The sequence below is a fragment of the Schistocerca gregaria genome, chromosome 2 (genome assembly GCF_023897955.1).
Source record: "Schistocerca gregaria isolate iqSchGreg1 chromosome 2, iqSchGreg1.2, whole genome shotgun sequence".
NCBI classification, from domain to species: domain Eukaryota; kingdom Metazoa; phylum Arthropoda; class Insecta; order Orthoptera; family Acrididae; genus Schistocerca; species Schistocerca gregaria.
In genome coordinates this window covers 980,246,481-980,390,659 of record NC_064921.1, presented here as the reverse complement: position 1 = coordinate 980,390,659, position 144,179 = coordinate 980,246,481, and positions in this window count along the sequence as shown.

Here is a 144,179-nt window from a genome sequence, read left to right as displayed (position 1 = left end):
CTAGGGCCGGCCAAAGTGGCTGAGCGGTTCTAGGCGTTTAAGTCTGGAACCGCGCGACCGCTACGGTCGCAGGTTCGAATCCTGCCTTGGGCATGGAAGTGCGTGTGTCCTTAGGTTAGTTAGGTTTAAGTGGTTCTAGGGGACTGATGACTTCAGATGTTAAGTCCCATAGCGCTCAGAGACTTTTGGACCATTTCAAACCTACATTGAAAATTGCACACACGTCATAGACACATCATTATAATGGATGGATGCACGTCAGAAATAACGTCATCATGACGTGTTAGTCAGGATATACTTGAGTTAAAAATGCAGCGAGAGACTGAAGAGCAGTCCACTCACAGTGTGACATGAGCGGACGGTGAGGCGTTATGACTAAAGGTTTGCTGTAGAAGGTATGACAGGATGTGGTGCAATGTACGTTACGTACGAAGTTGAAAATCAACTTTATACCGTAAATAGATATGATATGACGCAAGTGAACGCATTGTTGACTATTTGGGTTTCTCACAGAAGAACGGAACTAAAGAGTAAGAGCAATTTTTTTAAGAATTGTATCTCTGAAAAGTCAGAATCATTGTTATCCTGTGCGTTTTTACTTTTAAAGTATCATTACGAGTGTGACATCGTCTAAAATTTTCAGTGAAAATTAAATCAAAATTTCTTTTCGATATTGATAGGGGGTGATATATAAACTAGCTATATATCACCCTCAGGGAAATATTTTAACATCCAGATTTCGGATATCCACAATAAATGTACTTAACAGAAGTGTGAAACCCCCTAGTGAAGCTAATAAACGTACTGATAATAACCCCCTACATGTAACAGAGATCTAGTGACACTTCTATAACGTTACAAAAAAAAAGCGATAAAATGTAAGTCAACGAATTATATCAGGAGTAGAAGTTTGAAACCGAAATTTGCTTGTAATAATTTCACGTGTGTTGTTTGAAACTGATAAAAAATATTTTATTCAAAATAATCTCCGTTGCTATTTATACATTTCTCCCACCTCTCCGGCAGGCAATTAATACCACGCAAAAAAAAGGATTCTTCTTTTGCAGCGAACCAGTCAGCGATTCATTTTCATATATTTTCACACGAACTGAAGCCTTGTTCAGCGAGAGCGTGTCCCAGTGATGCAAATAAATAATAATCGGACTGGGCCAAGTCTGGAGAATACGCCACATGCCCTAGTATTTCCCACCTGAACGCCGTGATCGCTTCCCTGACCCGTTTTGCTTTGTATGACGGGGCGTCATCATGGAACAATATGACTTCGTGTTGCCTTTTTCCATATTCCGGCCGTGTTTCGCGTAATGCTCAATTTAAATCGATGTTATGCTGTTGGTGGCGATCAAAGTCAACGGTTTCATCATGTTTTAGCAGCTCCTAATAGATGACACCCTTCCCACCAAACACATACCATTGTCTTCTTTTCTTGAGCGATTTGGTCTTGCAGTGGATGTCGATGGTCTGCCTGGATTCACCCATGATTTACGACGCTTAGATTCTCAAAATATATCCATTTTTCATCACCTGTGCCTATTCGATGGAGAAACAACTTTCTTTTGTATTTGGAGAGCAGCATTTCACAAGTGGGCTTTCAGTTTTCTTGTTATCTTTCATTCAGTTCATGCGGAACCCATTTTCCCATTTTCTGAACCTTTCCCATAGCGTTCAACCGAAGATGGTTCAAATGGCTCTGAGCGCTATGGGACTTGACAGCTGAGGTCATCAGCCCCCTAGAACTTAGAACTACTTAAATCTAACTAACCTAAGGACATCACACACATTCATGTCCGAGGCAGGATTTGAACCTGCGACCGTGGCGGTCGCGCGGTACCAGACTGAAGCGCCTAGAACCGCTCGGCCACCATGGCCTTAACAGAAGAGTCTGAATATCATCTTCAGCCAATAAGGCCTACAATTCGTTGCCTTCGAACTTTTTCGGTGGTTTCCCGCGCTAGTCGTTCCTCACGTCAAAATCATCACTTTTGAATTATTGAACCACTGGAACCACTGTGTTTTCCCAAGAGCATGTTCGCCGAAAGCTTCGACAAGCATTCGATGCGATCCTGCAGCAGTTTTCTTCAAATGATAATAGAAAACTAATGCTGTACGGAAATCGTAGTTCACAGGCACGAAACTTGCCATGTTTACGGGTTTGAAACGGTTACCAATGTATGTAACTTGGGTTACTGTGTGTTGACATTCGTCGTCAGCCGTTACAGAGAGCAGGTAGCGCTGCAGACGTGGTCCCACGCGACCTACACTGACGGCTAGCACCACCTATAGGGAAATTCTACACCTGTTACGGTCGAAGATGAGTGAAATAAGAGATCTATTTCGGAGGAAAAATTGACATGGACTTTGAACAAGCTTCACTTGCTACAAAGCATTTCCTACTCGAAGCTCGAAACTCTCCATTTCTGTCTACTTCTCTGATAGAAATTCATCATTATTCCGCATTGTATATTCCTGTCATATCAAATTATTAGAGTGCAGTGTCCACCTGCTTAGCTGGATGGTAATGTGCTTGCCTCCCATGCAGCGGGCACGGGTTCGATTCCCAGCTATGTTGGAGAATTTCCCCGCTCGAGGATTGGGCGTTGTGTTGTCCTCATCGTCATGTCACCCTCATCACCGGCCCAGTGAGGCGTCGACTGCAATAAGACTCGCACTAGAAGGCCGAACATCCCCGATGGGAATACCAAGACAAATTTGTTAATTCATATAATCACCCAACAGTTAATGAGCAAGAGCACAGGTATAGGTCTCGCACGTTGCTATCCGTAAATTACCAAGTGGTCTTCCTCTCATGAGGCTGGGAGCAACTACATTACAAGAGCAATATTTACTTGTCTGTCCTTCACACATCGACACTGCTGCCTTGCCACACGCCTATTGTTATGCGCCACGTAAACATTGCATATGGATGAAATGCTCATTCGAGTGATGCAGTATGCTAATCTGAACACAATGTCTTTGATTATTTACTGAATGCCTCCCACTGGCAAGTGCTTGATCTAGCATGCTCTATTGTGGGCTTCACAATGCGACCTAGCTTCTTCACAAAGCGGTACACGGAGATGAAGGACGCGGCGCACGAGTCTAGCATCTTGTCTAGGACTAGGCTAGAACAGGTTCAGCCGAGGTCGGTTCACTCGTAACCTGCTTTTGCCTTCAACAGAAAAATACCGAACTGCCCTAAGCGAGATCCGTGACTGGTGAGCTAAGCAAGGTCGCTGGAGGCCAGATGCCCTGAAGATAGCGAACAATGCCAACATTATCCAGAACTATGGAACGTTCTGTGCAACTTAAGTTGGCTCTTCTGTAATTCCCAATTGAAAATTCTAAGTATGTCTGTAACAGGCAACGGATTTATTACGTTACCTTCAATTTAGACTTTTAATAAATGGGAAATAACTATTTCTCGCGAAGCGATCGGATGTCTCCAAATTACAGTTCTTATTTACAATGTTCATAAATCCAAAACAATTTGTCGATGATAAAGTAATAGACGGAAAGTCATCGAGTAAAATAGAAGTAATATCCGGCGTTCCTCAAGGAAGTGTTAAAGGCCCTCTATTGTTCCTGATCTATAGTAACGACATAGGAGACAATCTCAGTTGCCGTCTTAGATTGTTTGCAGATCATGATGTCCTTTACCGTCTTGTAAAGTCACCAGATGATCAAAACGACTTGCAAAATGATTTGGATAAGATATCTGTACGGCGTGAAAAGTGCCAATTGACTCGGAATAAAGAAAAGTGTGAAGCTATTCACATGAGTACTAAAAGAAATCAGCTAAATTTCAATTACGTGATAAGTCACACAAATCTGAAGGCTGTAAATTCAAATAAATACTTAGGGATTACAATTACAAATAGCCTAAACTGGAACGATCACGTAGATAATATTGTGGGTAGAGCAAACCAAAGACTGCGATTCATTGGCAGAACATCTAGAAGGTGCAACAGGTCTACTAAAGAGACTGCTTACACTACGCTTGTCCGCCCTATTCCGGAGTATTGTTGTGGGGTGTGGGATCCGCATCAGGTGGGACCGACGGATGACATCGAAAAAGTACAAAGAAGGGCAGCTCGTGTTATCGCGAACTAGGGGAGATAGTGTCGCAGACATGATACGTGAATTGGAGTGGCAATCTTTAAAACAAAGGCGTTTTTCTTTGCGACGGGATCTTCTCATGAAATTTCAATCACCAGTTTTCTCCTCTAATTGCGAAAACATTCTGTTGCCACCCACCTACACAGGGAGAAATGATCATCACGATAAAATAAGAGAAATCAGGGCTCGCACAGAAAAATTTAAGTGCTCGTTTTTCCCGCGTGCCGTCCGAGACTGGAACGATAGAGAGACAGCTTGAAGGTGGTTCATTGAACGCTTTGCCAGGCACTTAATTGTGAATACCAGAGTAATCACGTAAATGTAGATGTAGAAAACAGTGTATGTGTGTGTGTGTGTGTGTGGAGGGGGGTGGGGGGGGGGGGGAAGTGGAGTGTGTGGAAATCTTCTATACTTGTCCGTTTGCCCTGTATGCAAATGACAGTCGAGTTACGTGAGGGGTATGATGTGAGTTTTCTCTTGGAGGATCTTTGGAGAAGATATATAAACAGACTTAGGATACCTGATGAGGTGATATTTTCATATAAGATCGCTATTTTTAAGGATTGTCATTTCGTAATTTATTTTATGAGACACTTTGGATAGCTTTAAGCTTTTAAAGCCCAAACCTGGAGGCGACATACTGTATTTCGTTGTTCCGTAGATTGCATTAAAAAAAATTTATGTCTCAAAGATTTGCAAACATTTATAAACAACTACTTTATATTGCAGTTTTTGTGAAGAGCTTTGTGGGCAACACGGTCAATTTTCAAAATGCAAGTCTTTCGAGATTTTCGTAAATAGCAACATGAGATTCTTAGCGTTCCATATTAGTCGCTGAGAGACTGGCAGACCTCTAAAGGATTTGTGACAGAATTATCCACCAGATTTGTCGGAACCAGATAATTAATAACCCAGTCACAGCTCTCTAGCAGGTATAACAAGGAATCCATGGATGACCCATTAAATGCTCCATCTTACGGATAGAAGAAGAATGAGGCAGGAATATAGCTGTATAGTTCGCTTTGCAATGAAATAAGCTGGAAGTCCAAACCAGCTAAATCAGAATAAACGGGAGAAACATGCGAAGATATTGAAAAATTCATGACTATAGAGAAAAGTGAGACAGTGGTACAGGAAGATTAAAAATAACACCGGAGAAGTGAACTTTATTAAGGCTTTAAATTACGATGTACGCATGGAAAACATGTACTAGAGGCAAAGTAAATGGCAGACAAATGGCCAGGATAAATCAAAGAAGGCCAATACGACAGAGAGAAATTACACAAATTGTAATAAAGGAGGAGGAGGAGGAGAAGAATGTTGATGTGGAAGAAATATGTGAGCCATTAACGCAATCAGAGTTTGTCAGAGATCTGAAAACTCTGAACTTAAAGAAGTTAGCAGGAGCCGATGAGATGCCTTCGATCTTACTAAGATCTGTGGGAAGTGTAGGAACGAGGTTATTTGCATCAGTATGATTTTGCATCAAATATGCATAAAAGCACTATGATAAGATTGCTACAGACGGTATTTGTGGATAAGTATGAAAACTGTTGGAAAATTTGTCTAGTAAGTCACGCTTGTAGATTTCTAACAGAATAATACGCATAAGAAAAGGAAAGATATTTGAACGAGCAACAGGACGAAAATATCTTCGGTTTCTGGAAAGGAAGACGTACCGAAGGATCAGTGGCTTACAGCGCACTTCGTTAGTGATGGAAGCCGACTCGACTTTCCTTCCCCATCCTTCCCTAATCCGTCTCTAATCACCTAGTTGTCGACGAGACGTTAAACTCTAATCTTCCTCGAAGTGTTCGTATAGAACACTGCATTGTGTGGAAACGTTGAGTCGGAAATCTGGATGAGAATAAACTGAGAACATTTGAAATGAGGTGCAACCAAAGTTGTTCAGTAAGGATAGAAGGTGGAGTAATGAATTAAAATTTGTGTCAAGACCGAGACTTGAACCCTGGTCTCCTACTTTCTAATAAGCAGTAATTCATTAGTTCATCCTTTATCCTTATCGAAGATAAGGTTGACACTCAGAATATTTCCAGGAAAATGTAATTACATCAGTTCCACAGTAGTTCAAAATACTAAATGAAGTTCTAAAAGGAGTAGATTAGGCAAGAAAGTTCCCGTAGTTTCTTATTAGAGGAAGGGACGTCTCCTACAGCCACTGTATCCAGAGGTAGCTCTGAAAAATGGAGATGTGGAGAAAAATAGTAGCGACAGAAAAGATGGTAATATGCAAAATTGTAAGTTTGATGATGTTGTGTATAGGAGCTACATAGAGATGAATAGAACAGCACAAGATACGTGGGAAAGAGCGACAGACCAAACCACTCTAGGAACACGTCGACAGACCAACACTCGAAAATTTGACTTAAAAGTGTTACATACTAGCTAAAGAAATAGATCAGTCACGTACCGTATTCTTCCAGAATCTAAATATCATTCAACTATCAATTGCATAAGAAAATGAAAGTATGTAAGGGAATGTGTTTAAAAATAGTGTTTCGCTACAACAGCCACTTGATAGACATTGCTCCCACAACTAAAGAACCTTACACCAGAGAAGAAAAAAATTTCTTTATGACGCAAAGTAGTTAATAGAAAGAGGAACATAGTCAAAATGGTTCAAATGGCTCTGAGCACCATGGGACTTAACATCTATGGTCATCAGTCGCCTAGAACTTAGAACTACTTAAACCTAACTAACCTAAGGACATTACACAACACCCAGTCATCACGAGGCAGAGAAAATTCCTGAACCCGCCGGGAATCGAACCAGGGCGCGGGAAGCGAGAACGAGCATAGTCAAAGGTGAGTGCCCAAAAACCAGTGTTAGCTTCGTCGACTGACTTTCTCCTATCCGGGCTGATTTTTAAGTGAAAAACACAGAAAGATATCTCTCTCAAACAATGAATAGTACCTGAAGAAATGAAAGTTACCTAACTACTAGAAATGAATAAAGGATTTAGCTATTTCTTAATTCCGTTGTGGTGTTAAAACGTGTCATCCCGTACTTCCTTTGACACTTTCCTAGTGTCCTTTTCCTTTAATTAAAATTTAAGAAACCTTTGATGATAATATCGTCAGAAATTTCGACAGCGGATAGCAAATGCTCTGCGATGAAACCCATCAAAAATTACTGCATCACAAAAGTGAAAAGTTGCGTCGGGCCTTTCTTAACACTATCTTCTCTTCTTAATAGAATTTTGGTTCATGACATCAGTTCATTCCTCTTTAGTAACTCTATGTATTCCGAGCAATAACTGCTCACACATGAGGATTCGAAAGAATAACCAGTGGCGCAGTATTTCTTATTTCCATTGCGGTGTTGTGCTAGCATATTGCAGTTCGTTGGCACTACCGTCCGAGTGGAGCCACCCGGCCGCATCTCTCCCGTGGCGGAGCCGACGCACGCGGAAAATGAAAAAGATTACGGGCAGACTGCTACACGCTCACCGGCCACCGATAAAACGCCTAACGAACGACGCAGCAGTCCACGGTGTGGAGGATTCGGCAAGTCCCCGTTCTAAGACGTGCCTCGACCGCCTCCGAGTAGCCGCAGAACTAATCCGGTTTAATTTTTGCCGGCAGCGGCGGCGTCGGCGCAGGTGTTGGTTGCCCCAGACCTGCCCTGCTCTCCCGGCTATTACTTCGGACCTGGCGGCCGCCTTCCCATTATTAATTCGTCCATCGATAAGCGGCCGAGCGCTCTGAATAACTGCGTGCCGTCGCGACTAACAGACGGATAATAAACGTTAGGCACGATGAGGACTTGGGGGTGAGGTAATTATATGTGCGAGATAATCAATTACTAATTTCATCGTCATCACCTCGTGCGTGACCAAACTGCCCTTTAGGTTTACAGTTAATTCCGAAACATATCCAACACGAAAAGTGTCACAGTTTTTCCTGCAGTGGAGAGCAGGAGAAATGGTCTGCTTGTCCTACCCTTCCAAGTTAATTAAGTTGTATCAAATTTGCCTTGTACGTTTGTTAATGTGTTCTACCCGTCTTTTAGTCGCGAGATGACACATAGTCAAATGCCAAGAACCACGATTTATGTTTCCACTGTTTGCGAATCATTTTAGGCAAAAGCCCACGCAGTTCCTTCAAAAGTGATGCGACCTGTTTTCCTTACTACTGGTGTCCAATGACATCAATGGAGACTTCGAGTTCATATTTCATTTTCCTTGCTTCCTTCCCTTACTGGATATTTGCTTGTCACCAAGAATCAGAAAATAGCTTCTTTATCCCTCATTCCGTAATTCATCTGTGTGTGCCGCAACGCCACACTTTTCTCTTCCCGCCGGCCGTTGTGGCCGTGCGGTTCTAGGCGCTTTAGTTTGGAACCGCGTGACTTCTACGGTCGCAGGTTCGAATCGTGCCTCGGGCATGGATGAGTGTGATGTCCTTAGGTTAGTTAGGTTTAAGTAGTTCTAAGTTATAGGAGACTGATGACCTCAGAAGTTAAGTCCCATAGTGCTCAGAGCCATTTGAACCATTTTTTTTCTCTTCCATTTATTTGTCTTCCAGTAACGTGTCTTTACTTTCAGCAAGATTCTTTTCACTCCTCGGTGTATGACTCTCAAATGACGGAATTCATCCCAGTGTGTGCTTAGCACGCAAATGTCCATAACCTTTTACGATATGGTGTAATGTTTCGGGAAATGCAAGTACTGCAAAACAATAAATTAAAACTCAAGAATTAGCATTATGCAAAATGAAAGGAGCTTTATGGAAGAATATCATATAATTTGTGAGGTGATTCTCCATGTGAAAATAATCAGAAAAAGTCCTATGAATGCGTATCCGATTTACGATCATTAAGGATCTGGAGGGCATTGAAGATCACACAAATCCATGAATAGAGATGAAGACAAGTGTGAATTTTACTTACCGAAATATTGTGTAGGCGCTGTGGTGGATATTACGATGGTGGGACAGATGACTGATCCACCCTTCTAGAGGTGTTCTAAAAGTCTTCCGCCCATCTCATTGGACTTGTTAAAGCGTTGGAGAGTGTGTTGTGTTGCACATCGAACATCATCCCAGAGGGCTTTAATGCGGGCAACAGCGTCGGTGATACGAGCGACAAGTTCCTTACGTGTATCCACCTTCATAGAAAACACATTCCCCTTTAACATGTACCATACACGGAAGTTCTAATGGGGTTTGATAGGGAGATCTACAACACCAATTACTGGATCCGCCACGGCCAATCCACCGTTGACGAAAGGTTTTATTCAGATACTGGGATACTTGTCTGCTACAGTGAATCGATGATCCGTCATGTTGCGGCTACATTTGCCGTCGTTACTCTAATGTCACGTCTTCCAAAAGTACAGATGGGTCTTCTATCAGGAAATTTGTGTGTGCTGCGGCTGTCGTGCGATTTGGCAGGAACATAGGCCCCCTCACCAGGTCATCAATCATACTACACCAGACGTTCACAGTGACCCTTTCGTAAACCGTCGTCTGGAAAGGCCTCGTCGCTTCTGTTGTGGAGGCCGAGTTGCCACTGTTGTTACGGTAGGCCGAGTTTGTGAGCTTCTGGTGCAGTAGACTGCTAAGACAATTTCTCCTTGCCAGTATTACACAGCTATGCCCCAGGGTAAGGCAACAGGATAGGTGAATGAATGTTTTACAACACTGCAACAGATTAGTAACAAAGTCACCCAAAAAAGGTTTACTTATGAAACTTCCTGGCAGATTAAAACTGTGTGCCGGACCGAGACACAATTTCAATCGGACAGGAAGTTTCGATTCAGCGCACACTCCGCTGCAGAGTGAAAACTTCATTTAGGTTTACTTATCTTCGTGACTTGTTGAATAATGAAGTCTGCAACACAGCATGTGATATAACACAAAAAAGGCTCTCAGTGGCTAAGTGCAAAAAATCGTAGGTAAACTTCACAGTACATAGCACATGCAGCTTACAACTGTCTGTTCACTTTTAAGAGTTCACTAAACGGCGTTACCTGTCTAAGTCAGCCCTGGACGATGTTCTATGACCAAGTGGGAGAGAGCTGCTCTTCTATCTTCCGAGTAGCTTTCTGTCCGTTGTCGTCCGGTCATTGACGGATTGTACTCGGCCGGGAACTGGCCGAGGCTAATTCGGTATCTTCATCCTCAAGGCTCCCCGTGGCGCTGGTGGAAGTCGCGCAAGTGTCGAGTCTCTATGGCACTGACACCAGCTCGCATCTGTGGTGCTTTTGCCCTGCCTGTGTCTTGTTCGGACGACACAGCAGAACCTAGCTTCGAATCTTGTTTCCCTAGTGCTACTTGGATTCTCCATCGCCCATGTATGAGAACTGCGGTGTTCGTGATACAACTGAGTGTAAATATAACCTCATCTCTAAATAAAGTGTACTGCACGACGTCTCTGTGTACATCCAGCCATTCCCAAAATTATACGGCATTTGTTATTTATTTATCGTATGGCAATACAGACACATAAGAAAGAAACAGACAAATCACTAATATAACAAACGTTAATAATTGCAAACAAACATCACTAATATAAGAAAGTTTAAGGATTACAAACAAACGTCAAGTCTATTAATATAATCTATCGACTCTGGAGTTGCGAGCAGTCATCGGGGTTCCCATTGTAGGCTCTTCTGGAACACTCTTCAACAATGTGGCTGATGGTCTACCTTTCTCCGCAGTCACACAGGGGATGGTATTTTACCCCATTTATACAGGAAGTAAGCACATCTGCCATGACGACTTCTAATCCTATTTAGAGTGGACCACGTTTTGCGTGGTAGGTCCAAACCAGGTGGTTTTTGTGTGACGCAAGGCATGTTATGATTTGCCATGCGTTCCATTTTTCAGACCATGCGTTTGTGATACTGAAACCTTCTTGTACACAGTTCCTTGCTGTTCTTGTTGGCGGGTTTCTAGATCGGAGCCTATTAGTGTTTGCAGCCTCAATGTCTTGGTGGATTGGAAGGCTTCGATTTCCCGTGATGTTTTTGTATTCACGTACAAGGGCGTCAGTACGTCGCAGGTGTGGCGGCGAGATGTGGCTTAATATTGGGAGCCATTGCGTTGGAGTCGGTTTAATTACTCCAGAAATCATCCTGAGAGTGTTATGCGACTGGACATCCACATTTTCTACATGTGGGCTGTTTAGCCAAATCGGAGCACAGTATTCGGCAGCCGAGAATACAATTGCTAAAGCAGAGATACGGAGAGTGGAGGCCGTTGCTCCCCAGGTAATACCACAGAGCCTTTCAATAATATTGTTTCTTGTCTTTAATTTTTCGGCAGTCTTTGTTAGGTGCTCTTTAAAAGATAGTGTTCTGTCCAGCGTCATGCCCAAGTACTTCGGAGTTTTATTATGCCTGATAACGGTGTTTTCAAATTGAATGTTGAGTTCCTTTCCAGCGAGTTTGTTGTTGAGATGGAACCAACTAACCTCTGTTTTGGAAGCATTTGGTTGAAGTCTCCACTTACGGAAATATTCACCCATTATCTTCAGGTCTTTCGTTAGGATATCCTCAGATGCTTCAATTGTGCTACATCTTGTAGCGAGGACCCAATCGTCAGCATACCCGAACTTTCTTGATTGTGTTTCCGGCAGGTCTGCAATATAGAGGCTAAACAGCAGTGGTGCAAGCACTGATCCTTGTGGTAAGCCATTCTTTATTTTTTTGATGGAGCTGTAGTCACTGTCCATACTGATTTGGAACGCCCTATCATTGAGCATGCTGTCTATTAAGCGTGCTATAGATTTGTGAGGAATTATTCGAAGAATTTTGAACATGATGCCTTCTCTCTACACAGTGTCGTAAGCTGCTGAGAGGTCAATAAAGGCGACTGATGTTTTCAATTTTCTCTGGAATCCCGCCTCAATGTAAGTAGTGAGTGACAACACCTGGTCAGCACAACTTCTTCCTGGCCGAAAGCCTGCCTGTGAACTGGGATCGCCCTGAATAATTGTGGGTTAATTCTGTTACATATAAGCCTCTCTAGTAATTTCTAAATTACAGACAGCAGGGCAATTGGTCTGTAGCTTTTTGGGTTACTGTATTTATTGAATCACCTGGACGCAGATGTCGCACGAGCTGCACGTGGACTGGGTACAAGCCCGCAGATTGTAACATGCCCCACACTCTCGTTTGTGGAATATCGAGCTGACGGCTAATGTGCCGTGCGCTGGTGGTGGGATTCAGTTGTACCGTTGCAGTAATGTCTTCCCTTCCCTCAACTGACTGGACAGTCTCAAGTTCTGATGTTACACGAACACTGGATATTGTTCCAGAATTACGTAATGTTTGAAAAACTCTGGGAAATACCCTGGCACAGAGGGTTCGTCGGTCAGGCAACGTCTTTGGTATTCTGTCACAGCTGCACAGGCAATGCCATTACAGTACACACACACACACACACACACACACACACACACACACACACATGTCTACGTATGGTGCATGAGTGAACGTATGTGGCATGTTGGTATTCATGGACACAATGAACTTGCTCAATTAAACAAGACTCAAGCACGGCATGCTCACAGCCTCACGACTGCTCACTGCTCCAACCCACGGTTGCACACTAGTTACGTTTTGAGCTGTTGCCTTGGAGCGACGCCACAGTGTTGCCATCTGTTGGAGAACCCCCACATCTCTTGTAGGGTAGACCAGCAAACTGCCCCACCATAATTCTGACCACCGCAGCGCCTACACAGAATTTCAGTTAATAATATCCACACTTATCTTCATACTCATTCATGGATATGTATAGTCTTCAACCGGCTTGAAAATCGAACACATATTCGTAGAATTTCTTCGGTTTGTATTCACATGTAGAATTGCCTTGCAATTATGTGACATTCCTCCTGAATTGCCCTGTATATTAAGCAGGGCTTTTTCAACATTTTCAGCTAAGTTTACGATCATGAACCTAGAAGTGGAAATAACTTTGATAGAGAAGCACATAGCAAGCAACAGAAAAATAATCTTCGCTACATTGCCTTTAAACATGAAGAATACAAAAACATTAGGTAATTTAAGGAACAGTTGCAAAACAGGTTTATAGCGAATCGTTTGTATAGTTTTTAGAAAAATTATTCAAAGTGACACAGATCTGACACTTTGTTCAAGAATAATGCAATGTGTTTTAGTACGTCTTTTACGTTAAGAAGGTTTATGCTACTGCTGTTTTGATCGTTCCAGGCAGTCGAGCACAGAGAAAGGTGTTGAACTAAGCTTGGCTAAGAGCAGTAATAATTGCTTGTAATGAATTTAAGTATGTGAGGTGGTGTGGGTGGAGTTTTTGGAGTTACATCAGTGTTTTGTGTATGTATGGTGGAGTGGGGGGATGACATCTGAATTAAAATATAAGATTTTCGTTGTACTTCCACATAATTACAAGTAAGATATAAATTTGTTTCCATGATATTTTTACAACTTTCTGTATACGTATTTCTAAGTGATCTGCGCAAATCACTGTATAAAAAGGTTAAAGGATCAATAAATAACATTACCATCTTAGAAATGAAGTAAAGTAGTCATTAACACACTGAATTCTTATGTAAGAAGAGCGGGATTCAAGTCTTAGTCCAAGCATCTTAATCTATGATTTCTCGTTTCCTTTGTAACTTACGGTGAATACCGGTAGTAGAGTTATTCTCTAAGCTAACGCTCCAGCCTTGAAGACATCGATGTCGACGAGACGTAAAATCCTTGCTTCATTTCATGAAATTATACTGTCAGTTAGCATGTAGCTACACAGGAAAAATTATACTGTCAGTTAGCATGTAGCTACACAGGAAAAATTAGGTAACACTCAACAGACTCTAATCGAGATGCATGTCCTCATGCGTTAGTAGCAGGAGGTTTGCTGTTGCGTTTATTTAATGCTTTGAGTATAACATGAATGGGATTAACTTGTGCACGTCTCAGTTGAGTCAAATATTACTGTGGAGATATGCAGATATTGCATTAAGGGGGAATGTTAGCCACAGGGAGTAAAAAATTCGATTTTAGAAAGATATATGTTGGGAATTGATGTAATCCAGACTCTTGTGCCTGGTAATGCTAATTCCTAAGATTGACTTGTAAGATCTTTTGTTATAAAATTTATGCTCTGTGACTTGTAAGTAAAGTGTTGACTTAAACTGAAAATCTCTACCAGTTAGTCATTCACGGCATTAAAATTTGGTGCCGAAACCAGGGAAGATTTCTACAACTGCTGTTGTGACACCACGATTTTTGAAAGCAATTCACTCGGCCGTACCACGGTGGGTTCACTGTATTTATTTCGCACGCTAGCCAGCAAACTCTTCCAACGACGACAGCCTACACACAGAGCTAAGCGTAAGTTTAGCTGAGTTATCAAGCCACAAATTTTGTAGTGCAATTTATAAATGCAGTTGACTCCATTATTATTGCTGTATACTGTAATTATAGCTGCTCGGTTGGCTCTGTAAGGTACTGTCAGATCTAACACTACGCCTATAAATTGTTTATGAGCGGTGCTGCCATCTGTTAGTTATTCGTGAAATTATGTACTACCATGGCCCGCTCAGACAATTGCAATCACCTTACGATGTGACGCAGATACAGTTCGTAGGCTGGTGTGGTGCGGTCGAAAAAGCGTAGGTCACAAATGTATCGATACAAGCTTTCATCGCCACTCCCAGCCTGCGTGAACTTTTGTGTGTAAGTCTTTGAAGAATAGAGTCACCATAGGCAAGTATGCGGAGTAATAGTGCCGCTATGAGCTCCTTTTTAGGCTCAAAAGTAAATACTAAAATTTCTGTAGCGAGTGACGTGACGCTGACACCTTATATACTGCAGTTATACAGGGTGGTCGAAAATTCCCGGTAAAAACTTCTAGGACATGCAGAGGGTAGTGAGTACAGAACATTTTGAATAGGAACCCATGACCGGAATCGTATCGTTTCCGTTCTACGACAGTTTCAGTTCATATGTGTACCTCGTCAACGTCTGCTTAGGGCAAGAGAAACGTCTCAGAGTTCCCTGTCCTGGTATGCAACAGGGTACACACGATGACGTGTACTACGTCGAACGATCCCCAGATGTCACTTATTGTCCGCTTTGCTGTGGCACCGAGTCAATACCAGTGCATCACCGGTAGAGGAAATATGGTGCAGTACACGTTTGCGGAATACACACACATGTTCCTTGTGTATGGCGAAGCTAGAGGTAACGGAAGAGCTGTTAGTCGGCTGTATCACGAACGTTTTCCACACCGTCACACTCAATGGCACAAACTGTTTGCCACACAACGGCTACGAGAAACAGCTACCTTCACCGTGAGGAGGCAGAACTGTGGTGCTCCACGGCGACGCCACACTCCCGAATTTGAAGAAGGTGTACTGCGTCGCATTGAAGATAGCCCGTCAACGAGTTCGCGAACAATTGCGCGTGCAATGGCTGTTAGTCACTGTACCGTCTTCGACGTCCTTCGTGAACAACAATTACATCCGTACCACTTACAAAGGGTACACGCTATGGCTCCAGCAGACTTTCCACAACGCGTCGCCTTTTGGTCACGGTTCCTGCACCGTTGCATCGACGCGCCCCTGTTTCCACGTCAAGTTCTCTTCACAGATGAATGTAGGTTCACAAGGGATTGTGTTCTTCTTTACAGAAGAAAAAAAAGTTATCAGTGCCATTTATGATTAATGGAGCAACAGATTGTCTAAACTAAAAGTTTATTAGTCTTTTGTGAGCCACGAAGATTGCTTGCGTTTTAGATGGGTTACGTTGCAAATCTATGTTCTGCGTACACTCCGATGGGGTAAGTAAATCGGCATTTACTTGCTGAATGCCTAAGCACAGTTTTGTGGGACTAGCACGTAAATATAACTGGATACTATGCTCCTCCGCTGTGACGTTTTTGTTACAGTCACACGCTATCGGCGATTTGTAAGGTATGAATGGAACCACTGTACTGTAGTCGAAGAAAGATTTTGACTTGTGCGTTTATCAAGTAGAAAGTCGGAGTCGACAGAGTCGAAAACTTTGCTGAAATCCAAAAAGCACGTAACAGTCGCCTGTTGTTTGCCCATGGCTTGTTTCATTTCGTCAGTCATTCTTATAAGACAAGTCGTCGTGCTGCTATTTTGCGGGAAACTAGACGGGTATCCATCTAAAAGGGTATTTGATGTTAAATATTTAGTAAGCTGTTCGTGAGCTATTTATTGTAAAGCCTTGGATAATGCTAGTAGAATGCAAATGGGCCTGTAGTTGAAAAGTTGTTTGGAAGATTCCTTCTTGCGTAATGGTTTCATGAGTCCCTGCTTCCAGGATGGTGAGAAGATGCTCGAGATTAGAGAATGGTTAGAAATGCCCGTTATTTTGGGCAGTAGTGGTTCCACAAAAAAAACTTGACCATTTGCACAGTCACATTATCGTGTCATGCCGCTGCCGGAAGAATTCGCGCAGTTGACTTCCTGACCGTGTTATGACTTAACGGCTGCAAAAAATTTTTTTCGTTTCTACTAGCCACTGATGCTTTAAGGGAGTCGGTAGTTTACACCCTTGTGCGTTGGTTAAGTAAAGACATCGGAGTGTCGAAATAGTAATTTAGATCCTCAATATGCACTAGAGGTTCAGCCGCAGATTTTGCCTATTGGTAGACCTCGTAGATTTTTCCTCAGGGCGTCGGGTCTGTGAAAGTCCACAATCAGTAATTGGGCTTACCTGAGGTTTGCATTACTTACAGGTTGGTTGCGAATACATCGATAAACGTATGCTGCTGTGTGGTGAGTGGGCCCAAGTGGAATCAGTGGAAGGTTTGAGCAGGAAAGTACGTGCATGAATTTTGATACAGAAGAACTGTTGTTCACAAAATTTACGTTGATATCTCCAGATGTGTTAATACAAAGATTCAAGACCTGAAAGTGAAGATTCAAAGCTAGAGCGCTGTCCAAATTTAGATGAACTGTATATTACACACATGAGACACTTTTAATAGAGAATTTTGATCTAAGTGAAAATGCAGTCGTTTTTAGACGGGAGCTCTTCGTCACAGGGTAACCCTGTCGATTTCAAAATTAAAGGAGTGTGGACTAATTCTACGATTTACAAGCGCTTATGAAAGTGACTACTACTTCACACCTCAAACCAGAATTCCACAATATATTAGGAATATGGCACATGTCTGCACATTGCAGTTGGCTGACCCACAGAGAGAGCTTTTAATTGGTAGTGGTCATTGTTGCAAGACTTACGGATAATCTGCCGATCCACATTTCTAAATCTATTGTTCAGTTTCCGAGCAAATTCGGCTGGTTCCTCAGTGGGAGCAGACCTGCCCTCTGTACGAATTTAGCTCTCGTTAACTTTGTACTTAACACTCACAAGCCCACAGATGACCAATTGATACCTTTCTGGGATTCAGATACAGCTGGCATATCTGCGCATTATAACACAGTTGATGTTGTGGTCTTCAGTTCAAAGACTGGTCTGATGCTGCTCTCCATGCTACTCTATCCTGTGTAAGCCCCTTCCTGTCCGAGTAACTACGCCAACGTACATCCTTCTGAATCAGCGTACTGTATTCATCTCTTGGTCGCCTCTAGGATTTTTACTGTAGCTATACTTCACAACCAGCTAGGATCGTTCTCTCCTGTGTTTATCATGCCGAAACTATTCTTCCAAGAAACTTGGTGAAGGTGACTTGACGGAAATGAATTGCTGCCTAATGATCTCACAGCACAATGGAATACTTGGGTGTCCACTTTATCTTCATTGTCTTGAATTCGCATCTCACGATGGGCTACTAAAAGTCAGGATGTTCAGATTCACATGTTTTTTGATGCTTCGGAACGGGCGTAGAGGGCAACTCTCCGCATCCCTACAGTTATACACAGCAACACATCGATGCACTTAACCTGTAGCAAGAACAGGTCTGGACCTGTCTAAAAAACAACACTACCACGTCTCGAGCTTCTAGGTGCACTTGCGTGAGCACCATTACTAAAATATGTCTGCGCAGCTGCCAAGATACTCATGCAGATACCTCGCTACTCACACAGTGTTGTGGACGGACGCTGTAGCGGCCTTAGCCTGGATACGCAGTGATAATGATCGACGGAAGACTTCCACCTGCAACAGAGTGACTGGAGACATTGTTCTGGACATGAAAACCCAGTGGATCATCTAGCACGGTGAGTTATTGGCAGTCAAATCCGATCTGTGCATTTCTGGCGAAAGGACAATCATGGCTTGCGCACCCAGAAAAATGTTGCCCATCTGGTACTCCAAATATGCCTTACAGCCTCCCGAAAGAGCGTGTAGACATTTCCAAATTCAATATCTATTGGAGACTAATTCGTACAATCGACTGGACCCCTCACGTCACACGTTAGATACGTACAAAGATTAATTTGATGGAGAGTTGAAAGCAGTCGACCCCGCAAACGCAAGCAGTTACTGGATTAAAACAGTCTAACGCCAATGTTTCATGTGGAAAATCCGCATATTCCAGAATGGTAAACCAATCTAAAATCGCACGCTTTCTTGCATTCACTGAAGATGGATTCCTTCGTCTGGGAGGTAGATTTCAGTTTGCAGAGCTCACCAGTGAACAACGACATCTAATACTCCTTGATGGGACACATCATTTCACGAGACCCCCCGCTGACCACCTCAGATATCAATCACTTCCTCGCGAAAAACGGAATCACTTGGAAGCTCGCGGCACCACGTGCCTCTTGGTGGGAAGGATAGTGGGTGAAGGAAAGCACACATCATGCCTTGTCATCCCCCCACCCCCACCCTAGGTTGGGGAGGATATTGGGAATTGATGTAGTCAAGACATTTCTATTTGAGACTGGTAATGCTGAATCCTAGGATACATGCTGAATCCTAAAACATATGCTGAATCCTAAGATATGACCTGTTGTAAACACTTCTGTTATACATGTTTTGTAACTGGTAAGTAATGATTTGTGGTAGGCTGCAAATCACTGCCTACTGCTGTGATTCATGACTATACCGATTTAATATCTCTGTATTACGTTTGAAATGTGTGAAAAATTCGTAAAACCGTAAACTTTTATAAATCTTCCTTTTTTCTACGAAGCTGCCCACGCAATACTACCTTTTCTCCTCAGACGCCATGCGAAGGAGTCCTGTGTACGTTGTGTTTGCTGTAAATATATAAGTTCTCTGCTACGTATCATCCCTGGAGGTATTCTTTCTTGCCGAATGTTACTCAAAAGGACCAGTAGAAATCGTGTGTTTTTTTCTACAGTTGAAAGTTTGTCGCGGAAATATTAATCTCCTTGCGCGGTAAAACACAATCTAATAATAAAAACTGCAATAACATAGATTCTTTGTGTATCCAAAACGTAATTTAGTAGCAGTAAACTACTCAGTTCAGATGTACTAGTATTTCATGTCATAGTATAAAGTAACTTCGCATAGCTACACTACGTGATCAAAAGTATCCGGACACCTCCAGAAACATACGTTTTCATTTTAGGTGGATTGTGCTGCCATCTACTGCCAGGTACTCCATATCAGCGACTCAGTAGTCATTAGACATCGTGAGAGAGCAGAATGGGGCGCTCCGCGGAACTCACGGACTTCGAACGTGGTCAGGTGACTGTCACTTGTGTCATACGTCTGTACGCGAGATTTCCACACTTATAAACATTCCTAGGTCCACTGTTTCCGATGCGATAGTGAAGTGGAAACGTGAAGGGACACGTACAGAACAAAAGCATACAGGCCGAGCTCGTCTGTCGACTGACAGAGACGGCCTACAGTTGAGGAACGTCGTAATGTATGGTAGGCAGACATCTATCCAGACCATTACACAGGAATCCCAAACTGCATCAGGATCCACTGCACGTACTATGACAATTAGGCGGGAGGTGAGAATACTTGGATTTCAGGTCTAGCGGCTGCTCATAAGCCACACATCACGCCGGTAAATGCCAAACGACGCCTCGCTTGATGTAAGGAGCGTAAACATTGGACGATTGAACTGTGTAAATACGTTGTGTGGAGTGACGAATAACGGTACACAATGTGGTGATCCGATGGCAGGGTGTGGGTATGGCGAATGCCGGGTGAACGTCATCTGCCAGCGAGTGTAGTGCCAACAGTAAAATTCGGAGGCGATGGTGTTATGGTGTGCTCGTGTTTTTCATGGAAGGGGTTCGCACCCCTTGTTGTTTTGCGTGGCACTATCGTAGCACAGGCCTACATTGATGTTTTAAGCACCTTCTTGCTTCCCACTGTCGAACAGCAATTCGGGGATGGCGGTTGCATCTTTCAACACCATCAAGCACCTGATCATAATGCACTACCTGTGGCGGAGTGGCTACACGACAATAATATCCCTGTAATGGTCTGGCCTGCACAGAGTCCTGACCTGAATCCTATGTAGCATCTTTGGGATGTTTTGGAACGGCGATTTTGTGCCAGGCCTCACCGACCGATATCGATACCTCTCCTCAGTGCAGCACTCCGTGAAGAATGGGCTGCCATTCCCCAAGAAATCTTCGAGCACCTGACTGAACATATGCCTGACAGAGTGGAATCTGTCATCAAGGCTAAGGGTGGGCCAACAGTATATTGAATTGGAGCGTTACGGATGGAAGGCGCCCCGAACTTGCAAGTCATTTTTAGCCAGTTGCCCGACTACTTTTGATCACCTAGTATATGTATCATGCTGATCTGTATTTCAATTAAGGCAACACAGTTAGTTTTTGCTACTCATTCACCTCAGGCCACCGATCGACTAAAGATTCAAAAGGCAGAATTATAACTGCTGAGACGGGGAAAGGAGAGGAGGACCTGACATACGAATCTGGTGGTTATTAGGAGGCAGTCCAGTACAAACGTGAGTAAAGTACAAACAAAACTTTTAAGTCAGGGTTTCTCAGCTCGCAGTTATTCAGCACTTAGCTAGACTGTTCTCAGCAACTGAAAGAAATAAGGAACTCGAGATTTCTGAGGTGATTTATGCAGTTACGGAACCACTTTTATGAATAGTTATGATAGCGATGTATCGTTTGTAGATACAAATTAATGATAAATTTCGGTACATTTCTGTGTTCAGAATTGAAACTTCCACAAAAATATTTTGTCTCATTGTATTTTAGCAGATCCTCGCATCTTTTGAGATTTGTAGACTAAGTTGCAACACTCAAACAAAACAACTTGACCAGTGTCTCCAGCGTTGTACTGTATCAAGGAACTATTTTTTAAAATTGGTGTACTAGCGTCAACTACGAATGTCGCTTCTCTGAATTTTCTCAATAATGTTCTTCGAAAAGAACGTCACTTTCCCTCCAAGGATTCCCATTTGAGTTCCCGAAGCACTCCGTAAAACGTACGTATTGTTCGAACCTACCTGTAACAAATCTAGCAACCCGCCTCTGAATTGTTTCCAGTCTTCCTTTAATCCGACCTGGTAAGTGTCCCAAACGCTCGAGCAGTACTCATCTGTAACGGAAAGGCACATAGGGCGCACCAGCGTCCTATATGCATCTCCTTTACAGATGAACCACACTTCCCTGAAATTCAACCCACAAACCTTACTCGACCATTCGCCTTCCCAACCAAAAGTCTTCACGTGCTCGTTCTATTTCGTATCGCTTTGCAACGTTACGCCCAGATATTTAAACGACTCTTAACAAAACTTAAATCAGTAGTTGCATCGAATGGTTACAGCTAATCGGCGTGGACTGGCGAGTAGAGAGAGAAAAACTGGGTGGACAACTTACCTGCCACACCACCAACAAGCAATTAGACGACTGACGAGTGTAACATTAGGGGTCCCACAGTAACGCACGGACGGTCAATGATTAATAAATGGAAGAAAAAATAGAAAATTTGAAGGATTTGAAGGACACTGACGAGGACAGGGGGAAACATTCTCGGTTTAGCAGCGTGAGTCTGTGTTTTTAGGTCAAAATGCACTCAGTATTCGACGTGGTCTTGTCTTCTTTGATAGATTCCATCCTTGAAATGTGTTTCAGTAAGCTCTCCAAATTGCCGACCAATCATTGTCATAACCTCTTCTTTGTAGTCAAAACATTTCCAGACCACATATTTCCTTATATGTGGTAATATGTAGTTGCCTGGTGATGTAAAATCTAGTGGCATTGACAAAGGTTCGTAGTTTAAAACCATCAGTTTCTCTAAGCCAGAATGTCATTATGTGTAGTCACATGGTTCCTCATGATGAAAGAGAATTTTTTCTTTCACACTCTAGACCGCTTCGCTTACACATTTTCTTCTATTTGCACAAGAAGAACTATGGTGTATTCACCAATCGATAAGAAGAATCCCATTTACAGTGCAGAAAACACTGGTCATAACCTTCCGGTAAATGAAATCAACTTCAGCTTTGTTGTGGTTAATGAAGGGGTTCCAATATCGCTTTGCTATGTAGTTGCTGTCGTCAAACAGTGTAGCAACATCTTAACCAAAATTACAAACTGCCGCTCAAAATAGAATAGATTACTTTTTAAACATTACTGAGAAATTATTTTTCCATTTCTTGTTGGTCATTATTCAGTAACTGCTGCATCAATCTTCCGCAAACCTTTTCTCATTGTCACTCTGCTGATTTTTACATTTGCTATCGACTATTGTTCAATACCACGCCGCGCACTTTCTCGACGTTTTTATCTCTGACTAAAACACGGGAACGTAGCCCATGCGGATAGTCATCAGATAAAGTTCGACCACGTTTGTCTTCAGTGAACCATTTCTTAACTATTAGAATGGTAATAGATATCAAGCAACAATAGACGAATTTTCGTTAGTGATGGAGTATTCAAAACAAAGAATTTCTGATGGTGCTGTACTTCAGCTCATCTATTTGGACGAGGCCAACAAGAAAAGACTATGAAATTTCCTGGCAGATTAAAACTGTGTGCCCGACCGAAACTCGAACTCGGGACCTTTGCCTTTCGCGGGCAAGTGCTCTACCATCTGAGCTCCTGAAGCACGACTCAAGCCCGGTCTTCACAGCTTTACTTCTGCCAGTATCTCGTCTCCTACCTTCCAAACTTTACAGAAGCTCTCCTGCGAGCTACTGGCAGAAGTAAATCTGTGAGGACCGGGCGTGAGTCGTGCTTCGGTAGCTCAGATGGTAGAGCACTTGCCCGAGTTTTAATCTGCCAGGAAATTTCATATCAGCGCAGACTCCGCTGCAGAGTGAAAATCTCATTCTGGAAACATCCCCCAGGCTGTGGCTAAGCCATATCTCCGCAATATCCTTTCTTTCAGGAGGGCTAGTTATGCAAGGTTCGCAGGAGAGCTTCTGTAAAGTTTGGAAGGTAGGAGACGAGATACTGGCAGAAGTAAAGCTGTGAGGACCGGGCTTGAGTCGTGCTTCGGTAGCTCAGATGGAGCCGACACGGTAACTCAGCTTGTTCGGTCAGAGGGTTACCTACCCTCTGTAATAAAAAAAAAAGAGTTAATCGATCACCGACGAACTGAAACGGGTGTCTTGCGACGTCCGCCCCGAGAACATACAACGAACGAAGACGAACAAAAAAAAAAGATGGAAGAGCCCTTGCCCGCGAAAGGCAAAGGTCCCGCGTTCGAGTCTCGGTCGGGCACACAGTTTTAATCTACCAGGAAGTTTCATATCAGCGCACACTCCGCTGCAAAGTAAAAATCTCATTCTGGAAGAAAAGACTACTTTTAAAAGCTCTGCAGAACGAATTACTCTGCTGCAGAAATCGTCTTCACTTACATTAATATTCAACCTTCAACACAAGAAAACTACTCCATTTCTGTGACAGGCTGAGAAATTTTCTCCTTTCCTGCAACGTTGCTAGGAGAAGATGATTCGTAACGAACAACTACGAAGCAATCGTTACGTTATTTGCAGTTTTATATTGATCTTCTATAAAATCAGGGGGAAATTTCGGCGTAAATTATCGCACGTGATGAAAATACTTCTGTGACGAAATGACAACATAAAAATCGCTTTGGGTTGTAACTATAGCACATTTTCGTAAAGCAAATGACGCTAGCCGGGAAGAGAATGCCTGAGAGCGTCTGAGCCATTGACGTTGCAGGATGTGTGCTGACAGCCGGCAGTCGCAAACGATAGCATCTACGTCGTGTCACTCCTCCCACGATACTATGCTGATTCGCAGCTGCGATGCGTGGTGCGTGTCCTGTGGAGGCCGAAAGCACTGAAATGAAACAGTTACGTGCTGTGTCAGCCGAGGCGTGCAGACTTCCAGCAGCCCTTGAGAGACTGTACTGTGCGTAACGAATAAGTAGCTGCGTTGTGCAACCGGTAATTCCAAGCTGCATGCACACGGCGTACTTCGTATGATCATTGACCAAAACGCTGCAGGAGCACGCCATGCATTCTCAAGTGGCTCTAAGCGACCGGCAGACGTGATTAGAATAGCTCTGGACAGGCGCAAGCCGGACGTCTTATGAAAGGCTTGCAGTTCCAGCAGGAGGCGGGCAGTCTGGTCTGAAACCAATACAATCCAAGTTGTCGTCTTAGTCGCACGAAAGCAAGCAAAACAGAGAACGGTGTCGAAAGTCTACGAAAAATGTTAGTGGAATACTGCACGAAAAACAGATGAAAAGAAGAGGAAATTATCATAGACGTGGAGTGAAGGAAAATGGATATGGAGGACATGTGAACAATATACCAAGGGAAAATAAGATAAACAAAGCATTCGAAAAGTGCTGTTGCAGAAGGCTGGTGAAAATTAAGTTGACTGATAGAATGTTTAATTAATTTATTTAAATGATCTGATTAGGGCCATCAGGTTCTCTGCCCGCGGTATTAGCCGAGTGGTCTGGGGCGCTGCAGTCATGGACTACTGTGCGGCTGATCCCGGCGGAGGTTCGAGTCCTCCCTCGGGCATGTGTGTGTGTGTGTGTGTGTGTGTGTGTGTTTGTCCTTAGGATAATTTAGGTTAAGTAGTGTGTAAGCTTAGGGACTGATGACCTTAGCAGTTAAGTCCCATAATATTTCCCACACATTTGAACATCAGGTTCTCTCCAACATGGGACCAGGGTTTCACACATACAGCACCTTTCTCGAATCATAGTTTCCTAAGCAATAAAAGTTTCCATGTGACAAATAGTTTTAAAATTATTTGAATGTCTGAAGCAATGTGAGTAAATAATACTGACTATGAACTAATAAAGTAAATGCTGCAGTAATTGTACGACTGCATCTACTGCCACTAGTAGTGATAATAATAATAGTGATAGTGTCAGACATTTTTAGGTTTATAGGTGCACAAGAAAGATGTTTTCTGATATAGATTTCTGACGAAAGGAAATTTAAGGAGACTGTACCATCTAACAATACTGGGAAAAGAGGAAGTTCTGGTTGGGAAGAAGGATGTACAGGAGTAATGAGTATGTAAAGGGCAATGGTTGTCCTTATTGTTAGTTTAGTAGATATGTCAGTAACTGTCTTCTGACGATGGAGGTGTTATTCAGTTCTCTAATACAAGGCGGGAATTTATTCCAGAGTCGGATTCCTGCTAATGAGGACTTAGAGAAAGTGGCTGAAACACGGAGTGGGACAGAAAGTGTTTGGTTGTGATGGGAACTGGTGTTCCTGCCATGTCGTTCAGATGTGAGCGTTAAGGTCGAGGGACTATATGAGGGACAGTGTTCGTTGATAAGACAGTAGAGAAGATAGAGGGCATGGAAATCTCTACACCTGTCTGCACGCACCTAGGACAGCTGTGTGTAAGATGTTGAAGGATGATCGAAGAGTCGAACTCCACAGATATAACGAACACAGGCATTCATAATAAGCTCCAGGAGCCGTGGTCTTTCCAGAGAAAGGATTTGCAGTATAACATCGCTGTAATCAACAATTGGATGTATAAGTGTTTGTACAAATTTCTTTTTCAGGCCAAGAGGGAAAAGCTTTTTATATTTGTGTAAAGCATGAAGAGATATGGGGCTTTCTTCCACACTGCAGTTGTGTGCTCAGTGAAAATCAGATTTTCATCTGTTATTACTCCCAGATTCCTTGCTGAGAGAGGTAAGTTGCTATTTGCCCCATTTGGGGTTGAAGACAGTAGGGATCCCCAATAATTCGGGTTAATGAGGCTAGAATGACTAACCAGTACTGCTTAGGTTTTGGATGGATTGAGCTTTAATCCTACAACTTGCGCCAATTTTGATTGTGTACACAGGTCGGTATTTAGATTTTCGATAGCTGTCTTCAGGTTGGTTTTGCACTTAGATACAACTGGAAATCATCTTTGTGGTATTTGCAGGAGATCAAAACTCATGACACATTATTTACGTTCAAATAAAGAGTATAGGACCAAGTAACGAACCCTGGGAGACGCCTGATACTACCTGCCTCCATTGTGACTTTGTGGTGCCGGGCATGACGCACTGCTGGCGAGACGTCCGGTGAGAGCGAATCCATTGCCCTGCATTTGGCGAGAAATTTAGACTGCTAAGTTTGGCAAATAAAATATCGAAGTCGACAGTAACTTTTTTGCTCAAGAGCGGATACTGACGTTATGGGTCGACACCTCGCACGGCATGTGAACCGATCTTTTCTTGGTAAACTACATAATTAGTACGTTGCGAACTGCCAATAGACTAGCTATAGTATGGGGGAGAAAGTTCGTCGTCCTACAGCGAATACTGATCGTTAAAAATCGGCATCATTCGGAACACTTCGTGTCGATTGTACTCTGTATCAGACTGCTGCTGCCCTCAGCGAGCCCAAAGTTGTGACACTGTAATTGCCTCACCAAGTGTTGTAATGATGTTTGCGTGAGCGGATGATTTATTGATTAATAACGGTAAGTACAAAATGGCTAAGCAGGGATGGCTACACGACAAATGTAAGATTGTAGAGGCGCATATCACTAAGGGTAAGATAGATACTGCCCACAGGAAAATTAAAGAGACCTTTGGAGAAAACAGAACCACTTGCATGAATATTAAGAGCTCAGATGGAAACTCAGTTGTAAGCAAAGAAGGGAAAGCAAAAAGGTGGAAGGAGTATATAGAGGGTCTGTACAAGGGCGATGTTCTTGAGCACAATATTATAGAAATGGAAGAGACTGTAGATGAAGATGGAATAGGAGATCTGAAACTCTTCAAGTTTGACAGAGCAATGAAAGACCTAAGTCGAAACAAGGCCCTGGGATTACACAACTTTCCAATGGAAGTGCTGACAGCCTTGGGAGAGCCAGGCCTAACGAAACTCTACCATCTAGTGAGCAAGATGTATGAGACAGGCAAAATACCCTCAGACTTCAAGAAGAATATAATAATTCCAATCGCAAAGAAAGCAGGTGCTGACAGATGTGAAATTTACCGAACTATCAGTTTAATAAGCCACGGCTGCAAAATACTAACGCGAATTCTTTGCAGACGAATGGAAAAACTGGTAGAAGCCGACTTCGGTGAAGATCAGTAGAAATGTTGGAACACGTGAGGCAGTACTTACCTACGACTTATCTCAGAAAATAGATTAAGGAAAAGCAAACCTATATTTCTAGCATTTGTAGACTTAGAGAAAGCCTTTGACAATGTTGACTGAAACACTCCCTTTCAATTTCTGAAGGTTGCAGGGGTAAAATAAAGGAAGCGAAAGCCTGTTTGTGCAGAAGCCAGATGGCAGTTATAAGAGTCGAGGGGCATGAAAGGGAAGCAGTGGTTGGGAAGGGAGTGAGACAGGGTTGTAGCCTATCCCCAATGTTATTCAATCTGTATATTGAGCAAGCAATAAAGGAAACAAAAGAAAAATTCGGAGTAGGAATTAAAATCCATGGAGAAGAAATAAAAACTTTGAGGTTCGCCGATGACATTGTAATTTTGTCAGAGACAGCAAAGGACCTGGAAGAGCAGCTGAACGGAATGGACAGTGTCTTGAAAGGAGGATATAAGATGAACATCAACAGAAGCAAAACGAGGATAATGGAATGCAGTCGAATTAAATTGGGTGATGCTGCGGGAATTATATTAGGAAATGAGACGCTTAAAGTAGTAAAGGAGTTCTGCTATTTGGGATATAAAATGTAGACTGGCAATGGCAAGGAAAGCGTCTCTGAAAAAGAGAAATTTGTTAACATCGAGTATAGATTTAAATGTCAGGAAGTCGTTTCTGAAAGTATTTCTATGGAGTGTAGCCATGTATGGATGTGAAACATGAACGATAAACAGTTTGGACAAGAAGAGAATAGAAGCTTTCGAAATGTGGTGCTATAGAAGAATGCTAAAGATGAGGTGGGTAGATCACATAACTAATGAGGAGGTATTGAATAGAATTGGGGAGAAGAGGAGTTTATGGCACAACTTGACAAGAAGAAGGGACCGGTTGGTAGGACATGTTCTGAAGCATCAAGGGATCACAAATTTAACATTGGAGAGCAGCTTGGAGGGTAAAAATCGTAGAGGGAGACCAAGAGATGAATACACTAAGCAGATTCAGAAGGTTGTAGGCTGCAGAAGGTACTGGGAGATGAAGAAGCTTGCACAGGATAGAGTAGGATGGAGAGCTGCATCAAACCAGTGTCAGGACTGAAGACCACAACAACGACAACATATAAAGTTATATTTACAACTTTTTCTTAGTAATAGGTTATATTTCAGTCATTTTTTAGCAATAAATGCACATATTTGTCGTATCTTTTTTGTCGTATCTTTAAGGACACCAGTATAAAAATATGAACGTGTTACCCACATCACAATATTTCAGATGATATTGTCACACATAAACATAAGAATTAACATAAAGACTTACTTAACCGGACTATAGTAGATTAGCAACATAACACATTAATTGGTTCAGTGACATGAGACATTGTTGCTGGGGCTAGGCAAAACTCTAAACCAACACAGGCGAGTTCCTACAAAATAAACATTGCACAACGTGTCATGCAGTTCAGTTTGAATACAAACTCAATCTGGTTCAACATACTGGAAGTGAAGTGCCGCAACAGCATGAAGTATCTAGGTTTTGTTCGTGATTTTTGAGGGAAATTCTTCAGCACTGACGAGGAAATATTACTTTGTAAACAATGTGAAGTAAAAGTTAGTGCAGAAAAATGCTTTAATGTGCGACAACACTGTAATGGAACCAAACAGTATCTGTGCGAAGGGAAGTGCAGAAAATGGCAGTAGACAAACTCCGTTATTTGAGGAGACGGCTCCTTCTTCAACAGTGCAATCATTGGAGGAGCTGAAGAATCTACGCTTCATACAGATATACAAAACATATCCAGTTCCAGATAAATCTACACTGATAAAGAACTACTTATTCGTGTGCTACGAGGAGATGCTCAACGAAATGCGAATTAGAGGTGCTGAACAAAATTTCTGAGCGTCCATCGATGAAACTGCTGATGTGGGTGGGTGTTACTTTTTTGTATGGTGCTCTAAATGTTGAAGGGCCTGGAGAAAAAAAATGGTTCAAATGGCTCTGAGTACTCTGGGACTTAACATCTGTAGTCATCAGTTCCCTAGAACTTAGAACTACTTAAACCTAACTAACCTAAGGGCATCACACACCATCCATGCCCGAGGCAGGATTCGAAACTGCGACCGTAGCGCTCGCGCAGTTCCAGACTGAAGCGCCTAGAACCGCTCGTCCACTCCGGCCGGCGTGCCTGGAGAAATGTTCCTCCTACTGTGTGAAGCTTCCCAGAAAGTACATAAGTGGACAATTGCAATTTTGTTCGACAACTCTATGAAGCTACTGCGGCTGGGTGATGTGAACAGAGACTACATTTTGCTGTTAGTAACAGATGGTGCTTCTTCCATGGCTAAAGGAGCTAAGGGGCTTCAGATTCTTTAAGGCAGTAAGGTGTACTTTCTTGCCTTGCACATTCGTTACACAGAGTTGCAGAAGAGGTGTGAACAAACTACACTGATGTGGGCAAATTAATTTCCTGTGCCAAGAAAATCTACGTGAAAGCTTCGCTGCGGGTGCTGAAATTCAAGGAGCAAACACCTGCACTGGCCTCCCCCACCCCCCCACCCCCAACCTGTTCTTACACGATGTGGTTGTTAGGTTAACGCTGCTGAGTATTACTCCACCAGCTACACGAAAATAAAGACAATCTGTGAAAGAGGTCTTTACAGATATCTTGTCTGGAAACATGGCATACGTTAACGTCAACTTTTTCAGTGGTGTCAAAACCCATAACACGAATGGAAGCTGCTGGTACTCAACTGTGTGACGCCCTGGATATTGTGCTACGTCTTCTAAACAACGCATTCCCATCGTCCAATTAAAAATATTGTTGGTGAACTAACAAAAATAAGATTTACTGACATTTCTGTCTAAGAGAAGCAGATTTACTTCTTGGGCCGTTTGTTGCAGATCTGTTCTGACTACAATTCTCGTTGTGAAAGTCAACAGCAAAAAATTGATACTTATCTTAATTATCTTGCAGTTGTCGTAGTTGTTATTGCTCGTTGTCCTGAAATAAAAGGATGTATGATGTCGGTGCAAGAGGCCAAGTTTTGTCTCGAATAATAACAATATTCAAATTGGTCTTGGCGTTAATGTCCTGGCGTAATCCTTTCATTAAACAATATGGTCAATAATGTTATACTGTTGAGTTCTCAAAATAATGTAAATAGGTATACTTCGAAAATTATGCAATAAAATACTTTTTAAAGCACCATTTTTATATTTTGGACACACCTGAAAGAACACATCTCGACTGGTCATATATTTCATGCATCGATAATACCTTTTACATGTCATATGCATACAAAGGAGACAGTTACAATTTCGTCTCGCCACATCCGTCCAACTCCAACACGCAAAACAGACTTCCTACCAACTGCACTGCCATAATACGACTACTACATTCAAACTTCAGAGACTAACATAACCAAAGATACAAATGTTGTATATCGGTAGTTCACAGATCATAATTTCACTGAAACGATGTTTACGTAGAAGTTATTGTTAAAATCATGAGTACAGTTTTTGTAAAATATAAATTGTTATATAATTACTGAAAATACCTTTTTTTAAAAATGCCCTTAATAATTTGTTTTTGCTGAACTCAAAACACCTCGTACAATATGCAAGACAGTTTGCCTGTGATAATTCAAGATTTCAGATAACTGTTAAGAATAAGTAAATAGAGATTTTCGAATATAAAGACATACTATAAAATAATAATTGAAATATACATTAAAGTTCGCCATGACAAGGAAGTTCTCCATGCAACAGCTAATAAATACCACAAGAAAAAAGGTGTATTGAGTTGTACGTTAGACACAGCTGTGACAGTGTCACTGTCGTACAGGAATTAAACTTGTCTGGGATATTTCAGTGTTCAGAGTGGTTTGAGTGGAGCTTGTAGTCATGTGGCTGACAAAATGAGGGAACAAACAGCAAAGTGCTCAGCGGAATCCAGTCTTTCTGGGAACGCCACGTTTGAAGACAATGAACCAAAGCTGGCCTGACCTTGTCGCCTTCAACAGTGCTCCTGTGATGTGGAGAGAATCTTTTCCAGGTTGTCCTCAGCGACTACCGTAGATGATTGAAAACGAAAAAACCTGAAAATGCACCTTATGATCCAGTGCAGCTCTGCAGAACTGAAGATTGGCAGGATGTATTAATCAGTTTGGAATACTTTAAACAAGTGGACTGGAGTATTGAAAACATGGTTTCATTGTCTGGATAGGTGTTATTGTTTTCATTGTACTTCGAGTTTTTTCTTTCTTTCGGTCACATGCACACATTTCAAAAATGTGGTTTCAAACACAGTACTATACTCAGATTTTTTTCAGAAGTAAATTTTATGTGACATGGTACATAAAAAATTAACAAAAATGTTTTTAAATATACTTATATAAAATCATATTTTTCTTTTTAAGACCATATTTACATACGTTTTAGGCATAGGCTAAATGCTTGGATATTTCGCTGTTTTTTAGGTCATTAAAATCTAGGCCGTAGAGATTACTAAACACCTAATAATTTTAACACGTGGTGGCTGAGAAACTAAACGGTATCTGGATTGCGGTGCTGAAGAAGATGTACAGCACAGTTCCACCAGGGGGAGACAGCAGTAACGGACAGCGGCAACCGACAACGGGCAGCTGCACTCGAGTTTCCAAAAGCATGTGATGTCACGCGACTGCGTGGGAGCATGCGGAAACGGAATTTTACTTCATTACGTAGCGAGCCACGGTCTCTACAAGCCCCCTTGAAGATGTCATCCTACGAAGGGGATGAAATCTTCGGTTTCGACAATAAATTCATCCGACCACGTCAGAACAGCACGAAAGTGACATGTGCAGCTTGTCAGAAGTCGTGTGTATATTGAAATACAAGTTGATACTTGCTACGAACCTCCTTGGCCAGGCACATAAAAGTTGCCAGAACTACAATCGCGAAACAGGGAGGGCACCCATACCCTCATGAATCACTAAATGCCATCTTGTGAATGACTTCCTTCAGGATACTGACATCGCTCGACTAGAGTGGCCAGCATGTTCTCCAGTCATGAACATGCCTGGGATAGATTAGGAAGGGCTATTCATGGATGATGTGACCCACCAACAACTCCGAGGGATCTACGCCGAATCGCTGTCGAGGAGTGAGACAATCTGGACCAACAGTGCCTTTATGAACTTGTGGATGGTATGCCACGACGAATACAGGCATGCGTCAATGCAAGAGGACGTGCTACTGGGTTTAGAGGTACCAGTGTGTACAGAAATCTGTGGAGCATCACGTCAGAAGGTCTTGCTGTAGGGTGATACAGCATGCAATGTGTGGTCTTTATGAGCAATAAAAAGGGCGGAAAAGATGTTTATGTTGACCTCTATTCCAATTTTCTGTACAGGTTCCGGAACTCTTGGAACTGAGATGATGCAAATGTTTTTTTTTTTATGTGTGTGTATTGTGCTATCCACAAAGCTGAGCTTATTCTGTCATTTTACTTTAACTCAAAGTGTTACGTTAACTCTGTACAGTTAAAACAGTCACAGAACAATGTTGCCCAAAGCCAAAATAAATAAAGAAAGAAACTGGCCTATAACACAGTATGGGGAATCTGCGTTGTACATTACATGTAACATTCAATAATATATGTAATTTGTTTCTTATTGAAGTTACGGAAATGAGAGCAACCTCATGAAGTGTTGGATTCAGTTTCATTGCGGTACGATCGTATCTGAGATCTGACATTTCCTATAAATGGTGTGTTCTTGAAAGAATAATTTATCTTCTATTATGTGTACATAGTCCAACGTTTGCACTATTTTCAAGAAAGATCTAAATTGAATTAACCATTAGAAAGTAAGCAGGAACTGATAAAAATCAGTCACACTATAACGAAATAATCTACCTTAGCAGATTGTACATTTACCCCTGACAATGGAATCGTAGAATTAACGACTTCATAATGCATAGAAATAGTTGTGTATATTACTGAGCCGTCAGTTTAATAAGTCTTGGTTGCAGAATATTGAGATGAATTAATCAGAGGAGAATGGATACATTGGTGGAAACCGATCTAAGAGAAGTTCACTTTCGGTTTCGGAGAAATGTAGGAATACATTAACATGTACACCCACAGTCAACAAATGACTGTCACAGTGCATGAGAGAGGGTATTTCTCCTTGTACCATTTATTAGGGCTTATTTGCGTTCTATTAACGTATGGAGGGCGGGAAGAATAATTGTTCAAACGTCTCTGTGCACGCCGTAATTAGACTAATCCTATTGTTGCAACTCCTACTGTAGCGGTACGCAGGGGGGTTGTAGAACATTAGGAGCTTCATCATTTAAGTTGTTTCTTAAAACTTCGTGAGTAAGCTTTCTCGGGAATAATTTGAATCTATCGTCAAGCGCCCGCCAGTTTAGTTTCACAACATTCTCCCACGGGTCAAACAATCCAGTGACATTCGTCCTAAAATTCGTTGTATACGTTCAGGACCTCCTATTCGTCCTATTCGGTACAGGTCCTACACGCTTGAATATTCTAGAATGTGTCACTCGGGTGTTTTGTAAGCAATCCTTTGTAGACTAATTACGTTTCCTTTGTATCCTACGGATGAAGTAAAGGCTACCACGTTCTTTACCTATTATGGAGACCACGTAATCACTGTATTTCATACCCCACAAATTGTTACACCCAACTTTATGTGAGAGTTGATCGATTCCAATTGTCGCTCTCTCATACTGAAGTCGCAGGATGCTTTCATTTTGTGACATGGCCATTTCTAGATTTCTGAACATTGAGAGCAAGCTGCCAGTACTCACGCCACTTTGAAATCTTTTCAAGATCGACTGAATATTTATTTCTCAGCAAAGTCACCTCGGTGACGAACACATTTCTCCCAGTGAGAGACTGTTGATACCGTCGCTGTAGAATGTTTGACTTTGCTGATGGAGCCACAACCTCACCTCCGCTTTACCCACTTCATCGCTATCAAAGTGAAGTCCTCGAAGGAGCTCTTTATGTTTTGGAAACAGATGAAAATCGGATGGGGCAAAGTTGGGCCTGTATGGAGGACAATCTAAGACAGTGAAGCCAAAGCGTCGGAACGCTGCAGATGTCGGAGCGCTCGTGTGTGCTCTGACATCGTCATGCTGAAGAGATTGTGCTCTGCATGTGGACTAACTCATCTACGGTTAGAAATTCGATTACAGTTGCAAATTACGCCAGCGAAGTGGAGTAATGTGCATGACATGTAACAATTCAACCGATATTGAGGACGGATAAAAAATTCGGAGGCATTACTTTTCAGCACGCTCTCGTAATATTGCATGCAAGATCATTAATAAACAGCATGAGCATCAAGGGTCTCGACACACATCTTTGGGGCGCATCCGAAGTTACTTTTACATATGCTGATGACACAGTCTCCTCCTCTCTACCAAAGAAATCTTAAGTTCGTTCCAAATTTCGCTTGTAGTGCATGAAAATACAAGCGCGAATCAAATACAAACCGGAAGTTTTGTTTCACGAATCTTCGCGTAAACGGAGAGGTTCGCGATCCCTGCTCTTCCTTTCTTTCGTTTCCTGTGAGCTCTCTCCACGTCTATAGAGCTGTCGTGCCGTTTCTTAAGTCAGAATCGCAATGTCAGAGCAGTACGTACTGCCATCTGTTAGGCAACGAGTTACGGTCAAGTTTCCCACAACAGTGTACATAAAATCGTCAAGAATTCTGAAAAGGCATGCTCCACAAATCCCTCTCCTGCGCCAAGGTGCCAACCTCTTCATCTCAGTGTAGCACTTGCAACCTACGTCCTCAGTTATTTGTTGGATCTACTCTTATAACTGTCTTCCTCTAAAGTTTTTGCCCTCTACAGCTCCCTCTAGGACCATGGAAATTACTCCCCGATATCTTAACAGATGTCCTAAAATCCTGCCCCTTCTCCTCATCAGTGTTTTCCATATACTCCTTTCATCGCTTTTTCCCGGAGAACCTCCTCATTCCTTACCGTTTTAATCCACTTGGTTTTCAACATTCTTCTGTAGCACTACATCTCAAATGCTACGGTTCTTTCCTTTTCCGGTTTTCCCACAGTCCATGTTTCACTATCATAGAATGCTGTTCTTCGATGGTGCATTCTCAGAAATTTCTTCCTCACATTAAGGCCTATCTTTGATACTAGTAGACTTCTCTTGGTCAGGAATGTCCTTTTTGCCTGTGGTAGTCTGCTTTCTATGTCCTCCTTGCTCCGTCCGTCATGGGTTATTTTGCTGCCTTGGTAGGAGACTTCCTTAACTTCATCTGCTTCGTGATCATCAGTCCTGATGTTTGGTTTCTCGCTGTTCTCATTTCTGATACTTCTCATTACTTTTCGTCTTTCTTCGATTTACTCTCAGTCCCATATTCTACATCCATTACATAGTTAATTCCATTCAACACATCCTGTAAACCTTCTCTACTTTCACTGCTGATAACAATGTCATCTGCGAATCTTGTCATTGATCTCCTTTCACCGGCAACTTTAATTTCATCCTTGAACCTTTCTTTTAGTTCCGTCAACGCTTCTCCGGTGTATAGATTGAACAATAGGGGCGAAAGACTACATCCCTCTCTTACACCTTTTTTAATCCGACAACTCCGTTCTTGGTCTTCCAGTCTTATTACTTCCTCTTTGCTCTTGTGCATGTTGTACATTATCCGTCTCTTCCTATAGCTTACTCCTATATTTCTCAGACTTTCGAACATCTTGCATCATTTCACACAGTCGAACGCTTTTTCCAGGTCGACAAATCCTATGAATGAGTCTTGATCTTTACTTAGTCTTGCTTCCATTATCAACCACTACGTTAGGACTGCCTCTCTGGCGCATTTACCTCTCTACAACTTGGAATTATTGCCCTGTGATTTTCATTTCTTTGGTCCACTGGAGGAAACAGTGCTCTGTCGAAGTGTTCCTGAGTAGCTGGCTGCTGTCACAGTCACATTCATTGTACGAAAACGGGATCGAGGAACTACCTATTCGCTGTGGAAAATGTATTTGCTGTTCTGGAGGCTGTGAAGGAAAATAATTCATATGTAAGAATTTTTCTGAATCTTAAACAAACTTACAAAAAAACGGATCGTATTTGATTCACTAGTGTACACTACTGGCCATTAAAATTGCTACACCACGAAGATGACATGCTACAGACGCGAAATTTAACCGGCAGGAAGAAGATGCTGAGATGCGAAAATGATTAGCTTTTGAGAGCATTCACACAAGGTTAGCGCCGGTAGCGACACCTACAACGTGCTGACATGAGGATTGCGATTTATAGTATCGCGACATTGCTGCTCGTGTTGGTTGAGATCCAATGACTGTTAGCAGAATATGGAATCGGTGGGTTCAGGAGAGTAATACGAAACGCCGTGCTCGATCCGAACGGCATCGTTTCACTAGCAGTCGAGATGACAGGCATCTTATCCGCATGGCTCTAACGGATCGTGCAGGCACGTCTCGATCCCTTAGCCAAGAGATGGGGACATTTCAAGACAACAACCATCTGCACGAACAGTTCGACGACGTTTGCATCAGCATGGACTATCAGCTCAGAGACCATGGCTGCGGTTACCCTTGACGTTGCATCACACACAGGAGCGCCTGCGATGGTGTACTAAGCGACGAACCTGGGTCCACGAATGGCAAAACGTCATTTTTTCGGATCAATCCAGGTTCTGTTTACAGCAACATAATGGTCGCATCCGTGTTTGGCGACATCGCGGTGGACGCGAATTGGAAGCGTGTATTCGTCATCGCCATACTGGCGTATCACCCGGCGTGATGGTATGGGGCGCCATTGGTTACACGTCTCGGTCACGTCTTGTTCGCACTGACGGCACTTTGAACAGTGGACGTTACATTTCAGATGTGTCACGACCCGAGGCTGTAGCCTTCACTCGATCCCAGCGAAACCCTACATTTCAGCAGGATAAAGCATGGCCACATGTTGCAGGTCCTGTACGGGCCTTTCTGGATACAGAAAATGTTCGACTGCTGCCCTGCCAGCACATTCTCCATATCTCTCACCAATTGAAAACGCCTGGTCAGTGGTGGCCGAGCAACTGGCTCGTCACAATACGCCAGTCACTACTCTTGATGAACTGTGGTATCGTGTTGAAGCTGCTTGGGCAGCTGTACCTGTACACGCCATCCAAGTTCTGTTTGACTCAATGCCCAGGAGTATCAAGGCCGTTATTACGGCCAGAGGTGGTTGTTCTGGGTACTGATTTCTCAGGATGTATGCACCCAAATTGCGTGAAAGTGTAATCACATGTCAGTTGTAGTATAATATATTTGTCCAATGAATACCCGTTTATCATGTGCATTTCTCCTTGGTGTAGCAATTTTAATGGCCAGTAGTGTATATTCTCGCGGTGTTATGATTTCGAGTATAGCGGCTGCCCATAACTGACTGAGGGACGCTGATAAATTGGTAGGTAGACAAGGGCAACAGGAGGTGACGCCGTTTCCCCAGAAGCTCTGGCAGCGCAGCACGGCACAGCAGGCCCCCAGGCCGGGCTGAGATTCCAGGCGGCGCGACGCGCGCTCGGAGCCATCCCCTTGAAGAAGAGAATTCTCTCTGCGGGAGGCGGCTGGGGTGAGCCGAGGGCCGAGGGCCGAGGGCCGCCGCGCCGGGTCGCTCCTTGGCTCGCCGCGCCGCCGTCGATAACCTCTGCACAGCCGCCGGAGCTCTCGAGGCTCCCCGACACAGGCCGGGGCCGCCCCATCTGCAAATAACAGCGTGCAACAGCTCTCTGCCCGCCAGTGGTCCCTGGCTCGTCACCCAACATCAGCTGTCATTTCACACTGTTTTACTAACAAGGTAACCTCCCCATCGCACCCCCCTCAGATTTAGTTATAAGTTGGCACAGAGGATAGGCCTTGAAAAACTGAGCACAGATCAGTCGAGAAAACAGGAAGAAGTTGTGTACAACTATGGAAAAAATAAACAAAATATACAAAATGAATAGGATTGGGGAGAAGAGAAGTTTGTGGCACAACTTGACTAGAAGAAGGGATCGGTTGGTAGGACATGTTTTGAGGCATCAAGGGATCACAAATTTAGCATTGGAGGGCAGCGTGGAGGGTAAAAATCATAGAGGGAGACCAAGAGATGAATACACTAAGCAGATTCAGAAGGATGTAGGTTGCAGTAGGTACTGGGAGATGAAGCAGCTTGCACAGGATAGAGTAGCATGGAGAGCTGCATCAAACCAGTCTCAGGACTGAAGACAACAACATACAAAATGAGTAGTCCATGCCCAAGACAGGCAACATCAAGGACAGTCTGAGCTCGGGACCGCCGTGGTCCCGTGGTTAGCGTGAGCAGCTGCGGAATGTGGGGTCCTTGGTTCAAATCTCACCTCAAGTGAAAAGTTTCTTTTTTTATTTTCGCAAAGTTATGATCATTCCGTTCGTTCATTGACGTCTCTGTTCACTGTAACAAGTTTAGTGTATGTGTTTTGCGATCGCACCGCAAAACCGTGCGATTAGTAGACGAAAGGACTTGCCTCTCCAATGGGAACCGAAAACATTTGCTCGCAAGGTCTTAGGTCAACCGATTCCTCCACGTCTGATATATTCTATACGACACTGGTGACGGCATGTGTGTCACATGACAGATATATGTTGTCGACCCACCTAACTTGTAAACTTGGCGAATGGGTAAAAAGATTCTTCTACCTTGCCCGATTTAGGTTTTCTTGTGGATGTGATAATCGCTCCCAAAAAGTGATGACGGACAGGTAATAATTGTCTGAAAATAAAAAATTGAACTTTTCACTCGAGAGTTGACTTGAACTAAGGACCTTTCCTTTCGCACCTGCTCACGCTAACCGCGAGAGCAAGCCACTTCTGAGCTAATAGTATCCTTGATGTTGTCTATCTGGCGTATGGACTACTCAGTTTGTATATTTTGCTTGTTTTTTTCATAGTTCCACACAACTTCTTCCTGTTTTCTCGATTGATCTGTGTTCAGTTTTTCAAGGCCTATCCGCTGTGCCAACTTATAACTAAATCTGAGGGGGGTGCGATGGGGAGGATCTCTTGCAAGGTGCTACGCACTGGTGCGACGCATTAACCCGGCAGTAGTGTTTGGATGCGTGGTACACTCCTTATGACCAATTTCTTTAGGTAACTGCTCCACTATTAATATCAGAATTTAAAATGGTTTGGAAGACTTAAGGCAACGGCCTTGCCGCAGTGGATACACCGGTTCCCGTCAGATCACCCATGTTAAGCGCGTGGCCGGCACTTGGATGGGTGACCATCCAGCCGCCATGTGCTGTTGCCATTTTTCGGCGTGCACTCAGCCTCGTGATGCCAACTGAGGAGCTACTCGACCGAATAGTAGCGCATCCGGTCAAAGAAAACCTTCGTAACGACAGGCAGACCGGTGTGCTGACCACCTGCCCCTCCTACTTGCATCCTCAACTGAGGATGTCACGGCGGTCGGATGGTCCCGATGGGCCACTTGTAGCCTGACGACGGAGTGCTATTGGAAGACTTAAGATCCAATAAGGCAGAATGGATAGATAACATTCCATCAGAATTTCTAAAGTCATTCGGAAAAGTGGCGACAAAACGATTATTCACGTTGATGGATAGAATGTATGAGTCTGGCGATATATCATCTGACTTTGGGAAAACGTTAATCCATACAGTTCCGAAGCTTTGCAAGAGCCGACAAGTGCGAGGCTTATCGCACTGTCAGCTTAACAGCTTATCGATCCAAGATGCTTACAAGAACAGTATATAGAAGAACGGAAAACGAAATTGAGGATGTGTCAGATGACGATCAGTTTGGCTTTAGGACAGGTATAGTCATCAGAGAGGCAATTTGGCGTTGCGATTGATAATAGAGACAAGACTAAAGGGAAAGCGAGACACGTTCATGGCATTTCTCGAACTGGAAAAAGCGTTCGACAATATATCATGGTACAAGATATTCGAAACTCTGAAAAAATAGGCGTGAGCTAAAGAGAAGGACGGGTAGTATACAATACGTAAAAGAGCCAAGAGGGAAAAATAAGAGTGGAAGACCAAAAACGGAGTGCTGGGATTAAAAATGGTGTAAGACAGAGATGTAATCATTTGCCCTACTGTTCAATCTAAAACACGATTAAGCGATCACAGAAATAAAATAGAGTTTCAGGAGCGGAAGTAAAACTCAAGGTGAGAGGATCTCAGTGATAAGATTCGCCGATGACATTGCTATCTTCAGTGAAAGTGAAGAAGAAGTACATGATCTGGTGAATGGAATGAACAGTCTCATGAGCATAGAATATGGATCGAGAATAAATCGAAGGAAGAAGAAAATTAATGAGAAGTATCAAAAATGAGAGCGAGAAACTAAACATCAGAACTGGCAATCATGAAGTAGATGAAGTTAAGGAATTCTGCTGCCTAGGTAGCAAAATAATCCATGACGAATGCAGCAAGGAAGGACGCAAAAAGCAGGCTATCGCTGGGGAAAAAAAAGGGCATCGGTGACCAAAACAAGTGTAATAGTATCAAACGTAGGCCTTAATTTGAGGAACAAATTTCTGAGAATGTACATTTGGAACACAGCATTCTGTAGTAGTGAATCATGCACTCTGGGCAAACCGGAAAAGAAGAGATTCGAAGTATTTGAGATGTGGCTCTTGTGGACATGGAATCGGTAAAAAAAGAAAAAAAATCTGGAGAAAATTTGCATTTATAAGGATATAAAACTTCTCACCAAATACTAAATGATCATTGCAGTTAGGAGCATATGACAGTTCTTAGACAATTGTAGCCACGATCATCAAATATAAATAAAATGAAGTAAAATCTTTTACAGCACTTATTTACAATGACTGTATTTCTACACATACTTTGCACAGAAGTCAGATTGTGTGCAACGTTGAAGAGAAATTAGAGCTTATGACATAATATTAGTGACTAGCATATGACTAATTATTAATAAATAATACTTTGTTTCATTATTGACACCGTAAATTAATAATATACAATAATTTTAACCCATAGTAATAACTTAAAGTTGGTTAAACCACTAATTTCAATATTAAAATATTCAGTATCTGTAAGAAACTACACATCTGTACTACATCTCACACACCATTTGCATTAGAATACAAGGCGACACCACTGTGAGGATAAGGGGGGACATTTATAATAAGTATGCATTAGTTAAAAGATGCACCAAATCCACAATTTTGAAGATACAATAATGAATTTTTGTACCGTGCTTTACATGAATTTAACAGAGTTGGCTGTTAAGTCCCTTGAATCGTATATATTTAATATTTTAATGAATTTAAATAATTTCATGTTCAAAAAATAATATATGTACCTTTTTCCACAACCAAAATTTTCTCTGTTTAAACTCTTTGCGTATAGTAAGCTTCTCTCAAGGGATTTTTAAATATATCGAATAGGAAAATTTAATATTTTTAAATTACATGTCTGTAAGCATAACTTAAAGCTCATGCGATATTCCAGGCACTTTTCCCTATACCTCAGTTTACACTTAGACTTTCTGAATTTACTCTTGAGACAACATTTATTGGGTTTATGGAAATAAGTGTACAAAAATTCTTAATTTTAGCCTTCATAGATTCTGAGAAAAATGTAAATATCCTTTCAGCCTGACGTTTTTTCTTATGTCACCTCTTCAGAAGACCAACAGATTTGTACTCAGGGTCCTCTTTTCTCTCCAGGATTCTCTTATGGTTTCTTGTTTTATGCCTTCTTTTCTTTACCGGGTCTTCAACTGTTTTTCAGCTGCAGAGAAACGCTGTAAATCTAATTTCTCAAGACGTCTTGAGTGAAATTTCCAGCCGAATTCCTCCAATACCTTCATCTCGCCTACGTTTCCATAATTAAATATAAGAATTGCGTCATACGTTGCAGTTCTGTAACTGTACCAGCTGAAAAAGTGGGTTTGGAGCGCCGTTTCCGTATGAATGAACTTAGTGACTCATTTGGATTCTGGATTTTTCCATTAACACACAGTTTTAGAAGTTCAGGATCGGTCAGAAACCTCTCAGTGGGTTTGACAACATCCAGGGTACAATGTGGTAGTCCGTCCTTGTGAATGTAGGGGTTTTCATCCTCCGAGCCTGTAGATATTGAAATGCTGCTTCAAGACATGGACATGACAGGCAGGTCAAGTCACACATTTCATCATTTTTCAGGCACTGAAATTTCGAGAACTTGTTTTCCGTGTGTTCTACTGATAAATAAACAACGAATTGAAAATTAACATTTTCGGTCAATTTTATTAATATCCCCACTTAACAAACTATGATCATCGGTAGCTTTTTTGAGTTCCTTGCACTACATAGCCTTTAACACTATTCCATTTGTTTTGGACTGATATTCAGTATGGTAGTGAAACATGGACTATAGGAGAACAGGAACAGAAGAGAATCGAAGCTTTTGAGAAGTGGCTCTGCAGAAGAACGTTGAAAAATAGGTGGAGTAATAAGGCAACGGGTGAGAACGTTCTCCGCGGAACCGATTGACGAGAAGGGACTGGTTGATAGGATGACTGTTAAGACGTCAGAGAATAACTTTCATGGTACTGAACGGAGATGTGAAGGGCAAAAGTTGTAGAGGAAGACGGAGATTAAAATACTGTATATCCAGCAAAAATAGAAAAAAAGAGATTACCCTCACTTAAAAATGCGTCGATGTGTCGAGCGTGGTACCAACTTTCCAATACCCTCGTCATGGAAGGCAGCCGCTTGCGGTTTCTGCCACTTCACTACTCAGGTCTGCTGCTCGTTGTCCGTGCCAAAATGCTGTCCTCATAGCCCGCGATTCGTGTGATAGAAGAGATGAAAATCAAAGGTACCAAGTCTGAGCTGAAAGCTGCAAGGAGCGTCTTCGTTGCACCTGCGGTATGCGGCCGAGAATTGTCTTGAAGTAAATGCACGACAGTTACATTACGTCGGCTGCAGAAATGCTCCTCAGCAGGTCTTCACGCTTGGCGGGAGACACTATTTTCTAGGCATCTTCAGGTGCTCACGGTGCACTCAGAAATAAAAAGTCTGACATGCGATAGACGGGCATTCTAAGACATTGCACAACACATCTGCACAGCGCTTCACGGGATTTTCATTGTGATTTTAATTTCGTCATCAGCTAGAAGCAGAAAAAGGTAGCCTTATAATATCAAACAAAAAAATCTGTTATCCGCGAGAGCTATACAATTTGTTTTATTGTAATGGCACATTCTGAGCCAATGCATCCTTAAATTCAGGAGTAGCTATGCACATACTCATTGTGCTTAATAGAACATTTGTTGTTGTTGTTGTTGTGGTCTTCAGTCCTGAGACTGGTTTGACGCAGCTCTCCATGCCACTCTATCCTGTGCAAGCATCTTCATCTCCCAGTACCTCCTGCAACCTACATCCTTCTGAATCTGCTTAGTGTATTCATCTCTTGGTCTCCCTCTACGATTTTTACCCTCCACGCTGCCCTCCAGTACTAAATTGGTGATCCTTTGATGCCTCAGAACATGTCCTACCAACCGATCCCTTCTTCTCGTCAAGTTGTGCCACAAACTTCTCTTCTCCGCCAATCCTATTCAATACCTCCTCGTTAGTTATCTGATCTACCCATCTAATCTTCAGCATTCTTCTGTAGCACCACATTTCGAAAGCTTCTATTCTCTTTTTGTCCAAACTATTTATCGTCCATGTTTCACTTCCACACATGGCTACACTCCATACAAATACTTTCAGAAACGCTTTCCTTGCCATTGCCAGTATACATTTTATATCCTCTCCACTTCGACCATCAGCAGTTATTTTGCTACCCAAATAGCAAAACTCCTTTACTACTTTAAGAGTCTCATTTCCTAATCCAATTCCCGAAGCGTCAGCTGATTTAATTCGACTGTATTACAGTATCCTCGTTTTGCTTTTGTTGATGTTCATCTTGTATCCTCCTTTGAAGACACTGTCCATTGCGTTCAGCTATTCTTCCTCGTCCTTTGCTGTCTCTGACAGAATTACAATGTCATCGTTGAACCTCAAAGTTTTTATTTCTTCTCCATGGATTTTAATACCTAGTCCGAATTTTTCTTTTGTTTCCTTTACTGCTTGCTCAATATACAGATTGAATAACATCGGGGATAGACTACAGCCCTGTCTCACTCCTTTCCCAACCACTACTTCCCTTTCATACACCTCTACTCTTATAACTGCCATCTGGTTTCTGTACAAATTGTAAATAGCCTTTCGCTCCCTGTATTTTACCCCTGCCACCTTCAGAATTTGAAAGAGAGTATTCCACTCAACAACGTCAAAAGCTTTCTCTAAGTCTACGAATGCTAGAAACGTAGGTTTGCCATTCCATAATCTTTCTTCTAAGATAAGTCGTAAGGTCAGTATTGCCTCACCTGTTCCAGTATTTCTACGTAATACAAACTGATCTTCCCCGAGGTCGGCTTCCACTAGTTTCTCCATTCATCTGTAAAGAATTTGTGTTAGTATTTTACAGCTGTGGCTTATCAGACTGATTGTTCGGTAATTTTCACATTTGTCAACACCTGCTTTCTTTGGGATTGGAATTATTATATTCTTCTTGAAGTCTGAGGGTATTTCGCCTGTCTCATACAACTTGCTCATCAGATGGTAGAGTTTTGTCAGGACTGGCTCTCCAAACGCTGTCAGTAGTTCTAATGGAATGTTGTCTACTCCGGGGCCTTGTTTCGACTCAGGTCTTTCAGTGCTCTGCCAAACTCTTCACGCAGTATCGTATCTCCCATTTCATCTTCATCCACATACTCTTCCATTCCCATAATATTGTCCTCAAGTACATCGCCCTTGTATAAACCCTCTGTATGCTCCTTTCACCTTTCTGCTTTCCTTTCTTTGCTTAGAACTGGGTTTCCATCTGAGCTCTTGATGTTCATACAAGTGATTCTCTTTCCTCCAAAGGTCTCTTTAATTTTCCTGTAGGCAGTATCTATCTTACCCCTAGTGAGATAAGACTCTACATCCTTACATTTGTCCTCTAGCCATCCCTGCTTAGCCATTTTGCACTTCCTGTCGATCTCATTTTTGAGACGTTTGTATTCCTTTCTGCCGGCTTCATTTACTGCATTTTTATATTTCCTCCTTTCATCAATTAAATTTAATATTTCTTCTGTTACCCAAGGATTTCTACTAGCCCTCGCCTTTTTACCTACTTGATCCTCCGCTGCCTTCACTACGTCATCCCTCCAAGCTACCCATTCTTCTTCTACTGTATTTCTTTCCCCCATTCTTGTCAATTGTTCTCTTATGCTCTCCCTGAAACTCTGTACAACCTCTGATTCTTTCAGTTTATCCAGGTCCCATCTCCTTAATTTCCCACATTTTTGCAGTTTCTTCAGTTTTAATCTACAGGTGATAACCAATAGATTGTGGTCCGAGTCCACATCTGCCCCTGGAAATGTCTTACAACTTAAAACCTGGTTCCTAAATCTCTGTCTTACCATTATATAATCTATCTGATGCCTTTTAGTATCTCCAGGGTTCTTCCATGTATACAACCTTCTTTCATGATTCTTAAACCAAGTGCTAGCTATGATTAAGTTGTGCTCTGTGCAAAATTCTACCAGGCGGCTTCCTCTTTCATTTCTTAGCCCCAATCCATATTCACCTACTATGTTTCCTTCTCTCCCTTTTCCTACTACCGAATTCCAGTCACCCATGACTATTAAATTTTCGTCACCCTTCACTATCTGAATATTTTCTTTTATTTCATCATACATTTCTTCAATTTCTTCGTCATCTACAGAGCTAGTTGGCATATAAACTTGTACTACTGTAGTAGGTGTGGGCTTAGAATCTATCTTGGTCACTATAATACGTTCACTATGCTGTTTATAGTAGGTTACCCGCCTTCCTATTTTCCTATTCATTATTAAACCTACTCCTGCATTACCCCTATTTGATTCTGTGTTTATAACCCTGTAGTCACCTAACCAGAAGTCTTGTTCCTCCTTCCACCGAACTTCACTAATTCCCACTATATCCAGCTTTAACCTATCCATTTCCCTTTTTAAATTTTCTAACCTACCTGCCCGATTGAGTGATCTGACATTCCACGCTCCGATCCGTAGAACGCCAGTTTTCTTTCTCCTGATAACGACATCCTCTTGAGTAGTCCCCGCCCGGAGATCCGAATGGGGGACTATTTTACCTCCGGAATATTTTACCCAAGAGGAGGCCATCATCATTTAATCATACAGTAAATCTGCATGCCCTCGGGAAAATCTACGCCCGTAGTTTCCTTTTGTTTTCAGCCGTTCGCAGTACCAGCACAGCAGGGCCGTTTTGGGTATTGTTACAAGGCCAGGTTAGTCAATCATCCAGACTGTTTTGAGATATTCATACCTCATAAATTGGTAAGAGATGGAACGGATCCCCCGTGGTACACAAAAAAGGTCCGAACGCTGTTGCAGAGGCAACGGAAAAAGCATGCGAAGTTCAGAAGAACGCGAAATCCTGAAGATGGGCTAAAATTTACAGACGCGCGAAATTTGGCACATACTTCGATGCGAGATGCCTTTAATAGGTTCCACAACGAAACATTGTCTCGAAATTTGGTAGAAAATCCGAAGAAATTCTGGTCGTATGTAAAGTACACAAGCGGCAAGACGCAGTCAATACCTTCGCTGCGCAGTGCCGATGGTACTGTTATCGACGACTGTGCCGCTAAAGCGGAGTTATTGAACGCAGTTTTCCGAAATTCCTTCACCAGGGAAGACGAATGGAATATTCCAGAATTTGAAACACGAACATCTGCTAGCATGAGTTTCTTAGAAGTAGATACCTTAGGGGTTGCGAAGCAACTCAAATCGCTTGATACGGGCAAGTCTTCAGGTCCAGATTGTATACCGATTAGGTTCCTTTCAGATTACGCTGATACTATAGCTCCCTACTTAGCACTCATATACAACCGCTCGCTCACCGATAGATCTGTACCTACAGATTGGAAAATTGCGCAGGTCGCACCAGTGTTCAAGAAGGGTAGTAGGAGTAATCCATTTAATTACAGACCTATATCATTGACGTCGGTTTGCAGTAGGGTTTTGGAGCATATACTGTATTCAAACATTATGAATCACCTCGAAGGGAACGATCTATTGACACGTAATCAGCATGGCTTCAGAAAACATCGCTCTTGTGCAACGCAGCTAGCTCTTTATTCGCACGAAGTAATGGCCGCTATCGACAGGGGATCTCAAGTTGATTCCGTATTTCTAGATTTCCGGAAAGCTTTTGACACCGTTCCTCACAAGCGACTTCTAATCAAGCTGCGGAGCTATGGGGTATCGTCTCAGTTGTGCGACTGGATTCGTGATTTCCTGTCAGGAAGGTCGCATTTCGTAGTAATAGACGGCAAATCATCGAGTAAAACTGAAGTGATATCAGGTGTTCCCCAGGGAAGCGTCCTGGGACCTCTACTGTTCCTGATCTATATAAATGACCTGGGTGACAATCTGAGCAGTTCTCTTAGGTTGTTCGCAGATGATGCTGTAATTTACCGTCTAGTAAGGTCATCCGAAGACCAGTATCAGCTGCAAAGCGATTTAGAAAAGATTGCTGTATGGTGTGTCAGGTAGCAGTTGACGCTAAATAACGAAAAGTGTGAGATGATCCACATGACTTCGAAAAGAAATCCGTTGGAATTCGATTACTCGATAAATAGTACAATTCTCAAGGCTGTCAATTCAACTAAGTACCTGGGGGTTAAAATTACGAACAACTTCAGTTGGAAGGACCACATAGATAATATTGTCGGGAAGGCGAGCCAAAGGTTGCGTTTCATTGGCAGGACACTTAGAAGATGCAACAAGTCCACTAAAGAGACAGCTTACACTACACTCGTTCGTCCTCTGTTAGAATATTGCTGCGCGGTGTGGGATCCTTACCAGGTGGGATTGACGGAGGACATCGAGAGGGTGCAAAGAAGGGCAGCTCGTTTTGTATTATCGCGTTATAGGGGAGAGAGTGTGGCAGATATGATACACGAGTTGGGATGGAAGTCATTACAGCATAGACGTTTTTCGTCGCGGCGAGAGCTTTTTACGAAATTTCAGTCACCAACTTTCTCTTCCGAATGCGAAAATATTTTGTTGAGCCCAACCTACATAGGTAGGAATGATCATCAAAATAAAATAAGAGAAATCAGAGCTCGAACAGAAAGGTTTAGGTGTTCGTTTTTCCCGCTCGCTGTTCGGGAGTGGAATAGTAGAGAGATAGTATGATTGTGGTTCGATGAACCCTGTGCCAAGCACTTAAATGTGAATTGCAGAGTAGTCATGTAGATGTAGATGTAGATGTAGATGTAGACTGTTGCCCTTGCAACTACTGAAAAGGCTGCTGCCCCTCTTCAGGAACCACACGTTTGTCTGGCCTCTCAACAGGTACCCCTCCGTTGTGGTTGCACCTACGGTACGGCTATCTGTATCGCTGAGGCACGCAAGAATCCCCACCAACAGCAAGGTCCATGGTTCATGGGGGGAGGAAATAGAACATTATCGAGCATGATCTCAAAACTTGATTCACGGGGTGTTAAAAAATCCATTCAACCGTTTCTAGTACAGTACATCTTCTATATAAATGAAGATAGAAATTTGGAGCGAATTTTAGCATAGGCATACGACTATCTTTTTAATTCTATATAGTACCATACAAATTTACAAGATTGTATTTTTTACATGCGCCACTATCTTGAGGCTCTTTTGACAGTTACGTTTAGGATCAAAGTTTTCATATACTTTTCTGAGATGAAAGTGCCCTCCATCGAAAGCAGGGCGAACATTTAGATAATAGACAAACTCATCCCATATTTTTGCGAGCGTGTCTGAAGTTATTGCAATTAACTGCTGTTTCTACGCAAAGTCGCAGTTTACTCAGAGTCGCTGGATGGGGAGGCACATACATGGAGTCTTCCACAAGCACTACAAAAACGAGTGTCATTCCGTGGTATGAGGCTTCTTTGAAGGCTAGTGGTGCAATGCGAGTTCCTTACGCCCACTACAGCTGAGCCATCGTTGAAACAACTCGTTGTTAAGAAATGCTCTGACATGCAGGCACCATTGCGGTGGTTCTCCGTCCGGTTGAAAATGAAATTTTCAGCGTATTCTCTCAATTGTGGAAAAAATTCAGTTCATCTGCATGTGTAATCTTGCTTATTCCAATATCAGGTGAAAAATGCGAAACATACAACATCTCTACCAATAAGAAGTCACGGAAGTGATGACAGACTGAGATTTAGACGCTCTCAGAGCTTACAATAAAACAGGCCCGACTGCATGTTGCTGCCAGCTGGTCCACGTCAGTGATGCTGCGGCCTGTAAACGCAGCTGCCTTACCTCAGCTGTCAAGTTTTGACATTGCGCACCCACTGCTGATGCATGTCTAGCCTCTGGACGAGATTCTGTGCCTGGAAAGAGGTTGGATGGCCAGCAAATAAGTACCCAACACGGCAGGTAAAATAGACTACGTTACTGAGGACGTGTGTCCTCCAATTAAATTGACGTACGTCAGTAGCAATTTCAAACAAAAAGTAAACATAAATCACACCAGAATTCAAGTAGCCATCAAGGAAGGCACTAATTGAAAATAATCGTCTCCCGAGCGTAACTCTTACGAACTAGGGACCACAGTGGGATATGTTACTATGTCTCAAAAATGAGATCGACATGAATAGCAAAATGGCTCAGTAGGGATGGCTAGAGGACAAATGTAAGGATGTAGAGGCATATCTCAGTAGGGGAAAGATAGATACTGCCTACAGGAGACTTTTGCAGAAAAGAGAACCACTTGTATGAATATCAAGAGCTCAGATGAAAACCCAGTTCTAAGCACAGAAGACAAAGCAAAAAGATGGAAGGAGTTTATGGAGGGTCTGTACAAGGGCGATGTTCTTGAGGACAATATTATGGAAATGGAAGAGGATGTAGATGAATATGAAATGGGAGATATGATACTGCGTGAAGAGTTTGACAGAGCACTGAAAGACCTAAGCCGAAACAAGGCCCAGGGAGTAGACAACATTCTATTAGAACTACTGATAGCCTCGGGAGAGCCAGCCCTCACAAAACTCTACCACCTGGTGAGCAAGATATATGAGACAGGCGAAATACCCTCAGACTTTAAGAACAACATAATAATTCCAGTCCCATAGGAAGCAGGTGTTAACTGATGTGAAAATTACCGAACTCTCAGTTCAATAAGTCGCGGCAGCAAAATACTAACACGAATTCTTTACAGATGAATGGAAAAACTGGTAGAAGCCGACCTCGGGGAAGATCTGTTTGGATTCCGTAGAAATACTGGAACACGTGAGGCAATACTGAACCTACGACTTATCCTAGAAAATAGATTAAGAAAAGGCAAGCCTACATTTCTAGCATTTGTAGACTTAGAGGAAGCTTTTGACAATGTTGAATGGAATACTCTGTTTCAAATTCTGAAAGTGGCAGGGGTAAAGCACAGGGAGCGAAAGGCTATTTACAATTTATACAGAAACCAGATGGCAGTAATAAGAGTCGAGGGACATGAAAGGGAAGCAGTGGTTGGGAAGGGAGTGAGACAGGGTTGTAGCCTCTGCCCGATGTTATTCAATTTGAATATTGAGCAAGCAGTAAAGGAAACAAAAGAAAAATTTGGAATAAGTATTAAAATCCATGGAGAAGAAATAAAAACTTTGAGGTTCGCTGATGACATTGTAATTCTGTCAGAGACAGCAAAGGACTTGGAAGAGCAGTTGAAGGGAATGGACAGTGTCTTGAAAGGAGGACGGGGAAGAATATCAACAAAAGCAAAACAAGGATAAGGGAATGTAGTCGAATTAAGCCGTGTGATGCTGAGGTAATTAGATTAGGAAATGACACGCTTAAAGTAGTAAATAAGTTTTGCTATTTGGGGAGCAAAATAACTGAAGAAGAGAAATTTGTTAACATCGAGTATCGATTTAAGTGCCAGGAAGTCATTTCTGAAAGTATTTGTATGGAGTGTGGCCATGTATGGAAATGAAACGTGGACGATAAATGGTTTGGACAAAAAGAGAATAGAAGCTTTCGAAATGTGGTGTTACAGAAGAATGCTGAAGATTAGGTGGGTAGATCACGTAGCTAACGAGGAGGTACTGAACAGAATTGGCGAGAAGAGGAGTTTGTGGCACAACTTGACTAGAAGAAGGGACCAGTTGGTAGGACATGTTCTGAGGCATCAAGGGATCACCAATTTAGTATTGGAGGGCAGCGTGGAGGATAAAAATCGTAGAGGGAAACCAAGAGATGAATACACTAAGCAGATTCAGAAGGGTGCAGGTTGCAGTAGGTACTGGGAGATGAAGAAGCTTGCACAGGATGGAGTAGCGTGGAGAGCTGCATCAAACCAGTCTCAGGACTGAACACCACAACAACAACAACATGTGGGGCTTTATACATGAAACGCCAAGGATAGTTCCGATTGTGCTTCACACCGTGCCACACAAGATTCTCCACGAGGATTTTGTTTCTACACTCAGTCGCGACAAGAAGGCCATTTACAGTTATCCACCACAACAACAGGCATGCACACAGTAAGGTATCGAGAATACCTCTCCATACCAGTACCAGGCTGGAGTCTGTGAAGTAACATGACACAAATTTTGTTCATTTAATCTAAACACAATTAAACTTGTAGTTAACGTCACAGTTCAGAATATAACCTTTCAGCACAAATGAAATTCACACTCAACGTTAGTTTTCATGGTTATACTTTGCAAACATCAGATGAATTCATGATAAAGCTCATTGTCCGCTGAGGTGGAGCTGCCGACAGCTACATGGTCTGTACTCATCGATCACTCGCCACCATCTGCCAAGAACAAGGGGAAAGCTACACCAGTTCGCTACTTTTGCTCTGCCTGTGAAATCAGATACGTCTCCCACACTAACCTCATAATTAAGTAACTTTAATGAGTCATAGCACTAATCCACATTTACATACACCCAGAGTTCTTTTTGCGATAATTTTATGACCGATCTGTCTTATACAAATGTATTTTTATGGAAGACTCATATCGTCTCCTCCATCTTGTGGGACAGGGACGAGCCCAGCGTGGTGTTGCCAAGGAGTATCTTTATCCTCGAGCTATCTCTTACATTTTTGTTTCTGTAGAAGTTCCCCAACACCAAAGCTCTTTCTTTCGCTCATTTCCAGGACATAGTCTCCGCCCCCACTCCAGTGAAGCCACACCTTGTCGCCTTGTGTGGCATTGGTCAAAAATGGCTCAAATGGCTCTGAGCACTATGGGACTCAACTGCTGTGGTCATCACTCCCCTAGAACTTAGATCTACTTAAACCTAACTAACCTAAGGACATCACACACATCCAAGCCCGAGGCAGGATTCGTAGCAGTCGCACGGTTCTGGACTGCGCGCCTAGAACCGCGAGACCACCGCGGCCGGCTGGCATTGGTCAGACAACGAGGCTGCTGCTCACCTCCACGAATCCTGATGCATCGTTCAATTAAAAATCATGTACCTCTCGAACCAGGTGATGTTTTTACATGCGGTTTGCATCAATAAATTTCGAACTCCAAGCAGCATATTTTACGACCTGTTCTGCAACAAGTTATTTCATTGTATTGGGTTCGGAAATGAGTGGTGACAGGGTAATACTACTCACTGCCAGTCTCACAGTGTATGCAGAACGTAGAAGCCTGTTGTTTACGTATATCAAAAACACAATAATCTCTTATGGCAAGACAGTGATAGGTGTCATGTATAATTTTGGTGTCTGTAGCGATTGTGATCGAGCAGTAATGTTGTAAAGCTGTATCACAGAAGTTAGTTAGTATCTCTGATGTGCGCAAGGGTGCAGTGGAGCAGACTATGTTAAGCTTTAGTAGAGTGAGGAGGCTAACAATGTTAAGCTGTGTTAGAGTGAGGAAGCAATGGCGTTATTATGTTTCAAATTTAATGTTTCAATTTATTCAATCAACACGATTATATCAAGATTGTTACGGAAACTGATATGTGAAGGAGGAACTCTAATGGAACGTCAAAGGTGAATATTATAATGATGTTACTTTTTTTCACTATTACTGCATCATCGGATTGACTTGGTTATTGTACTGACAGATGCTAGATTTGAGAGGTAGGAAAGTTATTTTTTGAATGTTAAGAATTTCATTAAATTTAAAATCTGTCTTGAGCACTTTTTTACATTACACAAAAAACATAGTGTTGTCATTTATGCACATATTTCATTTTTTAACCAACCTTTCCCTTAAAATTTTTAATGGGTCATGGAACCAAGTGTGTTCGTAAAACAAATTTGCAATTAACAGAGAACTCATTGCACCTCTCGAGTGTCTCTGTGCACATACAGTAATTTGCAGAGCAGTAATGCAATGCGTTATCCAGATTTGTGCAAAACAGAGGTAAGGACAAAATATTTTAATTTTTTTAATTAATTCAATCAGGACCAAATTATGTTATTCACCAGTTACTCTAGGTTCCATATCGCAGTTCATCATATAGGCAGATTATACTGTTCACAATTCTTGCAGTCACATTGAGGACTTTTACTTTATGAAACACTTCCCTTTTTATTACGACAATTAATCATTATTACAGTGCAGCTTTGCTTTCATATTACGACAGTACAAGTTTAATTATGACAGTTCATTTATTATTGCAACTCAGAGCTTACAACCAGAAACAGTACTTAAGTCATATTTTTAATTATTTAAAAGAGAAATGTCTCGATACACTATTTTTTATTATTTTAAAGAGAACTTCAACGGTACCAAATACTTCATAGTACACAGTTTTCATATATATTTACTACGTTATTTTATATTAACCGCAAAAAATAATATACCTCACTCTCCCATTTCTTCACTGTTTGTAACTGTATAACAATACTTTTGTAATAATCATCTTCTGTGCAGCAACAACAACGTGCAGTGTTGCTCCATCCCACTGTCATAAACTGTAAATCACCATTCACGATGATTTTATAACAAAATAAATTTATTTGATACAATATTCCTTGTTTTATTATTGCACATGAGAAAGACGTTATAATAATAACCGTAAATCACTTATCCACACATGTTTGTTTTATTGCACTGTTGTTTTCGTTCAAGATAATGGGTTTTAAATTAAGGAGAAATATTTTAAAAACTTACTCATGCTCTTTCAACTTACTCCATAATTTTCTTCCATGTAGTGCCTTACGAAAATTTCGATTTTATAACGCCTATTCATTCTATGGATGGTTTCACTCGGGATATTATCGTTAAGGTGGATGTCTATATTGGTTAATACGTAATGTGTTTCCTTCATACGATGAGCTGTTGCTGATTTAGCGGGATTGGCACCGCAGATTTTGTGGAGTTGGCTGCATGGTAAGCACTGCTAAGTTTAGTTTAAACCTACACCAGGAATTTTGCATTCAACAGGAGAACTTTGTACATCCATGTGTAAATAAAATTTTACTGAAGCAGCATTTGTGTGATATATTTGAAAATTCATAGTACATCACGCATTCAGATATTCATTCGTAGAAGCAACGAAACAAATCAACCTCTACGATAATATGAAGGACTTATTTCAATACTGGTACAAGTCCATTACCTCCACTTTGCTGCCTATAATCCTTTTGAAATTAATGCTCGAAACAAACAGAAAGAAAGGTTCATCTCTAGCAAGAAGAAATATGCTTGAACATTCCTGGTATCTCAACTGCAGATTTTTCAGAGCTCATTTAACTTTAGGATTCTGTATCTCAGAATGGACAAAAATGGACTTGTACCACAATTGAAATAAGCCCTTCATATGTTACTGTGTAACCGTGTAACCTGCGCCAGCGTGCCTACATTCCATTCCATTTTCGAAGGAGGGAATATTAAGAACGTTCCTTTCGCGACAAGGTCATCAGAGATTGAAGACATGGTCTGATTGGATGGGGAAGGAAATCATCCGTGTGCTTTTCACATGAACCATACCAGCACTTGCCTTAATAGAGCAAGGGCAATCCCAAAAGAAAACTAATCTTGATGGCTCGACGCGAATTTGAACCTCGTTCCTTGAGAATACAGCGCCTTAATCAGTGCGTCATCTCTCTCGATTCAAACCGATTGCATCAAAGGTCGGTGTAAATGTACGGACTTTCCTGGCTGAGAAAGTCTAAGGTTATATCTTTATGCTTAGTCTTCGTGAAAATATGTCCTTATGAATTCGTCATATAATGCAACCAATCGTATACGACACTTAATCAAGTGAATGTGCAGCTAACTGGTTATGATGGTGAATCTTTCTCCCACTTTGCGGAAATGATACCATAAATGACTCTTTGAGAATAGGGAGAATTCAGAGACAAGAGCTTCACTTTGTGACAGCTCAAATCCAGAGAGCACATGTAGAGATGACAGTCCTCGGAAACAGTGAACTTTTCCAGTAGTGGGAAGCTTACCCAAAGAATTTCATGAGGCAACATACAAATGTAACACGAAGAGAAACAGATATTTTTACGTAGATGGGACTGAAAAAAGCGAAACTATAGCGTGGATTTGAATGTAACTGTGCATCGTCTCTGAACACAACCATCGCCTGAAACAGAACGTTAAAGTCATTAAGAATTTATGCTCAGTTACACACTCACTACTTGGATTGTCAATTTTATTGCAATGTAAGGTGCCGAATAATGAACTTTTCCACATGAAGTTAAGTTCACTAACATAAGAATGTAATGGAGTTTTCCACCATTGTCATAAGAGCTCCCGAGACTCATGATTGCTACAAGTGAAATACTGCCAGGTTACGAGATTACAGAAATCTGAATTCAATATAATAAATATAGTTTAAGAAAGGAGACAAGTCTAAGAGTCAAGGAAAAAATGTGAGTGTTCACAGATAATAACGCACCTCTGAGTGGAACTAAACATGTATTGTTTGGTAATTCCCTGTCAGACTAAAAGGCCAAATAATAGGAAGCCCTGATTCTCTAACACTGAAGATGTACAAACAGCCGAGGGGAAGGTTCTCAGGACAGAGGAAAACTTCCAGTATCCCCATGCGACAAGAGGAAGCAAGATAGGTTCCAAGTCCATTCGACGAAGAAGTCATCAGAGACGCTCCAGTAGGACAGAATTCGCCAAGATATCCTTCACGGCCATTTCCAACAACTCTGTTAATCGATGCCGTGCTGTATAACTGTTGGCATAAGGGCCAGAGGTGGATGGGCGCGTTATTGAATTGATTAATTTGTGAGGTTCTGTCTCCTGAATAAATCATCCAGATTTCTGAAATTCTAATCATTTGTTTGTCTGTACATGTATATCAGATCAAGCGATTTCTGTCCCATTCGGCTAATTCCTTCGTGGTGCGCCGTTTTTCGATATTTTTTCGCTTAGAGTGTATAAATGAGATAGTCGATAACGTCAGGAGTTCCCCACGAGGTTTCTCGCGGAGTATACAAAGAAGTCGCAAAGGCAGAAAACTGTAACGAAATGCAGAAAGTTCGACGGCTCCGAACAAGATTTTATTCAGTATCTACTGCCTTCTAGCTCTCGTAGTCGAACAGAGCAAGCTGCATTTCACACAGTCGTCGTTTGTGGAATGTATGTTTACTCCTACAGAGCAGATTTTCGGTCTTCAGGAACGTCATGACATGTGGGCTGAAAACATTTTCGTTAACTGTACAACTGATGTCACCGATACAGGTCTATAGCTGTTTGTGCCTGTTTAACGAATCTTTTTGAAAAAAAGAATGTAGTGTCTTTGCCACTGCGCGATCTCTCTCAGTATCGTGCCAAGAAAAACACTGTCGGGTTCACACCAATTTTCTATGTGTACATCAAATGCAAAATATAAAAATCCGCCAAAAAGATAATATTAAATAAACCTGTGTGTGTGTGTGTGTGTGTGTGTGTGTGTGTGTGTGTGTGTGTGTGTGTGACGAGTACTACTTACTTCTGCGCTGCCGACAAAGATGACGTCTTGCTATCGAGTGCCACGGCCATAGTCCTCCCACACAACAGTCGGGACAGCCATGTTTCTGTGCAGGATACTCTCTCCACTATACCACCCAAGGCGCCTCGCTGCCCCACGAAGCTGTTCTCCACCGCTCAGCCAACATGACGTTCCTGTTTCGATTACACAGCACTCTTGATGGTGTGGTTTGCTTCAATCAATAGCGGCGTGGGCACTTAGCAAATCTGAATGCCATCGCGTCTAATTACACGAAGCTGACTGCTTTCTTTGTGTGACGTCCATTCATACTGCAAGCATCTGCGTGATGTGTCCCTCACTGTTGCCAGTTCTCACCTCAGAGATTTCTCAGATGATGCGTTCAGGCAAGGCTGGAATGTACTTAGTGCTCGTAACATTAATTCATCAGACAATGTTCCTTTCTCGAGATGTCAAGAAATTAAAAAGTTCGTTTTAAGTTCGTAAATGATTTCAATCAGAACCTTTGAAATACATTAAAAGAACTACTGGCCATTAAAATTGCTACACCAAGAAGAAACGCAGATGATAAACGGGTATTCATTGCACAAATATATTATACTAGGACTGACATGTGATTACATTTTACCTGGAACAATCACCTCGGGCCGTAATAAAGGCCTTGATACGACTGGGCATTGAATCAAACAGAGCTTGGATGGCGTGTACAGGTACAGCTGCACATGCAGCTTCAACACGATACCACAGTTCATCAAGAGTAGTGACTGGCGTATTGTGAGGAACCAGTTGTTCGGCCACCATTGACCAGACGTTCTCAATTGGTGAGAGATCTGGAGAATGTGCTGGCCAGGGCAGCAGTCGAACATTTTCTGTATCCAGAAAGGCCCGTACAGGACCTGCAACATGCGGTCGTGCACTATCCTGCTGAAATGTAGGGTTTCTCAGGGATAGAATGAAGGTTAGAGCCACGGGTCGGAACACATCTGAAATGTAACGTCCACTGTCCAAAGTGCCGTCAATGATAACAAGAGGTGACCGAGACGCGTAACCAGTGACACCCCATGCCATCACGCCGGGTGATACGCCAGTATGGCGATGACGAATACACGATCCCAATGTGCGTTCACCGCCTTGTTGCCAAACGGATGCGACCATCATGCTGCCGTTAACAGAACCTGGATTCATCCGAAAAAATGACGTTTTGCCATTCGTGCACCCAGGTTCGTCGTTGAGTACACCATCGCAGGCGCTTCTGTCTGCGATGCAGCGTCAACTGTAACGGCAGCCAGGGTCTCCTAGCTAATAGTCCGTGCTGCTGCAAACGTCGTCGAACTGTTCGAGGAGACGGTTGTTGTCTTGCAAACCTCCCCATCTGTTGACTCAGGGATCGAGACGTGGCTGCACGATCCGTTACAGTCATGCGGATAAGATGCCTGTCATCTCGAGTGCTAGTGACACGAGGCTGTTGGGATCCAGCACAGCGTTCCGTATTACCCTCCTGAACCCACCGATTCCATATTCTGGTAAGAGCCATTGCATCTTGACCAACGCGAGCAGCAATATTACGATACGATAAACCGGAATCGCGATAGGCCACAATCCGACCTTTATCAAAGTCGGAAACGTGATGGTACGCATTTCTCGTCCTTACACGAGGCATCAGAACAACATTTCAGAAGGCAACGCCGGCCAACTGCTGTTTGTGTATGAGAAATCTGTTGGAAACTTTCCTCATTTCAGCACGTTGTTGGTGTCGCGATCCGCGCAAACCTTGTGTGAATGCTCTGAAAAGCTAATCATCTGCATATCATAGCATCTTCTTTTTGATTTTTGCACGTCATCTTCGTGGTGTAGCAATTTTAATGGCCAGTAGTGTATTTTAAGAATCTGTTAGTACCTTTAAAAGTAATTCAATAGGTTAAATGTTTACTTGTGTTATCGTATGAACGTCTTCATTAGATGTAAGGGACAATCAAGAAGTTTCCGTTCGAAGACCGTTAGATTCAGATTCGGTATGCCAATCATGCAAAATGGTCGTAAGCATTGAGGCAATTGTCCCACCGAAACAGCAGCATTCCTTGTCGCAGTTTTCCCGGCCATTTCGCCACAATTGCACGCCATAATTTCTCCAGCGTCGTGCAGTACCGTTCCCCACTGACGAAGACACCAGATTCCTTGGAATCAATAAGCATTGGACCCTTGGAATCATATAACAGGGTGAGTATCACCTTTCCTGCAGATGGCTGGCTCTTGACCTTCTTAGGACGACGGGATGATAGATGACGACACTACATCGTCGAAGCTTTCGTCTCCGGTTCCCAGTGGCGGCACCAGATTTAGTCGCCTGCAATAATGCGATCATGGAACTTGTTGCCTTCAACACTGAAATGCGTCAGGTGCTTGAGGCAAACTGCCATCCGGTTTGCTTTTTGTTCCACGTTCAGTGCCTGGGGTATCCACGGGGTGCAGACATCACGGTAACCTGGCTCCCGCAGGATAGCGTGCTGCACTCTACCGAAGGTGATGTCTGTGATGTCATCAGTCATACGACCACACCGCCGCCTGAGAGATCGATCCGCCGGATGTGATTCTCTCGATAAACGGTACAGAAGAACGGCTGTGTTACCCAAAGAGTACACAGCCAGTCGCAGCACTCATGCTCGCCGCGAGGCGCCGCTGGGCCACTTCATGTGCAGCGGGAGAGTAGTGCAGTTGTGCCAGCCTACAGTTTGTAGCCGCGCTCCGTGGTCAGCCAGCGCCGCTGTTAGTCATCGTCTGCAACTGGGTCATTGCTGCCATCAAGTCTTTGCAGCTCTGTTCCAAGTTAGTCTTCAAATTCACCGGATTCGACATTCAAGATTGCGAGAGATTAATTCGTCATTGCAAGATTTGTGACTTGTAAATTATGTCATTCTTCAGACCCTTAGTCTAGTCGCGTCTTCTATAATTATCAGCCAACTGATCATGGACTACAGCAAAGTTAAGTAGTAAATACTTTCTTATTTTGTACTCTTGCTAATTAATTGTGTTTTCCTGTTGTAGCTACCAAGCAGTCTTGGCATAGTAGAACCAACGTTTCCACCTCCTTGGCTACCTCATATTTGCCACCACCTGTTGATGGACTCGATTATGGTGGAAGATCGAGAGGCATCAATGTCGAGTGATGTCGAGATTCGTTTCTAGCGCACGAATGGTTAGCGACCGGCGTCTTGCAAAGAATCGCGACCAACACGGAACTTGGCGCACCATTCCACAATGGTGGGATTCAACAAAAATGCTGCCGAATGCACATTCTGCATTCTCTGGTAGATGTGTACCCGTGTTTGTCCTTCGGCAGCCAATAAAATAATAGCAGCACGTTGGTTCTGTTTCGTAATAACGTCGCCATAGTTCACGTTTCCACATTTACCGCATGCACGTCGAACAGACAGGAACGCCACACTAATCGTGTGTGTGTGTGTGTGTGTTTGAGGTTTACGGACGCTAAACAGCGTGATCATCAGCGCCCAGCCACACTAATCATTTTCCTGGATGTCCGTGCTTACATATCCGTATCAGAGTCGCGTTACATTCCATATACGCTTCGCAGCAACACCCACAAACGGATACTCCATGATTGTTCCTTATATTTTCGAGGCTGGTGGCTTAGTGCAATAGTTTCGATCAACAGTGTAAAGATTCGGCATCTGATCCTAGCTTATCGTAAATTTTTGTAAAGCAACTGGCGCTTCTAATAAAGCTGTTTATTTCCGTCTCCAGTACGCCAGGATTTGAACACCCGCTGAGCGAGTGCAGCGTGGCAAACACGTGCCGCTGGAGTAATGAACACTGCGGCACCAAGTGCTGAGATGGCGCTTGGCGTACTGGACGAGCAACGCTACACTCCCGACAGCAGAAGAACTGTCCAGTGGACCGACCAACTTTGCCATAGTGCTCGAAAGAGGACGTCTATGCGGCCATACCTGACTATTCGCCGGGTTCCCACGGCGAGTGGGTCCGTATATTGAGTGCACAGAGCACTTGTGATTGAGAAGCTACTATGTGTATCGAGAGAAAATTGTTCTTGAGTGACATGGATGCTGTTTCACTGTAACATTCTAACTAATAGATAGACATTGCTTTCCATGCTTTTTGATTAATCAGAAAATGAAATTAGAACATTTTGAAACGGTGTTGGTGGCTGATCTGGTGTTTTTAGGATATTAGCACTTGCTTCGGCACACAGTTTTCTGAGTTCGTTTCTCGTTGGTCTGTGTTGAATTATTATTCTTGAGGACCAGTCCTGCTCTGTAGCACAAACGCCTCATTGGCAGTTGGAGAATCCAGCGGCAAAATCTCGAATCGTCGGAGTACACTGCACGCCTCCAGTCAGGCACTGTTGTTTGGGCCATTAAAGACATGTAACCGTGTGCGCCGCTTTGGACAATGGTCTTTTACGAGTTTCACTCGAAAGCAAGTTGAGATGGACCTGGTGCACTGACCGCAGCAATACCAGTAGGATTTGAAACCGAGCGCCATTAACATGTCATGGCACACGTGCTTGGTTCCTGTCGGTTAGGATAATTTTACGAACAATATACTTATACCGTGTTAAGTAGCTCTGCGTGTGGTAAAACAGCCCTTGCAGACTCCGAGAATATTCCGCGTTGATACAGAAACTAACCGGGCAATTTCATTCACTGTGTGCACATGGGCATGTCTAAACACAACAACTACTTTCTACCCTTCTCTCATGTCTCCACGTTGACCCACCTTACTATATTGACAGCATACAATAGACTGATTCATATCCACTAGTTCACTGCCACGGCTTACGTTAGCCACGGAGAAACGCATGGTCATATAGTACCTGTTCTTGACTATCTACAATGCTTCAAAGCAACCAGTGAGATCTTTTTAGGAGATGACACGCTACGACAAAAAAAAAAAAAAAAAAAAGAAAAGACGTACCTGGAAGGAATAATACGAATGGTAGATGTGATGCACATGTACAGACAAACAAATGATTACAATTTCAGAAAAAGTGGATGATTTATTCAAGAGAAAGAGATTCACAAACGGAACAAGTCAATTACGACTTAGTGCACCTCTGCCCTAATACAGCCGACCGGAGTGGCCGAGCGGTTCTAGGCGACCGCTGCGGTCGCAGGTTCTAATCCTGCCTCGAGCATGGATGTGTGTGATGTCCTTACGCTAGTTAGGTTTAAGTAGATCTAAGTTCTAGGGGACTGATGACCTCAGAAGTTAAGTCCCATAGTGCTCAGAGCCATTTGAACCATTTTTGCCCTAATACAAGCAGTTTTTCGCTTTGCGATGTGCTCGTACCACAGAGAGCTAATGTTTTAAGGAAGTAGTTTTCTCATTTTACGGTTCGATAACATAGTTTATCGTAGAGAAACAAGGGAAGAAGGAGGTATGTCACGAGTTTGAAACATATTTATTACATTGGAATATTAACAGCACTGGATTTCCTCGTAAGGGATATCGTGCCAAATTCTGTTCAACTGGCACCTTAATCGGCAAAATACGCCTAAGAACTGGCCCCTCTTCAACAGCCGTGTACCACAAGTGTCTAGAGGAACGGAAGGTTCCAAATAATTGGGAAAGAGCACAGGTAGATCCAGTTTTCAAGAAGGGTCGTCGAGTAGATGCGCAAAACTATAGGCCTATATCTCTGGCATCGATCTGTTGTAGAATTTTAGAACATGTTTTTTGCTCGCGTATCATGTCATTTCTGGAAGCGCAGAATCTACTCTGTAGGAATCAACATGGATTCCGGAAACAGCGATCCTGTGAGACCCAACTCGCTTTATTTGTTCATGAGACCCAGAAAATATTAGATACAGGCTCCCAGGTAGATGCCATTTTCCTTGACTTTCGGAAGGCGTTCGTTCAGTTCCGCACTGTCGCCTGATAAACAAAGTAAGAGCCTATGGAGTGTCTGACCAGCTGTGTGGCTGGATTGAAGAGTTTTTAGCAAACAGAATACAGCGTGTTGTTCTCAATGGAGAGACGTCTACAGACGTTAAAGTAACCTCTGGCGTGCCGCATGGATGTGTTATGGGGCCATTGCTTTTCTCTATATATATAAATGACCTAGTAAATAGTGTCGGAAGTTCCATGCGGCCTTTCGCTGATGATGCTGTAGTATACAGAGAAGTTGCAGCATTAGAAAATTGCAGCGGAGTGCAGGAAGATCTCCAGCGGATAGGCACTTGGTCCAGGGAGTGGCAACTGACCCTTAACATAGACAAATGTAATGTATTGCGATTACATAGAAAGAAGGATCCTTTATTGTATGATTATATGATAGCGGAACAAACACTGCTAGCAGTTACTTCTGTGAAATGACCATATAAAATTAATGTTGGTAAGGCGGGTGCCAGGTTGAGATTCATTGGGAGAGTCCTTAGAAAATGTAGTCCATCAACAAAGGAGTTGGCTTACAAAACACTCGTCCGACCTGTACTTGAGTATTGCTCATCAGTGTGGGGTCCGTACCAAGTCGGGTTGCCAGAGGAGATAGAGAAGATCCAAAGAAGAGCGGCGCGTTTCGTCACAGGGTTATTTGGTAAGCGTGATAGCGTTACGGAGATGTTTAGCAAACTCAAGTGGCAGACTCTGCAAGAGAGGCGCTCTGCATTGCGGTGTAGCATGCTGTCCAGGTTTCGAGAGGGTGCGTTTCTGGATGAGGCATCGAATATATTTGCCTCCCCCTACTTATTCCTCCCGAGGAGATCACGAATGTAAAATTAGAGAGATTCGAGCGGGTACGGAGGCTTCCCGGCAGTCGTTCTTACCGCGAACCATACGCGACTGGAACAGGAAACGGAGTTAATCTCAGTGGCACGTAAAGTGCCCTCCGCCACACACCGCTGGGTGGCTTGCGGAGTATAAATGTAGATGTTTAAAGCACACAATCGACTGATTCATATCCACTAGTTCACAGCCACGGCTTATGTCAGCGATGGTGAAACGCATGGTCGTACGGTACCTGTTCTTTCACTATCTACAATGCTTCAAAACATGGAGTGAGATCTTTTAAGGAGGTGACACCCTAAGAGAAAAAAAGAAAAGACGCACCTCGAAGGAATAATACGAGTGGTAGATGTAATGCACATGTACAGACAAACAAATGATTACAATTTCAGAAAAAGTGGATGATTTATTCAAGAGAAAGAGCTTTACAAACTGAACAAGTCAATGACGCAGTAGTCCACCTCTGCCCTAATACACGCAGCTTTTCGGTTTAAGATGGACTGATAGTTACTGGTTAGCCTCCTAAGGGATATCGTGCCAAATTCTGTCTAATTGGCGCCTTAGATCGTCAAAATCCCGAGTGGGTTGGAGTTCAGAAAAAGTGGATCTTTTATTCAAGAGAAAGAACTTCACAAAGTGAACAAGTCAATAACGCGTTAGTCCACCTCTGCCCTAATACAAGCAGTTTTTCGGTTTGTGATGGGCTGATAGTTACTGGATATTCTCCTAAGGGATATCGTGCCATATTCTCTCCAATTGACACCTTAGATCGTCAAAATACCGAGTTGGTTGGATGGCTCCACCCATAACGCTTCAAACGTTCGCTGTTGGTGAGCGATCCGCCGAGCTTTCTGGCCAAGGTAAGATTGGGCAAGCACGAACACAAGCGTAGAAACTCTCGCCGTGTGCGAAAGGGCATCATCTTGCTGAAATGTAATCCCAGGATGGCTTGCCGTGAAGGGCAACAAAACGGAGCGTCGAGGTGCCACTGTGCTCTAAAGGTGCCACGGATGACAACCACAGGGATCCTGCTATAAAAAGAAACACCACCCAAGACTAAAAAGCCTGGTTGTCGGCCAGTGCGGCGAGCAATAGACAGGTTGGTGTCCCACCACTATCTGGGGAGTCTCTGGACACTGGCTGCATTCAATGAAATTTCAGGCCGAAGTTTTGGAGTGTATTGTGTCCGTAGAGTTTCCAGCCAGTGGACACCACAGACATCAGTAGGACGCAGCCATCAATATGCATCGTCCTAGTATGGCCTGGGTAATAGAGAAATGCGAGATGTGCCGGAGAGGTTGACAGAGAAGCTCCCGGCGGCGGCGCGGCGATGTTGAGCTTGCGTAATTGGTGGCCCCGGGCGCAGCTACAGCAGGTGCCGCTGTAACGACCGGCGCGGCGCTGCACTGGCTGCGACGGCGTTCCGTCTCGCCGCGGCCGGCGGAGCAGCCGGCGCGTCGTAATAAGGCGTCGTTTGGGGCGGTGACGCGGCGCTTTCCACGTGGGCGGGCCCGCCCCCGCCGCCGCAGGTGATTCAGCGCGCGTGGCCAGCGCCACTGCGCGTAGCCGTAGCGGGCCACGCGGGAGAGCTGCTGATGGAGCAACAGTTTTACGGCGAAGGCAGAAAACTACTGTTGCTCCGAACGTCTTCAGTCAGCCAATGAAATCAGAACGATGTACACTACTAGCCATTAAAATTGTTACACCAAGAACAAATGCAGATGATAAACAGCTATTCATTGAACAAATATATTATACTAGAACTGACATGTGATTACATTTTCGCGCAATTTAGGTGCAGTACCTAGAGCAACCACCTCTGGCCGTAATAACGGCCTTGATACGCCTGAGCATTGAGTGAAACAGAACTTGAATGGCGTGTACAGGTACAACTGCCCAGGCAGCTTCAATGCGATACCACAGATCATCAAGAGTAGTGACTGGCGTATTGTGACGAGCCAGTTGCTAGGCCATCATTGACGTTTTCAGTTGGTGAGAGATCTGGAGAATGAGCTGGCCAGGGCAGCAGTCGAGCATTTTCTGTATACAGAAAGGCCCGTACAGGACATGCAACATGCGGTTGTGCATTATCCTGCTGAAATGTAGGGTTCCGAAGGGATCGAATGAAGGGTAGAGCCACGGGTCGGAACACATCTGAAATGTAACGTCCACTGTTCAAAGTGCCGTCAATGCGAACAAGAGGTGACCGAGACGTGCAACCAATGGCACCCCCATACAATCAAGCCGGCTGATGGGTCAGTATGGCGATGACGAATACACGATTCCAATGTGCGTTCACCGCAATGTCGCCAAACACGGATGCGACCATCATGATGCTGTAAACAAAACCTGGATTCATCCGGAAAAATAATGATTTGGCATTCGTGCACCCAGGTTCGTCGTTGAGTACACGATCGCATGCGCTCCTGTCTGTGATGCAGCGTCAAGGGTAACAACAGCCATGGTCTCCGAGCTGATAGTCCATGCTGCTGCAAACGTCGTCGAACTGTTCGTGCAGGTAGTTGTTGTCTTCCAAACGTCCCCCTCTGTTGACTCAGGGATCGAGACGTGGCTGCACGATCCGTTACAGCCATGCGGATAAGATGCCTGTCATCTCGACTGCTAGTGACAGGAGGCCGTTGTGATCCAGCACGGCGTTCCATAATACCCATTCTGAACTCACCGATTCCATATTATGCTAACAGTCATTGGATCTCTACCAACGGGAGCAGCAATGTCGCGATACGATAAACCGCAATCGCGATAGGCTACAATCCGACCTTTATCAAAGACGGAAACGTGACCGTATGCATTTCTCCTCGTTACACAAGGCATCACAACAACGTTTCGCCAGGCAACGCTGGTCAACAACTGTTTGTGTATGAGAAATCGGTTGGAATCTTTCCTCATGTCAAAACGTTGTACGTGTGGCCACCTTCGCCAACCTCGTGTGAATGCTCTGAAAAGCTAATCGTTTGCATATCACAGCATCTTCTTCCTGTCGGTTAAATTTTGCATCTGTAGCAAGTGATATTCGTGGTGTAGCAATTTTAATGGCCATTAGTGTAGTCAGTTTTCGAGATATTCCCTGATAGGTTGTACATCTACATGATTACCCTGCAGTTCCCAAGTAAGTGCCTGGCAAAGTGTTTATCGACCTACCTGCAGGTTATTTCTCTACCGTTCCACTCTCGAGCAGTGCTCGGAAAAAAACTAACTCTAAAATCTTTCTGTGCGAGCTCTGTTTTCTCTTATCACGATGATAAATGCTCCCTGTGCAGGAGGGCGCCAACAGAATATTTTCTTAATCGGAGGAGAAAGTTCGTGTGGTATGACTTAACAGCCAGACTGCCCACGTGTACTTGGAGTCTCTTCGCTACGTGGCGCCATGCAGACGCCAAATAGTCACTGTCCCGACTCCATCCTTCTTACTTCAGGGAACCTCGTCCTTGTTGACACTGAGAGTTGCAAAAATGTTCAAATGTGTGTGAAATCTTATGGGACTTAACTGCTAAGGTCATCAGTCCCTAAGCTTACACACTGCTTAACCTAAATTATCCTAAGGACAAACACACACACCTATGAGGACTTGAACCCCCGCCGGGACCAGCCGCACAGTCCGAGACTGCAGCACCTGAGACCGCTCGGCTAATCCCGCGGGGCACACTGAGAGCTGCACTACATTTCTTGTTCCATTATTTGTAGTAAGTCTTCGTTCGCTTGGAGAGAACAAGTTTCTGTGTTGCCTTCTTTACTAATCATTTCTGAAATAAGTGGTTCATGTAATGTTAATACAACAGTTGATTCCTCAAACTGGGGGGGGCTATCAAGCACGGGGTCCCACAGGGTTCGGTCTTAGGTCCTTTACTGTTCTTGATATACATTAATGACTTACCATTCCATATTGATGAGGATGCAAAGTTAGTTCTTTTTGCTGATGATACAGGTATAGTAATAACATCCAAAAACCAAGAACTAAATGATGTAATTGTAAATGATGTTTTTCACAAAATTATTAAGTGGTTCTCAGCAAACGGACCCCTTTACATTTTGATAAAACACAGCATATACAGTTCCGTACAGTAAATGGCACAACTCCAGTAATAAATATAGACTTTGAACAGAAGTCTGTAGCTAAGGTAGAATTTTCAAAATTTTTAGGTGTGTCCATTGATGAGAGGTTAAACTGGAAGCAACACATTGATGGTCTGCTGAAACGTCTGAGTTCGGCTACGTATGCTTTTAGGGTTATTGCAAATTTTGGTGATAAGAATCTCAGTAAATTAGCTTACTATACCTACTTTCATTCACTGCTTTCTTATGGTATCATATTCTGGGGTAATTCATCGTTGAGTAGAAAAGTATTCATTGCTCAAAAACGTTTAATCAGAATAATTGCTGGAGCCCACCCACGGTCATCTTGCAGACATCTATTTAAGGATCTAGAGATCCTCACAGTAACCTCTCAGTATATATATTCACTTATGAAATTTGTTGTTAATAATCCAGCCCAGTTCGAAAGTAATAGCAGTGTGCATAGCTATAACACCAGGAGAAAGGATGATCTTCACTATGCAGGGTTAAATCTGACTTTGGCACAGAAGGGGGTAAATTATGCTGCCACAAAAGTCTTTGGTAACCTACCAAACAGCATCAAAAGCCTGACAGATAGTCAACCAACATTTAAAAATAAATTAAAAGAATTTCTAGATGACAACTCCTTCTACTCATTGGCTGAATTTTTAGATATAAATTAAGGGAGGGAAAAAAATTAACTTAAGCATTAGTGTCATGCAATATTTTGTGTAATGTAATATCTTGTACAGACATCTTTCATTAACCTGACACGTTCCACATCATTACGAAGTGTCGTATCTATGGAACAAGTATTAATCTAATCGAATCTAATCTAATCTAATCTTGTCGAGCTTTCCTATCACAACAGTTGCCGCTCCACTCTGTCGCCTACCTCTCCTCACCAGTACAAGTCGTACACAACTGTTGGCGATCGTACCTCATGAGAAGATTCTGCCGCAACTAAAATCGTCTTTGCTTTAATGATTCACATCTAATGTGCGTGACACTTTCTCCTCTATTTCACGATAACACAAAATAAGCTGCCCTTATTTGAACCTTTTCAATGTTCTGTGTCAGTCACATCTGATGCGGATCCCACACCCTACAGCAATACTCCAGAAGAGGGCGGACAAGCGTAGTGCAAACAGTCTCTTTAGTAGACGTGATACATTTTCTAGGTGTTCTGCCAATAAATCCCAGTCTTTGGTTTGATTTCCCCGCAACATTACCAAATTGATCGTTCCAATTTAAGGTATTCGTAACTGCAATCTCCAAGTATTTAGCTGAATTTATGGTCTTTAGATTTGTGGTGTAACCGAAATTTAGCGGATTTCCTTTAGTACTCAAGCGGATGACTTCAAATTTTCATGATTTAGAGTCGACTGCCACTTTTAGAGCCATACAGATATCTTGTGTAAATCATTTTGCAAATGGTTTTTAGCATCTAATGCCTTTACAAGGCAGTCCATGACAGCATCATCTGGAAACGATCTAAGAGGGCAGCTCAAATAGTCTCCCATGTCGTTTATTTGGAGCAGTAACATCAGAGGGCCTGTAGCACTTCATGGTGAATGGCGGAGATTATTTTTGTTTTACTCCTTTACTTCCCGTCAATTACTACGAACTGTGACATTTCTGATAGGAACTCACGAATGGAGTCATACAACCGAGACATTACTCCATAGAAGACTGCTGTGAGAAACGGTGTCACAAGCCTTCTGGAAATCTGAAAATATGAATCAAAAGTTTATAGTTAGTACTGTACACTTGGTCTGTGGTAACAACTCAGCTGTTTCAGTTTGGACATGACTGTGCTTCCAATCACGAAAGCGCGACCACCGCTAAATGGCTTGATAAACAAAAGAGAAATAATTCGGACGACTCAAATATCCAATCTCAATGGGGTTAGGATATCACTGTAAATAACACCAGTTTATAACAAGACCAAATCACTCTACAATATCTTCAAAACTAATCTAGAAATTGCCGGGGAATCAGAAGAAAATGTCTGCGAATATCTGTCGCAATTTAGCAAGAAAGTCTTCCTAGGAGGATTAGCACTGTTAGCTGCGAACAGTTCTCGAACGTTATGCACCAAAGGAAATACCCATAAGCAACCCCTCAGAGTTGGTCTCTAGTTTGCAAAAGGGCTTAATCTAGCATATTAATGACCGAGTGAATGATGAACAACGAGGAAATATAGGATCGTGCTATTCTAAGAACAATGGAGTAATCAGTAATTACAATAAAGAGAGCAACAGACAAAGTAACAAATGTTTCTCGGAAATAAAATTTGTTGCTCTCTACAGCTTATTAAGTACTGTCCGTTGATGACATGCTAAAACCGCGGCCAGGAGCTGCCACGAACACGGATTGCTGATTTTCAGGATACTGTTCTTTTGTTTGAGCCATGCAAGTACGCATGACGGACAGATCAACGAAGCAATTCCAAAGCTTGAGGCCGTTCGTGAGACACGATCTGATGACTCAACTAGACGATACCTACCACTCTTAGCAAGAATCCGGTACGGGTTCCAGATCCGGTTCACGGAAACGTGCTACGATTCTAAATACTTTCTCACAATCCTTTGGACAACATTGCAATCTTCGTTAGGAAAACTTTTTAAAAAATCGACATAAACGCTGTAGTGAGTACGGTTCAAAGAGAAACATATAGCGAAATATATGTGCAGTGGTCTGATCGGACTTCTCAGCTGGAATCGCTGACGTGTCCTTAGAGAATGTTTGTAACTGGAACAAATCGGCGTACAGCCGCTCATTAGTAACACAAGGAAAGGAACAGCCAGTTTCGCTCAACCGTAAATGTGACTCCTAAGTGGAGTGCTTTACTAAAGCGCTCCTAGGGTGATACAATGTCTTGTCACATTTCTAGCTGTTGCAGCCAGGACTCTTTTATTGTCATTCAAGTCTTTTATGTGATAGAGTAGGCCACTAGCGTCACACGGAAGTACCGATCAGTCTTTACCACCAAAGAAAGTTGTAGGTCAGCACACGGCACTACAGTTTGGTGACCTACAGCTTTTAGCTGACTTGGATCCGGCGGACAAAATTACTCCTTGATTGGCAACTAGGGTACGGTTTGCAAGAAAAAAATATTAAATGAGAATTTGCAAACATTAAAGAATCTGTAAATAGTCTTAACGGGTTTGTCGCCGGATGACGTTGTGCAAATTCCACAATACTTCCTCGGAGCAACTGTCCGACATTTTCAGGTGGCTTAACCTTGCTGGTCGCTAGGTACGACTGACGATATCCGCATGTGAACGCCCCGAATATACACTACTGGCCATTAAAATTGCTACACCACCAAGATGACGTGCTACAGACGCGAAATTCAACCGACAGGAAGAAGATGCCGTGATATGCAAATGGTTAGCTTTTCAGAGCATTCACACATACTGGCGTATCACACGGCGTGTGCCATTGGTTACACGTCTCGGTCACCTCTTGTTCGCATTGACGGCACTTTGAACAGTGGACGTTACATTTCAGATGTGTTACGACCCGTGGCTCTACCCTTCCTTCGATCCCTGCGGAACGCTACATTTCAGCAGGATAATGCACGACCGCATGTTGCAGGTTCTGTACGGGGCTTTCTGGATACAGAAAATGTTCGACTGCTGCTCTGGCCAGCACATTCTCCAGATCTCCCACCAACTGAAAACGTGTGGTCAATGGTGACCAAGCAATTGGCTCGTCACAATACGCCAGTCACTACTCTTGATGAACTGTGGTATCGTGTTGAAGCTGCATGGGCAGTTGTAGCTGTAAACGCCATGCTATCTCTGTTTGATTCAATGCCCAGGCGTATCAAGGCCGTTATTACGGCCGGAGGTGGTTCTGGGTACTGATTTCTCAGGATCTATGCACCCAAATTGTAATCTCATCTCAGTTGTAGTATAATATATCTGTCCAATGAATCATCTGCATTTCTTCTTGGTGTAGCAATTTTAATGGCCAGTAGGGTAGCACACGCGCCGGAAGAATGCGCAGGCGCTGAAATCACGCATGCGCAATGATTTGCAAATAGATGGTGCCATGCTCAAACGCCCTCTGCCGTAAATTGCGGTGCGGCCCTGCTGCGCTTGCACTATGCTCTATATTTACTAACAGTGCAGCCAGAAGTTAGTCACTAAGAAACCGTACTAGACCCATGTTACGGTGGGCCTGCTATCAAAAAATCTTAATTTTCTCGTCGTGATTTCAACTGAGTACTGCTTGGAACCCTGCATTGGCTACTATTAAATCAATTCAGCACCTCTTCATTTGTTATTCAGTCTATCCATCTTATCATCAGCATTCTTCTATAGCACCACATTTCAAAAGCTTCTATTCTCTTCTAGTCTGAAAAGATTATCGTCTACGTTTCACTTCCATAAAAGGCTGCGTTCCAGACAAGTATCTTCTGAAAAGACTTTCTAACACTTAAACTGATATTCGACGTTAACAGATTCCTCTTTTTCATAAATGCTTTTCATGTTATTGCTAGTCTGCATTTTATAATGTCTCCACTTCGAACATCGGCAGTTATTTTAATACCCAAATAGTAAAACTCGTCTACTTCTTTTAGTGACTCATTTCCTAATGTAATTCCCTCACCATAGCCTGATTTAATTCGCATACATTCCATAACCGTCGTTTTACTTTTGTTAATGTTCATCTTACAATACGTTTGCAAGCCAGTATCCGTTCCATTCAACCGTTCTTCCAAATCCTTTACCGTCTGTCGGAATAGGCTGATGATAACATCTCCATATCCAGCAACTATATACAACCTCTTGCTCGACGAAAGATCCATATCTTAAGACTGAAATTTTCGCGTCGACACGCAAGAAAGGGACTAGAAGCAATCCGCTGAAGTATAGACCCATATCACTGACATAAATTAGAAGTAGGATTTTGGAACATATACTGTGCTCGAACATTATGAAATACCTCGAAGAAATAGATGTATTGACACAAAGTCAGCACAGATTCAGAAGATATCGTTCTTGTAATATACAAATGGCTTATTCTTCACACGAAGGAATGAGTGCTACCGACAGGGCATCACAAGTAGATTCCATAGTCTTAGACTTCCAGAACAATTTTGATACCGTTTCTCAAAAGCAGTATCTAATCGAACTGTGTGCCTATGGAATATCGATTCAGTTTTGCGACTGAAATTTCGAAATTTCGTGTCAGAAAGGTCACAGTTCGTAGTAATTGACTTTAAGCCATCGAGTGGACCAAAGTGATATCTGACTTTCGTCACAGAAGTGCTATGGGCCTTCGGCTATTCTTAATGTATGTAAGAGGTTTAGAAGACGATTTGAGCGGCTCTCTTAGGCTGGTTGCAGACGATGCTGTCTTTGAGCATCTAATAAAGTCATGAAAAGACAAAACTAGTTGAAAAATGATTTGTACAAGACATCTGTAAGGTGCAAGAAGTGGCAATTAACCCTAAACAACATAAAGTGTGAGATTCTGCACATAGCTAGTAAAACGAGGCTATTAAAATGTGATTATACGATAAATCTAAGATGTGTCGATGTAATTAAATACCTAGGGATTACAATTACGAACAACTAAAGTTGGAATCATTATGTATAAAATGTTATTGGTTTTATTGCCGGAACACTTATTATTAGAAGATTAAACAAGTCTATTAAACTGGAGTGTTACTGCCCGGTACGGGACCTCTGCCAGATAGGACTGAAGGAAGGCATCGAAAATGTTCTAAAAGCGACAGTTCGTTTCGCATTATCGCGAAACAGGAGAAAGTGTGTCGCGGATAGGCAATCAATAAAACAGAGGTAATATAGTTGCGGTGAGATTTTTCACGAAACTTCAATCACCAGCTGTCTCCTCCGAATGTGAAAATATTTTGTTGACTCCCGCATACATTGGGAGAAATGAAAATCGTAATATAAGGGAAATCAGAGTTCTTGGGGAAACATGTAGGTGTTCGTTTTTTCTGTGTGCTATTCAGGAGTGCAACAGTCTAGGAACTGTACCAAGCTAGTGGGTTCAAATTGCAGAGAACTCTTATAGATGTGAATTTATTAGGGGTCAGTAATGAGGACTTCTTCTTCTGTTGCTATATTAGTTGACTGGTGCGTCAAAACTTTGGGTCATACAAGCTGGGTGCCAAGAAGCTTGATGATGACATAGAAAACGGCGTGCGTCATCGTACAGGTATGGTTGAAATGCTACTGCTCACTTTGTCTTTGCATACTCTCGACGGCCAAATATGTGCGACGATCGTTGCTAATCCTACGGCCCGGCAAAACATTCTCTTCCCTTGTTAATAGTTACCGCTGTTTTCTTACAGCTGGATCATCTACGATACCCAGTGGCCATGACACCACACATGTAGTACGGTGCTGAAAAATACAAATATACTGTCATAGACGGAGTTCATCTCTATCAGTGTATGACGCCACACACGTAGTACGATGCTGGAAAATTCAAATATACTGTAATATCAATGTAGACTGAGAAGAGAGGAAACACATCAGAACAGATGATTTTTTTTGTTTGGTTGGCTTAATCAGTATCATACGCAGATGAATGTATGTAATGCACAGTGCAGCAGACCGTGACGAAATACAATACAGACATCAGACTCCTTGTTGCGCCATTACAACGTGGCAGCGTTGCATGAGGTCACCAATGCCGCTTATTTCATGTGTATATCATGAATTATTGAGGTGTCATTTCCAGGTACTGTTCTCGTCCTGCCTACGTCTTGTACACACCAACCCACACCCACCCACACACATACACACATACGCACACACACACACACACACACACACACACACACACACACACACACACACACACATACACACACACACACACACACACACACACATATGCTATAGTTTGACGAGATGACAAACTACATTAACTCAGAACGAGCAGCTGAAAATAGCGTAACTTGATCATATGGCACACTTTGGCGTCAACGGGGCGTTGAGACCATGTATCATTCTTCGAGAAGAGAAGGACTTAAAAATCTTCCCTACAGCCCATTGTATACCAGTGCAGTCGAGACGATGCTACGCAGCCCAAAAATGTGCTATCGGTTTGTATTTACCACCATTAAAGTTCCTCATCCTACTTTGAATGTTCTTTAAGTTTTGTGCCAATTTAGATTTTATCACTCCATTTCCCTCAAGCAACTGAGTATTTGCTTTGGTTTTTTCATCTGACATCAGCGCGTCACTGATCAATTAGTATCATCACACATGAATATTTTGTTTTCCAGTTCAGTGGAATAAAAATAAGATACAGTAGAGGCAGCTTTGCAAAAGTAAATTTAGGAGTAAAGAAAATATGAAAGAGAAATGTAGAAGAAAATCATATGTCTACGGAAGATAGTTTTGTATCCCTCAACTTAAAACAAAAAGAAGCATGTAAAGTTGAATGTTTAGCAGTTGCAGGCGGACAATTCGAGTGAAAATTCCCAGAAACGAAATAAAGAGGTGCAAAGCTATAAGTACAAGTTCAGGCTGCAAGTATTATGAGGGAATATCGAAAGGACGTAAGAGAACTTATTCTTCTAAATCATTGAAACCTTCCTACCATTTCTTACAACTGAACAAAGGTTCACACAGCTAACTTCTACATTAACGATTCCAACAGTTGATAAATATTATCATCAGCTACGTTTGAAAAGGAACATGGAATGTACTCGCTATGTATTGATAACTCTGTTTTTTAACATTTTTCTTAAAGTTTATGCTTCAGAGCAGATTGTGTGTGTCGGTATAAAGATCTACGTCGTTTGCGAAGATATTTTCTTACAAATCTTGCCATAATTGAGAACGTTTACTTAACATTTCCAATGAAAAGACGCAATGAACTTACGACATTAGATATTAATATTACAGTTTGCGCTTCCTGTAGGCAACATCGCGTTTTCTAGCACAGGTAATAGGGAGCAGTATTTTTCAATTACACTGCCTTGCCTGGAACCAAAGTTCATTAGTCTTTAACAAGCTCCGTATTTTCAGTTTCTACTAAAAGTTGAGCATTTCAGTGTTTCCAGTTACCCCAACATTTTTTCGACAAATGGTTGCACGAGCATGCCTTACTCCAAAGCCCTGTGTATACACCAGTACAATAAAAATTGCTTTCAGTGATGTGCGTATCTTTTCGAAAACTACCCCGAAGCCGCGCGGGATTAGCCGAGCGGTCTGGGGCGCTGCAGTCATGGGCTGTGCGGCTGATTCCGGCGGAGGTTCGAGTCCTCGCTCGGGCATGGGTGTGTGTGTTTGTCCTTAGGATAATTTAGGTTAAGTAGTGTGTAAGCTTAGGGACTGATGACCTTGGCAGTTAAGTCCCATAGGATTTCACACACGTTTGAACTACCGCGAAGTAAAAACTAATACAAATCGCCTAAAGTTGGTTTTTGTGGAAGAGCTGCATTTTCCCGCGATTCTCGGAACGTTGGAAAGTTTGGAGTTGTGTCGTCCTCGTTTTGGAAACAGCCTGTTCTCTCCAACTCGGCCGCTGTGTCGGCTGTGCAGAGGAGCGCACGCCTCCCTCTGAGGCCAGCTGCGTGGCTTATCGTCTGCAGCGCACTCTTCTGCAGGAGGAAAGCAGCGATGGCTTAGCAGCTGCCGACCAACTCCAGTTTCTGACTTGAAAACCAATTACGGTTTATTGACCAGCTACTGTGAGCGGTAGACTCAGTACTGGCGCAGTGTGCTTTCCAGAGCACCAGAGTTCTCGAGCAAGCGCTTATATCGTCGTGCCACAGTCTTGTGGTCTTCAATCGGAAGACTCCTTCGAAGCGACTCTTCATGATGCCTGTCTTGTACAAGCCTCAAGCCTCTTCATCCCTGAATACCTACTGCAACCAGCATCGACCTGAATCTGCTTACTGTATTCATCCATCCGCAATTTTTACTCCCCCTCCCCGCCACTCCTCCTTGATGCCTCAGGAGGTGTCCTATCAACCAATTCCTTCATCTAGTGAAGTTGTAGCACAAATTTCTTTTCTCCCCCAGGTCGATTCAGCACCTCTTCATTTGTTACTCGATCTACCCAACCGACCTTCAGCATTCTTCTATAGCACCACACTTCTTAATCTTCTGTACTCTTCCTGTCTGAATTGGCAGTGGTCCACATTTCAGTTCTGCAGAAGACTACACTCCAGATGAATATCTTCAGAAAAGACGTCCAGCACTTAAATTTTTGTTTGATGTTAACGGCTTCCTTTCTTTCACAAACTCCTTTCTTGCTATATTCTGTCTTCTTCGCCCCTCATCAGTTACTTTGTTGCCCAAATAGCATAGCTCATCTACCATTACCAGTTTACCTACCATCCTAGTATAATTTTCTCAATATCGCCAGATTTAATTCAACTACGTTTCATTACCCGTAGTTATCTTTATTTGATCTTCATCTTATACCTCTTCAATGGACTATCCATTCCCTTCAGTCTGCTCTTCCAAGTGCACTGCCATCTCTGACCGGATTACTATGTAGTCGGCAAAGTATTTTAATTCCTTCTCCCTGAACAGTAATTCTCTTCCCAAATTTCTCCTTGGTTTCCTTTACTGCTTGCTCAATCTACACATTGGGTAATATTGGGGTATAAGCTACAACCCTGCCTCACTCTCTCCTCAACAAGCTTCCCTTTCATGTTCTTCAACTATTACAATTGCAGTGGGTTTTCTGTACATGTTGTAGACAACTCTTGTTACCTTAAGAATTTCGAAAATTGTATTCCAGTCAGCATTGTCAAAAGCTTTCTCTAAATCTTGAAATCCTATTGAAACTTCCCCTTCAAAAATTATGAATGACTGTGCTGGTAAACGTCTACGTTATTTGATTTTCAAACAGCTGAACAAAACTGAACGTACTCAGACAGTTCTCTCTTCACTTACTCTGATCATCACTAAACTGACACACAAAAATTTTAGCGCAAGGCAATCAGACTTTGAATAATCCCTACAAAAGAATCACTATGACTAACAATAGACTATACCTTTCATGTATCGCATAACTCACAAAGATCTTCGTTACTCGAACTACTGCAATACAGCGAACGCCAATACTGCCAGTTAAATAAATGATTCTAACTACTGAAGGCGCTAACTGCTGATAGGCATAGTTAGCAAATGAAAGATTTTGATAGAGAGCAAACAATGTATTTACCTTAATAATGTTCAAAAATCATCATATATATCTCTTTCAATTCATGACATCCATCTTTACAGATTTCCTTTTTCTGGCGGATACACGTCCAGATCGTTCGCTTATAATAATTTCTCAAAACTTTGGCATCTCTCTCTCTCCACATCCACCACTGCTGGCGACTCACCTCGAACTGCGCAACGCTACACGCTGTTCACATCCAACAGCCCAACACTACAATAGCGAATATTCCAACAGTGCCAACCAGCCACAGACTGCACACAGCACAGTCAGTGATTTTCATACAGAACGTTATGTGGCGTTACCAACATAAAAACCTAAACAGCTTACGCAAGTTTTACGTTCTTCCTCGTGTTCTTACATTTTTTCAGAACCACGCTAATCTTCCCCAAGGTTCGCTTGTAACAGTTTTTCCACTCTACTGTAATTACATAATTCGTGTTAGTATTTCGCAGCAATAAGTTATTACAGTGATAGTACCGTAAGTACGCACGAGAAAATTGAAGAAATGACAGATTACATATAGAAGTGAGTTGTATTTTCACAAAACATACATACTCTTGAAGTAAGTTTTCTTGCCCAAATATATTCACCACATCTGTTCCATCAGCAGTGGTTTCTTATTTTTAAAACTTCATTTTTTTATATAAAATGTCTGCTTAAAAAATAAAGTTGCATTGCACCAATGACTATAACAATATAGTCGGCCGAAGTGGGTATTCCAAGGCGCAAGCGGACAGGTATGAACAAACAAAAAGACGATTGTATTGCGTCTACAAAGCCTTGACCTCTGCCTCTTGTTGACAACGCAATGGAAACCTGACGTTGCCGCTTGCAACACGTGCCACGTGCATTTAGGTATAATTTTATGCTAGTTTTGTCGGTGCATGTAAGGAGTGTTCAAATAAAAAGGTACGAAACGTCGTAACAACCAAACCGGCTGAAACGTACATATGCTGGTTTGAGATAACGTAATGAGATATCTAGGGACGTAGTTGCTGCGTCCGGCGTGCTTGTGCACATACGCAGGCACACGTCGCAGGAGAGAATCAGGCAGTTGTGTGTTCCGTCCATTTGACGCAACATTGCGTGTGAGGACATCATGGCCTTCACACTGCAAACTTCGACGATTAAGGAACAGCGAGATGTTATCAGGTTTCTTACTAAAGAAGGGGTTAAACCGGCCCTTATTTATCGTCGGCTGGAGGCCATATATGGTGGAGACTGCTTGTCCGACAAGCCAGCAAGAGAGCAGAATGTCAGTTTTCGTGAAGGCCAAGAGTGTTTGAGCGATGACCTGAGACCAGGGCAGGCAAACACGGCAATCATGAAGGAACTCGTCGACAAGTTGAACGAGTAGTAAGAAGAGATCGATGTGTCACAATGCGAATGTTGGCGGTGATGGTGGAGGCCCAGTGTTGGAACAGTGAAAGTTTTGTGCCGCAATATTGGGTTACCGAAAGGTGTAAGAGCAATGACTTCCGAAGATCTCAGCAAACCGCAAAAAGAACTGCATATGGGGCTAGCAATGTGAGCCGTGGTAAAAACTGCTGTTTTGAAGAGCGCGCCGCAGCGCGTAGTGTGAAGCAGTCGCCCTCCGTTTCTGGCGGTGGCGCCGCTGTGGCAGCCGTAGCTTTGGTGTCTCCCTCTGGTCGGAAAGGTTGCCTGTTCACTTGCATTTAAGGGGCAGTCGCCCGACGGGGATTAGTTCCTGCATCTGGGTCTGCGCGTTAGGCCGCCAGTCTGCTCGAGTTTGTTCAGGCAATGGTCCTTGGCGGTTGGATCAATCGGTTAGTCGGTCGCGCACTGAGACACAAGATGACTTGTCCGCCTTGAGCGACGGCGCATGTGAGGTTGCCAGGTGAGTCCAGTGGGGTAGTGACATCGCAGTAGACACGAGAGCAACAGGAGTCAACCCACGATATCAGTCTGGCCGGTGCGAGCTACGACGCCGTGAGACGGGAGATCGGCGCGCCTTCCTGCGTCCGTTGAAGCGGCTGGCAGCGGGCGGTTCGGGAGAGCGATTTGGGGGTGCTGCGCCAGATCTTCTCCAGAAACCGCAGTTTATTAGAAGTTAAGTGATTTGTGATATGTTGTTTGATTTACCATTGTTAAATTCTACTTGTTTTCTTGGTGGGGTCACCAGCCATTATGCTTTGGGGTCGCCCCACCATTCTTCTCCGTTTGCCCACCCACGGGAAGGTGGTTGTTTATTAATTGGGTGGTCCGTTTTTCCCTTGTGGAGAAGGGGCGGATTAGAGCAACCTGCGGTTCGTGTTGTTCGGTAATCTCCCTATCAATCTACCGTACTTTAGTAGCTCCCTCTCTCATGTTTGTCGGATTTGGTGTGTTAACAAAATTATTGCTTGGAGTGGCCTAATTCCTGAAATATGTTTTGATCTTGCCTATCATCTTTAGAGGCGGTAAGTATGTACTGTAGAGCATCTTAACTTGTTTGGCCATCCTTGTAGAATTTAATAAAAGCTTGCATTTCATGGGCTTTTATTTAAATGATCATTTTAGTATATAAAGTTACCACCCTTTCACCTTAAGACTTTTCTTAGAGGTTGAAATCAAATTGCACCTTTGGTGGCAAAGTCAATATTTTTAATTTTTAGTGTTTAGTACCATTTCCATCCCTCCTATGGGGGTGCATAGTTTGTGTGTTTGTGTAAATTGTTAAAACTTTTAGTTTAAGGTAATCTGGAGTGTTGCAGATTTGCACCAGTGTAGTCTTTCAGAGGCTGTTGTGAGCGGTCGTAACTACGCTCATATCAAAAGGGAGCGGCAAGATTCTCTGCCCGAAAGCTCATACAGTGAAGACTTGTTTTTTTCTGCCTCCGAATAAATTGTAACTTGATACTTAGAGAGTGCTATCTGATTATAATTTTAAATCTGTTTCTTTTAAAAAATGCTTTTAGGCTCTGTTTAAGTAAGTAAAATTATCATTTGTTGAAAGGAATTTGGTTATGATTTCATCAGTTACTCCCTGGCAACTACTTCCATGCTTACACAGTGTGATTTAATGTTTTAATGTTCTTGATGAATCGCTAGTAAATAAAATAAATTCTTTAATTTTTGAAAATAAATCACGGTTCACTCTGCAACACCTCTTCCAGTATCATAAAGATCCCGCTTTCCTGGAGCGGATCGTCACTGGTGACGAAAGCTGGTGCCATCACTTCGAACCAGAGACGAAGCGGGATAGCATGCAATGGGAGCAAGCGTCGCCACCTCCACCTACAAGATTCAAAGCTGTCTCCTTAGCAGGCAAGGTAGTGCTCTCTGTCTTTTACGACGTCCGAGAGACGATACTCGTTGAATTCTTCGAGCGCGGAAAAACCATTAACAGTGACGTGTACTGTGAGGCACTCCGTAGCCTACAGAAGTCCATCAAGAGAAAACGGCCTGGGTTGCTTACGGAGGAAGTAATTCTGCTCCACGATAACGCACAACCACTCGTCTCCGAGGTCACACAAAGTGTAACGGCTAAACTCGTGTGACCAGCTAGAGCATCCGCCCGACGGCCAGGACATGTCGCCTTGCGACTTCCATTTGTGTCGTCCGTGAAAAAACATCTTAAAGGGAATCGCTTCAGCTCGGACGGGAAACTGAAAAGACACAGTGGAGTGCTGGCTCCTGTCACAGACACACGAATTCTGGGAGCAGGAAATTCTTCGGCTTATTAGTCAGTAGCATAGTTCTGCTCACGCCTATGGCGATTGCTTTTGAATAAACAATTCAATTATACCCACACTATTGTTTCGCAACTTTTCTTTTGAACATCCCTCATACGTAGTTATATGGCAGGTTTTACTGATTGCACACTCCTGGAAATTGAAATAAGAACACCGTGAATTCATTGTCCCAGGAAGGGGAAACTTTATTGACACATTCCTGGGGTCAGATACATCACATGATCACACTGACAGAACCACAGGCACATAGACACAGGCAACAGAGCATGCACAATGTCGGCACTAGTACAGTGTATATCCACCTTTCGCAGCAATGCAGGCTACTATTCTCCCATGGAGACGAACGTAGAGATGCTGGATGTAGTCCTGTGCTTGCCATGCCATTTCCACCTGGCGCCTCAGTTGGACCAGCGTACGTGCTGGACGTGCAGACCGCGTGAGACGACGCTTCATCCAGTCCCAAACATGCTCAATGGGGGACAGATCCGGAGATCTTGCTGGCCAGGGTAGTTGACTTACACCTTTTAGAGCACGTTGGGTGGCACGCGATACATGCGGACGTGCATTGTCCTGTTGGAACAGCAAGTTCCCTTGCCGGTCTAGGAATGGTAGAATGATGACGGTTTGGATGTACCATGCACTATTCAGTGTCCCCTCGACGATCACCAGAGGTGTACGGCCAGTGTAGGAGATCGCTCCCCACACCATGATGCCGGGTGTTGGCCCTGTGTGCCTCGGTCGTATGCAGTCCTGTTTGTGGCGCTCACCTGCACGGCGCCAAACACGCTTACGACCATCATTGGCACCAAGGCAGAAGCGACTCTCATCGCTGAAGACGGCACGTCTTCATTCGTCCCTCCATTCACGCCTGTCGCGACACCACTGGAGGCGGGCTGCACGATGTTGGGGCGTGAGCGGAAGACGGCCTAACGGTGTGCGGGACCGTAGCCCAGCTTCATGGAGACGGTTGCGAATGGTCCTCGCCGATACCCCAGGAGCAACAGTGTCCCTAATTTGCTGGGAAGTGGCGGTGCGGTCCCCTACGGCACTGCGTAGGATCCTACGGTCTTGGCGTGCATCCGTGCGTCGCTGCGGTCCGGTCCCAGGTCGACGGGAACGTGCACCTTCCGCTGACCACTGGCGACAACATCGATGTACTGTGGAGACCTCACGACGCACGTGTTGAGCAATTCGGCGGTTCCTCCACCCGGCCTCCCGCATGTCCACTATACGCCCTCGCTCAAAGTCCGTCAACTGCACATACGGTTCACGTCCACGCTGTCGCGGCATGCTACCAGTGTTAAAGACTGCGATGGAGCTCCGTATGCCACGGCAAACTGGCTGACACTGACGGCGGCGGTGCACAAATGCTGCGCAGCTAGCGCCATTCGACGGCCAACACCGCGGTTCCTGGTGTGTCCGCTGTGCCGTGCGTGTGATCATTGCTTGTACAGCCCTCTCGCAGTGTCCGGAGCAAGTATGGTGGGTCTGACACACCGCTGTCAATGTGTTCTTTTTTCCATTTCCAGGAGTGTATCTTGAAAATCACCAGCAGACGTAAACTTGATTGTATTAGCAACTGAAAGCAAATATCATCCGTCAAAGTCCGTGAAACGAATGCCTTTGATTAAGTATGGTGTGGGGAAATGTATCTTGAGGTAGACGAAGAGAATCAGACGTTTGTCTTTGGAGAACTACCTCTGGACAGGTTCACGGAGATTACGTCCTTGACGTAAACGTACGTGCCAATGCGCAAACTATAGGTGATGAGCTCATCCTTCAGGATACCAGCCCTAGACCACATTGTATTCGTTTCGTATCAGAATATTTTTAACAGCAAACAGTTCAGCGTATGGAGATATCAGCTCGATCTTGCCCTCTACATCCCAAAGAGAATATTCAAGACGGTCTCAAGAAACGTTTTACTGTGGGGAGTCATCCTCTGAAAACTACTGTCACTCTGAAAACTGCCTTCCTAGAAAAGTACTGTTCACTTCCTACGAATCCCATGGACACCATCATTAATAACACTACACAGTGGCGAATGTACAAGATGGTTCTTACTAACGTTGCAAAACCTCCGAAGCGACGTAGATGACGCTGCAGCCAGACCCTACCCTGGCTCAAGAATGTTCGCGACGAGGCGTAAATAAGACACACAAATAATTTCAGATAGAACACGTGTGGCGCGGGTAACATAAGGAACATGACAGTAACAGCACGATTAGTGCTATCACCAATACTATAAAGCAGGGCCGGCCAAACGCTGCACAGTGTGCAGACGTGCGGAAGTGCTGCACATGTGCCCACGTGTGCGACAGCGACATCTGTTATTAGACATGTGTCCTAAATGAACGGTGGCGACTCCACTTCCCTGTTTATGTGGTACAAGCAAGAGCGCAACATACCCAATCTCGTTTACCCCTGGTAACCGAAAACTTAACAGAGAAGTACTGAGAAATGGTAGGTACTGTGAAAAAGCAAAGGACGGGAGATCTATGTTCTCAGTCGTTTAAAAATGACTGGGAACTGTAATTCTTTTTTTGTAGCCGTTGGTGAAAACTCACAATGTTTGCTATGCCGCCGAATAATAGGCTGCCAGCGTAAGTTTTCAATTGAAAGACACTACAATACATATCACAAAGACGAATGTAGTGTACTCAACAGTGAAGAACGGGAAGCAAAATTAAATGTCCTGAAGAAAATAGATGAGACACATCAACTCGATTATCATTTCTCATGACCAGTGATAAACGTGTTTGGATTTATTCCTGTCATAATTAAAAATTATTGTTTACTAACTGTGCATTAGTGCCTCATTCTGCTCCATGTTACATTATTATCAGGAAAGTTGGTCATTAAACCGATTGTTCCAATGTGTACTTGCATTTAAGGTTTTTTTTAATGTGTGAAGGGCTACGCTCAACTGAGGTCGATAAAACATAACATTCATCTAATTGTCGGTTATTGTGCAGATTTCAGACGTAACTGATGAAAGATACAGCAATAACGGTATTGAAATAACAGGGGATCATAGAGAGGTCTGCGGTTATCATTCTGTTCAGAGGTCAGTGAGACAAATTATGTGGGCGTAACTGAGAGCACCGAGAATTAGTTATAGGAGACTTTGCATTAATGTTATTTGAAATCGTGAATAAGGTTCGTTGGAAGTCGCTAAGTGCTCTCTTTCTTAAATACTAGATCAAAAACTTTACACATATTTACGTGCCGTCAGTCAAGCTTCCTTAATAAAAAAACCACGGTTGTTAACTGTATTACTTGCCTTACTGGGTTAAACTGTTAACATAAAAGTAGACGTATCAATGAGTAGACTGTGACAGTATTTTAAATGTTTACTACGCGAAATACTTTCCCATGGTTGGCTTGCAAGTTGCGGAAAGAGCGTTAAAATGCGCCGGTACAGAGTATCTCAGCAAGTGGATAAAGCGACATCTGCGCGTAGAAACATGCACTGCATGAACGCTGACGGCTGCGGCGTGCACGCTGTGACACGGAAGTGGCACATGTGCAGGAGCACGGCACGTGTGCAGAATTTCTGGCCGGCCCTGCTATAGAGGATTTCAAGACATTAAGATTATATACATAAAAAATGAAACTAACTACAAGAAAATTGAAAAACTTTTAGATTCTATGCGAAAAAGGAGAATAAATTTTTATGCTCATCTTCTCAGAATGAATTCCAACAGATTAACTAAACAAATCTTTGACTTCTTCTGTAACCGAAAAACGAAGCCCAACTTGTTTAAAGAAACTGAGAAAGACCTAGTGGAATTAAAGATTTTAGAAAATTCACTTATTGATCGAACTGCTAAATCAATTACTAAAGATGTAAACATAAGGTTCCAAGACAAATCCACACAAAAGTCCAAACCCCTCATCTCGGAAGAAGAGAGGAGAAGAAGATCAGAAAGAATGAAGAAATACTGGGCCCTAAGAAAAGAACAACGCACAAAGAAATGATTGATCAAGCGTACCCCAAAGAGGGTGAAACGAAAGAAGAGAGAGAGGGTGATCCTCAGTAACGTTTACAAACACCCGAGGTGTCGTAGAGGTAATATTCTTTATTTCATTTACCGATCTCACTGTCACCGCTCGTTTACTTTAAAGTACAGTATAACAAGAAACTACCGTGCGTGACATGTAAATGAGAGTAAGCTTCCGAATTGCGTAGTTACCATTGAGTGAACTACATTTTAATTATTAAATAATATCTACTAAAAAGAAAGAAACGAAAGGAAAGGAAAGAAACACAAAACAAGAACAGCTTTTCTTGGTTACAGCAAGGATAATAATTTTGTTGCGCCTATTTTTACAACAGATCACATTTACAAAAGGTGTTCGTACTTTGCACTGTTGATTCGGAAGCAAGTATTGCATCTTTCGGTCATCCCTTCATGCCCCCAAGCCCAACCGCTGCCAAGTGTGGTGAGGTATGTCATCTGGTGACGTCACGTGTTCAACATTTCACACCCACTTTTGGGGTATATCCCGACATTTGTGACCCCATGAGTCTTGTATTAGATGACTTGTCTCATCGTCATCTACGACGCTTCAGGGGTTTTTAAACGTTAAGCCGTCCGCACACCGACCGTGCATCCGAACGTTGAGCGTTGAGCGTGCCGAGTTTCTGACGTCACAGCGTGGAACAGCACGTTCGGAAGTCTTTCCGAACGTGCAGAGCAATATCTGGCATATCAGATATTCTGAGCGTGCGTCTTAGCGTTGACCAAAGAGATGGCACAACGTCACCTACGTCACACACACGCCGTCTTCCTTCGGTACAGAGTTGTGAGGCGCCACGTTGGCATTCATTTCAAGCCTATATGTATATATGCCGTTTCTGAGCACCAGCAAATTGAGAATCGCTGGAAAACCCGTTGTTAACTGTGTGATCCGTTCCAATAAAATAATGAGAAACATCATAATCGTAGCAAAAGAATTTTTGTTACTTGCTTGAAGGCAGCGACACACTGAAGACTCACCCGAAACGCATTGTTCTTGGTACAATTTGTTATAGTTAAATTTCAATTAATAACACAATTATCTACGATTAACGTTTTTAGCAAGGGTTAACATCATATAAGTACTTTCTAAACGTAAGTTGTTGGATTAGCGTAATGAGTAGATACTGGCACGGTAGCTCAGCGTGTTCGGTCAGAGGGTTACACACCCTTTGTAATAAAACACTGAGTTAATCGATCATCAACGAACTTCATCGGATGTCTTGCGACGTCCGCTCCGAGCACCCGAGCAGATACAACGAACAAAAGCGAAGAAAATGAAATTAAAAAAAAAAAAAGTTGCGTCACCGTCCACTCCTGAATTCATCATGGAGGCAGTGGTCCACGTTCGAACCCTTCCAAATATTTTTTTCTCTAACATTCGGGTTTTTATTAGGTTCTGATACTTTATTATTAGTTTAATATAAGTATATGTTATAATATTTGATGTTATGTAAATGTAAGTTCACCTTTTTAGAGGGGTGACTTTTTCGAGTGGCTTAATTTACAGGACAGCTTGCGCTACTTGTATAAAGATATTTTGCTCATTTTTCTTTTACGCTTCGTAATTTAAATGTTGAAAAGATTCTGCTACTAGGTAGGAACAGTGATCAAATAAGACTGACTTTGGGGTTTTACTAAAATGTTGGAATGATGAAATAATGTTTATCTTATGCGCAGAAGTATTCCAAATTTGTACCGCACTGTTTGTAATGGAACTTTTATAAGCCTGTGTCCTTATTGATTGGACGAGGTACTTTCCTTTTCGTGGACGATGGACGAAATGTGCGTTTTAACAAGCTAACGTGGAAATTTTACGCGCGCCCGTTGAGTAAACAGTGTGATTTAAGAACTAGAAACATCCCTCAACTGCCGCTGGAGTGCGTTGCGATTGCGTATACCACGTTGGGGCCCACGTACCGTGTGCAGAAGTCACATCGTTCCTGAGCGTTCAGCAGCACGTTGAACTTGGCACGCTCAACGTTAACGTTCGACAGCACGGTTCGTGTGACGACGGCTTTAATAAGAATCACCCTGGTAGCAGTTTAGATTAGATTAGATTAGATTAATACTAGTTCCATGGATCATGAATACGATATTTCGTAGTGATGTGGAGCGAGTCAAATTTTCCAATAGCTGACATAATTAAGTTAATTTAACAACATAATTAAGTTAATATAACAACTTTTTTGTTTTTTTAAAAATTTTTTAAATAATTTTTTTTCTTTTCTTCTTAATTTATATCTACAAATTCCTCTGTGGAGTAGAGGAAGTTGTCATTCAGAAATTCTTTTAATTTCTTCTTAAATACTTGTTGGTTATCTGTCAGACTTTTGATACTATTTGGTAAGTGACCAAAGACTTTAGTGGCAGTATAATTCACCCCTTTCTGTGCCAAAGTTAGATTTAATCTTGAATAGTGAAGATCATCCTTTCTCCTAGTATTGTAGTTATGCACACTGCTATTACTTTTGAATTGGGTTTGGTTGTTAATAACAAATTTCATAAGAGAGTATATATACTGAGAAGCTATTGTGAATATCCCTAGTTCCTTAAATAAAAGTCTGCAGGATGATCTTGGGTGGAATCCAGCTATTATTCTGATTACACGCATTTGCGCAATAAATACTTTGTTCCTCAGTGATGAATTACCCCAAAATAAGATGCCATATGCAAGCAATGAGTGAAAATAGGCGTAGTAAGGTAATTTACTAAGATGTTTATCGCCAAAATTTGCAATGACCCTTATTGCATACTAGCTGAACTCAAACGTTTCTGCAGATCACCAAGGTGTATCTTTCAATTTAATCTCTCATCAATGGACACACCTAAAAATTTTGAATATTCTACCTTAGCTATATGCTTCTGATTAAGGTCTATACTTATTAATGGCGTCATACCATTTACTGTACGGAACTGTATGTACTGTGTCTTATCAAAATGCAATGAGAGTCCATTTACAAGGAACCACTTTGTAATTTTCTGAAAGACATTATTGACAATTTCATCAGTTAATTCTTGTTTGTCAGGTGTGATTACTATACTTGTATCATCAGCAAAGAGAACTGACTCTGCCTCTTCATGAACACAGAATGGCAAGTAATTAACATACATTAAGAACAACAAAGGACCCAAGATCGACCCTTGTGGAACGCCATTCTTGGTAGTTCCCCAGTTTCGGGAATGTGCTGATCTTTGCATATTATGAGAACTGCGTATTTCAACTTTTTGCACACTTCCAGTTAGGTACGAATTAAACCATTTGTGCACTGTCCCACTCATGCCACAATACTTGAGCTTGTCTAGCAGAATTTCATGATTTACACAATCAAAAGCCTTCGAGAGATCACAAAAAATCCCAATGGGTGGTGTTCGGTTATTCAGATCACTCAAAATTTGATTGGTGAAAGCATATATGGCGTGTTCTGTTGAAAAACCTTTCTGGAAACCAAACTGACATTTTGTTAGTACTCTGCTCTGTTACTTGTGGTACCCAAACTGTTACGCCGCCAACCGTTCGAGCTGAAATTACGCGCGTGTTTTATTTACACGTTGGCGCGCCAGCGGCAGGGCCTGGCTGCAGTCGGCAGGCTCGCTTCCCTTCCCTTCCCTTCCCGCGAGACAGCCCGCAGCAGCCGGCAACCGGTTCCGGCGCGGCGCTCGCTCGCTTCCCGCTTGGCGCCGTTCCAGAACCGCTACAAAACTGTTCCCTGCGCCACTGCGCCGACTGACCCGCTTCCCGGCTTCCTCCGTCAGGTGCCTGACGTAATTAACGATGCCTTTACCGCGACCGTATTAGTCATCTATCACTTCGTGACGGGGAACTCCGGCGAGCACACCTTCTTGGCGCTTGTCAGGCCTACAGCGGTGCGACCACTGTGTGGCACTTTGCTCGCTTCCTGCCCGCACCAAGTGAGATGACTGCGTTGATTTACAGGTACTGAGTTCAGCTCCCAATCCGGCCATTCGCACTTTTAGTTCCCATGAGTCCCCCAAATCATCTAAATCAGGGGTCTCCTAACCTGCCCGCGTTAGCTGGCCGGACATCCCCGGTGTCCGGCCTGCCAAATATAGGTGGTACCTATACTGGCAACAACTTAGTATCGAGGCCTATCGCGACCAATACACCGCGACATTGGCTCTGCTACTCGCTACAAGACTACATAACTAAACTTACTTTTGCGCCGCTTGACATAACAATGCGTTGACATACTCTACCTCTATTACGTCCTGCAGTAATAGTGTTGCTAACAATGATTTCGAGATTTCGTTAACTTTGCAGGGCACTTTCGTGAAGAATGTGCAGTGACATACTTCTTTGTCGGTGAAATTCGCCAGAATAAAATACGCCAGAATTTCGGTCAGGTACGTCCACCAATCAAAATTATGTAATTAAATAAAAATCGTAGTTCGTTTCAGTGCTAGCTATTCCCACAACCTTAGATTTTTGCCATTTCATTTTTCCTTTAGCCTTACATTACGGTGATCATGGAGTGCTACGGTGCTTTAATTTAATCCCACTAGGTAGATCTTGGCCCTTATGACTTCGTGGGGGAGTCAATGTGGCCCCCGGACTAAACAATTTGGAGATCCCTGATCTAAATGATGGAACCATTTTAACCGCCATAGGCTGTCAGTTTTATCCCTTTAACGTACCGTGCATATAGATTACATTACTGGCCAGTTTCCGCTAAGGTCATTATCAAATGTCTGCAATACCGTACCAAACTACGAGGCGTGTTTTTTAACTAAGTACCGTTTTGAAATTAAAAAAAGACTTGCTAAGATATCTCAATAATTTTATTTTTACATGAAAGCCCGTATCTTAATCTACTATTCTACATAATTTCCGTCAGTATTGAGGCAGTACCAGTTTTTGAATACTCTCCTCATAGAAGTCTGCCGCCTGACTTGTTAACCACTGCATCACCACTGTTTTGACTTCTACATCTACATCTACATTTATACTCCGCAAGCCACCCAACGGTGTATGACGGAGGGCACTTTACGTGCCACTGTCATTACCTCCCTTTCCGATTCCAGTCGCGTATGGTTCGCAGGAAGAACGACTGCCGGAGAGCCTCCGTGCGCGCTCGAATCTCTCAAATTTTACATTCGTGATCTCCTCGGGAGGTATAAGTAGGGGAAGCAATATATTCGATACCTCATCCAGAAATGCACTCTCTCGAAACCTGTACAGCAAGCTACACCGCGATGCACAGTGCCTCTCTTGCAGAGTCTGCGACTGGAGTTTGCTAAACATCTACGCTATCACGCTTACCAAATAGCCCTGTGACGAAACGCGCCGCTGTTCTTTGGATCTTCTCTATCTCGTCCGTCAACCCGACCTGGTACGGATCCCATACTGATGAGCAATACTCAAGCATAGGTCGAATGAGTGTTCACCTCCTTTGTTGATGGACTACATTTTCTAAGGATTCTCCCAATGAATGTTGAAGACGCTGACCGTCCAGGTGTTTCTTCAAGTGCAGGAACAGATGGTAGTCACTGGGCGCAAGATCGTGGCTGTACGGAGGATGATCTAGAGTTTCCCATCGAAAAGCTGTGGTGAGATCTTTGGTCTGATTCGCCACATGCGGCGGGCATTGTCTTGCAGCAAAGCGATGCCCTTGCTCAACTTCCATGGACTGTTGCTTTGATTCTGGTGTGACGTAGGCCACCCATATTTCATCGCCCGTAACAATTTGGCTTAAGAAATCATCACCATCGTTGTGGTACCCCTCAAGGAAAGTCAACGCACTGTGTAAACGTTTGGTTTTGTGCACATTCGTCAACACTTTCGGTACCCAACGTGTGCACAATTTTCGGTAATTCAAGTGCTCGTTCACAATGCCATACAAAACACTACAAGAAACATTAGGAAAGTCATCCCGTAAGGAGGAAATCGTAAAGAGTCTGTTTTGTCTCACCTTATTGTCCACTTCCTGCAAAACCTTTCATTAACGACCGAAGGACGCCCACTCCGTTATTCATCCTGCACATTTATGCGGCCATCTTTAAATGCTCTCACCCACTTTCTTACCATTCCATCACTCATGACGTTTTCTCCGTAAACTGCACAGATCTCACAATGAATATCGATCGCTTTTAGCCCTTTAGCACTAAGAAATCTTATAACAGCCCGTAATTCACAGTCGGCAGGTCTCACAATTATCGGAGGCATCTTAAACTCTCAGTACACAACGCAAACAAGGAAGAATCAGACTGTAATGGCGTCAGTGCGTAGATTAAGGTACAGGCTTTCATGTAAAAATTAAATTACTGAGAAATCTTTGCACATCTTTTTTTTTAATTTCAAAACGGTACATACTTAAAAAACACGCTTCGTACAGTAAAAAGGTAAGACTTTTGATGGATAACATTGCGCTTGCATACTACAACTGTGATTTAAGTTACTTACGTGTCTCACATTTCAAAATATTTGTTGGGTATTATGTGGGGACAGACACGTTTCCCCACATACACATGTCGCATGTTACAGGTATAGTCTTGCGCATACCTATCAGCTGACAAGGACCCCTTTCGCATCACGTCAAGAAGGCAAATACTTACAGGCAGCTTATTGCCCATTGCACTTTCGTTTGCCAACATAATGTGTACTTTTACGCACACGTACACACATATAACTGTTACAAATCGCTCGAAACATGCATCACTCAAACAGCATGCCAAGACCGATCGTTTTACAGAGACAAAGTTGTCGCCAAAGGGGATTAAAGTCTTGTGATGAATGCGGGAAAGTGCACAGTACGCTGCTAAACTAATGTCCAACATAACACGCAACAAAACTTTTGTAATGTGACGTGCACGTCACCAATATCATGTAATTTAAACAACAACTGTAATACGCAAGTGCAATGTATTCCACTAATACATCTTATCTATTTCCTGTAGTTTTGGTTGTTATATTTCAGACATTTGATAATGGCCTAAGGTCGAAACTGACCAGTAATGTAATTTATATGCTCGGTGGATTAAAGGAATAAAACTGATAGTCTATGGTGGTTAAAACGTTTCCATCATTGAGCCAATACATTGAAGCAGTGAACCTGTACATGAAGAAATTATTTCCCATAAGATCTTCATCTTTTATAATCTGCAGCCCTCAGTTCCATGTAATATTACGTTATGTTCAAGATTTTTTAGTTTTGGGCCTTCTAATTGCAATACTGTTTTCGTGCCATACGCGTTTCGCCTTTATTCTTTACAAGGCATATTCAGTAACGTACGGCACGAAAATTGTTTCATTTAGTTGTTATTAGACGGTCCAAAAGTAATAATTATCATCATACGGTAATATTCCACATATAATTTCAGACGAATCAAGAGTGTCCTTAAACAAGACCAAAGCCAATTATTTTGATCATCTTGCCCAAACCCTGTTTAAACTGTGTTTCTAATGTAACTGACCCTGAGGGAACGTCCTTTGTTTCGTATAAGACTTAGTGATGCAACTCCTGAAATTTTAGCAGTGTGAACGTTGTTGTTGCTGTTGTGGTCTTCAGTCCTGAGACTGGTTTGATGCAGGTCTCCATGCTACCCTATCCTGTGCAAGCTTCTTCATCTCCCAGTACCTACTGCAACCTGCATCCTTCTGAATCTGCTTAGTGTATTCATCTCTTGGTCTCCCTCTACGATTTTTACTCTCCACGCTGCCCTCCAGTACTAAATTGGTGATCCCTTGAGGCCTCACAACGTGTCCTACCAACCGATTCCTTCTTCTTCTAGTCAAGTTGTGCCACAAACTCCTCTTCTTCCCAATTCTATTCAATACCTCCTCATTAGTTATGTGATCTACCGATCTAATCTTTAGCATTCTTCTGTAGCACCACATTTCGAAAGCTTCTATTCTCTTCTTGTCCAAACTATTTATCGTCCATGTTTCACTTCCATACAGGGCTACACTGCATACAATTACTTTCAGAAACGACTTCCTGACACTTAAATCAATACTCGATGTTAACAAATTTCTCTTCTTCAGAAACGCTTTCCTTGCCATTGCCAGTCTACGTTTTATATCCTCTCTACTGCGACCATCATCAGTTATTTTGCTCCCCAAATACCAAAACCCAGTTACTACTTTAAGTGTCTCATTTCCTAATATAATTCCCTCAGCATCACCCGACTTAATTCGACTACATTCCATTATCCTCTTTTTGCTTTTGTTGATGTTTATCTTATACCGTCCTCTCAAGACACTGTCCAGTCCGTTCAGCTGCACTTCCAAGACCTTTGCTGTCTGCGACAGAATTACAATGTCATCAGCGAACCTCAAAGTTTTTATTTCAGGGAGAGGCTACAACCTTGTCTCACTCCCTTCCCAACCACTGCTTCCCTTTCATGTCCCTCGACTCTTAAAACTGCCATCTGGTTCCTGTACAAATTGTAAATAGCCTTTCGCTCCCTGTATTTTACCCCTGCCACCTTCAGAATTTGAAAGAGAGTATTCCAGTCAACATTGTCAAAAGCTTTCTCTAAGTCTACAAATGCTAGAAATGTAGGTTTTTCTTTCCTTAATCTTTCTTCTAAGATAAGTCGTAGGGTCAGTATTGCCTCACGTGTTGCAACATTTCTACGGAATCCAAAGTGATCTTTCCCGAGGTCGGCTTCTACCAGTTTTTCCATTCGTCTGTCAAGAATTCGCGTTAGTAGTTTGCAGCTGTGACTTATTAACATGATAGTTCGGTAATTTTCACACCTGTTAACACCTGCTTTCTTTGGGATTGGAATTATTATATTCTTCTTGAAGTCTGAGGGAACTTCACCTGTCTCATACATCTTATTAGCCAGAGTGTAGAGTTTTGTCAGGACTGGCTCTCCCAAAGCTGTCAGTAGTTCTAATGGAATGTTGTCTACTCCCGGGGCTTTGTTTGGATTCAGGTCTTTCAGTGCTCTGTCAAACTCTTCACACAGTACTATAGCTCCCATTTCATCTTCATCTACATCCTCTTCCATTTCCATAATATTGCCCTGAAGTATATTGCCTTGTATACTACTTGTACACTCCTTCCACCTTTCTGCTTTCCCTTCTGTGCTTAGAACTGGGTTTCCATCTGAGCTTTTGATATTCATGCAAGTGCTTCTCTTTTCTCCAAAGATCTCTTTCATTTTCCTGTAGGCAGTATCTATCTTACCCCTCGTGAGATAAGCCTCTACATCCTTACATTTGCCCTCTATCCATCCCTGCTTAGCCATTTTGCACTTCCTGTCGATATCATTTTTGAGCCGTTTGTATTCCTTTTTGCCTGCTTCACTTACTGCATTTTTGTATTTTCTCCTTTCATCAATTAAATTTAGTATCTCTTCTGTTACCCACGGATTTCGGTGAGCCCTCGTCTTTTTACCTACTTGACCCTCTGGTGCCTTCACTATTTCATTCCTCAAAGCTACCCATTCTTCTTCTACTGTATTTCTTTCCCCCATTCCTGTCAATTGTTCCGTTATGCTCTCCCGGAAACTCGGTACAACCTCTGGTTTAGTCAGTTTATCCAGGTTCCATCTCCTTAAATTCCCATCTTTTTGCAGTTTCTTCAGTTTTTATCTACAGTTCATAACCAATAGATTGTGGTCAGAGTCCACACCTGCCCCTGGAAATGTCTTACGAATTAAAATCTGGTTGCTAAATCTCTGTCTTACCATTATATAATCTATCTGAAACCTTTTAGTATCTCCAGGGTTCTTCCATGTATACAACCTTCTTTTATGATTCTTGAACCAAGTGTTAGCTGTGGTTAAGTCATGCTCTGTGCAAAATTTTACCAGGCGGCTTCCTTTTTCATTTCTTAGCCCCAATCCATATTCACCTATTACGTTTCCTTCTCTTCCTTTTCCTACTGTCGAATTCCAGTCACCCATCACTATTAAATTTTAGTCTCCCTTCACTACCTGAATAATTTCTTTTATCTCATCATACATTTCATCAATTTCTTCATAATCTGCAGAGCTAGTTGGCATATATGTGAATCTATTCTCTACAAAAAGGCTACGCTTCCCTTGGAAACAAACAGCGCTGCATAAACGAGCACCGTAAACTTTATTTATACAAATTGTAGCGTACCTCATATCAGGTGGCTAACTTATTTTGTTTTTAAATTCAATCTTCGGTATACGTTTGGAGAGTTGCTCTCCTCCCCTGTTACTTCTACGTCCACCATTTCATGTTGGTTTCTAGCATCGTAGAATGTCAGCGTCCGGAAATCACTGGCTCTATGTTGAAGCGAGCTAGCAACTAGTATGTGTGCCAGAAATCAGGAAACAAAGCTCACCTGGCTGTGTATGTGGTGTAGGTACCCTGTTCAGAGGGACGAGAACCAGGGGGAACTCAGCGTGTTATAGTGGCCCTCCTGATTATCACGTTCGAGGTGCTGTCTTCCACTGAAACTGAATATTAGTCAGTGAGACTCACTTCACCTGTTGAGAAACTTGCTTTGTCCTGATTTAAGGTAAAGAAAGCAAAAAAAGGGTAGGAGCTTACTAATCTTCGGCAGTTCAAACGTGCGACTAATAACGGCAGCAAGAGGCGAGAAGGAATCCCATGTGGTCTCAGTGCGTATGCCTCAAGTCCTCCTGAGGAAGCTATTCCGGCAATCCAGTGGGGGAACAGGGTGCAACCAACGGCAGTTTGTGGAGTACATTGAAACACTTGATCGTTCCAGCCACTTGTAAACGCGACTTGTGAACACATAGTTTCAATAAAGCTCACAGCCTGCAGGATTATCTCCAGACAGTGGTCCCTTGATCCTGATTCAGGTGGACGGCTTGAACCACAGACAGCAGAGGTTCTGTGACAGGCTAGACTGCGGCCTCCTGGACTTCCGCCATAGGGATGAGAACTGTACGGTACCAATAATGGATCTGGTATGTACTACAGATCAGAGGCTGCTACCCACGTAGCTGTGAGTGTGTGGAGGGTACACAAGGAATTTTCTGGAATAAACGGCTCTCCATCCAGTCTAGATTACGATAGTACAGACCCAGACCATCAATGTAAGATCCAGATAAATTCCGCCTTCCGCGTCCCCCTTCATAGGCTACAATACAAAAATTCTAGTGGTTAACTGACAGACCATTCGTAACAAAATGTAAGAGCTTGAGGCGCACCTAAAAGATCAGATGTTTAGGACGGGTGGTAGGGACGGAGCATCGAGTGACATTATACTGAGTGCACTATCCGAAAATTACCTCGAGCAATTAAACAGAGAACAGACTCGTGGAGATAACATCTTGGACCTACTGATAACAAACAGACCCGAACTTTTCGACTCTGTAAGCGCAGAACAGGGAATCAGTGGTGATAAGGCCGTTGCAGCATCCCTGAATATGGAGGTAAATAGGAATATAAAGAAAGGGAGGAAGGTGTATCTGTTTAGCAAGAGTAATAGGAGGCAGATTTCAGACTACCTAACAGATCAAAACGAAAATTTCTGTTCCGACACTGGCAATGTTGAGTGTTTATGAAAAAAGTTCAAGGCAATCGTAAAATGCGTTTTAGACAGGTACGTGCCGAGGTAAAACTGTGAGAGACGGGAAAAGCCCACCGTGGTTCAACAACAAGGTTAGGAAACTACTGCGAAAGCAAAGAGAGCTTCACTGCAAGTTTAAACGCAGCCAAAACCTCTCAGACAAACAGAAGTTAAACGATGTCAAAGTTAACGTAAGGAGGACTATGCGTGAAGCGTTCAGTGAATTCGAAAGTAAAATTCTATGTACCGACTTGACAGAAAATCCTAGGAACTTCTGGTCTTACGATAAATGAGTAAGTGGATCGAAACAGCATATCCAGACACTCTGGGATCATGATGGCATTGAAACAGACGATGACACGCGTAAAGCTGAAATACTAAACACCTTTTTCCAAAGCTGTTTCACAGAGGAAGACCGCACTGCAGTTCCTTCTCTAAATCCTCGCACAAACGAAAAAATGGCTGACATCGAAATAAATGTCCAAGGAATAGAAAAGCAACTGAAATCAGTTAACAGAGGAAGGTCTACTCGACCTGACGGGATAGCAATTCGAGTCTACACAGAGTACGCGAAAGAATTTTCCCCCCTTCTCACAGCCGTGTACCGCAAGTCTCTAAAGGAACGGAAGGTTCCAAATGATTCGAAAAGAGCACAGGTAGTCCCAGTTTTCAAGAAGGGTCGTCGAGCAGATGCACAAAACTATAGGCCTATATCTCTGGCATCGATCTGTTGTAGAATTTTAGAACATGTTTTTTGATCGCGAATCATGTCATTTCTGGAAACCCGGAATCTACTCTGTAGGAATCAACATGGATTCCGGAAACAGCGATCGTGTGAGACCCAGCGCGCTTTATTTGTTCATGAGACCCAGAAAATGTTAGATACAGGCTCCCAGGTAGACGCCATTTTCCTTGACTCCCCAATGGCGTTCGATACAGTTCCGCACTATCGGCTGATAAACAAAGTAAGAGCCTACGGAATATCACACCAGCTGTGTGGCTGTATTGAAGAGTTTTTAGCAAACAGAACACAGCATGTTGTTCTCAATGGAGATAGGTCTACAGACGTTAAAGTAACGTCTGGCGTGCCACAGGGGAGTGTTATGGGACCATTGCTTTTCACAATATATATAAATGACCTAGTAGATAGTACCGGAAATTCCATGCGGCTTTTCGCTGTAGTATACAGAGAAGTTGCAGCATTAGAAAACTGCAGCGAAATGCAGGAACATCTGCAGCGGATAGGCACTTGTTGTAGGAAGTGGCAACTGACCCTTAACATAGACAAATGTAATGTATTGCGAATACATTGAAAGAAGGATCCTTTACTGTATCATTATATGATAGCGGAACAAGCACTGGTAGCAGTTACTTCTGTAAAATATCTGGGAGTATGCGTACGGAACGATTTGAAGTGGAATGACCATACAAAATTAATTGTTGGTAAGGCGGGTGCCAGGTTGAGATTCATTGGGAGAGTCCTTAGAAAATGTAGTCCATCAACAAAGGACCTATACTTGAGTATTGCTCATCAGTGTCTGATACGTAACAGGTCGGGTTGACAGAGGAGATAGAGAAGATCCAAAGAAGAGCGGCGCGTTTCGTCACAGAGTTATTTGGTAAGCGTGATAGCGTTACGGAGATGTTTAGCAAACTCAAGTGGCAGACTCTGCAAGAGTGGCGCTCTGCATCGCGGCGTAGCTTGCTGGCCAGGTTTCGAGAGGGTGCGTTTCTGGATGAGGTATCTCCCGAGGAGATCACGAATGTAAAATTTGAGAGATTCGATCGTGCACGGAGGCTTTCCGACTGTTGTTCTTCCAGCTAACCATACGTGACTATAACAGGAAAGGGAGGTAATGACAGTGGCACGCAAAGTGCCCTCCGCCACACACCGTTGGGTGGTTTGCGGAGTATAAATGTAGATGTAGATATAAAAGCACTTAAGCTGATATGATACGAGATGCAGAAAGTTGGTTAAAACCCGGAAGTGACACCAGTGAGATATTTGAGGAAAATTTAAGCGTATATCGAAATGATATACTAACGGAAAATGGAGGCGGTATATTTGTCGCACTAACAAGACACTCAGGTCAACAAAGAAAGAAATTCAAGTAGCTTACGAGACTGTTTGGGCAAGACTCAGTATCAGGGGCGCGTTTACTGGATCCTTCTTCCGACCACCAAACTTATCCCCTGATATAACCGAAAACATTACAGAAAACTTCAGTTTGTCAGTATGCACGTTCCCGAACCATAATGAAATATTTGGAGGAGATTTAAATCACCCAATAATCAACTAGGAAATTTCAGTTTTGCTAGTGATGGTGTGATAAGACATCCTTCGAAACATTACTAAATGCGGCCTCTGAAAATTACTTGGAACTGATAACTGGGTGTAGTAGGGTAGTGGCAGTGCCGGTAAGTTGCAGACATCAGGGGGGAAGCATATATTCTGGGTCAATGATCCCATTATACCTTAGCCTATAGTTCTGCTTCACATCATCCCTTAACCTATTGTTCATTATACATATTAGTTAAATTGCTCGCTTAATTTCTCTCACCCCCTGATGATGTCATGGGTTTTTCCCAGCCGGCATGTGGCCCTCCCGTCCTCCCTCCTACCCCATCGCTTCTACGTCATTTTTGAATTTCCCACCAAATGTTGAAGTTCCATTTTTTCGTGGTGTTTTCACAGAAGAGTGGTGGGGGAAGAGGGTACGTGCTGACTAGGGAAAACCAGTTATGTCATCAGGGAGTGGGGGTAACTAATTGATCAATTTAGTTAATTTGACATCAGTTTGATATAAAGGGGCATAGAAGCACACTATATTAATGTCTGACCTGAAGCAGGACAATAGGTTAAGGCATGACGGCCTCATTGCCCCTGAACATATGCCTGCATCTGATGTAGGCAACCCATAATGTGAGGCGACACTGCCATTGCCCTACTTCTACTGGAAACCCCAATCGTGACTGAAATAATCAATGTAATGGCAACAAATAAACTAGACTTCTTTGAAGATGCCCTCATAAAAACTGGTATCAGTGACAATGAGGCAGTTTTTCTAACAATGATTGCCAAAATATAAAGAAGAACTGAAAAAAGTAGAAGGATTTACATATTCAGTAAACTAGATAAAAGAGCAATAGTGTCATGTCTCAATGAAGAACTTGCAACTTTTAGCTCAGGACAAGAGCAAGTACAGGAATTGTGAATCAAGTTTAAAAGAATTGGTGATTATGCGCTGGATAAATCTAGGGGCTGGACAAAAAGATGGAAACATCGCGAGAAATGCATAATTGAACATAAACGGAGATGCCAGTCAAGCCTGCAGTTACCAGTGGTGCATTTGAACGCGAACGGACTCTGTGCAATGCCCTCAATACATTGCCATTGTCAATAGTGGTCAAGACAGCTTCTGTGTCGTTGTGAGTGCATCATGTCGGAGCTAAGTGAATTCCAACGTGGGGCTCGTATGATGGGTGCTTCTGTAACATAGTTAGCCGAAGTGTGCGGTGTTTCAAGGCGCACGCTGTGGTCGATTTCTTATTTTGCATCACAGATGGTCATTGAAGAGGATTCTCACGAAAAGTGAGAGGACAACAGCTGTGAAAGTCACTGCAGAACTGAATGTCGCACTCACAAACCCTATCAGCACCAAAACAACCCGTATGGAACTCCATAAGTAGGAACTCGCAGGGCGAGCCTAAATTTCAGAACCACTCATCTGTCATGCTCATGCCCTTAAACGTGGTCCCGAAGCCATAAACCCTGGACTGTGGATTAATAGAAGGAAGTCGTTTGCTCGAATGAGTATTATTTCACACTGTTTCCAACTTCTGACTGGATTCACGTCCCAAGAGTGAAACATGCCCAAAGTTTGGTGATGACTCGGGCAGCCATATCGTGGTATTAATGGTCTCTGTTCTCTGTGGTTACTCTGCAAGGTCGCGTTACTGCTAAGGATTGTGTTACCATTTCAGCCGGTATGTTCCATCCCATGCTATAACGTTTGTTCACAAATGGTGAAGCTGTGTTGAAGACGACAGAGCCCCTGCTCACAGAGTTCGAATAATACAGGACCGGTTTTGTGAGCACGTGGATGAATTATCGCAACTCCCTCGTCACCACAGTCATCAGATCTCAGTATCTTTGATCCTCTGTGCTACACTTTAGAGAGAAGGGTGTGTGATGCATATCCACCTTCATCATCGTTCGTACATCCATAGTTGAAATGGAGGACAGTGGGACGTCAGCTGGTATAAATTTATATTAAAAATGAAGAAATTCCTCCAGCTGTTTTTAAGGTGTCGATTTTATTTTGCAACTAGTTTCAACGTTGTAACAACGTCATCTTCAGGCCCATACACTTGTTGATGTCAACTGTGTGCGGCTGATACTAGAAGTCAGTGGTGAGATACTGACATTTTCCATGTGGAAGGTGGTTAGTAAGTAGCCCATACACTTGCTCACGTCAACTGCGTGCGGCTGATACTAGAAGACAGTGTTGAGATACGGACGTCGGGAAAGATAAATTTGGTTTCCGGAAAATGTAGGAACAAACGCGGCAATACTGACCCTAGCACTTATCTTCGAAGACAGTTTAAGGTAAGGCAGAGTTACGTTTATAGCTTCTGTAGTCTTCGAGAAAGCTTCTGACAATGTCGGGTGTGGAACACTCTTTGAAATTCTGAACAAGGGTAAATTAAAGGGAACGAAAGGTTATATCCAGCTTGTACGGAAACCTTAACGGCAATTATAAGAGCCTAGGGGAACGAAAAGGAAGCAGTGCTTGTGAAAGAAATGAGGCAGCCCTGTAGCCTATCCTCGGTGTCATTCAATGTGTAAATTAAGCAAGCGAGAAAAATTTAGAGAAGGAATTGAAGTTCAACGAGAAGAAGAAAAAACGTTGAGGTTCGCCGACGACATTGTAATTCTGTCAGCGAGAACAGAGGTCTTTGAAGAGCAGTTCAACGGACTGGACACTGTCTTGAAAGGAGGATGTCAGACGAACACCAACAAAAGCAAATCAGGAGTAATGGAATGTAGTCGGATTAAATTGGGTGAAGCTGAGGGAATTAGTTTACGAAACCAGATGCATATAGAATTTTTGGGCAGTAAAATGGCTGGTGACAGCCGAAGCAGAGAGGATTTATTCGTAAAATTATGTCAATGGCAAGAAAAGCGTTTCTGAAGAAGAGAAATTTGTTAACATAGAATATATGAGTAGATTCAAGTGTTCGGAAATTTTTATTTGAGGTATTTGTCTGGAATGTAGCCACGTATGGAAGCGAAACATGTACGATAAAGAGTTCAAACAACCTGCTGCAGAAGAATGCTAAAGATTCGATGGTTCGTCTATGTAACCAATGAGGACGTACTGAACAGTTTTCGGATAAAAAGAAATTTGTGACCTAACTTGACTAAAAGAAGGGTTCCATTGATAGGACATATTCTGAGACATCAGTGGATCACAGTTTAGTACTGAAGGGAAGCTGGGGGTATAAATTGTAAAGGTAGACCAAGATATTGAATAAAGTAAGCATATACAAAAGGATGTAGGTTGCAGTAGTGATTTGGAGTAGAGGAGGCTTGCACAGTATACAGTAGGAGAGCTGAATCAAACCAGTCTTCGGACTGCAGACCGAAATACCAACTACACCAGTTAGTTACGAAACTACCAAACGCTAGAAGCTTGCGTCAGTTTTAGGGAATGATATTCTACCAAATTGTACATACGGCAACTTGTAGCTCAGAGCAGCAGATGATGATTATCGTGCAAAATGAACGGTGTTGATCACGTGTTTGCTAATGGTAAGTACCTGTTTCTCTGTCTTCTATCCCTCTTCTTTATCTCCGGCAACACCTCTCTTCATAGTGATGTTCCCAAGTGGATTCCCGGCGGGGTCAGGGATTTTATGTGCCTCGTGATGACTGGGTGTTGTGTGCTGTCCTTAGGTTAGTTAGGTTTAAGTAGTTCTAAGTTCTAGGGGACTGATGACCATAGATGTTAGGTCCCATAGTGCTCAGAGCCATTTGAACCATTTGTTCCCAACTGGTAAAACGCCACACAAAAGCTTTCTGAAGCATTTGTCTACTATAAAGCTGCAACAAGGAAACGACTCGTACAGAAGCTGTAAGAAACGAGAGCAAAAGCATACGGCAAACTCTTTTGATGTCTAATCTGAATTCCCTCTTCAGATTTTCTGTCCTTCATAGGGCGTGAATTTTTCTTCCTATTCAGTTTCATATTTCTTCTTTCACTCATTTACACACCGGTGTCGAATTACATTCTGGTAGTATGGTAGCTGCCGCAGTTATCTTTTCCAGAATGTGCACCTCATATTCTATTTCTAGCGTTCTCTAGGTGCCTCGTGCAAACTCTTGTTCTTTCCTGTAAACCATTTCCCTGCTCGTATTTGCGACCTACCGACAAGCTATTTCAGTAGTGAAGTTTTGTACCAGCCCGTTTAACGCGCGGCAGCATACGTTCATTATTGGTTATATTTCAGCTTCTCTTCGGTTTTGCTAGGTCTGATCTCACACCTCTTCCTCTGTTTGTTTCTCTTCTGTTGCAACTGTCAGCAGTTGGATCGCTATTGTTATTATCGGTAGTCAGTGTTCCATAGCACGAGGTTTACGCTTATCTAGCTTCAACCTGAGAACCAGCTCACATAGTCAGTTACGGGCGAACATAGACTCTGACGTGGAATTCGAAGAACGAACTTTTTTCATACATTCAGGAATATTTTACCGCAAGTTATAACATGCCATGTGAGTTAAAAATGTTAGAAATGACCATGGATCAAAATGCAGTTTTATCGGAAGTCGGACAACTGCTGTCGAAACGAGCGAAAGCTACTGAAGAGTTAAATCGATAGTTATTACACTTCAGCACGTAACAAATACGCAGCTTTTTAATATTCCCTCACACAATTTGACCTATCGTAACACATTTTATATCTGTCTCCACAGAACATTAGTCAAAATTTCTGTCTTAAGATTCACTACAGTGTTAAATTAACAAAAGTTGCGTTCTGCGATACTCAGGAGTAGCACAAGACGTCTGTTACGTTGTTGCAACGCAGCCCATGCACTTACCTCGAAGCACGCGGTAATTGTTACCTTCAGTTGTTTAAAATGCCGTCTGTGCATCTCTTCACGCCGCACTGGTAATGGCAGCTAATGTTGCAGCTTGCTTAATACTGGAACCGAGTACGATGTAAGCTGTAGCATTCACGCCGCTGGAGAGCTGTCTATCAAGGTGAGGTGGTTATTAAATAAACGCCTGGGGTACGGTGTCGTTGCATAATGCCCCCACCTGCTTCGCGTGGCGCGTACTCTTTGAGCTACAGTTTTCCACTCTGGTACTAATTATGACCATGGAACTGGTTCTCTCCAGCATGGATAGCAAGCTGTCAACCAGCAAGCTGCTTGTATCCTGGTTCCCAGTATCAGATACGGTCGTTGATGCAATGTGACTGGTATGCCCGGTGAAGCATGGAAGCTAACCGTGTGTTAACTAGAGTTGCTCGAGGGGAAAAATGGTAATAACTGTGTGGTAAGCTATTTCGCGTCATTCGTGCAGGTAAAGCTGCTAGAAGAGCCGAAAGAGAAATCAAAAGCGAACGGAGTTCAGTCGCGTCTCGAGCGTTAAGTTTTTACTGTGACAGCGATCTCACTCTAGATGAAAAATTAACTCGCATTGTTAGTCTTACAACATTTAGGTAATATTTTAATGATTTTTTTACGAAATCTAGCCTTCCCCGTATTTGCGTTGTATGTCATATTTTATGAATGAAGGTTTTGCTAAAAAAGTTTACTTGACACTATTTACTCTTATTCAGACTAAGTCTTTCGGTCTCTAGATAAATTTCTGGCACTACGCCCTTCTTCCAGTGTCTGACATTTAATATTTTTAAAAATTTTGCTGTTCTCTTCGACAGACATTTCATCACGTAAAAACTGAAAACACTGAAGCGGGAAACTCTTGAAGATAGAAGCAAACCATCCCGTGAAAACCTACTTACCAAGTTTCAAGAACCAGCTTTGAGTGAGGAATCTAGCAATATACTACAACGCCATTCGTATCGTTTCCATAGGGATCGCAGATACGAGATTAGAACATGTTCAGCAGCGTTTAACCAATCCTTCTTTCCTCGTTCCGTACGTGAATGGAACGGAAACACGCCCTAACAATTGTACAATGGAAAATACACTCTGTCATTCACTTCACAGTGATTTGCAAAGTGTAGATGCACATTAATAACTGTCGTTAAATTCATCCAATAAGAGCTCTATGTTCTTCAGCAACATTTCAGAACAGGAAGAACAGGAACAAAGGATTGTTTTTTTAAAGTTCGACACACCGTCGCCAACAGGTTATTAGAGTTGGAACACAAGCAAGAATTTCACATAGATGGACAAGAAAATCGGCCGTGTTATTTTTAAAGGAAGACGTTACCTGACACACGGAACCACTGGATAACTTAAACTTCATGGGAATCTAGTAAGAGCAGGCATTGCGTATAGGGGGAGCGACTGTTAAAACTGAGTTTTTATAAACTGCCACTGGACAAGTACACCATCAGAATATAGACTGTAAAAGATACAAATTGAGATAAAACAGAAAACTTACATTGATGTTACGTAAAGTACATACTCTATTTCCAGTATGATGACTTACGTTTAAAGTTGGCCGATAGCATTAAAGACTGCGTTTAAAATCAACTTTCAGCTCTAAAGATTAAGCTGCTGTACTACAGGACTTAAACTTACTTTTGAAGCACAGAAGTAAATGATACTGACAGTTCCAAAGCTGAAACTGACTGTCCAACAGTTCTTGTAACGTCCGTGGTATAGTGTATCCAAAGATAATTTACAACTGCGGAAAGCAAAATTTACATTTAGTCGATTCTTTTATGGGCGTGCGTATAAACATCTCATATCTGTACATAACTGCTTATCTTTCAAAAAATGCGAGTACATTAATAAAAATTTCTTTCAAAATACATTATAATAAAGTACGTACTTAAAAATGTCTTCACAAAATTGCATTCAGAACTAAAGTTTTTAAAAATATTTCCGTTAGGTCAAAAAAGGCAATGAAATAGTTAATTTCGTTTTCTGTAGTTGTCAGTCAACTGTGGATACAGTACGCCTTGGTCATTATAAGTCAGTTTCATCTTTGGCACCGCCAATGTCATCATTTATGACCGTACTTAAAACTTGAATTTAAGTAAGCCAGATTTAAACGGAAGTTACCATACTGGAAGTAGGATGTGTACTTTACGTAATGTCAATGTAAGTTTTCCGTATTATCTCAATTTGTTTCTCTTACAGTGTATATTCTGATGATGCTCTTGTTAATCTGAAGAATGAAACCGGTAAATAAAAAGTAAAAGTGCGGCTTGAGGCTGTTTTCAAAAGCTTTGAAATGGGATGTTAACCGCTTTCCTCCTGAATACGACTGCAGTGTCTTAACCGCTACGTCACGTCGCTCTGTGAATTTAATAAGGATTTTGTCCTGGTCGCATAACGGTGGCAAGGACTGGATTAAGTCCGTGTGCCAAAATAATTTACATTTGGTTCTCCGGCAAACCTGGGTCTGTTTTTTGTACTATGCTGGTAAAGCTACTCACTTCAGTTTCAGTCATTCAGTACGCAAACAGTTTTGTAGGAAAATGCGGATCAAAGATTACATGATCCATAAATAGAATTTGCCGCTACTCTCAAGTCTAGACATCCAGGTGAGTATTTATATTGCTTTCTTCCGATCATTTTATTAGCATCAGATTAACAGAACAATTTATAAAAAGCCTGAGATTGCAACTAATGTTATCTGACAAGTCATTAACAGAAGATGCACAAGAGTAGTGACTATCTTGCTTTCACCAGCCAAAACCTAACGTACCCCAGTGTCTCCTCAATCCTCAGCAGCTACAATAAAAGAACACAGAGAGATAAGTGAAGGAAATTTGCCACCGCTATTTAATTCTTCCCTGGCTTTTGTTCTGCGAGCAGTTAGGATCGTAACGGGACATTCGAATTTCTCTTATTTGAGTGTGGAGGAGGAAGTACTTAAAGCAATTCGCGAACTACGAAAATGGAACAAGACTGAGTGACACGGCAATCACTGTCACACTATCATTTGTATCATTGCACAAGCGCGAAAGCAAATGAAAATCTGCAGAACGTTCATCTGAGCTTCATGGGAGAACACGTCCCGAGAACGAGAGTTTTTGCTTGAGCAAAGAACAATTACTGCAGCCGGGATGCTCTAGCAGAACAATTACTCACTATAATTAGGCGTGGGTATTATGCCTAAAACTCCATAAATATTTCTCCAAGCTCAAGTGTTATGCGTAAAACTACTTGTCACATTAGTGACGGTAATATTGTGTACACTCTAAGAAAGAAAAAACGACGCAACACGAAGCAATTATCCGAAGGGGAGGAAAATCCACAGATGTGATTTACATGTACAGACAGACAAATGGTTACAGTTTCAGAACAATTGTATGATATATTTAACTGCTTCACAAACTGAGCAAGTAAATAGCGCGTTTGTCAACCTCTGGCCCTTAAACAAACTGTTATTCGGCTTGGCATTGATTGATGGAGTTGTTGGACGTTCTTCTGCGGCATATCGTGCCAAATTCTGTCGAGTTGGCGCGTTGTTGTTGTTGTTGCTGTTGTGGTCTTCAGTCCTGAGACTGGTTTGATGCTGCGCAACATGCTACTTTATCCTGTGCAAGCTTCTTCATCTCCCAGTACTTACTGCAACCTACATCCTTCTGAATCTGTTTAGTGTATTCATCTCCTGGTCTCCCTCTATGATTTTTACCCTCCACGTTACCCTCCAATGCTAAATGCCTTAGAACATGTCCTAAGGACCGGTCTCTTCTTCTTGTCAAGTTGTGCCACAAACTTCTCCCCAATTCTGTTCAATACCTCCTCATTAGTTATGTGATCTACCCGTCTAATCTTCAGCATTCTTCTGTAGCTCCACATTTCGAAAGCTTCTATTCTCTTCTTGTCCAAACTATTTATCGTCCATGTTTCACTTCCATACATGGCTACACTCCATACAAATACTTTCAGAAACGACTTCCTGACACTTAAATCTATACTCGATGTTAACAAATTTCTCTTCTTCAGAAATGCTTTCCTTGTCATTGCCAGTCTACATTTTATATCCTCTCTACTTCGACCATCATCAGTTATTTTGCTCCCCAAATAGCAAAACTCATTTACTACTTTAAGTGTCTCATTTCCTATTCTAGTTCCCTCTGCGTGAACCGACTTAATTCGACTACATTCCATTATCCTCGTTTTGCTTTTGTTGATGTTCATCATATACCCTCCTTTCAAGACACTGTCCATTCCGTTAAACTGCTCTTCCAAGTCCTTTGCTGTCTGTGACAGAATTAGAATGACATCAGCGAACCTCAAAGTTTTTATTTCTTCTCCCTGGATTTTAATTCCTACTCCAGATTTTTCTCTTGTTTCCTTTACTGCTTGCTCAATATACAGATTGAATAACATCGAGGAGAGGTCTCAAGCCTGTCTCACTCCCTTCCCAACCACTGCTTCCGTTTCATGCCCCTCGACTCATAACTGCCAAAACGTATAAATATAATCAGAACAGCATCGTCATATGGGTCTAAAATGAGGTGTAGAATAGGCCGCATCGTCCACACACCAATTAGTGCAACTGGCTACTGAAGTACAGTAGCTACCAGAAATCTGTTTGCCCACATCATCCCTAGATGTCGCTACTGTCAGCTTAGATGTAGTTATCATTTACGCAAAAGACATGATCTGATAACAACTCACGTAAAATATATGCAGCAGACTTTTAAAATTGATAACTATCATAGAATCTAAATTGTGATACATTAAAAGACGAATACAGTTACCCATACAAAATTTTTAAAAGGAAATATACGAATAAAATAGGACCCATCCTTTTTATGGTGAATTGAAGGTCAACAATTAATATACGTATTATATTGTCTGTGGCAACCTATAAATTGCCTATGAATGATAAAATGTCTATATGACAGCTGAAAAGGACATATCAGTGATCAGCGCCCTCTGTTGGGTCGGCCGCCAGGATGTTATTTAGGCGTGCACCGATCTTAAGAACTTAACCACTAGAGGGCTTTACATACAACGTTATATATCTCCCACAGGAAACTTTTAAACAGCATATTAACAGTCAATGAATAAAGTTATATAGTCTGATCACACATTCAGTGAGTAGGTAGGACATAATCAGTTGCAGGCAAATGGAAGTAATGCAAATGCCTACTGTTCTCGACATAAATCATCAAGTAAGGCTATGCATAAATACACGAAGCATTATTTGGTTATCCGTGTGTGCTCCAATTCAATTCTCGCTTCGCGCGTCGGGCGACTAGGTTGTGCTCTTAGTTTCGCCTCTACCGTAGCGCAGCGTGTTTTCCTCCTGTCAGTTTAGTGCCGTGTTGGTCTCCGTGCGCGTCGCATCGCTGGTTGTCGGCTGGTGTTTGGTGTTCGTGCGGCCCTTCCTGTCGCGGCGTCGTCTCTCGCCGTGATGTCCACCATGGTTCCCACGAAAGTTCCGCGTACAGGTACAGTCAGTTTTACCTTTGACAAATCCACGCGTCACGTCCAGCCCGGTTCTTTGGAGATACATGACTGGTTAGTCGATACAGTTAAGGTCACTAATGATCAGGTGCATACCGCATATTTCGACAGCGAATTATATGTGTTTTTTGTTAAGTTTCTTGACCCGCTCCAGGTTGATAGGCTACTTTCTCGTCATGGTTCTCAGGTACCCTTTACACACCGTGATGGTTCCACTAGTATGGTTCTCTTGGCAAATGCAGAAGTGATATATACGAATGTTCGGGTATTTAACCTTCCGCCCGAGGTTGACGACTGTTTTCTGAAGTCCGTTTTGCTTCCTTATGGGGACGTACGCCATATTCGAAAGAAACGCTGGTCTGCTCAGCACCGCTTACAGGTATATAGTGGTATTCGGTCGGTGGAAATGGTGGTCAAAAAACCTATTCCTTCTCACCTACAGGTATGTGGTTATAGGGTCCATATCACGTACAGTGGCCAGGAAGGAACATGTTATTATTGTAATGAAACTGGTCATTTCCGTACTAATTGTCCGCTGCGTGTGGTGGTATTAAAACCTACATCCGAACAGCGTAAAAAATTGACTTTAGCTGATCTTCTCCCGCAAGGATCTCGGACTGAATCGCTCACTGTTACTGAGGGACGCAGTGATCCGTTGCCCGACAACGGCCGTGATTTTCCCCCGTTGTCCTTGAGTAGGGATGTTGCTGCCCTTAATTCCGATGTGCCCACGCTGATTTCTCACAACAAGCGTCGGCGAACACAGGATGATGCGGCTGATGAATCTTCCTTATTGGCTCGCCCTTCCGATGGGCCTCCGGTAAAGGACTCTTTCTCAGTCGGAAATCGTGGATGAGGACGCCACAGGTGCTATCACGCCTTTACAGAAGCTCCCTGACACCTTATCTGCCGTTTTCCTGCTGCCGCGGCAGTCTCTTCGGAGACGCCCGTGACGGAACCTGCTTCTGGTTGCCACGTGTCTTCTCCGGTTCTCTCTGACACTTCTCCTATTGACTCTGTTTCGCATCCCCCTTCTGGAATTTCTGTCGCCCCCTCTGGGTCACAGCCTCCTCCCATCAAACAACTGATTGATTCTCCAGAGCCAGTGGATCCCGTTGTTATTCACCGACTGTCCCACCGTGAACCCATGTCTGCGGACGAGTGGGATGTAGAGGCCTCTCTCCCGCAATCTGACACGGAATGTCTACATGATGCTCCCACGCAGCCGAACGCTGCAGCGTCGGCACCGCGGAGCCGCAGTCGAATCCGTAAACAGGCACAGAGAGCCGCGTCACGGCCGAAGAAAAAGCAGTGGGAAGATGAGGGTTCTGTTTCGTAGTTTTTCTCTCTGTGGTTCAGCGCTTGTTTCTGGTATGATTACTTGTATGTTGCTCCGTCAGCTGACGGCTCTCTACCGATCTTTGTTCTTCTTTCTGGGTTGAAGTTCCATGCAAGCATATACATTTCTTACTCTGAATATTAACAGAATATGTTCTGAGCTTCGGCTCGCCGCTTTGCGACAGTATCTATCAGTCTGGGGCAGATGTTGTTTTTTTACAGGAAGTCCTATTCGACCAGTTTTCCATTCCTGGTTTCTCGACGTTTTTTAATGTCGCTTCGGAACTTTCTACGGGCACTGCCTTCTTTTATAGAGAAGGCATTCCGTTGATGAATTTCGAAGTACTCGACAGTGGAAGGGGGATCGGGTGCACGTTTTATGATAGTTTACTCCTTCTTTATGCCCCTTCTGGTTCGGGTTGTACTACCGCACGTTCGAGTTTCTATAAAGAAGAAGTCATTTACCTGCTTCGTAAATCCCCGACAAAGATAATTTTAGGTGGGGACTTCAATTGTGTTCTACGGCCGGTAGATCAGTCTCCTAATTTTAATTTCAGTAAAGAACTCGACGACCTTGTGCGCTCCTTGCACCTGCGTGACGTGTGGGTTTCTCGCTATCCTACACTTGTGCGACATACCTCCTTTACTCCCACGTCTAGCAGTCGCCTCGATCGCTTTTACCTTTCCGATTCCTTGTGTGGGCAACTTCTGGCTGTTGATGTGATACCAGCCTGTTTTACTGATCATTGCGCTGTAGCCGTTACGTTTAATTACGAGCGACAACCGGTAAAATTGTTTCGTCCTCCTTGGATGCTCAATATCGCGTATTTGCAAGATACCTCCCTTGGTATCGTCCTGGAGGACATTTGGACTCGTTGTTCTCGTACTATGGACCGATACCCGTCTATCGTGGCATGGTGGACACTGTATGCAAAACCACACATCCGTAGGGCTCTCATGCGTTTTGGGGCTGCGAAGGTGGCAGAAGATCGACGAACGCAAGAATTTTACTATTCTGTCTTACGTCAACTGTACGATAGTGCTACGCATGCTCCCCTACGGATTACTGATATACAGCGCATCAAAGCCAAATTGCTGCAGCTCAAACGCATTCAAATGGAGGGCCTGCGGACGAGGTCTCAACCACGTTCCCTTCTACAAGAGGAACTAACGTCACTCTACCATCTAGTCCGTTTACGGTCCCGCCGGAAACGTGGGTGCCTTGCGTCCCTCACAACCGCTGACGGCCGCGTGTTCACCTCTCACCGTGACATGTCTGACTTCGTTTACACCTATTTTACTGATCTGTACGATACTCATGTCCCGGTGGAAACCTCTCTTGACGACTTTACCTCCTTGCTGCCTCGCGTCGTCACTCCTCAATTAAACGACGCCTTTCTGCGTCCCTTTCAGAAGGATGACATATATGATGTCGTTGCAGGATCGCAGTCCCGCAAGTCGCCTGGATTAGATGGTATTCCTAAGGAGTTCTATGTTCAATTTTGGCCGCTCATTGGTGACACCTTAACGTCAATGGTAAATGAAGTGATGCGGGGAGTCTCACTTCCTGCTCCTTTTCAGGAAGGCAGAATGGTCCTCCTCCCGAAATCCACAGGTCGATCTGCAATTGATTCCCTCCGTCCTATTACTCTCCTTAACTTTGATTATAAACTTGTCGCTCGAGCAATTAATATCCGTCTCTCTAAGCTGCTCGATACCATTATTGCCGCCCACCAAAGCTGTGTGCCTGGACGCACGATACTGACTTCCGTTCTCGAATGTCGCGATGTAATCTCGGTGGCGGCTGCCGCTAATATCCCAGGGGCTTTGCTTTTTCTTGATTTCCAAAAAGCGTTCGATCGCGTGAGCCATGATTTTTTATCGAGTGCTCACCGCTGTCGGCTTTAATAATGATGCTCGACAAGTCTTAACTAATCTTTTTACCGGTATCAGTGTCTCGGTGATTGTGAACGGTCACCCTACCCCCCGGATATCGATCAGACGGGGGTTACCCCAGGGAAGCCCCTTATCCATGTCACTTTTTGTTCTATCCTTAGAGACCTTACTTCGCCATCTCACCATGCACTTACGTGGCTGGAATATATTGGGGGAAATTTTTGCAGTCCGTGCATACGCCGATGACGTCATGGTTTTAGTACGACATGCCGAGGACATACCGCGGCTAAGGATACCTTGGATTCATTTTGTGGTCTTGCTGGTGCTCCCATTAATGATCGCAAATGCACGTTCCTGCCGTTGAGAGGCTTTGATCATGTCGTCATTCCTTGGGCGACGGTTGTCGATCGCCATAAGACCTTGGGGATCATAGTGGATCGTAATCCGATCAAAATGGCGGCACTAAATTGGCGTGAGGTTACGAGTCGTGTTCACGGGGCGATCCTTGAACATGACCGCCGTTCCCTTAGCCTCCTTCACAAGGCACGGGTTTTAGAGACCTATGTCTTCAGTAAAATATACTACGTTGCGCAGGTCTTCCCGCTTCCCGCGGTGATGGCCCGCAGGCTGAAACAGCTGTCTAGTCGATTTCTGTGGCGCCGCCATGTCTTCCGTGTCCGGTATGAAGTTGTGGCCAGGCCTCTGAAGCTTGGAGGACTGGGTCTTTCAGATATCAAAGTGAAGACGTCCATCTTATTTGCCCGCCGCAATGTTTTAACCTGTACGCGGGCTCCGCATTCAGTCACCTCTCGTTTACTTTCCCGCCTCCGGCCGGCCAGTCTGACCCCTCCTGTTGATGTTGGACGGATTAATCCTAAGTTGCGGCACATTCGTGAATACTTTGTACTTGTCGGTATTCTGGGTGCTGATATACTTTCTATGACGCATATTACTACAAACATGCTACAAATCCGTTGGGGTACAGCATGTTTCCCTTCTTCTGTTGAACTTGCTTCCCCGGCAACGTCATGGAAAACGGTCTGGTCTCATCTTAGTCTTCCCATTTTGCCGATGGAGATTGTTTCAACGTGGTATAAGGTCATTTACCGTCTGATACCTACTGGTGATCGTCTTTTTCGTATTGGCCTTCGTCCGACTGATCAGTGTGAGGAATGTCATCAAACTGACACCTTACTTCACAGGCTAGTTGCTTGCGGACGGGATCATTGGCTCTGGGTCCGCCGTCAATTAGCTTTTCTTACTAGAGGGCCTGAAACCGCATTCCCAGACGACATCTTCTTACATCCGGACATCTCTTATTTTCCTCAGACGAAAACGAACACGATTGTCTGGCTCTTGGGTTACTATGTCCACTACGTCATTGAAGGCGGTAATGACCCAGATCCCCGCGTTTTTCACCATTATTTGTCAACTGCGCATTTGAAATGGCAGCGGTTACCACAATACCGAACGCTTTTTGCGAATATGCTTTTTCTTGTGTTTAACCGTCAAGGTGTTGGTTAAGTTCCCCTGTGATTCCTGTTTCTTCCCTGAGCTTGAGTCCCCTCCCTTGTTGTATTTTTTCGTAATTTTTTTTCCTCTTTTGCATGTATATATATACACCCAAAATTCATACGGGTGGGATAACGGGTTGGTCTTCCCCTTCAGAAGAAATGTTTTATTTGTGTTTCAACTAATTTGTTGATTTTCTTTTTGCAGCTAATATTAAATGATGATCTGACTATGGTTGTCTGAATTCTCGTGAAATATACCAAGTCAATCTGATAATAAAAAAAAAGTGGGTCTTAAGTGTGTTGTTCTGGAGTGTTTTTACTACTGTGGCCATCTTTTAACGTGTGCATGTCGATTCATTGTCTTCTCTGAGTTTTGAAGAATCGCCAACTGTGTTTTTAACTTTCTGGTGACTTTTTTGTTAACTGTCCTCCATGAGCGCCTCCGTGTTAGTGTAAATTTTTTACCTCCATATTCTCCCATTATTCTGTTTAAAGTTGCCCTTTATGGCCTTATGTATGTACCATTTTATTCTTATTTTAAGTTCATGTCACTCGGCTGAAGAGCGGCGGACTGTGACGCTGGCAGCCCTCCCCTGCCCATATGGGGCAGGGGAATGAAAACACAATAAAGAACAAAAAATTGTAATCGTAGTACGTTATCAAACAAAGTAGGCTTTAGGCGCAAAGTGGCTTTGTCCATTTAGCAGCCTAGTGGGCTCGTGATTTTTCGCTTTGTAACTCTCCAATTCCTCCAACAAGTCAAGAGCTCGACCCTTCTCTGCCCTGTGTAAAATACGCATACAACTCCCGGTATTGCCTAGGGTGTGGCCGGTTTCTGCGAAATGCATTCCCAATGCAGTTCTGTTATGTGCCTGCAAATGCGCTCTGAATCTAATTTTAAAAGAACGACCAGTTTGACCGATGTAAAATTTGTCACAACTACTACAAACGATCTTGTAAACCCCAGAACCGTCAAATTTATCAGAATCTTTACTCAAACTATGTTTTACACGGAGTTTCAGAGTGTTGTTAACTTGAAAACCACATCTAACCTTAGATTTATCCAAACACTTTTCTATTTGTTGGGACATTTTTCCGTCACCACTGTTGTCAGCTCCATGGAGTCCTTATGATGCTCAAGGAACATATGATGATAACAGAGCTGCGATGTCGAAATATTGCGACGAGAAATAACAATGGGACAGCACGTCCGCGAGCACGTTATACACTCAGCGAGTAGTTTGCACTCGTAACTGTTGGTCCCTTCTCGACTGCAGGCTGCCGCACAGGGCTGCGCACCCGTTCCTGCCGCTGCTTTCCTAGATTCAGTTTCGCATCACGCACCGACCCGGTAATCAAGTCGGCAGGCAGACCGGCGTATTGTCAGGCGCTGGGCGACTCAATTCCAGGTGCACTTTGAGCGCTCGGCCGACAGCATCGTCACTCATCTTGCCACGCCCGTCACCAGGCGACCAGCAATCAACGGCGAGCGCCAGACAGCTGACGGCGCTCTCTGCCCACTCTTTCGACAACGTTCCGGGAACCATTCCGTAGTCAGTAGAGGCTGACACGACGCGCGGAAATAAATTATTCACTTGCTTACTCCACGTGCACACGTTACGTACACGAGCTTTCTTTATTTTTTATTTATTTATTTATTTTTTATAGAAGGAAACTCTACGCTCGGCGCTACTTTTGTAGTCTTCGGCGCCATTATGTTCAACTATTGGTCTTCAACAGAAATCTTTTTTACCCAAAACTGTGTTCTTTGTCATCGGAATTTCAAATGTATGTGCAGGCTTATTCAAAATGATCTATTTGTTTTCGAGTGAGTGTAAAAAAAAGTTTGTATTGACTTAAGGTATGGAAAGAGCAACTCAACTTTTTTATGTCATGTTCGCAGACGTTCAATGCCTGAACCGTTAGTCACACGGCACCCGTCCAGCCTACCAATTCTGCATAGAATAGCCTCAAAGAGCCCTCATCGATGTCAGCCGCAACTGCCCTGAAATGTCCGTCTTTGCAAAGACATCCTGCTACCTTAAAGTAGTGTACCCTCTCGTAAGTGGACTGTCTGCTAGGCGAGGCTTGTTAAATATGGCCCTGACTTTCTGACGCGCAACGGTTGTGAACTCGCCCTTGTATAACTCCATTATGGGAAATGTCTTTTCAACTGGTGTGGAAGCCATGTTGTTGTAACCAAAAACATTTCTACACTTACTGTAGCCATGCATGTAATCATACACTATCTTACCTCAAAAAATGTTCAAATGTGTGTGAAATCGTATGGGACTTAACTGCTAAGGTCAACAGTCCCTAAGCTTCCACACTACTTAACCTAAATTATCTTCGCGGTTGTAGGCGCTCAGCCCGGAACCGCGCGACTGCTACGGTCGCAGGTTCGAATCCTGCCTTGGGCATGGATGTATGTGATGTCCTTAGGTTAGTTAGGTTTAATTAGTTCTAAGTTCTAGGCGATTGATGACCACAGATGTTAAGTCGCATAATGCTCAGAGCCATTTTGAACCTAAATTATCCTAAGGACAAACACACACCCATGCCCGAGGGAGGACTCGAACCTCCGCTGGTACCAGCGGGACAGTCCATGACTGCAGCGCCCAAGACCGCTCGGCTAATCCCGCGCGGCTATCTTACCTCAACGCGAGTGCTATTCGGAAAGTACGAAATGGAAATCACAGTGTAAATCAGATGAAGCTATGGGCAGGTGTGTTGCGCAGTCGGTCTTTTGTCCACATAACATGACTGCCATGCATTTCTTTCTCCATGATAATTCTCGGCCGCATTTTGCGGGGACAGTTGAGATGCTCCTGCAGCTTTTTCGATGGGAAGTATTTGATCGCCCACCATACAGTCCGTAATTGGCTCCCCCTGAGTTCCATCTCTGCTCACATAAACCCTGCCTCTCAAGACAATATTTTTTCACAGACAACAACCTACAGATCAGTGTAGAGAATTGGCAGAAATAACTGGTGGTTGCCTTTTATGATGAGGATATGGGAAAGTTTGTACATCATCATCATCATCAAAGACTGATTATGCCTTTCAGCGTTCAGTCTGGAGCATAGCCCCATTATAAAATTCCTCCACGAGCCCCTATTCAGTGCTAACATTGGTGCCTCTTCTGATGTTAAACCTATTACTTCAAAATCATTCTCAACCGAATCCAGGTACCTTCTCCTTGGTCTGCCCCGACTCCTCCTACCCTCTACTGCTGAAGCCATGAGTCTCTTGGGTAACCTTGCTTCTCCCATGCGTGTAACATGACCCAACCATCTAAGCCTGTTCGCCCTGACTGCTACATCTATAGAGTTCATTCACAGGTTTTCTTTGATTTCCTCGTTGTGGACACCCTCCTGCCATTGTTCCCATCTACTAGTACCTGCAATCATCCTAGCTACTTTCATATCCGTAACCTCAACCTTATTGATAAGGTAACCTGAACCCACCCAGCTTTCGCTCCCATACAACAAAGTTGGTCGAAAGATTGAACGGTGCACAGATAACTTAGTCTTGGTACTGACTTCCTTCTTGCAGAAGAGAGTAGATCGCAGCTGAGCGCTCACTGCATTGGCTTTGCTACACCTCGCTTCCAGTTCTTTCACTATGTTGCCATCTTGTGAGAATATGCATCCTAAGTAACTGAAACCGTCCACCTGTTGTAACTTTGTTCCTCCTATTTGGCACTCAAGTCGTTTATATTTCTTTCCCACTGACATTACTTTCGTTTTGGAGATGCTAATCTTGATACCATAGTCCTTACATTTCTGATCTAGCTCTGAAATATTACTTTGCAAACTTTCAATCGAATCTGCCATCACAACTAAGTCATCCGCATATGCAAGACTGCTTATTTTGTGTTCACATATCTTAATCTCACCCAGCCAGTCTGTTGTTTTCAACATATGATCTATAAATAATATGAACAGCAGTGGAGACAGGTTGCAGCCTTGTCTTAACCCTGAAACTACTCTGAACCATGAACTCAATTTACCGTCAACTCTAACTGCTGCCTGACTATCCATGTAAAGACCTTTAATTGCTTGCAAAAGTTTACCTCCTATTCAATAATCTCGTAGAACAGACAATAACTTTCTCCTAGGAACCCGGTCATATGCCGTTTCTAGATCTATAAAGCATAGATACAGTTCCCTGTTCCACTCATAACACTTCTCCATTATTGCCGTAAACTAAAGATCTGGTGCTGGCAAACTCTAAGAGGCCTAAACCCACACTGATTTTCATCCAATTGGTCCTCAACTAATACTCGCGCAGTCCTTTCAACAATACCTGAGAAGATTTTACCCACAACGCTCATTAAAGAGATACCTCTGTAGTTGTTACAATCTTTTCTGTTTCCATGTTTAGAGATTGGTGTGATTACCGCTTTTGTCGAGTCTGATGGAACCTGTCCCGACTACCAGGCCATTTCAATTATCCTGTGTAGCCATTTAAGACCTGACATTCTACTGTATTTGATGAGTTCCGACTTAATTTCATCCACCCCAGCTGCTTTATTGCACTGCAGTCTATTGACCATTTTCTCCACTTCTTCAAATGTGATCCTGTTTCCATCATCATTCCTATCCCATTCTACCTCGAAATCTGAAACATTACTGATTGTATTTTCACCTACATTGAGCAATTCTTCAAAATATTTTGTACAGTGCTACAAAAACGTCTCTGTCGGAGCGCTATGCAGAGAGGTAGCTGGAAGGTGTAATTAACAGTTTCAAATAAAACATTTTTGATTTTCACGGTGATTTCCATTTCGTGACCGATCGGACCTCACTTTCCAAATAGCCCTTGTACAAACATTTTGTTGCACTCACTTGAAAGGCTCTAGATAATGTTGAATAACACTGCATATTTTTTGTCTTTTTGGTCTAAGTATTTATGTAAAATATTTAAGAGCCGCAATCTCTGCACTCACCATGTTCATGCTACGACGTAATCTGCAGGTAGTTGCATTTAGCTGGACAGTTTAAAGTCTTGTCTGCGTAAGGTCAAAAAACGTACTTGTAATCAGCTGGAGAAGAGTGGTTGAAGAACTTGCCATTCGCTTTTTCTTTTGAGCTATCCCAGCGTTGGTCTGGAACGATTTGGGAAAACAACGCAAAACCTAAATCTGGACGTCCAATTATGCATATTTTTTTTCTTATTACATTCTCAAATCAATAATAAGACTGTTTTTAACTTATCAACAAAGGCGTCACGTGGTACACTGAGACAGTGAAACATGTACCCATATATTGTAAAAATGTATGAATGTGTGTGTGTGTGTGTGTGTGTGTGTGTGTGTGTGTGTGTGTGTGTGTGTGTGTGTGTGTTTGTGTGTGTGTGTTCAACATCTCCCCTGAACCACTGGGCCGATTTCAAACAAACTAGGCTCACATATCCATTACTGTGAGGCAACAATCACGTGAGAGGGGACCGGGGGAGGGGGGGGGGGGAAGGGGGGCTAAGAAACACTTACGTATCATAATTCGGGAGACATGAACATCGAGATGCGTGAAAAACTGCTGGATTGTACATGACTTTCAAATTTAGTACTTCTTTGCCGTTAACTCTATTCGCAACACATTTTGCAGACAGTACCCTCATACGCCCCCTGTACCTACCCAAATAAGTCATTGTACGAGACATGGTTCAAGAGATATGACGTCGTAAACATTGAGATGAGTGAAAAAACGACGCATCATGCACAAAAGTTCCAACACATTTGTTATTTACAACTAAGAGACTCCTGCAGTAGAGTCAACTTAAGGCAATCCCTGCCACATGGCAGCGTTCTTGACAGCTTTCAACTGCGAAGTGCAAAGGCCTGTAGGCGAAAACAAAAGCGGCCTACAGAGCTATGAGGAACAGTTGCCTTAGAGAAGCTTACAACATCGCGTTGTAGATAAGCGAAGCAGCTACGCCCACCGTACAGAAACTATGCGTTTCTGATGCAATATTGGCAAAACGAATACCCGGGGAATGTAGGATTTATCAGCTATTATTTAACGACGTTTCTTAACGCTCCAGTACTTTGATGTCCATTCCGATATACTTTGGGTTTAAATCAGGTTCATTCCATATTAACATCACAGTGATTCGTTCTTTTCTATAAACACACTGCTACCTCAATCTTTGTGCATACACAGTGCAGTAAAATAAGACTCTCCTGGAAAAGTGTTTCATGCATCTTAACATAAGCAACCAACCAACCTGCATCATCTGTGTCAAGTGAGTATTTAGTCGGTTTGCCTATCTTATGCCACATGAAATACTTTTCAGGCCACTCTTTTTTCCTACCCTGTATGTTTACCATCTGGCGGGTTATCTGGAGAACTGTTTCAAAGACATCGAAAAATTCGGTGGAGTCGATTTTTTATTCTTACCTTATCTTGTACAGTTACTTCTGCCATCACTGATTTTCCCCTGGCTGTATCAAATAGCTGGGTAAACAAAGATGAAAGATAGGTGAATGCTCGTGTCTTAATACAAGTGTCAACTATTTGAAATTTTCATTGTATACTGTTTATTCAAACGTTTTTACAAATTACACTCTCTGGCGCACGAACAGTGATAGTACAATATATCTCCAATCTCAAGGTGTGACATACAGTCACGCAAGAAGTATGGCCTATTTTTTATTAAATTTAAAATGTTTAACAGTGATAATACGGATGTTGGATGTATATGTAATAGTTACTGCTTTACTGACGCACTCGCCTTGCGAATATCAAGTCAGGGAGAAAAACTTCATACAGACGGCATGGCTTTATCTGAATATCACACATTCCAAAATGTTACTCTCGAAAATACTGTTGGACCAGATTTTGATGCCTGTGACAACCAGGCTTGTACTCGTTCCCTGCCCCGACGATAGTCTCCTCATTGAGGATAAAAACACTAGAATCATCGACCAGGGGGAGGAAATATCACTTTAACAGTAACAGTAGACAAGTAAGGCATGTACGTAATTACGAGTACATTTACGTCAATTCAGTAGTTAAATGAAATGCTACATATTATTTCTCCTGCCATTTGTAATTCTTACAGGTTATAATTCAACGTTCAAATATTGCTGAGAAACTACATGTAGATAAGTAACACGGATTGTTTGCAGCCTGCTAGGGTGCAATACCTTGCTATAAATATGTAACAGTTAACTGCCAGATGTAATGCTGTTTCACAGAAAAGTCTCGACATTGACAATGAAACAACAAACCATACAGACTCACAGTCACAAAGGTTATTGACCGAATATGTACACATGATGCCCTGCTACTTACTTCTGTCAGAGAGATTTTGATAGCGTTGCTGTGCAGTTATCACTCTGTTTACCGTGCAACAAGACACTCATGGCCACGTACAGCAACATTTCATTTATATGGAACTCTGTTATTCTATATCTTTACTGAAACTTCCTGGCAGATTAAAACTGTGTGCCCGACCGAGACTCGAACTCGGGACCTTTGCCTTTCGCGGGCAAGTGCTCTACCATCTGAGCTACCCAAGCACGACTCACACTCACTTCTCACAGCTTTAATTCCGCCAGTACCTCGTCTCCTACCTTCCAAACTTCGCAGAAGATCTCCTGCATACCTTGCAGAACTAGCACTCCTGGAAGAAAGGATATTGCGGAGATATGGCTTAGCCACAGCCTGGGGGATGTTTCCAGAATGAGATTTTCACTCTGCAGCTTACCCGAGGCTGTGGCTAAGCCATGTCTCCGCAATATCCTTCCTTTCAGGAGTGCTAGTGCTGCAAAGTTCGCAGGAGAGCTTCTGTAAAGTTTGGAAGGATACTGGCAGAAGTAAAGCTGTGAGTACCGGCCGTGGGTTGTGCTTCGGTAGCTCAGATGGTAGAGCACTTGCCCGCGAAAGTCAAAGGTCCCGAGTTCGAGTCTCGGTAGGGCGCACAGTTTTAATCTGCCAGGAAGTTTCATATCAGCGCACACTCCGCTGCAGAATGAAAATCTCATTCTGGAAATATATCTTTACTGATCAAACAGAAAAGGAATTAACGTTCAGAGAAATGAAATAAAATTTCTCAAGTTTGCCGATGACGTTAGATGGTATTTCAGTAAACTGAAACTGGAGTAAACTGAGCTACTATTCTTTATACTCGTGTGTGTCGGTCGTGTAATGTTCAACAATACAAGTGCTGTAATCGCAGAAACACGATCTGCTATAAAAATTAGTGGCCAAAACTAGATCTGCATAACTGTGTTTTAGTTAAGAAAGTAATTGTTGTTGTTGTGGTCCAGTGACTGGTTTGATTCAGCTCTCCATGCTACTCTATACTGTGCAAGCCACTTTATGTCCAGGTAACTACTGCCAACTTACATCCTTCTGGATCTGCTTAGCGTACTCATCTCTTGGTCTCTTTTGATCATTTTTACCCTCCACGCTTCCTTCCAGTACTACATTCTTGATCCCTTGATGCCCCAGAACGTGTGCTAGCTATCGATCCCTTCTTATAGTCAAGTTGTACCACAAATTCTTCTTCTCTCTGCTTCTATTCACTACTTCCTCATCAGTTACGTCATCCACCCATCTAATCTTCAGCATTCTTCTATAGCACCACATTCCGAAAGCTTCTATTCTCTTCTTGTCTAAAATATTTATCGTCCATGTTTCACTTCCATACATGGCTACACTCCATACAAATACGTTCGGAAAAGACTTCCTGACTCTTAAATCTATACTCGATGTTAACAAATTTCTCTTCTTGAGAAACTTTTCATTTCCTAATCTAATTCCCTCAGCGTCACCTGATTTAATCCGACTGCACTCCATTATCCTCGTTTTGCTTTTGTTGATGTTCATCTTATATCTTCCTTTCAAGACACTGTCCATTCCGTTCAGCTTCTATTCCAGGTCCTTTGCTGTCTCTGATAGAATTTCAATGTCGTCGGCTAACCTCAATGTTTTTATTTCTTCTCCATGGATATTAATTATTACTCCAAATTTTTCTTTTGTTACCTTTACTGCTTGTTGAATATACAGATTGAATGACATCGGGGATAGGCTGCAACCCAATTTCATTCTTTTCTCAACTACTGCTTCGGTTTCGTATTCCTCGACTCTTATAACTGCAATCTGATTTCTGTACAAATTGTAAATAGCCTTTCGCTCCCTGTATTGTACCCCTGCCAGCTTGAGAATTTGAAAGAGAGTATTCCAGTCAACATTGTCAAAAGCTTTCTGTAAGTCTACAAATGCTAGAAACGTAGGTTTGCCTTTCCTTAACCTATCTCCTATGATAAGCCGTAGCGTCAGTATTGCCTCATGTGTTCCTGTGCAATTATCAAACCAAAACTGTAAACTAAATAAGCTATCCTGTGAAGCTCTACTGTGCGATACAGTAAGCAGTGCTGCAATGAGTGACGTCACAGTGCGTGGCTTGCAATTACAACACATAAAGTTAACAGAATGAAAAAGCTGCGTAAAATAAGTAATTGAATTTTGAATGGATGGATCTCTAAAAATTGCTCTGTGAATTTACATACGTAATTCGAATGAACAAAATTCCACACCCTGAATAACACACACGCAAATATAGCACTGCACTGTTAGAATAACTGCCTAGGTATCAAATGGAATATGGTATATACTTCATCTAAACTGATCTGATGATGAATTTTGAAAAACAAGTCTAACTGAATGTTAGTATTGTATTGTAAAACTGGCCCCTAACATATTTTACCTGTGGTAATGGAAAACTTGGTACTGCTCGAAGTGATGAACATAAAATATGCAGGGCAGCAGCAAGCGAGCTAAATAGGAAAGAAAAAGCCTTGCGCAAGTGCAATGCAAGGACGTGCCGCTATTCTAAACAGATCATGCTTTGTTTTTACTTCGCGCAGTTGTGTTTCGCCCCGTGGAATGCGGTGACACACAAAATCAAAAAATAAAATTGTCTTGTGAGGAGACGGTGCAGGAATTTGAATTTGTTCAAGGACTGAATTGGAACATACCTTTGAAAACTGTACTGCAAAAACTAACGCTGATTGTCCAATCTTTACAAAGTTTACCTTCCGAAATTTGTAAAGGGGTGGTAAAATCTATAACTTCTGAATGCAGACCATGTGAGTAGAATACTTAACTTATTCACGTCTGAACAATGAAACTGACTAACCCAAACCAACAGAGAAAAATTCCTCCAAAACGTTTCGTTATTCAAACACAATATAATTGCGCACAAGCTAGCAGTGCAACAACAACTTTACCTCATAATCGTCACTTGTTGAATTAATCTTCAGCAAATTAAAATCACGATTCATTCTTCTCCACATCTGTATGTCTGTGCTCTGCCAGCTATTTCCCTCCGCTCAGCAGCATACTACACCCAACATTTTCACTAGGTGTAGTGAGGATTCCTACTGTCACGACAATGCTACCGGCAACCAAAGATCACATTCGTTGTACTAAGAACCTCTGTGGCCTAAGGTACCGACTATCGAAAGCTACAGTTTGAAAAATGTTCATTATACATTTGTGAAATATAACAAATCGAATGAAGATGGAGCTTACATCACTCTTTTTGTACACGAAAAATAAACTGGAAAACTTTCAAATTCTGTCACAAACGACAAAGGACTTGGAAGAGCAGTTTAACGGAATGGAATCTTGAAAAGACTTTATAAGTTGAACGTCAAGGAAACTAAGTCAAAAGTAATGCGATGTTGTTGCTGGCGTGGTCTTCAGTCCAGAGACTGCAGCTCTCCATGCTATTCTATCCTGTGCAAGAAGGCTTCTTCATCTACCAGTACCTTCTACAACCTACATCCTTCTGAAACTGCTTAGTGTATTAATCTCTTGGTCTCGCTCTACGATTTTTACCCTCCACGCTTCCATAAATTGGTGATCCCTTTGTAAGTAGGCTGTTTAGGTTTTTATGTTGGCAACACCACATAGTGCTCTGTATGAAAACCACTGACTGTGCCGTGTGCAGTCTGTGGCTAGTTGGCATTGTTGGAATATTCACTATTGTAGTGTTGGGCAGTTGGATGTGAACAGCGCGTAGCGTTCCGCAATTGGAGGTGAGCCGCCAGCAGTGGTGGATGTGGGGAGAGAGATGGCGGAGTTTTGAGAGCGGGTGATCTGGATGTGTGTCCATCAGAAAAAGGAACTTTGTGTAATTGGAGGTCACAAAATTGTATTCATATTATAACTTTTGAACGCTATTAAGGTAAATACACTGTTCGTTCTCTATCAAAATTTTTCATTCGCTAACTATGTCTGTCAGTAGTTAGTGCCTTCAGTGGTTAGAATCTTTTTTTTAGCTGGCAGTTTTGGCGCTCGCTGTATTGCAGTAGTGCGAGTAACGAAGATTTTTGTGAGGTAAGTGATTTGTGAAACGTATAGGTTGTTATTGGTCAGGGCCATTCTTTGGTAGGGATTATTAAAAGTCAGATTGCGTTGCGCTAAAAATACTGTGTGTCAGTTTAGTAATGATAAGAATAAGTAAAGAGAAAACTGTTTGAGTACGTTGAGTTTTGCTTAGCTGTTTGAAAATCAAATAACGTAGAAGTTTACCAGCACAGTCATTCTTAATTTTTCAAAGGGGACGTTTCACCTTGATACCTCAGAACACGTCCTACCAACCGATGGGATGTTGTGGAATTTAATCGAATGATCCTGAGGAAACGAGAAAGTAGATGAGTTTTGCTATTTTGGTGGCAAAACAACTGTTTCTGGCAGGAGCAGAGGCTACAAAATGCAGACGGTTCATAGCAAAAAAAGAATATCTGGAAAAAGAGGAAATTGTAAGCAAATAATATAAATTTAAGTGTTACAAATTCCATTAAGAGGTATTTATCTGCAGTGAAAGCCTGTACAAAGTGAAACGCGGGTGATAAGCAGTTCAGACAGGTAGGGAATAGAAGCTTTTGAAATGTGGTACTACAGAAGACTCCTGAAAGTTTGATGGATAAATCGAGGAAGTAATGATGAATCTAACTGGGAAAACAGAAAATTATGGGATCGGTTGATGGATACTTCCTGAGGCATCAAGGATTAGTTGATTTGGTAGCTGAGGGAAGCGTGGAACATAAAAATTATAGAGAAAGACCTAGGCATGAATACCCATAACCGCATTCAAATTGATGTAGGTTGAAGTAGTTATGCAGAGATGAAGAGACGTGGAGAGATGCATCAGTCGAGATTTCCGCCTGAGAGTGATAACACGGAACTTAATTTTTTTTCTGATTTTCATTTCCAACTAAAGAGATGAGTTATTGTACATTATTTGAGTAAATTTGGTCCTACATCTGCATCCAAGACAGTCTCGGAGAGCAGGAGCTTCTCTTGTCTACGCTGGGTGTCTTAACAACATCGAACACCTTATGAAGTCGTGGCAAGGTTGCATGTGTGATAGATCTTTCGTTGCTCCAGCATGCTGAAAATATATTCTATATATGTTGATTCACGAATGGTTTAAACAGATTTCGTGGCCAGCTTTGTTTTATCAACCGGTGTGACTCACATGTATATTAATTTTGTTGTCATGGCGCGTTTCTGATAATTGTACTGTCTGATCAAAAGTATGTGGACACCTATTAATCGATATTAATACGCACCGTGTTCACCCCTCGTTTTTATGACATTTTGAACTCTTCTGGACGCACTTTCACTGAGGTGTCTCAAAGTCTGTGCAGGAGTGGCAGCTCATTCTCACTCAAGAGCCGGAAACAGAGAAGGTAGGGATGGTGGGCACTGGCGCCTGGAGTGAAGTCTACGTTGTGACTCGTCCTAAAGGTGTTCTGTTGGTTTCAGTTCGGGTCTCTGGGCAGGCCGGCCCATTCCCGGAATGTCACTGACTACAAACCGTTGCCTCACAAATTTTGTTTAGTCAGCAGCTCGTGGTGTAGTGGCTAGCGCAGCTGCCTCTGGATCATGCGGTCCCGGGTTCGATTCCCCCAGCCGCGTTGGGCATTTTCACTGCCCGGGGAGTGGGTAATTGTGTTGTCCTCATCATTTCATCATCATCATTCGTGACAGTGACTAGATTGGACTGTGTAAAAATTGGGACTTTGGACGGGCGCTGATGACCGAGCAGCTGAGCGCCCCACAAACCATACATCATCATCATCATCACAAATGCTTTTCCACGACAGGATGCTTTGTTACTCTGATACAAACTATCATCGTCTCCAGACTGTCCCTGTGTACTACAAAACGTTGTAAAATGTGTTGATTTCTCAAGCGCAATAAAGAAACCACAACCTAGCCACGAAAACCATCCCCGTACCGTAACATCATTTCCTACGTGCTTTGCTGTTGACATTACACATGATGGCAATTAACGTTCTCCACACATTCCTCAAACTCAAAACCTTCCATCGGATTGCCATATCTTACAGCGTGATTCATCCAAATCACTCGTTCCCAGCCAGCCACTGTCCATTGGCGAAGCCCATTACACAGCCTTAAGCGTCGCTTAGCGTTGACTACAGAAATGTGTGGGCTATGAACAGCTGTTCGACCGTTGTACCCCATTCTTACTATTTCCCCATACATGGTCATTGTTCTAGCTGAACTACTGGTACGATTTTAGAACTCAGGAGTGATCCCATTCGCTGATTTCATGCGATTTTTTACGACCATCTTCCGCAATGCTCGACGGTCGGTAAATGAGGAGATTTGTCTGGTCTTGGTTGAGCTGTCTGTGGCCGTTGCTTCACGTCTCCACTTCGCAGCCGGCCAGAGTGGCCGAACGGTTCTAGGCGCTACAGTCTGGAGCCGCGTGACCGCTACGGTCACAGATTCGAATCCTGTCTCGGGCATGGATGTGTGTGATCTCCTCAGGTTAGTTAGGTTTAAGTAGTTCTAAGTTTTAGGGGACTGATGACACAGCAGTTAAGTCCCATAGTGTTCAGAGCCATTTGAACCATCCACTTCGCAACAACAACGCCAACACCCGACTTGGGCAGCTTTAGGATGGCTGAAGCGTCGCTGATTTGTTACTCTGGTTGAAACTTCGATATTTAAATGTGTGTGTCAGTACTTAAATAGCTGAATGACTGAGAAGATGAAAGTCCTACGTTATTTGATTTTGAAACAGTTGAGTAAGACAACGTACTGACTCTACTTTATCTTTATTTTATCATGTCAACACTCACCCACGATATTCTAGCGCAACGCAATATGACTGCTCAAAAAATTACACCCTGACTTCAAACAATTAATTCAAAAGAATGGCCCTGACTAAAAAGAAATCTTAACAATAACCTATACATTTCATTAAGCACTCACCTCAAAAAAATCTTCATTACGCGAAATACTGCAATACAGCGAGCGTCAATACTGCCAGCTAAATAAAAGATTCTAACTTCTAATTCCACTAACTACTAATAGGCCTGTGGTGGTGGGGTTTCGGGTTCCGCTGAATAGGTCAGGAGTTCACTACACTCAGCTGGCGGCTACACGGGTAGCGGAGGCTGTGTAGCGTGGACTGGGCGGTTTTTTAGGTTAGAAGGCCTCAGGGAAGTACGGGCTGGGCTGCAATCTCAAAGGATGCATGGCAAATACAGGACGTGCTTGGATCAAGGAACAGTCGGAATTATAATTGTAAATTGTTGTACTTGTGCTGGGAAAGTCCCTGAGCTTCAAGCGCTAATAGAAAGCACAGAAGCTGAAATCGTTATAGGTAGAGAAAGCTGGCCAAAGCCTAAAATAAGTTCTGCAGAAATTTTTACGAAGTCTCAGACGGTGTTCAGGAAAGAGAGATTAGGCAGAATTGGTGGTGGAGTGTTTGTGTCTGTCAGTAGCGGTTTATCTTGTAGTGAAGTCGAAGTACATAGTCCGTGCGAATTGGTATGGGTGGAGGTTACACTTAACAGCCGAACTAAGTTAATAATTGGCTCCTTCTACCGACCCCCAGACTCCGATGATACAGTTGCTCAACAGTTCAGAGAAAATTTGAGTCTCGTAACAAATAAATACCCCACTCATACGGTTATAGTTGGTGGAACTTAACCTTTCCTCGATATGTTGGCAAAAATACTTGTCCAAAACCGGTGGTAGGCAGAAAACATCTTCCGAGATTGTCCTAAAGGCTTTATAATTATTTCGAGCAGTTAGTCCACGAACCCACGCGAATTGTAAATGGTTGCGAAAACACACTTGACCTCTTAGCCACAAACAATCCAGAGCTAATAGACAGCATCATGTCTGATACAGAGATTAGTGATCACAAGGTCGTTGTAGCTAGGCTCAATACCGTTTCTTCCAAATCCCTGTATAATTTTATTTAAAAAACCAGATAATGTGTCACTAGAAGCCTTCCTAAGAGACAATATCCATTCCTTCCGAACTGACTATGCAAATGTAGACGAGATGTGGCTCAAATTCAAAGCTATAGTAGCAACAGCAACTGAGAGATTCATGCCTCATAAATTGGTAAGCGATGGAACTGATCCCCCATGGTACATAAAACAGGTCTGAACGCTGTTGCAGAGGCAACGGAAAAAGCATGCGAAGTTCAGAAGAATGTGAAATCCCGAAGATTGGCGAAAATTTACAGACACGCGAAATTTGGTACGGACTTCAATGCGAGATGCCTTTAATAGGTTCCACAACGAAACATTGTCTCCAAATTTGGTAGAAAATCCGAAGAAATTCTGGTCGTATGTAAAGTACACAAGCGGCAAGACGCAGTCAATACCTTCCCTGCGCAGTGCCGATGGTACTGTTACCGGCGACTGTGCCGCTAAAGCGGAGCTACTGACCGCAGTTTTCCGAAAGTCCTTCACCAGGGAAGACGAATGGAATATTCCAGAATTTGAAACACGAACATCTGCTAGCACGAGTTTCTTAGAAGTAGATATCTTAGGGGTTGCGAAGCAACTCAAATCGCTTGATACGGGCAAGTCTTCAAGTCCAGATTGTATACCGATTAGGTTCCTTTCAGATTACGCTGATACTATAGCTCCCTATTTAGCACTCATATACAACCGCTCGCTCACCGATAGACCTGTACCTACAGATTGGAAAATTGCGCAGGTCGCACCAGTGTTCAAGAAGGGTAGTAGGAGTAATCCATCGAACTACAGACCTATATCATTGACGTCGGTTTGCAGTAGGGTTTTGGAGCATATATTGTATTCAAACATTATGAATCACCTCGAAGGGAACGATACGTAATCAGCATGTTTTCAGAAAACATCGTTCTTGTGCAACGCAACTATCTCTTTATTCGCACGAAGTAATGGCCGCTATCGACAGGGGATATCAAGTTGATTCCGTATTTCTAGATTTCCGGAATGCTTTTGACACCGTTCATCACAAGCGACTTCTAATCAAGCTGCGGGCCTATGGGGTACCGTCTCTGTTGAGCGACTGGATTCGTGATTTCTTGTCTGGAAGGTCGCAGTTCGTAGAAATAGACGGCAAATCATCGAGTAAAACTGAAGTAATATCAGGTGTTCTCCAGGGAAGCGTCCTGGGACCTCTGCTGTTCCTGATCCATGTAAATGACCTGGGTGACAATCTGAGCAGTTCTCTTAGGTTGTTCACAGATGATGCTATAATTTACCATCTAGTAAAGTCATCCGAAGACCAGCATCAGTTGCAAAGCGATTTAGAAAAATTGCTGTATGGTGTGGCAGGTGGCAGTTGACGCTAAATAACGAAAAGTGTGAGGTGATCCACATGAGTTCCAAAAGAAATCCGTTGGAATTCGATTACTCGATAAATAGTACAATTCTCAAGGCTGTCAATTCAACTACGTACCTGGGTGTTAAAATTATGAACAACTTCAGTTTGAAAGACCACATAGATAATATTGTGGGGAAGGCGAGCCAAAGGTTGCGTTTCATTGGCAGGTCACTTAGAAGATGCAACAAGTCCACTAAAGAGACAGCTTACACTACACTCGTTCGTCCTCTGTTAGAATATTGCTGCGCGGTGTGGGATCCTTACCAGGTGGGATTGACGGAGGACATCGAAAGGTTGCAAAAAAGGGCAGCTCGTTTTGTATTATCGCGTAAAAGGAAAAGAGTGTGGCAGATATGATACGCGAGTTGGGATGGAAGTCATTAAAGCAAAGACGTTTTTCGTCGCGGCGAGATCTATTTACGAAATTTCAGTCACCAACTTTCCCTTCCGAATGCGAAAATATTTTGTTGAGCCCAACCTACATAGGTAGGAATGATCATCAAAATAAAATAAGAGAAATCAGAGCTCGAACAGAAAGGTTTAGGTGTTCGTTTTTCCAGCGCGCTGTTCGGGAGTGGAATGGTAGAGAGATAGTATGATTGTGGTTCGATGAACCCTCTGCCAAGCATTTAAATGTGAATTCCAGAGTAGTCATGTAGATTTAGATGTAGATGTTAGCAATGGAAAGATTTTGTAGCAAACCAAATAACGTATTTTTTACCTTAATAATGTAACATGCAGTTCAGACACGGATTTAAATCGTCATTGACATCCAGTACAGAAATATATAATCATGAATAATTTTCAATCTCCAAGTCGGATACTTCCAGGTCGTTAGCCTACGAACACTCCAGACCTCTACCCTCCATCAATGCTAACTTCTCATATTTGTCACCCATCACTGCTGGCTGCTCACCTCCCACTGCCCAATAGTTCTTCCATCACTCCTGGCGACTAACTTGCAACAACGAGTCCAACCAGCCACAGAGTCTCTTACAGAGAAAGTGCAGTCAGAGATCCACTGCAAAGCGTTAAGCAGTGCTGCCAACACAGAAGCAGCCCACTTACATGGTGACATCCAATTACTTGTCGACGTTCGAAGTCACTGAACTACGCTGAGCGATCCATTCTGCTGTTACTCCTCCTATCCTGACAACACTGTAATTCCCGCCTCCTTTTATACTGGAGGATCTCCCTCTCTTGGCATCTAATGGTCAATTCCGCACTACACACGTCTGTCCGTTTATTTCTGGTCACACAGTGTATGCTTTCATTTGGTGGTCTGGCTTTGATGATCTGAAGTAAGTAATTTAACAATGCAGTCTAGTGCATAGTTAATTGTTTATGAGTAGGAGAGAATTTCAAATGGCTCTGAGCACTATGGGACATAACTTCTGAGGTCATCAGTCCCCTAGAATTTAGAACCACTTCAACCTAACAAACCTAAGGACATCACACACATCCATGCCCGAGGAAGGATTCGAACCTGCGACCGTAAAGGCTGCGCGGTTCCAGACTGCAGCGCCTGGAACCGCTAGGCCACTCCGGCCGGCGAGAGAATTTCCACTATTATTATGACTGACCTGTGCATGACTAAGACCGAGCGTCGGTCATGATCATGAAACCTCTGCGTTGTGTCCTAAGTTTAGGTCCCACCGACAAACCGCAGCTACTCTACCACACATAGTTACAATTCTTACCCAACAAAGAATTGCTCTTATGAAATCAAGGTGCCGATTTGTATATCCTTTATAGACGCTATAGGGCAATACGAAACATTACAGAACTGCATATTAACAAACTAATTCTTTTCCAGAGTTGAATTGTCCCATTGTGACAACATAAGAACAAAAACGACAACAACGGCCTAGCCAGTGCAGTTCACAGCTGTACATTTATAGATTGTGCGCGGTGGTTTCCACTGATCTGCATCCTATTTTTGTCCTGGCCGGTTGTAGAGCGCTTACTCTAACTTTTTGTCATTTTGTAATCGACTGAAATTATTTCTTTTACAGGTAAGACGAATATACCAGCACGTATCAAGAAGTCTGGAGTAAGAGGTAATTCCTTGGAGCTACAGGAAATTGTTTGCAGCGACTTCGACTTCCCTGCAGTTTTCAGAGGAGATAAGTGAATATTATTTGTTCTCTGTTTCGATGGACTTTGTGTTAGCGTAAATGCCATAACAAATAATGTAAACACAATTCTGCACATTATGATATTGTGTCGCCGCTTCGTCTCTGAAAATAATCCTAAGAGCCATCATCATGGATTTCATGGTTTTGTAGAATACCAAACGGGCTTCACCCAAGAAAGATATGCCAGTTGTTTATATGTGTTTGCCATTTGCGTTTCTGTGAATTTCAGCTACAAACGCAGCAAAGATAAAGAAAGACTATCTACTCACCGCGTGCAACAGTTTGTAAATATATGGCAATTTTATTTCCCTGTCACTATACTCAAGAGGTGAATCTAAAACACATATATTTGCTAATTAAAATAACTCTCATCCTAAAATAGTGCAAATGAGCTGAATAAAGCCAAGTGAGGTATTGGGAGAGGAAACCCGTCTGCAGATGATTGTGTTTAGGTAGAAATGATGAAATGTGGAGGACTGTGATATAAAAGGAGCTTAAAGAAAGGAATTCCCCTAAAGTAGAACAACGCTGAAATTTATTATTATTACATTTCAGAAAAACGAGGAGGACAAGGTATAAACACTATAGGTTATAAGCCAACTCACCGTAATTAAAGGATTTTAATTAAGCGAAGGAAGACACTGTCTTTAGAACAGGATATAGCACAATAGCCAGGCTGCCAGACGGGAACGAAATTATAGAAAAGTGCAATGAGTAAGAATGACCTCTTTAGCTCGGATTCATAGATCTCGAGAAAGCTTTGGTTCAAATTTAACAAATTTGTATAAATAGCTTCTAATTAGACCTGTGAGAGAATATTGCAAAATATATTAGGGACGTGCGATTATCATCGATATTTACAAAATATCGGTGTTTGAATTTTAAATATAGATGTTATAATACCGTTACTGAAGTCTTTGAAACATCCTAACATGGCATAAAACTAGCATTTTCGTTACCATTACCAACATTTTTTTCGCCTTTATACTAAACTTTCTTTCTGAAGACAGCAGGACTACGGTTAAAGGAAACAGCATTTAGAAGAAAAAGTCGTATACTGTAATTTGCCAAAATGCTCAATTTGGTAACAATAAATTGTATTAGAAAGACTGACAAACTGCCTGAGTTGATTGCGGCTGTGAAAAGTATTGTCATGTCCAAACAAAATCTAGTAGCAAGCGACGAGCTGAAAAGAGAAGCAGACCTCAAAATAATTCAAGAAATATTCACTAGATTGAATTCCACGATATATATCATCAAAAGAATTTTACAGCCGTGTCCACTGATTACCCGATGACATGTTTAAATACCCTAGTTGCTGACCAGATTTAACACACATGAGGTAATGTGATTGTTTTACACTGAAGAGCCAAAGAAACTGGTATAGGCATGCTTATCAAATACAGACTACAGAAAGCAGGAGGTCGGGAAAGCCGATATAAGACAAGTGTCTGGATCAGTTGTTAGATAGATTACTGCTGCTACATTGGCAGGTTATCAAGATTTTCGTCAGTTTCAACGTAGTGTTACTGTCGGCGCAGAGGGATGGGACATAGCATCTCCGACGTAGCGATGAAGTGGGGGTTCCCCGTACGACTATTTCACGAGTATACCGTTAATATGAGGAATCCGGTAAAACATCAAATCTCCGACATCGCTGTGGCCGGAAAAAGATCCTGCAGAACGGGACCAACGACGACTGAAGAGAATCGTTCTGCGTGACACAAGTGCAGCCTTCCCGCAAATTGTTGCAGATTTCAATGCTAGGCCATCAAAAAGTGTCAGCGAACGAACCATTCGACGAAACATCGTCAATATTGGTATTCGGAGCCTAAGGGCCTCTCGTGTATGCTTGATCCCTGCACAACACAAAGCTCTACTCCTCGGCTGGGCCCGTCAGCACCGACATTGGACTGTCGATGACTGGAAACATGTTGCCAGGTCGGGCGAGCCTCTTTTCAAATTGTATCGTTCGGATGGAACTGAACGGGTATGGAGACAAGCTCATGAATCCATGGACCCTGCCTGTCAGCAGGGCACTGTTTAAGCTGGTGCAGGCTCTGTAGTGGTGTGGGGCGTGTGCAGTTGAAGTGATGTGGGACCCCTGATACGTCCAGATACGACTCTGACAAATGACACGTACTTAAGCATCCTGTCTGATCACCTGCATCCATTCACGCCCATTGCACATTCCGAAGGACTTGGGCAATTCCAGCAGGACAATGCGATATCCCCATACGTCCAGAATTGCTACAGAGTGGCTCCAGAAACACTCGTCTGAGTTTAAACGTTTCAGCTGACCACCAAACTCCTCAGACATGAACATTATTGAGCATATCTGGGCTGTCTTGCAACGTGCTGTTCAGAAGAGATCTCCAGCCCCTCGTACTCTTACGGATTTATGGACAACCCTGCAGGATTCATGGTGTCAGTTCCTTCTAGCAGTACTTCAGACATTAGTCGAGTCCATGTCACGTCGTGTTCAGGCACTTCTGCGTGCTCGCGGGGGCCCTACGCGATATTAGGCAGGTGTACCAGTTTTTTTGACTCCTCAGTGTATATATGAGATAGTATGATTGTTGAATATGATAGACCTCCAAAAAGTCTGTCGAATGCAGAGCAATACCACACCTTTTCCACTGTTGTGCACGTTCACATATTTTTCCTCTGCTACTGCAGCTTGTCATTTTATGCGATTGGGTTAATAACAGCATTAACTGGCGTGCTAGTGCGCCACCCGTGCTAACATCAGCAGACGTTGCAGGTCTGGCAGATTTTTGTGATATTCTGCGGCCTACAGAAGTGGCTGGTCGTGAAATTTGCGTAGAATACGGTCATAAAAGAAACCAAAAAGCGATTGCTACCAACTGAACATATTAATATATTAGCCATATCAACGTTCCTTGATTCTACAATCAAAAACATATAGTTTCAAGAAGCCTTAGCATGCTTGAAGGCAATCAAAATCCTCAAGAATTTGCTTGCAGCGTTTGAAACGACTATGACTGAGCTCGGGCAACACCTGCAAACATTCAGTGGAAACAGGGAACTAAATCTTATTTATGGAGTGAACGTTACAAAATAGCACAGTAAAAGAATAATTTGCAAAGTGGATCAGGAACAGTTCTCCCATCACAGTTCAGTTATTATCTGAAAGACCGTCTTCTATGTCTTAAACAGTGTGCTTCAGAAGTGTGGAATCACAACATCGGTACTAGCTATCCAAAGCTACTAACTGCATTTAAACATTTTAGCTGTGTAATCACGCTATCAGCTGCTGAAAGACTCACTGTGAAAAACGCAGTAGAGGAAGGGCAAATTTCTCTCAAAAAAAGGAAATTTTACAGTCTGCAGGCAGAAAGTTGCTGCATTCATTGATTAATGACTGCGATACAAGATGAATCTGTATGTTGCTTTTTACGCCCGTCTATAAATTCATAATTTAAAATTGTATAAGGTGTTTTGGGGTTGCCGGCCGCGGTAGCCGATCGATTCTAGACGCTTCAGTCTTGAATCGCGCGACTGCTAAGGTCGCAAGTTCGAATCCTGTCCCGGGCATGGATGTGTGTGATGTCCTTAGGTTCGTTAGGTTTAAGTAGTTCTAAGTTCTAGGGGCCTGATGACCTCAGATGATTATCTTCTCACATTAAACATCTATCATCATTCCACAATCGCAATACCAGATCGGATACGTCTATCATCTTGGCTGTACCTTTACATAACACAAAATCTTTCTCCGTGTCATTCTCCATCTCAGCCATACGACTATGGAACGCACTCCCCTGTGATCTGCGTCTTATCCAGAACTACTCAACATTCAAGAGGGAACTCAAAACTTACATATTAGGGACGGTATAGCCACCATTGTTGTGCCCCTCCCATCTCTTTCTTTCTCCTCTCCATCACAGCTTCGAATTTTACCATTCTTTTTCTCTTCCTCTAACCTATCTACCTCTTATATATCTCTTTCACCCCATTCTATCGTCTTATGTCTCTGCTCGATGAGAATAACTCACAAGCTGCAAGAATATAACGAGAAAATTCCGAACTAACAATGGGACTGACATTCACAAAAGAAATGTATGTTTACTTTCATATACTTAGTCACTATTATTATTATTATTATTATTATTATTATTATTATTATTATTACTATTATTATTATTATCATTATTATTCTTGATTGTTATAATTATTTTTATTGTTATAATTATCATTGTACTACTGTTATAATCTCAATTTTTGTTTAACATCAATACTGCATAATACGTTAAATGTCCTTAATGTTATTTAGAAACTGTAACTCGTTCAATCTGAGTATGCCTGGTTAGGGGTAAGAGAGGGCCTGAAGGCCCTAATCTTGCCAGGTAAAATAAATGCATAAATAAATAAATAAGTCCCATTGTGCTCAGAGCCATTTGAACCATTTGTTTTGGGGTCAATTACTTTCGTTTGTCAATGTTCAAACGTCGATGATGAAATCGAAACCAACATCGACGATATGTCAACATCGCCGATCGTTAAAATGTGCACGTTAATGCTGCTTCTTCACTAAAATTGATTAGGATATAGGGAAATTTAGAACTGAGAGTGGTGTCAGTGAAGAGAATTTTATGCCACCAAAACGATTTTCAAGTGCCCGACATAAAACTGTCAAATTTGTAACCTGCAAATAAAAACAATTACGGTTAATGAAATATATATTAACCACCTATGTTTTCCTGATACTAATCTACTCACTTGCTGTAGTGTAGAACTACTGGAAGTAATATTTTGTGTAGGAAGTGCAGAAAGCTTTAATAAAGGTTAGGAAATGGGAAAGGCAATACACAGACACACTTATTTTTATTCTGACAATAGATTTCCTCACAATATTACCATCACCAGACCGTAGAAGACATATTTAATATTTCGTTTCTCAACTACGATAATTAATCAAAATCTGGAAATGCTGCATTTTGGTATATCTCGTGATATAACTAATCATGTGCTTCCGTCTTCCAGTGTAGACTATCAGTAGTGTGTTTGCTTCACATTGTTAATTTTGCCGGCCGCGGCGGCCGAGCGGTTCTAGGCGCTCAGTCCGGAACCGCGCGACTGCTACGGTCGCAGGTTCGAATCCTGCCTCGGGCATGGATGTCTGTGATGTCCTTAGGTTAGTTAGGTTATAGTAGTTCTAAGTTCTAGGGGACTGATGACCACAGATGTTAAGTCCCATAGTGCTCAGAGCCATTTGAACCACATTGTTAAGTTCATTGTTTTGTAGAAACGTGAAAGACATTCTTCGTAATAATAGAATATAGTGGACCATCAGAGGAAGTAGAAACACTGACTGTGCAATACTGTATCTCTACACATATACACGCAGCCTGCTGTTACGTTACTACTGACCATTCTAACCATATTAGTCAGTTGACATGAAGTTTAGTAATTGGCTTAGTTTACAGTAAATGTTCTTTCACCAGGTAGATGTTACGGAGTGCAAAACACTTACACGTTAGTTTAGGCGGCGCATAATCGGCTCTTCTCTGTAAATCGGTAACTTTTCAGTGTTTACTTAGCCGGCCTCCTCTGTAACCTAAATCTCGTACATAAAATGTTAACTCTTACGTTATATTAGCACCGCATGAGTGTTGTACGATAAATATCACAAATTCAGTGACTGTGCGTTTGTGCACCTTGTTCTCTCCACAACGTAACCTCTGCAACACTGCTATTATTGGTACTCCATCTCAAATAATCCTGCAGTGCCTACAGTAAAACCTGAGAGACAATATCCAGTGCCTGAACGCCTTGTCCACAGATTGTTGACAGGTGCACCGCTAGCGTCGCCGTTCACGACGCGAACAGAACAACGACGTTTCCCCTCCCCACTCTCCCCTTGCCGTCATGGTCCGTGCGATAAGGGAGCAGCAGCGATTATCAATGAGGGCCAAGTATTACGGAGACAGCCACTCTGCGTAATGGGCCATCTGTGCCCGGTCTGCCTCAAAAGCCTGGACGTTTTGCCCTCATGTGGCATACAGCCGAGGACCGCTCCCTCGGAGCCCGCAGAGACTTGAAAATAAAAGGCAGCGCTCGGGGCTCGAACCGCGGGCTTCCCCTCACGCGGGCCGGCGGAGGTGCGCGCGCAGCGCCCGCGCCGCCATTGTATTCAAATGTGGCGCGCGCCCCCATGCTAGCGTCTGCTCCCACCACAGTGCATGCGCATCGCCGACTGCGTCCTCTGCAGACGCCCTCGGGCGCCGCGCTTCTCAAACCTCTGACCGCGACTCGCCAGCGTCCAGAGACATACTTGGCGATAAATGTAATTAGATTTATTGTACCTTGTGACCGCTCAATGTCATTTAGTACCATCACGACGACACCCCTCGATCGAAGTGAGCACTCGTGGTGGCACTCGCCTTCATACATGGCAGTGGACGTTTGAAAATTCGTGACGCTAGCTCAATGGTCGTCAGTTGATTTAAATGTTATTCCCGGCCGACTCTTAATTCAATTACTGCCAAAGGGGTGAGGAGAAAGAACACATCCTGGTGACACCAGCATTATGCGTATTTAGATGTTCGATTAATCTGAATTGTTAGCAATTTTCCAGCGATTCTATTCGAGCTCTATGCTGATGTACCGACAAGGACCATTTTTGCAGATAAATACGCAAGTACGTAATGGATGTTCAGTTTCTCAATATAGTTCGTCGCACTCACACATTATACATCCACTGTAAGAACAATTTCATGCAATTACATTTTTGGTGTCCCACAATATTGGTTAGTTAAATATTATGACGATACGTTGTATACAACTTCCAAAGATATTTTTTCATGTAGTTAAGACTATGTAATGAAGCCAAAATTGAAATGTAGTTTGTTTATTAACACTTTTCTTCTCACTAACTAAATATGAAATATGAATCGGGATTGGAAGTGATGATCATATCCTTCTTTTCAGTATCAGAATGGTCGATATCGTGTTCTGAATAACGCGTGTCATATATTGTTCAAATATCGACACGACCGAGGCTCTCAATGCAGCACTTACATGTCTATTCTTCGCTCTCGAAATGTTCGATGTGATTGTCTTTCACACGCAGAGTCCAATTTAACGGTGTATGCGCTGTTTTTAGTATTTTAGGTCCCCGTTAACTAATATCTGGTAGTTAATCAGCGAACTATTTTTATGCTTGCGCGTTGTTTGTATCAGTTACCCCCGCAACCGTCGAAGGATAAGATTCTCTTAATGTTCCGCGCACACGCGTTTCACAATTTTAAAAAATGCAGAATTACGTAAACTATAGCTTTCCGTTGCGTACAACTTTCGTGGGTTCCACAACCACAATAGTTTCCCAAGAGTATTTTTCCCAGCTAATACGAAGTTCGAATTATGTTGTCGGAATCATTTTCACTTCAACCCGACAATATATGTCTCTGACCACTTCGTCACACGTAATGTATTTCAAACGTGCTTGAAGAGTCTTTAAATACTCTCCTTAACGAATTTCGCAGTCGCGTATCACTTTTTCATCGACTAGTCCGATCGCGATATGTGAAGGTAGAGAGCTTAATAATGTGTTACATGTTCTTTTATATGTATTAAAAAACAAACGCGCCCCTATAACCTCCGGACTAAAGCTTTCAGTAAGTATCTTTGTATAGGTCAGTGACGTAGTTTCCCGGTTTTGCATTAAAATCAGATAGGAATACTTATAAGAATATTAGCTCACAAACCCGGCGTTGCTTGGTATTCATTTTACCAGATTTTCTATAAGAAACGTAAACAAAAAAAAAAAAACAAGACACTTCCTATACGCTGTCAACGGCGCTGCCAGGTGTCAGGTATATCATTACATTAGCTCGACTATAGGAGTGTCGTAGTAGTAAAGAATAAATGTATTAAAACTTCACGCGTGACACGGCATTTTTCACGCATCTCAGTGTTTATGACGTCTGTCTTCTGAACTACGTATAGTACAGTGATGTAATTTTGTAGTTGCAGTTAACTGGACACTGTCTGCGAATTTTATTGCGAATAAAGTTAGTAGCACAGAAGTAATAAATTTAAACGGAAAATATGATGCGGCTGTTTTTCACGCATCTCATTCTCTACGAAGTCCTATCTCCTGAACTATGATAGATATGTGGTCCTTGTCCTCACAGCGATTGTTGCCTGACGGTAAGGGATGTGTGTGCCAAGTTTGGTTGAAATCGGTCCAGTGGCTTGGCAGGAGATGTGTAACATTCTTACACATACACATCCATTTTTATAATATGTGTGGCTATACCTAATTAACGCTGTCGCTAGAGGTCTGCGCGTACGAGGACATCTGCAATAACAATTAAAGATTCGATTCCAAAAACAACCTCAGTCGGAAATTTGTATTTTTCTGGAGAACAGTAGAACGTAAATTGATTCTTTAACAGTTACATCTTAAAGACATGTGTCAGTCTCGTTTATCTGCTTTGGACTTTAACAGATATCACATAATAATGGTCTAACAGCTTCAATGTTATTAGTCCTGTCTTCCTCAGTTGCGTGTAAAGAGACAGGGCTTCAAAATAGCATATAAGCCTGGGCAAACCCTCCAATCACACCTAAGCCAGCCAGCTACCAAGAGGGACAAATTCCAACAATCAGGAATATATAAACTTGAATGTCAAAGTTGTGATTCAGCTTACATAGACATGACATGCAGGAATTTTGAAACAAGATACACAGAACATATTAGATGTTGGAAGTATGAAACAAACCATCACACATTTGCAGAGCATTTAAAACACCATAACCATCATCCTCCAAACATGGAACAAGAAATGAAAATAATGAGAAGAAGCAACCATGACAAACATCTTATACAAATGCAAGAAAACTTCCACATCTAGAAAGCCATAGCAGAAAACAAACATGTGATAAATGAACAAACACGTATCAGCACAGGCTCCCTATTACACTTAATAAAGGAAATGATAAAACAAAAAACTCTTCCCCACACCACCTGGACACACATACACACACACACACACACACACACACAGGCACGCACACACACACACACACACACATACACATACACACAGCCCACCACAAAAAAATATACCACAAAAAAAAACACACACACACAGCACAAACAAATTATATCACACACACACACACACACACACACACACACACACGAACAGTTAACAGATACCTCAATAATTACACTCGAAAGTTTGGCAATAACATTCGATCTTTGGCAAAAACATTTGACTGTCGGCAACAGAAACCAAAACATTGCATTGAAACAAGTGTTCAGTTCATAGCGCTGTGGAATATGGGGAAAAACCGCAAATTGGCATTCATAAGAAGAAGAACAGCACCAAAAATGCAACAGGAGCGTAATATGTAAGAAATTGTCCACGCAACCTGTAAGTACAGTTCGAAACATTACTACTTAATAGGAAATACCAACCACCTGAACTGTTTATAACCTATAGGAACAGTGACAAAAATGTAAATTAAACAGCTATCATGTGTACATATTCCAGGCCACTGATGAGGTCTTGCAGAAAATAGAGGCGAAACGCGTATAGCGCTAAAATTGTGTTTTACTCAGTTGCTGTCAGACGGTCCGTAAGTAAAAATTATCAATATGGTCTAACAACTTTTAGCATTGTACTTGATAACGGCATAAAAACCGAAATCTAGAGGGTAGAGAAGAAAAATATGGTGACATACAGTCAAATGACGGGTTACTCTTTTTAAACAGTGTTGCATGACTGTGGCTCAATATCATCGAAAACTTTTTTGTTATGAATTGTTTGCTTCTCAATCACACTTTTTATATTACTACTTAAGCACAGCTGAATAGTTTAACTTACCTTCCAGCCTAGCTGCAAATAAAGTTTTTAGAAATATATTCCTCGCTGACGAAGGCTGTTTTGGTCAGAAAATTTAGGTGGTTTTCTGTTTCACAATTTTAGACTGTGCACCAGAGGTCACTTATATCGTTCAGTAAGGTATTTGAGTGACAGATGACCTGCACGAGGCGTCCTAGCGTTCTATAGTGCTTTCTCAGTTATCGTTTGTAAAACTGTTGTTGGTTTTCAGACGAATCAGTCTCGACAGATTGCACGCAAAGCCATAATTGATGTCTACATACTGGTAGTACTAAACAATGAACTTGCTCCGTCTCCATGCACTATTTTGCATTGTTTCGCATTATCGACTGTGATAAGACCAGCCAAACAGGAG